The sequence below is a fragment of the Urtica dioica genome, chromosome 11 (genome assembly GCF_054948205.1).
Source record: "Urtica dioica subsp. dioica isolate 48M chromosome 11, U.dioica_male_clone48M_v1_H2, whole genome shotgun sequence".
Taxonomy (NCBI): domain Eukaryota; kingdom Viridiplantae; phylum Streptophyta; class Magnoliopsida; order Rosales; family Urticaceae; genus Urtica; species Urtica dioica.
In genome coordinates this window covers 1,573,531-1,681,517 of record NC_142766.1, presented here as the reverse complement: position 1 = coordinate 1,681,517, position 107,987 = coordinate 1,573,531, and the positions used below count along the sequence as shown (strand labels likewise).

The 107,987-nt window shown below is 41.5% G+C and overlaps 5 protein-coding genes and 1 pseudogene across 7 annotated transcripts; 1 reads left to right on the top strand and 5 right to left on the bottom strand.

The window, feature by feature from the left end:
- Nucleotides 1–39,224: 39,224 nt before the first annotated feature.
- LOC149380630 (uncharacterized) lies at nucleotides 39,225–42,191 on the bottom strand. The gene is made up of 4 exons (XM_089630421.1): nucleotides 41,978–42,191; nucleotides 40,349–40,974; nucleotides 39,989–40,253; nucleotides 39,225–39,945 (listed from the first exon to the last, which is right to left on the bottom strand). Exons 2-4 carry the CDS (start codon nucleotides 40,956–40,958, stop codon nucleotides 39,225–39,227), a joined length of 1,596 nt encoding a protein of 531 aa, XP_089486547.1. The 5' UTR covers nucleotides 40,959–40,974; nucleotides 41,978–42,191.
- An 11,498-nt stretch (nucleotides 42,192–53,689) lies between these two features.
- Nucleotides 53,690–55,251, bottom strand: LOC149380629 (3-ketoacyl-CoA synthase 7 pseudogene; annotated as a pseudogene).
- Nucleotides 55,252–55,592: 341 nt separating this feature from the next.
- Nucleotides 55,593–56,804, bottom strand: LOC149380628 (large ribosomal subunit protein eL22z). Its single transcript, XM_089601616.1, has 3 exons — nucleotides 56,695–56,804; nucleotides 56,362–56,600; nucleotides 55,593–55,949 (listed from the first exon to the last, which is right to left on the bottom strand). Exons 2-3 carry the CDS (start codon nucleotides 56,589–56,591, stop codon nucleotides 55,805–55,807), a joined length of 375 nt encoding a protein of 124 aa, XP_089457742.1. The 5' UTR covers nucleotides 56,592–56,600; nucleotides 56,695–56,804; the 3' UTR covers nucleotides 55,593–55,804.
- Nucleotides 56,805–73,121: 16,317 nt separating this feature from the next.
- On the bottom strand, nucleotides 73,122–75,189 carry LOC149380627 (uncharacterized). The gene is made up of 3 exons (XM_089602183.1): nucleotides 74,917–75,189; nucleotides 74,655–74,745; nucleotides 73,122–73,515 (listed from the first exon to the last, which is right to left on the bottom strand). The coding sequence occupies exons 1-3, from the start codon at nucleotides 74,990–74,992 to the stop codon at nucleotides 73,374–73,376; spliced, it is 309 nt and encodes a 102-aa protein (XP_089458309.1). The 5' UTR covers nucleotides 74,993–75,189; the 3' UTR covers nucleotides 73,122–73,373.
- Nucleotides 75,190–82,251: 7,062 nt separating this feature from the next.
- On the bottom strand, nucleotides 82,252–83,238 carry LOC149380626 (cinnamoyl-CoA reductase 2-like). The gene is made up of 3 exons (XM_089630414.1): nucleotides 83,222–83,238; nucleotides 82,436–82,799; nucleotides 82,252–82,278 (listed from the first exon to the last, which is right to left on the bottom strand). The coding sequence occupies exons 1-3, from the start codon at nucleotides 83,236–83,238 to the stop codon at nucleotides 82,252–82,254; spliced, it is 408 nt and encodes a 135-aa protein (XP_089486540.1).
- On the top strand, nucleotides 83,046–86,861 carry LOC149380625 (serine/arginine-rich splicing factor SR30-like). Of its 3 annotated transcripts, none has more exons than XM_089600996.1 (14): nucleotides 83,047–83,212; nucleotides 83,302–83,411; nucleotides 83,936–84,001; nucleotides 84,104–84,178; nucleotides 84,282–84,384; nucleotides 84,481–84,527; nucleotides 84,607–84,664; nucleotides 84,762–84,811; nucleotides 84,893–84,949; nucleotides 85,011–85,111; nucleotides 85,185–85,265; nucleotides 86,144–86,219; nucleotides 86,354–86,392; nucleotides 86,672–86,861. In XM_089600996.1, the coding sequence occupies exons 2-14, from the start codon at nucleotides 83,325–83,327 to the stop codon at nucleotides 86,675–86,677; spliced, it is 846 nt and encodes a 281-aa protein (XP_089457122.1). In that variant the 5' UTR covers nucleotides 83,047–83,212; nucleotides 83,302–83,324; the 3' UTR covers nucleotides 86,678–86,861. The 3 variants fall into 3 exon arrangements, with proteins under 3 accessions (XP_089457121.1, XP_089457122.1, XP_089457123.1); XM_089600997.1 differs by lacking the exon at nucleotides 86,354–86,392 and adding an exon at nucleotides 86,276–86,317 and having other exon boundaries at nucleotides 83,051–83,212; nucleotides 86,144–86,177; nucleotides 86,393–86,861; XM_089600995.1 differs by having other exon boundaries at nucleotides 83,046–83,212; nucleotides 86,354–86,861.
- Nucleotides 86,862–107,987: the final 21,126 nt, after the last annotated feature.

The window sequence follows — 107,987 nt, the reverse complement described above, 5'->3', positions numbered from 1 at the left end:
CTGATATGGTTTGTTTTTGGATGGTTTGAAAGACAGCTCTATCGTACTTTTTCTGCTGAATGATATGCTGTTTTCATAGTTCTCATTCCCTTTTCAGGCTGTTTGTTCCTCCCTCTGTGTTGGTCGATCCTTGCCTTTGGTATCTTTTTGAGGCAATCAGGGGAAGAGGCGTCATGAGGTCATTTATTTTGACTCTCTTTCTGGTTTTGACGCTTGTATGAGAACTGGTCCTGGAAGTGCTTGCCTAAAAAATAGCCAAAGGGGGAGATTGTTGTTACGTTGTTTTGTTGGCTTTATTTTTTAGTGCAAGTGGTATGGAAAGATGTCGGGTGTTATGTTTCATCTTCTGGATTGACATCTTTCCTCATGTGTGCAGACAGTATTTCAGGCAAGTTTCCAGTTTCGTCAGTTTGCTTCGCTGGCGACTTATTGCAGAGTTATTGCCTCGCTGCTGTCTTCATTACAAGATATCTGCCTCGCTGGAGCCTTCATTGCAAGATATCCTCCGCTGCTATCTTCATTGCACGAATATTCACTTTGATGGAGTCTTTACTTTGTGATATTCGCATGAGGCCGGGTAAGGAAACCCGAGATATCTTCCAGGATTGTCCAGCTGCTATAAAAGCCGTGTGCTCTCCCTTAGCAGCCTCGACACTTTTGATCAAACACTCAGAGCTCTTAGACGTGCAAGACCGGCGGACTGGGAGGCTGTGTGTTTTGGTTTTAAGTGGTGTATTCTCTCAAACACTATTCTACAGATTGAGTGTATGTGAGAGTTGGGTTCTTGTGCTTTTCGTGATTGAAGGTTCACGTACAACTGAAGACTGAAGGTCATCCGAGCCAGGAGGTTGCTCGAAGGGTGGAATTGAGACGGAGCTCAAATTCAGGGGGAGTCCCTGTCTAGGTGATCACTGGTAGTAATAGTCTCTAGGTTTTATTGATTTGTTGATTGTAATCAGATATAACCTTGTGTGTACTATTGTCTACAAGATAGTGAAAATCCTTTCCACTGGCAGCGTGCCCCCAGATGTAGGTGTGTTTCACCGAACTGGGTAACCATATCCTGTGTACTTTGTTTACTGCACTTTTTGTTGTTTATCCATATCTGTGTTCAAGCAAGTTGTCGGACACATTGTCAACACATTGTGTGCGACATCTTGCCATTGCAACTAATCAGAATTTCAGTCATGTTCGAGGACGTTACAGGTTTACCTCCGGGGCCGTTACCAACTAGACGAGTTGGTTCACGCCGTCGACATCGATCGCGTAGTCCTCCTCCTCCTGGTCCTCCTCATCCTCATCTTCTTCCTCCTCATTCACAGTCGTCCTCTTCAATGAAGCCGCCCTCTTCGATGCCATCTTCGATGAAGTTGCCCTCCCCAAGTAGGAAACATTCAGGGCGCGCGATGTATCGGAAATGACGCTCCTACTGTCAACCCTAGTGCAGAAGAGACTGAGGCCGGAAAGAGACTCGGTACGAACGCCATCTCAAAAGCGTCATCGACAAAACACTTTTTCCTCCGATTTCACGGACCCGACGCAGCCGAAATACTCTTCAGTGGTGCGGGTAACGTCGTTCAGACCTTTGAAGGATCCAAAAACTTCTGATTTCAATGACTGCGTGAAGTGGACTCACACTTCTAAGATGGAGGGGAAGTTCTTGGGCCGAGTTTATGTGAAGGTCGTCGATGTGGAGACCGAGTTCTTCAAGATCCTATTGGAGAACAGAAAATGGCTAACAGATACGGTAAGTTGAATTACATTTCTTTGAATATGTTTTTAAATAAAAATTTAATTAATATGTTTGTTAATTCATACACGATCACAACATATTGATGTTATTCTGGATATGCTTCGGAGTCGCAATATGCTATTCTGGATATGCTTCGGAGTCGCCAACGACAATATGCGGAGTATCGTCAAGACGTCTTTATCATGGATACCCGGTGGGTCCAAAACGTATACGGTTGTTATACGAAGCAAGATGGGAACAAGAAGATAGCCGCTGAACAAGGCACAGAGGTGGAGCTCGTAGAATGGGATGACAGAGTCGTGTTGGACCCGATGACTGGCTACAGAGATTCCCAAGTCATTCTGTGGACTGGTGCGCGAGAGATTTTGTATGTCGTCAACTTCAAGAACATGCATTATTTCACGTTCAGGGTCGATTTCCAAGAGTGGACCATAACCGCTTTGGATTGCCAGAAAGATATTGTGCAAATGCAACACAATTCAAACGATTTCAACACGATGATGAAGGTTAGTAAAATTTAAAATACTATACTGAACTTAGTGTTTATTATCTTACATTATTATGTTAACGTAGAATTGGAGTCGAGCGTTACTAGCGGTTATGGAAGAGTCGGGGTTTTCAGCGAGCATCCGAGGGCGGAGCGAGAGCTAGATGGCGGCCAAATTCGACTTCCAACGTCCCTATGGCTAGTCGACCAAAACGTGCCACAATGTGTGACAAGGTATGCAATTTGAATAACAACAAGATTAAGAGTTTTTTGTGTATAAATTTTGCGGTTTTGTCTTTCAGTGGTGATTGCAGGATGTTCGCAATCAAGTATGTGGAGCACATCCTTGTCAACACGAGGTTTGATACACTTCTAAGCGAGAATATGAGGACGTTCAGGAAGAAATGGTCGATCGACTTATTTTTTCAATTAGAAGCGCGATGATATGTATTGATGTGTACTGATCTGTATTGATGTGTACTGATATAAAAGTTTTTTATATGTATTGACATTAAATATATGGATATTTTATGTCATTAAATATTTTGAAAGGTTATGTTAATGTTCGGTATGAAATTAAATAATAAATATAAATATAAACATAAACATGAACTTCAACTTAAACTTCAAATCTTCAACAAAACACGTTCAAAAGTTGTCAACATAAAAATACAAACTCGTCTCGCCGTGACCTTCTCTTGAATTCTCAAAACTAACGTCATAAATTCAAAACAAAATAAAAGATAAATGTTTTCACTTTCTCCAACTGCATATCTTCCTGTTATGGCCCATACCATCACATTTGCTGCAAATAACAACTTTTTCGCCGTGCGAGGGGTATCGATTGACTCTTCGCCTTCCTTGTTTACTTTTGTTTGGTCTACCGGCTTGTTTCTTTTCAACTGGTTCCGACACCTTCATGTTTTTTATGTCATCTGGAACGTTCCACTGATCTTCATTCCCAACAGGATATATGGATTCCTTGTACATCTCAATCCATGTCTCCTTCGAATAGAAAAGACTGCACAACGAATAAATGTCGACACTCATGTGTTGTGTCCGCAAGTAGTTGTGGTAGTCCGCAAGTGCATGTCTTTTTCAACAAATCCACATTAAAGTCACATCTCTCGTCTTTGATATGATATTCATACATACCGAGTCCATAGGTATTGATTAATTGTGCCTTGCCGTTTAGATGAGCAAGATTATCTTGAAACTTCGGGGATAATCTTGTATCACATTTTCTAGCCATTTTTTTCTCAATAAAAAACTACGTTTGAAGTGTTAATCTAATGAACTTGTTGTCGGCCCGTCTAGGGCCGACGAGGACAAAGGCATTTCTTCGACCCTCGTGGCCGGTGCGAGGTCTTGAATAGCGAAGCCCTGGCCCAACCAGGGGCCGGCCCAAACCAAGGGCCAAGTCAAAAGCCCATGCAGTCGGCCCAAGGTTGTTGGAATTGATCTAGGGTTTAAGAAAAAGATTAAACGCTTCGGGAAGCGGCGGAATTTGAAAAAATTTCTTTTCAAGTAAAAACAGTTTTTACTAACCTAGACAAAGAAGCAAGTACATGTAATTAAAAACCAATATGAGCTAAGAGTTTACTAACCTTTCTTGAAGCTTGAACTTTGAAGAAGCTTTTGGAAAGTTTGCAACGCTCGTCTCCCCTCGCAGCACGTCTCTCTTCCTTTCCTCGGCACCTCGAGCAACCACGAAAGTTTCTATCACTAAATCACTCGAAAAGAAGGAATCAGTGAGTGGGCACTTTTAAACACTACGACTTAAGAACGAGTCTTGAAGTCGCAGAGCTAAACACTAGGTCGAGTGAGGACCTAGGTGCCAAGACAAGAAAAAATCGAAAATAAACTAGAGAGAGAGAGAGAGGATTTTCGGCCAAAGTTCTAGAGAGAGAGTCTCTCAAATCTCTTAAACTTGGATGAATGAAATGTGAGGAAATGAGGCTCCTATTTACAGGAGAGGTCTCACCTTCTATAAGGTAGTTTCCTCTTCTATAGAATATCACATATTCATGAGCCAATTACCTCTTTTCCCACTTGAGATGCTCGGCCAATATAGGCTTCAATAAGCCTTGGATTTGTTTCCTATTTTGTTCCAAGCCTTGCTTTGTCTCTCTCTTGGCCGATTCCCACTTTCCTCTTGGAGGAAATTTGTTTCCTCTTTTTCTTTTGGCAAGTATCTAAATACATTTATGCACAAAATAAACTCTCTTTCTCTTAGGTATTTGGGCGCCCATTATGTCTAGAAAAAGGCTTCTAGAATTTTCTTCACTTGTTCAAGACAACATAAGAAAAGGCCCATTTAGAATTTTCAATAAAATTCTTATGAAATGAAATTAATTCACGAGGCCCAATGATCAAGTCATGGCCGAGTGAAACATGTCATAAAATGACCTTGTCAAAAAAAAATTATTGACATTCATTTCATCCTTTGTCTCAAAAGACAAAAATACCCTTTTAACTATTCTCGTTCTTGTTTTGACTTAGCTTCCAGTTTAACTATTCCTATCGATGTGATTCGTGACAGTGAACAAAGCTTGAGCTAAACACTTGGACTCAAAAGTTCACAAACCTTTTCCAAGTTTAGCTTAATGCCAACTGACTCCACTAAAGAGCTGACACTAAAAATCTCTCGGTTCAAATGAATTTATTTTCTACTCAAGAATTCGACCTAATTATGATGAGCGGATCCACTGAATATTATCTATGTTTACCCTTCACGAATGTCATCAGCTAGTCGGGATTTACTAAATTACCATTTTACCCTTCTAGCTGTTATTTCCTCAACTCCTTTGTCGCTTGTGAATAAGTTAGAAACAATGTATTGACGAGGAGCTAACAAGTCACATTGTTTCATCCAAAAGAGTCAGGACTCAATTTGGACACTGGCCAGTTCATTTATTCACACTCCAAGGAACAAAGCATGAGGTGACATACATTGCATTTCAGCAATCTTGTACATGAATTCCATATCTATGAGAACTTCACAAAGTTACTCATGACAGACTCACAACTTAGTACTTCACCAATAGGCCTTGTTCGGAATCACATAGTGAGTCCGAACTTTGACTTTCTCAAATGAGAATACTAAGGTGTGAAATGGCATGTCTCATTTCAGGATTAAGGTAAGCATGATGCAATTCATACATAGTGACTTCGAGACATAAGAGGTTAAATGGTTTGTTCTTATATTGTCTCTAGAAGTGCACTGGTCAATTCAGTAGCTTCGGAAGATACCTAGAAGAACTATAGAGTCCCCAACTCTCAATGCCTCATAACCAGACATCATAGATTCTTCTAACAATCATACTGAGGTCAATAGTCCTTTGACCCTAAGATTGCGAATATATCGTTTTAAGCAAACTATGAAGAGTTTGTTCATGCAAATCTACATTTGTCTCTTCGTAAGTTGTTAAGTTTGTTTATGGACTAAAAGACTAAGGTTTTATCATAAAGCTTCAAACAAAGAAAGAATGAATGAACGTTTCAACTTTATTAATGAATAGATAGGCGATTACAAGCAAGAGTCTTCATGAGACTTTATTACATCAAATGTACAAAATAAAGACTACAACTCTTCTTGTGGGCACCATTGACAACAAACTCCCACTTGACTCAAAGAAGGTGTGTGTAGTCCTTTATGCCTAATCCCTCACGATGTTGGTCGAAGACCTTGTTCGCTAGGGCCTTGGTGAATGGATCTGCGAGGTTGTCCACCGTTGAGATCTTCTTCACTTCCACGTCTCCGCGCTGCACGATCTCTCGAATCAAATGGTATTTCCTCTCAATATGCTTAGAGCGCTTATGGCTTCTAGGTTCCTTTGAGTTAGCGACAGCCCCACTATTATCACAATAAAGGGTCATGGGCTCGTCGACGTTTGGAACAACTTCCAAATACTTAAGGAACTTTCTAAGCCATACAGCCTCTTTGGATGCTTCACAAGCAGCCACATATTCTGCTTCCATTGTGGAGTCAGCAATGCAAGATTGCTTAATACTTCTCCACACAACAGCTCCACCATTAAGGATGAACACAGATCCCGAAGTGGATTTCCTAGAATCCTTATCCGCTTGAAAATCGGAGTCGGTATATCCCGTCATAGTCAAGGTCAGTACCTGAGTATGTAAGCATCAAGTTCGTAGTTCTTCGAAGATACTTAAGAACATGCTTAACAGCAATCCAGTGCTCGGGTCCAGGGTTGGATTGGAAACGACTAACTACGCCAACGGCGAAACAGATGTCAGGTCTAGTGCAAAGCATAGCATACATGAGGCTTCCTACGGCAGAGGCGTAAGGAATCTTCCTCATGTCTTCAATCTCTTGTGCAGTCTTGGGAGACTGGTCCTTAGAGAGTGAAACTCCATGCCTAAAGGGTGTTTGACCCCTCTTGCAGTCTTGCATCGAGAAGCGATCCATCACCTTATCAATATAAGATGCTTGAGAGAGCGACAGGGTCCGGTTTTTCCTATCTCGAAAGATTTGGATACCCAGAATGTATGCGGCTTCTCCTAGATCCTTCATATCGAATTGCTTTGCCAGCCAGACCTTAACCTCAGATAACTTACCCACGTCATTACCAATGAGTAGTATATCATCGACATATAGTACCAGAAACACAACCTTGCCTTCGTGTATTAACTTGTAAACACAAGGCTCATCTATTGACTGTTCAAAGCCAAAGCTCTTTACAGTTTCATCGAATCTAATATTCCATGACCTAGATGCTTGCTTTAGTCCATAAATGGATTTAAGCAACTCACAAACCTTGGTCTCTTGACCTTTATCCACGAAACCGTCTGGTTGAGCCATGTAAATGCGCTCGTCAAGATTGCCATTCAGAAAGGCTGTCTTGACATCCATTTGCCAGATCTCATAGTCGAGAGCTGCAGCTATGGATAGGAGTATGCGGATGGATTTAAGCATCGCGACTGGCGAGAAGGTTTCTTCATAGTCAATCCCTTCTTGTTGGGTATAACCCTTCGCCACAAGTCTTGCTTTGAACGTCTCGACGTTCCCATCAGGACCTCTTTTCTTCTTGTATATCTACTTACACCCTACGGGTTTAATCCCTTCAGGAAGGTCTACAAGTTTCCAGACTTTGTTGACATACATCGAGTGCATTTCAACTTTCACGGCGTCAAGCCAAAGGTTTGATTCAGAACAAGCCATCGCTTGGCTATAGGAAACAGGGTCATCCATGTCGGAGACGGCTACAAGAGAGTCTCCATAAGACATGTACCTGTCAGGCTGTTGAACAGCCCTCCCACTACGTCGAAGTACTACTTGACGAGATTCTGATGAGTTAGGTTGTGTTTCAGTTGGGGTAAGAACAGTTCTTACAGATGAGGTAGAAGCTTCCTCACCCAACTTTTCTTCAAGCACAATTTTGCTTCTAGGTTTCGCATCCTTCATGAAGTCCTCCTCAAGGAAACGAGCATTCGTGCTAACAAAAGTCTTATCGTCCTCGGGACTATAGAAAAGGAAACCTTTGGTTTCCTTTGGATATCCCACAAACAGGCACAATTCTGACCTACTAGCCAACTTGCTAGTCTTTTGCCTTAGCACATGTGCAGGGCAACCCCAAATTCGGATGTGGCCCAAACTTACTTTACGGCCAGTCCATCTTTCATAAGGAGTACCAGGAACCGTTTTAGACGGAACTTGGTTCAGAATGTAAGCGGCTGTTTCGAGGGCATATCCCCAAAAGGAAAGCGGGAGTGATGAGTAACTCATCATCGATCTAACCATCTCCATAAGAGTTCGGTTTCTTCTCTCTGACACTCCGTTTTGTTGAGGTGTGCCAGGTGCGGTAAGCTGAGAAGCGATACCTTCTTCTTTAAGAAAGTCATCGAACTCTCCAGACATATACTCACCACCTCGATTAGAACGAAGGGTTTTGATCACTTTGCCAGTTTGCTTTTCCAATAAAGCCCTAAAGACCTTAAATACGTTAAAGGTCTCGGATTTGTGTTTGAGCAAATAGACAAACCCATATCGTGAGTAATCATCAGTGAAGGTAACGAAGTATTCGTATCCTCCACGTGCCTGTTGGCTGAGCGGACCACATACATCATAATGTATTAGTTCCAGCAACTCAGTGGCTCTTCGACCTTTATCAGAGAAAGGTCGCTTAGTCATTTTTCCTTCTATGTAGGATTCACAAGTAGGTAGTGAACCTATTGCAGAGGCTTAGAGTGGACCATCCCTCACAAGTCTCTTAATCCTTTCTAGACTGATATGACCAAGTCTTAAGTGCCATAGGTGTGTTGATTTTGTTAGATCGGAGGATTCAGAAAGTTTGATCCTCTTTGGCTCCCTAATTAGATCATTATCTATTTCGGTGTCTAAAAGAGAAGGTTGAGTGGGATAGATGTAGAAAAGAGCATTCTTCATACATGCATCAGTGACAAAAGAATTATCAGGAAACGAAATACGAATTCCATTCTTAATGAACTTTAAACAATAATCTTGCTCACGAAGACGAGCAACGGATATTAAGTTCTTCCCAAAGGTAGGAACAAAATAAACATCATTCAAGTTTAAAGTGCGGTCTTCAAAAGACAGCGTCACGGATCCCACAGCCTTTGTAGACACCAGGCTCCCATCACCCCATTTGAAACAGAACTCGCCTTCCTCTAAGCTTTTGGTCTTCTTGAAACCATTCAAGGAACAACAAATATGGTTAGTAGCAGCGGAGTCAAGAATCCACGTTGATACATTATCAGCTACTAAGCATGCTTCGGTAACTAGTACAATATGTTCCTTTGCTTTGAGATTGGCAGGACAGTTCTTTTTATCGGCCTTGTGAGGTCTCTTCTTAGTTCCAGAGGCGGAGGCTTTTTGCTCAGTAGCATGTGCCTCTCCTTGATTCCTCTTTCTCTTAGTGAGACCTACAGCAGTGTGAAGTTCCTCCATAAGCTTGGTAACAGTGTACACTAGCTTGTTAATGGAGTAGTTCATATTGGAGGTATCAAGAGATGCGGGGAGAGTTTCTAAGATCGTATCTATGACATTCTTCCCATCAATCTCAGATCCTAGGATTTCCATTTTACTCAGATGACTAATGATCAATATCATAAAGTCTCCAACAGGAGTCCTAGCCTTCATGCGACAGTTCATAAACTGTCGGACTACTTGTTGCCTTGTTTGACGCCTTTGCCCTCCAAACATCTCAAGGAGATTGTAGAGCATGTCGGCGGCAGTCTCGATGTCACGATGTTGCATTTTCAGCATATTGTTCATAGATGCTAAGATATAGCACCTCACAATCTCATCGGATCGAAGCCAGGCCGCTAAGGCGTCATTGTCCTCTTGAGTTGAATCAGCATTCGTCAGAGGAGGACACGGGATGGTGAGTACCCATTTGTGCTTGTTAATGGTAGGTATTATGTCGAGGTTACGTTTCGAATCTACGTAGTTTTCGTTTTCGAGTTTGATCGAGGAAAGAATGATAGAGAGATGGTTGAGAGACATATTGCCTATATAAGTTGAAACAAGTTTATGATTAGTCTTTGGTTTAGGATTTAAGTTTTATTAAGACTTTTGTAAAATCCAAAGGTGTTATAAACCAAACGATAATTTACTCCCTCAAGAGAAGGCCGCAAAAAATCTCCATTTATAAGTAAATGACACATCATTAATGCTAAGCCAAGATGTCAATACATCTATTTTGACTAGCCACCTTTTAAATTGGTTTGATCACTCACATCCTTTCGCAGAGCCTCAAGGGAGGATACTAGGGATTGAGCCTAAGTGTGCAACCAACCACTTAGTCCAAAAGATCAGCTTTGAAAAACAATCCCCCAAGGGGAGGCCTTGTCATCATTGCATCACTCTCGGACGTAGCTCATTGAGCAATGATCGAAGCAATAACGCCTTGGAGTACTCACATTTAAGTGAGGGTCGCAAGAGCGGCTCTTAGTCCCACGTTATTGCATCTTTCATTAGTGTTGGGGATCGTGGGTTACAAACAACGAATATAACCCTCCCACTTAGTTTTTGGAGTTGGTTCATCGACTCTTATAAGTTCGGAAACAAATTTCCTAGTTAGAGAGCGACAGAGCGGACAACTAGAAGAGAATCCTAGATCGACATGTTCAGAGCAGTATTAGTGCATAAAGGCACAAGGTACATACTCGATCTTTTCCTATTTTCTATTTCGGGAAAGTGCGTGAGGGAAGTGTGAACTTCAACTCACTCGAACACTTGAAAGTTTGAGATTACACATCTTTTTATTTTTCGGCTTGTCTACAAGGAGACCTCCCACTCAAAATTTCAAGAGCATATAGATTTTGAATATATGTGATATAGATATAGTTTTGAAAACATTTTGAAAACTTATTTGATTTGGATGACAAAATATTTTCAAGTTTGAAAGTGAAAACGGTTTTTCAAAATTCAAACTAGTTTTGTAAAAATTCAATTTCAATTAAACTTTCAAAAATCAAAACATTTTAATCTTACACATCATGTTTATAATCATATGAAAAACATTTTTGCTCAGGAAAATTTTCTCATTAGAGTTCTATAACTCATGGTAGTGGGGCTGAAAATTCGGAATTCTAAAAAACTGGAGTTTCGGAACAGCCGCGCACCTTGGAGTAAAATCGCCATATCTGGCGGCTCCGATGTCCTTTTGAGCCGAAACCGGTGGCATTAGACAGAGGACAGACAGAGCTTTAATTTGATTTAAGAATCATTGAATTTCGATTTCTGAGCAGAGAGTTATTCCACTTTTAATGCGGGTTTACTCCAGCTCGAAGAAAAAGAAATAAATTAAAGCTTGGTCCTACTTAGGTGCGAAAAAGAATCAAGTGTAACGGAACGTTTTAAGATGTTGTTTAAAGCTTTTATTTGTGTTTTATTAGCAGGGTAATAACATAGAATAAAAGAAATAACAACATGCATAAAACGATTCAAGTAAAAATAAGAAACTAGCAAGATATCAAAACTAGTCACAAAATTTTACTCGAAATTTCTCAAACCTTTAAAACACGTTTTTCAATATAAAAAATTAAAAACTTTTAGAACTGATTCTAATGTGTTTTAAAAACATCCCAAAATCATAGAAAATCAACATGGTTTTTAATTTAAAGGCAAGAGCAATAAATTAAAAAAAATCTAAGATTACAATTCTAACTTGTCACAAAATTAGTAAACTTTCGAAAACGATTTTCAAGCTCATAATTTTAAAAACATGTACATGCATCTCTTTGACCATAGCTCTGATACCATTTGTTAGAATTGATCTAGGGTTTAAGAAAAAGATTAAACGCTTCGGGAAGCGGCGGAATTTGAAAAAATTTCTTTTCAAGTAAAAACAGTTTTTACTAACCTAGACAAAGAAGCAAGTACATGTAATTAAAAACCAATATGAGCTAAGAGTTTACTAACCTTTCTTGAAGCTTGAAATTTGAAGAAGCTTTTGGAAAGTTTGCAACGCTCGTCTCCCCTCGCAGCACGTCTCTCTTCCTTTCCTCGGCACCTCGAGCAACCACGAAAGTTTCTATCACTAAATCACTCGAAAAGAAGGAATCAGTGAGTGGGCACTTTTAAACACTACGACTTAAGAACGAGTCTCGAAGTCGCAGAGCTAAACACTAGGTCGAGTGAGGACCTAGGTGCCAAGACAAGAAAAAATCGAAAATAAACTAGAGAGAGAGAGAGGATTTTCGGCCAAAGTTCTAGAGAGAGAGTCTCTCAAATCTCTTAAACTTGGATGAATGAAATGTGAGGAAATGAGGCTCCTATTTACAGGAGAGGTCTCACCTTCTATAAGGTAGTTTCCTCTTCTATAGAATATCACATATTCATGAGCCAATTACCTCTTTTCCCACTTGAGATGCTCGGCCAATATAGGCTTCAATAAGCCTTGGATTTGTTTCCTATTTTATTCCAAGCCTTGCTTTGTCTCTCTCTTGGCCGATTCCCACTTTCCTCTTGGAGGAAATTTGTTTCCTCTTTTTCTTTTGGCAAGTATCTAAATACATTTATGCACAAAATAAACTCTCTTTCTCTTAGGTATTTGGGCGCCCATTATGTCTAGAAAAAGGCTTCTAGAATTTTCTTCACTTGTTCAAGACAACATAAGAAAAGGCCCATTTAGAATTTTCAATAAAATTCTTATGAAATGAAATTAATTCACAAGGCCCAATGATCAAGTCATGGCCGAGTGAAACATGTCATAAAATGACCTTGTCAAAAAAAAATTATTGACATTCATTTCATCCTTTGTCTCAAAAGACAAAAATACCCTTTTAACTATTCTCGTTCTTGTTTTGACTTAGCTTCCAGTTTAACTATTCCTATCGATGTGATTCGTGACAGTGACCTCATGGACCCAAATGAACAAAGCTTGAGCTAAACACTTGGACTCAAAAGTTCACAAACCTTTTCCAAGTTTAGCTTAATGCCAACTGACTCCACTAAAGAGCTGACACTAAAAATCTCTCGGTTCAAATGAATTTATTTTCTACTCAAGAATTCGACCTAATTATGATGAGCGGATCCACTGAATATTATCTATGTTTACCCTTCACGAATGTCATCAGCTAGTCGGGATTTACTAAATTACCATTTTACCCTTCTAGCTGTTATTTCCTCAACTCCTTTGTCGCTTGTGAATAAGTTAGAAACAATGTATTGACGAGGAGCTAACAAGTCACATTGTTTCATCCAAAAGAGTCAGGACTCAATTTGGACACTGGCCAATTCATTTATTCACACTCCAAGGAACAAAGCATGAGGTGACATACATTGCATTTCAGCAATCTTGTACATGAATTCCATATCTATGAGAACTTCACAAAGTTACTCATGACAGACTCACAACTTAGTACTTCACCAATAGGCCTTGTTCGGAATCACATAGTGAGTCCGAACTTTGACTTTCTCAAATGAGAATACTAAGGTGTGAAATGGCATGTCTCATTTCAGGATTAAGGTAAGCATGATGCAATTCATACATAGTGACTTCGAGACATAAGAGGTTAAATGGTTTGTTCTTATATTGTCTCTAGAAGTGCACTGGTCAATTCAGTAGCTTCGGAAGATACCTAGAAGAACAATAGAGTCCCCAACTCTCAATGCCTCATAACCAGACATCATAGATTCTTCTAACAATCATACTGAGGTCAATAGTCCTTTGACCCTATGATTGCGAATATATCGTTTTAAGCAAACTATGAAGAGTTTGTTCATGCAAATCTACATTTGTCTCTGCGTAAGTTGTTAAGTTTGTTTATGGACTAAAAGACTAAGGTTTTATCATAAAGCTTCAAACAAAGAAAGAATGAATGAACGTTTCAACTTTATTAATGAATAGATAGGCAATTACAAGCAAGAGTCTTTATGAGACTTTATTACATCAAATGTACAAAATAAAGACTACAACTCTTCTTGTGGGCACCATTGACAACAAAGGTTTGCCTCGGCCATTGGCCGGCCCAAGGCTTGCCTCGGCCAATGGCCGGCCCAAGGCTTGCCTCGGCCATTGGCCGGCCCAAGGCTTGCCTCGGCCATTGGCCGGCCCTAAGGCTTGCCTCGGCCAATGGCCGGCTCAAGGCTTGCCTCGGCCATTGGCCGGCCCTAAGGCTTGCCTCGGCCAATGGCCGGCCCAAGGCTTGCCTCGGCCATTGGCCGGCCCTAAGGCTTGCCTCGACCATTGGCCGGCTCAAAGCTTGTCTCGGCCATTGGCCGGCCCAAGGCTTGCCTAGGCCATTGGCCGGCCCAAGGCTTGCCTCGGCCATTGGCCGGCCCAAGGCTTGCCTCGGCCAGTGGCCGGCTCAAGGCTTGCCTCGGCCATTGGCCGGCCCAAGGCTTGCCTCAGCCATTGGCCGGCCCAAGTCTTGCCTCGGCCATTGGCCGGCCCTAAGGCTTGCCTCGACCATTGGCCGGCTCAAAGCTTGTCTCGGCCATTGGCCGGCCCAAGGCTTGCCTCGGCCATTGGCCGGCCCAAGGCTTGCCTCGGCCATTGGCCGGCCCAAGGCTTGCCTCGGCCATTGGCCGGCTCAAGGCTTGCCTCGGCCATTGGTCGGCCCAAGGCTTGCCTCGGCCATTGGCCGGCCCTAAGGCTTGCCTCGGCCAATGGCCGGCCCAAGGCTTGCCTCGGCCATTGGCCGGCCCAAGGCTTGCCTCGGCCAATGGCCGGCTCTAGAGCCTCCCCTCGGCCATTGGCCGGCTCTAGAGCCTTCCCTCGACCAATGGCCGGCTCTAGAGCCTTCCCTCGGCCATTGGCCGACCCAAAGGTGCTCACTCGGCCAAGGGGCCCCCCAAACACCCCTTGGCCGCCTATAAATAGAGAGGTCTGCCCTCTCCCAAATGGTAATCCGAAATTTGAGTACTGAAACGCTGTCGAACTCGTACCTCGCTCGTTTCTCTCAAGTCTCGACCCCTAAACACTAAACCCTCTACAAACCACCTCGATCCTACTAATGTTGAGCGTCGGAGAGGTAAACAGAGGCAGCCCCTTTGTTTCCCCTTTGTAGTTCACACCTTTTCTGCTTGCTTTTCAGGTGCCTGGACGAGACAGATACCACAGACAGCTAAGGGACGACTTGGGATACCAAGTCCGACACGCTTGAGTCGAGACGAGACCACTTGGTCCGACCTTGGGTCTGACCGTCTGCGACTCCTAAATCGTTGTCCGAAAAACTGCGACAACAGAACTCAAGCAACGTGGTAATGGGAAACGTTCTAGCATTCCTCGTCTTATTGTTGAAGCTTTCTGCATTATTGCTTGTCATTATAACGTACCTATGCAAACAGTTACATATTAGCGACGTTATAAAACTAGTTAAAACACTTGTAACGACAAAAGGAAGAGTTTGTGTTTTACCATTTCCCCGGGAAAAATGCTCTTGCCCACGATCAAAACCGAATTCCTCGAGATACTTAGCCATCTCGACATCTTTCCTTCTCAATTGCCGAAAATGAGCTTCGAAAGCGGTCTTATTGAAAGCATAAGCGGCGGCATTCAGTTCAATGCCACAATGATCAGTCTTGAATTTATGTTGGACATTTAGTTTTAGATTATGGTAGCATGCTCCGTGAGGGATACCGGGGAACACCACTTCGAGACCATGTATGATGCTAACATGTCGATCCCCGAATGCAAGTGGATATAATTGTGAATTAGCATCCATCGCAATTGCGCATAGCATCTGTCCACCATATTTTGTCTTAAAAAATGAACCGTCTAATGATATCACTGGTCGACAAGACTTGAATCCTCTACAACACGCCCAACTAGAAAAGAACGCGTACTTGAATCTATCACCATCTTTCTCAAACGCAATCAAAGTCCCAGGATTCTTCTGCTCCAACATGTATAGCCAAGATGGTAACTTCTGATAAGATTCTTCTAGCGTACCCCATACGTATGAAATTTCTTTCTCCCTGGTTCTCCAAGTTTTCAAGTACGAGATGTCAACACCCCATCTTGTCTTGACTTCCTCTCTTACGTTATGTGCCGAATACTCAGCCATAGAGCTAATATTGTACTTATCTTTAAAGACGTGCCAAATAACCCAAGGTGCAGCTCCTCTATGCCCTTCTGTTCGAACCACACGCTCGCAAGAATGTCTACTCTCGTACGACGTAATCTACCACATATCTAACCACTGCACAACACCCCTCAGCTTCTAAGTGCACATCTCATTTTTTCATATGACATACCATCTCCTTTACAAAGACGATTTCACTCTAAACTCGAAATTATTTTTTAGAGCAAAAACATGAATCTCTTGCTTCATCTGTTTTTTGGACTCAAACTCATTCCCAACGTATATATCTTTTGTGCTACCTATTGCATTCAATGGTTATAATACATATAACATCACATTTTTCATTTAAGAATATATGTACATCTTATTCTTATTACATGTGAAAGAATTTGGCAACAGACTTGGACCTTCATTACGTTCTTCCTTGAAAAAATCATCGGCTATGAAATCAGGGGCTTTCCATGAGTAAGGCACGCAATCCGTTGGTGATACAACTTTACGAGGGTCATGTAACGGTACATTGTATCTCGATGGTTCACCGTGTCCTAATGGTAGTGTAAAATGTTTTACAAAATCTTCATATTCTTCAGTGTTCGCGAACTCTTCAAATTATGTTCCTTTGTCATTGTTGTGTCCATGATCTCCGTCAAATTTCTCTTCATCACCCCCGTCATTTTTGTGTTCATCATCTCGATTGTTGTGGTGGTAGTCATCTCTGTCACGCTTGTATACTTCATCATCTCGGTCATCTGTTCGACTGTTGAACACAGGAACTGTTGTCAATGGTGCCCACAAGAAGTGTAGTAGTCTTTACTTATGTACATTTGATGTTATAAAGTCTCATGAAGACTCTTGCTTGTACCTGCTGAATCATTAATAAAAGTTGAAACGTTCATTCATTCTTCCTTGTCTGTTTGAAGATTTAAGATAAACTATAGTCATTAGTCTTTAAACAAAACTAAGAACATATGAGAAGACAAATGTAGATTTGCATGAACAAACTTTTCATGGTTTGCTTAAAAAAAATATATTCGCAATCTAAGGATCAAAGGACTATTGATCTCAGTACGATTGTTAGGAGGAACTATGATGTCTGGATATGAGACATTGAGAGTTGGAGACTATATAGTTCTTCTAGGTATCTTCTGAAGGTACTGAATTGACCAGTGCACTTCTAGAGACAGAATAAGAACAAACCATTTAACCTCTTATGTCTCGAAGTCACTACGTATCAATTGCATCATGCTTACCTCAATCCTGAAATGAGACATGTCATTTCATAGCTTACGTATTCTCATTTGAGAAAGCCAGAGTTCGGATTCACTATGTGATTTTGAACATGACCAATTGGTGAAGTACTAAGTTATGAAGATGTCATGAGTAACTTTGTGAAGATCTCATTGATATGGAATTCATGTACAAGATTTCTGAAATGCAATGTATATCACTTCATGCTTTGTTCCTTGGAATGTGGACAAATGAACTGGCCAGTGTCCAAATTGAGTTATGACTCTTTTGGATGAATCAATGTGACTTGTTAGCTCCTCGTCAATACATTGTTTCTAACTTATTCACAAGCGACAAAGGAGTTGAGGAAATAACAGCTAGAAGGGTAAAATGGTAATTTTGTAAATCCCGACTAGCTGATGATATTCATGAAGAGTAAACATAGATAATATTCAGTGGATCCACTCATCACAATTAAGTTGAACTCTTGAGTAGAAAATAAATTCATTTGAACCGAGAGATTCTCATTGTCAACTCTTTAGTGGAATCAGTTGACATTAAGCTAAACCTGGAAAAGGTTTGTGAACTTTTGAGTCCAAGTATGTTAGCTCAAGCTTTGTTCATTTGGATCCGTTAGGTCACTGTCACAACTCATATCGAGTAGGAATAGTTAAACTAGAAGCTAAGTCAAAACAAGAACAAGACAAGTTTTACGAAAATTGTCTAAAGGGTAATTTTGTCTTTTTGAACATAGGATGAAATGAATGTCAATAAATAAGTTTTTTGACATTGTCATATGATGACGATGAATTGATCCACATGGCTAAGTTAAAGAATTTAGGCCTTGAGGATTAATTTCATTTCATAGAATTTTACTTGAAAATTCTAAATGGGCCTTTCTTATGTTGTCATGAACAAATGAAGAAAAATTTAGAAGCACCTTCTAGAAGACCCTTGCACGTCCAAACCCAAGGAAGAGAGACCAAATTTTGTGCATTGATGTATGAAGATACTTGCCAAAAGAAAAAGAGGAAACAAATTTCCTCTATGAGGAAACTAAGGTGGGAGGCCAACAATAGGCAAGGGAGAAGCAAAACAAAAGAGGAAACAAATCCAAGAGTTCTAGAAGGAAGCTTGGCCGTGTGACTTAAAGGGAAGAAGGGCAATATTTGCTCATGAATATGTGATATTCTATTGAAGAGGAAACTACCTTGTTGAAGGTAATTCCTCTCCTATAAATAGGGCCCTCATTCTCATTGTTTCTCATCCCACACAATTTAGAGATTAAGAGTTTCTCTCTCTAGACATTGTGCCGCCCATCTCCATCTCTCTCTCTCTAACTCTTTTCGTTTTTGTTTTGGCACCAAGGTCCACACTTGACCAAGCGTTTATTTTAGCTCTTCGACTCTAAGACTTGTTCTAGAGTCGTCATGTTTAAAAGTGCCCACACAATAATTCTTTCTTTTCTCGAGTGATTCATGTGATAGAAACTTTCGTGGTTACTCGAGTTCCCGAAAAACGAAGAAAGACGAGTTGCGTGGGGAGACGAACGTTTCTACCTTCCTAAGGCTTCTCAACGTTCAAGCTTCACAAAGGTTAGTAAACGTGTAATTGCTTTTAGATAGTTTTAATAATAAACATGTTCCTGCTCTTTGTCTAGGTTAATAAACTTTAATTATTTCCAGTTATCTTCGAGCTCGAGAAAAACCCGCAGTAAAAGTGGCATGACTCTCAGCTCAGAATTCGAAATTGAATGATTCTTGAATCAAATTAATCGTATGTTTGTCCTATTTCCAACGCCGTTAGTTTTAGGTAAAAAGGATGTCGAAGCCGCCAGTTATGGTGATTTTACTCCGAGGTGCGCGGCTGTTCCAAAAGTCCAGTTTTTTAGAATTTCGGATTTCAGACCCCACTCCATGAGTTATAGAACTCTAATAAGAAAATTTCCTTGAGCAAAATTGTTTTTCTTAAGATAATAAACATAACTTGAATCGGTTTTTTACAAAACTAGTTTGAATTTTGAAAAACCGTTTTCACTTTCAAACTTGGAAATATTTTGTCATCCAAATCAAATAAGTTTTCAAAATGTTTTCAAAACTATATCTATATCACATATGTTCAAAATCTATATGCTCTTGAAAATTTGAGTGGGAAGTCTCCTCGTAGACAAGCCGAAAAATAAAGATGTGTAATCTCAAATTTTCAACTGTTCGAGTGAGTTGAAGTTCACACTTTTCTCATGCACTTTCCCAAATAAAAAATAGGAAAATGTCCGAGTATGTACTTTGTGCCATTATGCACTAACACTGCTCTTCTTTGAACATGAAGATCTAGGATTCCTTTCTAGAAGTCCACTCTATCTCTCTAAGCACTAGGAAAGCATGTTTCCGAAATGTAGTAGAGACGATGTGCCTTTTCTAAAAACTAAGTGGGAGGGTTATACTTGTTGTTTAACACCCACGATCCCCAACACTAATGAAAAGTGTAATTGTCACCAAACTAAGAGTCACCCTCGTGGCCCTCTCTTAAATGAGAGTACTCAACGGTGCTTTGCTCTGATCAGTGCTCAATGAGCTACGTCCGAGAGTGAGACAATGAGACAAGGCCTCCCCTCGGTGGATTGTTTTTCAAAGTCGATCTTTTGGACTAAGTGGTTGGTTACACACTTAGACTCCATCCCTAGTAATCCTCCCTCGAGGCCCGGCGAAAGGATGTGAGTGATCAAACTTTTTTATAAGGTGGCTAGTCAAATATGATGTATTGACATCTTGGCTATGCATTAATGATGAGTCATTTACTTATGAAAGGAGACTCGTTGCGGCCTTCCCTCGAAGGAGTAAAGTGTCATTTCGTTCATAACACCTTTGGATTTTTTCTGTCTTGTTCATCCTAAAAACTTATACAAACTTAAATCCTAAACCAAAAGACTAATCATAAACTTGTTTCAACTTTTCAGCATAATGGCTCTCAACCATCCTTTCTCCGAACAAACTCGAAGGGGAAAATTACGTCGACTGGAAACGTAACCTCGACATAGTCCTTACCGTGGCCAAGCACAAATAGGTACTCATCACCCCCTGTCCTCAAACGAATGATGATTCGACACAAGAGTAAAAAGACGCTCTGGCAGCCAGGCTCCGATCCGATGAGATTGCGAGGTGCTATATCTTAGCATCAATGAAAAATGTGCTGCAACAACAACATCATGACATCGAGATTGCCGCCGACATGCTCTACAATCTCCATGAGATGTTTGGAGGGCAAGGACGTCAAGAGAGGCAACAAGCGGTCCGATAGTTTATGAACTGTCGCATGAAGGCTGGAACTCCCTTTAGAGATCATATGATTCAGATCATTAGTTATCTAAACGAAATGGAGAACCTTGGATCTGAGATTGATGGGGAGACCAAAATAGATATGATCTTGGAAACTCTCCAGAGTCTTTTGATACATTCAAGCTAAACTACTCCATGAACAAGCCAGAGTACACTGTTACCGACCTTATGAAGGAGCTTCACACCGCCGAGGGTCTCACTAAGAAAAAGAGGACTCAAGGAGAGGTACATGCTATTGCCTCCACCTCTGGATCTAAGAAGAGACCTTGCAAGGCCAAAAAGAAGAACCAATCTAAGGTTCAAAAGAAGAAGAAGACACCAAAGGTTCCTAAGGTGGACAAGTCTAACGACAAGTGCCACCAGTGCAACGAACCTGGTCACTAGCGTAGGAACTGTCCTGCCTACCTCAAGACTAAGGGAAAAAGGTATTATACTTATTACCGAAGCTTGCTTAGTAGCTGATAATGTATCAACGTGGATTATTGACTCCGCTGCTACTAACCATATTTGTTGCTCCTTGACTGGTTTTAGGAAAAGCAAAAGCTTAGAGGAAGGCGACTTCTGCTTCAAGTGGGGTGATGGGAGCTTAGTGTCTGCGAAGGCTGTGGGATCCTCGACGCTGTCTTTTGAAGACTGCACTTTAAATTTGAATAATGTTTATTATGTTCCTTCCTTTGGGAAAAACCTAATATCTTTTCCTCGACTTTTTGAGCAAAATTATTGTTTAAAGTTTATTAAGAATGGAATTCGTATTTCGTTTCCTGATAATTCTTTTGTCACTGATGCATGTATGAAGAATGTTCTTTTCTACATAAATCCCACTCAACCTTCTCTATTAGACACTGAAATAAATAACGATCTAGTTAGGGAGCCAAAGAGGATCAAACTTTCTGAATCCTCCGATCTAATAAAATCGACATATCTCTGGCACTTAAGACTTTGTCATATCAGTCTAGACATGATTAAGAGATTTGTGAGGGACGGTCCACTCCAAGCCTCTGCAATAGGTTCACTACCTACTTGTGAATTTCGTATAGAAGGAAAAATGACTAAGCGACCTTTCTCTGCTAAGGGTCGAAGAACCACTAAGTTGCTGGAACTTGTACATTCTGATGTATGTGGTCCGCTCAGTACACAGGCACGGGGAGGATACGAATACTTCGTTACCTTCACCGATGATTACTCAAGATATGGTTTTGTTTATTTGCTCAAACACCGAGACCTTTAACTTATTTAAGGTCGTTAGGGCTTTAATGGAAAAGCAAACTGGCAAATAGATCAAAATCCTTCGATCCGATCAAAGGTGCTGAGCATATATCTGGAGAGTTCGATGACTTTCTTAAAGAAGAAGGTATCGTTTTTTAGCTTACAGCACCTGGCACATATCAACAAAACGGAGTGTCAGATAGAAGGAATCGAACTCTAATGGAGATGGTTAGATCAATTATGAGTTACTCATCACTCCCTCTTTCCTTTTGGGGATATGCCCTCGAAACAGTAGCCTACATTCTGAACCAAGTTTCGTCTAAAATGGTTCTTGGTACTCCTTATAAACGATGGACTGGCCGTAAAGTAAATCTAGTCCACATCCCAATTCGGGATTGCCCTGCACATGTGCTAAGGCAAAAGACTAGCAAGTTGGCTAGTACGTCAGAATTGTGTATGTTCGTCGGATATCGAAAGGAAACCAATGGTTTCACATTCTATAGTATCAAGGACGATAAGACTTTAATTAGCACGAACGCTCATTTCCTTGAGGAGGACTTTATGAAAGATGTAAAACCTAGAAGCAAAATAGTGCTTGCAGAAAAGTTGGGTGAGGATGCTTCTACCTCATCTGTTAGAACTGCTCTTACCCCAACTGAAACACAACCTAACTCATTAGAACCTCGTCAAATAGTATTTCGACGTAGTGGGTGTTGTCAATGGTGCCCACAAGAAGAATAGTAGTGTCTATTTATGTACATTTGATGTAATATAGTCTCAGAAAGACTCTTTCTTGTAAATGCCAAATTATTAATAAAAGTTGAAACGTTCATTCACTCTTCCCTGTCTGTTTGAAGCTTTATGATAATCTATAGTCTTTAGTCCTTAAACAAATCTAACAACATATGATAAGACAAATGTTGATTTGCATGAACAAACTCTTCATGGTTTGCTTAAAACTGCATGTTTACAATCCAAGGATCAAAGGACTATTGATCTAAGTAAGATTGTTAGGAGAATCTATGATGTCTGATTATAGGACATTGAGAGTTGGAGACTCTATAGTTCTTCTACGTATCTTCTGAAGGTACTGAATTAACCAGTACACTTCTAGAGACAGAATCAGAACAAACCATTTAACCTCTTATGTCTCGAAGTCACTACGTATCAATTGCATCATGCTTACCTCAATCCTGAAATGAGACATGTCATTTCATAGCTTACGTAATCTCATTTGAGAAAGTCAGAGTTCGGATTCACTATGTGATTCTGAACAGGACCTATTGGTGAAGTACTGAGTTATGAAGATGTCATGAGTAACTTTGTGAAGATCTCATAGATATGGAATTCATGTATAAGATTGCTGAAATGCAATATATATCACCTCATGCTTTGTTCTTTGGAATGTGAATAAATAAACTGACCAGTGTTCAAATTGAGGCATGACTCTTTTGGATGAATCAATGTGACTTGTTAGCTCCTCGTCAATACATTGTTTCTAACTTATTCACAAGCGACAAAGGAGTTGAGGAAATAACAGTTAGAAGGGTAAAATGGTAATTTTGTAAATCCCGACTAGCTGATGACATTCATGAAGGGTAAACATAGATAATATTCAGTGGATCCACTCATTACAATTAAGTTGAATTCTTGAGTAGAAAATAAATTAATTTGAACCGAGTGATTCTCAGTGTCAACTCTTTAGTGGAGTCAGTTGACATTAAGCTAAACTTGGAAAAAGTTTGTGAACTTTTGAGTCCAAGTATGTTAGCTCAAAGTTTGTTCATTTGGATCCATGATGTCATTGTCACAAGTCATATCGAGTAAGATTAGTTAAACTAGAAGCTAAGTCAAAACAAGAACGAGACAAGTTTTACGAAAATTGCTTAAAGGGTAATTTTGTCTTTTTGGATGTAGGACGAAATAAATGTCAATAAATAACTTTTTTGACATTGTCATATGATGAAAATGAATTGATCCACACGGCCAAGTTAAAGAATTTGAGCCTTGAGGATTAATTTCATTTCATGGAATTATACTTGAAAATTCTAAATGAACAAATGAAAAAAAATCTAGAAGCACCTTCTAGAAGACCGTTGCACGTCCAAACCCAAGGAAGAGAGACCAAATTTTGTGCATTGATGTATGAAGATACTTGCCAAAAGAAAAAGAGGAAACAAATTTCCTCTATGAGGAAACTAAGGTGGGCGGCCAACAAAAGGCAAGGGAGAAACAAAACAAAAGAGGAAACAAATCCAAGGCTTCTAGAAGGATGCTTGGCCGTGTGACTTAAAGGGAAGAAGGGCAATATTTGTTCATGAATATGTGATATTCTATAGAAGATTAAATTACCTTGTTGAAGGTAATTCCTCTCCTATAAATAGGGTCATCATTCTCATTGTTTCTCATCCCACACAATTTAGAGATTGAGAGCTTCTCTCTCTCTAGACCTTGTAGCCGCCCATCTCTCTCTCTCTCTCTCTCTCTCTCTCTCTCTCTCTCTCTCTCTCTCTCTCTCTCTCTCTCTCTCTCTCTCTCTAACTCTTTTCATTTTTATTTTGGCACCTAGGTCCACATTTGACCTAGCGTTTATTTTAGCTCTTCGACTCTAAAACTTGTTCTTGAGTCGTTGTGCTTAAAAGTTTCCACACACTTATTCCTTCTTACCTCGAGTGATTTATGTGATAGAAACTTTCATGGTTACTCGAGTTCCCGAAGAACGAATAAAGACGAGCTGCGTGGGGAAATGAGCGATTCAACCTCCACAAGCTTCTCAATGATCAAGCTTCATAAAAGTTAGTAAACGTGTAATCGCTTTTAGATAATTTTAATAATAACATGTACTTGCGCTTTGTCAGGGTTAGTAAAATCATTTTACTTGTTTAAAAGAAATTTTTTATTTTCTGCCGCTTGCTCGAAGCGTTAAATCTTTTCTTAACCCTAGATCAATTCCAATAGGAACATCATCTCGGTCATTGATAATCAGATTTTGTCATCTCTTGTTGAGTTCAACGCGAGGCAATTCTTCATTCATCACATTTTTCCTTTTATCTACTCTGTTTGGAGTTAACGCTATGATTTATTTCGATACCAAAGTTACACAAAGTGCATAACTTCTACGACTTCTATACTTCGTATAATACTTAACATCATTATCATCCTTCAACAAAGCAGGCTCAATCGGCATATTACCCGCCTCATATGGAACTTCAAACTTTAAGTTAGACTTTGATCTGTCTATATTGACTCTCTTGTACACCTTGTCGACTAACTCCATGTACGTCGTCTCTTTCGAAACTTCAAGCGAAAATGTTCTCGCGTTTTTTAACACTCATAAGTGTCCATTTCTCTCCCACGTGCCGTTAACCATCAATAAAACTGCGAGAAATATCACAAAAATACATTAAATTACATTAAACTTAAAATCAATCCGAGACCATCGGATTTTTATAAAACTCATCGGATTTTTTCGGAGTGGTTGATTTGGTCGGAAAGGGTCGGAACCGGTCAGAGATGTCGAAGTGGTCGGATTTAATCGGAACAGGTCGGATTTTCTGCTTGAATTTCATCGGAAATTTTACATGAATTTCTTCCGAAAGGGTCGGATCTCGTCGGAAATAACGTCAAATTCCGGAAAGTTTAACATACATCTACCAACTTTTTAATTCTACACAAACTATATCACTAAAGCTATATAAGATTAATGAAGAAGGCATACTTACCTATTTTGACGGAATTCAACCAATTGGATACTCGAAATGATGAGAAAATGAGAGAGAATGAGAGAGTTTCAATATGTAATGAATGAACTTTTTGTCAAAATGGGTTATATGGTCTTGCAAGGGTATTTTCGTCCGAAATTGTTACAAAAGTCCAATTTTGGATATTCTAATTGAGATATTTCCATTACTTTCTGTTGACCTGTAAAATTAGTACAACAATATCTCACGAAAATACACAGACTCCGAGTACAAGGGCTCCGAGTACAGAGGTGATTTAGGCAAGACTTTCTCTTTATACAGACGAATCTAATACAAGAGAGCAGTGTTTTAAAAAAAAGTTCGTGCTTAGTTCTGTGCTGCAGCTTCTATTTATACTTATCTGGTGTGGCCTCGCGGTCGTGTCTTTGACGGTTATTTAGGGGAACGTGGGGTGATCAGTCCCACGTTCTGGGCGGTTTTGGGTAACTGCTCCTTACCTCTCGCTGAGGTGGACAGTTAATACTCTTCGTATGGTTCCTGAACCGTCAAGGTGTGCGTTTTAGAGTTTGAAACATGTTTTCTATTGATTTTGACTAGTCTTTGACCCACGTTCTTCTCTTCTCTCTGAAGTTCTGATCGGTGGGTTTCGTTCTTAACTTATGAACGGTTCGTTCCTTTTCAATGGATGGCCCTTGGGTTTACTTAACCTGAGCTCGGTGCTGGATTCTTCTCGCTGCTCGGGAGTCCGACTATCTTGATCCGAGTCTGACTAATTTATCTCGTAACAGCTGCCCTCCAGTTTCTTAGTATTATTAGCAAAAATGGTAAGGAACTATTTCGGTTTAATTCATGACCGTGTTCATCTTTGCTTATTTGTCTCGGGTTGTTCCGAGTAGAATTCTACATTCTTCTCCCCTTTTTTTTCCTGGACATCGTACGACGTCGTTTGTCTTCTGGTATTGCTGAACCGTGGCATCCTTTGCTTCGACGGTCAGATGTGTTTGGGTTCTTGGACAAGCTTAATCCTCGCCGTTCATGTGGTCTTTATATAAGGCCTCTTCTCAACTCTCGGTTTCATTTTGCTTTTTTCTTCTAAATTTTTGCTTCGGAGCGTTCTCGGCTTGATCTGCTTATTCAGACTGTGCTCTTAGCTTTCTTGCTTTTTGCTCGGATCTTCCGACCTTCAATTTTGCGGGTAAGGCTTTTTTATCATTGATCAGATACATTTTTGAGATCATTATCCGGTGATCTGTATTTTCCTTTATTTATCGTATTCGGACCCTTCGGACTTTAGGGATCTTAGTCTCTCACCTTCCTTAGGGCTATGGGAGGACTTGCGCGTCCTGATCTGAGTTTTGACTCCCGCGTCGTTCAACGGTCGGAGCCTGATCCTGATAGTGTTATCTTGTCGGATGGATCCTCATTTCCTTTCCTCAGGAGTCGCGTTTGGTACCATGTCCCAGAGATAGGATGGGACCGCCCTGTAATGGCTTTCGATGAATCATGCGTGTATCCCAGTCCTGAGTCCGAGGGGGTTGATAACGAGAAAAAGGTTTTTGACTCGTCTTCTCTATCGTGTAGGGATACCATGGTTGTGGAGATATCGTCTTCGTCCGCTTCTTCGAGGGAGAGCGGGTCGGAGTCTCGTGATTCAACGAGCCTATCTCTTTCGCAAGACCGAGGAGAGGGCTCTTCTCAAGGCATTCCGGGTCCAAGTGGGAGGACATTTGGGGTCGATCTCCCAGAGGAAGAGGACGAGGCCTTGGTCTTTGAACGGAAAGAGGGCCAATTTTCGGCTAAGGTTTGGACTTCTCGGGTGACCGAGAAATATATACAAGAGCTGAGGGAGGAGTTTGAGATAGCTGAGGGCATTATTATCTCGGCACCATTAGAACATGAGAGGGCCGACCAGCCTCCTGTCAGGAAGACAGCGTTCAATAAGGCTATTTTGAACGTAATCGGAGGGTTGCCAATGCATCCTCTAATTTCCCTATTCGTTTCTGACTTGGGTTGTTCCCCTACTCAGCTCGTCCCCAACGTGTATAAGATTTTTGTTGGGATGGCCGTGTTATGGGGGAAAGTCTATGATCGCCCTGTCACTTTGCAAGATTTTTCGCAGTATTACTCGCTTAAGTCGGCTCCAGGGCAGCATGGTTACTATTATGCTAGGGCCAATGATGACCAGTCTAAGGTGGTTACCCGCCTTCCGACCAGCCAGAAGAATTGGAAAGACTATTTCTTTTGGATTGAAGGGAACGCTTCTTATGAGAGGTGCCCCAAAAGGGCTTCGTTTTCGGAACTGGGTGTGACTCTAGTTCAGAATTCTTATTTGATGAACTGGGGCCAGGTCTTCATTCTGGTTTCCTCACATGTTTTCTGTTTGGTTCCAGGTCCCCTTCCACAATATCCTGAGGACGAGCGACCACTCCATTCAGAGATCTTCGATATTTCGAAGGCTGATCGGTCGACATTTGTGTTGTCGGACCCAAACCTGCTCGACCAATATTATTATTACCCCTATTCGAGTGAGTGTTCTATTTGTCCCTTATCAACTTGCATATGTTTTAGTCTTTTCTCATTTTCATTTTTGTTTCTTAACAGAGATTGCCCAGATGGCGAAAAAGAAATCCGCTCCCGAGCTGATCCCTCCCAATCCGAAACGTGTCAAAACTTCCAAGGCTTCGGCTGCCAGCAAGCGGACGGCCTTGTCAACTTCGAAGGTTTCGGAGCCTCCGAGCTCTTCTCCGGTGAAAAGCCTGGCCGAACCTTCTTCTGCCTCTGACCCTCTGGCTCCGGTTGTTACCTTCCTTCACGAGCGTTTTCCCGCCGAGAAGGTTCAGGAGGTTCTCAAGTTCGAGCCTTTAGAGCGGCTTAGCCAGGCCACCGACTTGGAGGTTTGGGTATGTTTTTACTCATCTAATTGGCATCTTTCCCTATCTTGACACCTTGTTGTGGCTGACCTGTTGATCATCACAAAGCTTTGTCAGCATGACCGGTCTTGTCGGACTGCTAGGCTCCGAGCTCACCTCCTTGAGACAACGGAATGATCGATTCCTCAAGGAGAGAGATGCTGCCAGGGACGAGACAGCCAAGGTTCGGTCAGAGCTAAACCGGAAGTTCCGAGCAGATCTTGAGGCTGCTCGCTTAGCGGCGGTGGAAGAGTACAAAGCTTCCGAGGACTATCGCGACATGCGCGATGATCTCTACACCGCTGGAATGACCGAGGCTGTTCGGTTCCATGGTCCGAAGAATCCTACTCTGGATGCGACGGACCTCGATCTCGACTCGGAGTCAAGGGCTAGCGATGATTTGGGCGGAGGGGGCGACCAGGATTAGGATTTTTATTTTATTTTTTCTTTTCACTTTCTGTTTTCAGCTAACCCGCTTGGGTTTTGAACAATTGATCCGTGGTCGGATCTTTATTATGTAATTTTTGTTAACCCGCTCGGGTTTTGAACAATCGGTCCTTGGTTAGATCTTTATTTATCTGTGTTTCTGACTTCGGCAAGAAAGTAAAAAGTATTTCTGAATTTTGGCAAAGTGAAGTATAACTAAGTATATTTTAAATTTTAAGTTTTCTAAACAACTGTTTGCTAGTTAACCAGCCGCCCAGTTTACTTTGTTAAAATTATAAAAACAATGTGACTAAACTCCGAGTAGAGAAACGAAAGATAGATAATTTCTAGAAATCATAAGTACGTGCAACCAAGCCGCTTTTTTTAAATTGTAAACACAACACATGCGACCAAGCCGCTTTTTTAAATTGTAAACACAATACATGCGACCAAGCCGCTTTTTGAAAGTTTAACAGATAACAAAAAGAAAAACTTAAACGTAAAATCGGCGAAGGTGCTCAGCATTCCAGGGGTTTTTCTCCATATCGCCGCTCAACTGTTGTAGTCGGTAGGCCCCATTTCCGAAGTCTTCTCGGATGATGTAGGGTCCTTCCCAGTTTGCGTTGAAGGCCCCTTCTTGGTGGATTTTTGTGTCGAGAAAAACTCTTCTGAGGACTTTGTCGCCAACTTTGAATGATCTTGGTCGGACCTTCCTGTTGAAATACCGAGAAACCTTTTGCTGGTTAGCTAGATTTCTTAATCTGGCTTTTTCTCTTTTTTCTTCTAACAGGTCTAGGCTAATTTTTAGAATGTCGTTGTTTACCTTTGTTGAGTAATTTTCTCTCCTCACTGTTGGTATCAAGACGTCGGTCGGTATGGCCGCGTCGGAACCGTATGCGAGGGAGAAAGGCGTTTCGCCAGTTGCGGAGTGCTCGGTGGTTCTGTATGACCAGAGGACTTCTTGGAGCATATCCACCCATTCTGACTTCTGTTCGTCTAACTTCGTTTTTAGGCCGTGTTTTATTGTTTTGTTGACGGCCTCCACCAATCCGTTGGACTGTGGTCTGACTGGAGTAGAAAAAACTTTGTTAATGCCATATTTCTCACAAAAACTTTTGAAAGAATCACAGTCGAACTGAGTTCCGTGGTCGGACACAATTTTGACTGGTATTCCAAACCGAGTAATGATATTTTTCCATACGAATTTCTCAATCGCATGGGCCGTTATTTTATTTAAGGGCTCGGCTTCAACCCATTTTGAAAATAGTCGATGGCTACAATCGCGTACCTGCATCCGCCTCGGCCTGTTGGCAAAGCTCCGATTAGGTCTATTCCCCATTCTGCGAATGGGATCGGGCATGAGAGGGAGATGAGTGGACTAGGTGGAAGCCTCGGGATGTTTGAAAACTTTTGACACTTGACGCATCTTTGTGTCATGCGCCGAGCATCGGCCTTTAATGTTGGCCAGTAGAGTCCCTGTCAGATGATCTTTTGTGCCAATGTTTCGCACCCGATGTGACTTCCGCATATCCCTTCATGGATTTCTTTGAGAGTGTACTCGGCTTCGTCTTCATCTAGACATTTGAGTAGAGCTCGAGAAAATCCCATTTTGTAGAGATTCTGACCTTCGAGGAAATATCGAGCAGCTCTGAACTTCAAGCTTCTAGCCTCATTTTTCTCTTTGGGCAGAGCTCCGTGCTGCAAGTATTCCCTGATCGGAGCTTGCCAAGACTTTCGTTGCTCGACCTGAAGCACATGGGGGGCTTGCTCAATGCTAGGCTGCCCAATTTTGATCACTGGGATTGATTCCGAGTCTGATCCTTGAGTGGCGTGCTTTGCTAATGCGTCGGCCTCTTCGTTCATGGCTCTGGGGACTTGGGTGATTTCGCAAAGTTCGAATTTGCTTGCTAGGTTTCTAGCTTTCTCGGCATATAGCGACATCTTTTCGCCTTTTGCATGAAATTCACATTTCATTTGATTAACAATTAACTGAGAATCCGAATATACTTTGAGCTTTTTGATTTCTAAATCTTTTGCTATTTGTAGCCCATGTATCATAGCTTCGTACTCAGCTTCATTGTTTGAAGTATTAAAATCGAATTTTAAAGCGAATTTTACCTTATCTCCTTCTGGACTGGATAGCGCAATTCCGACCCTGGACCCCTTTTCCTTGACCGCTCCGTCTACATACATGTCCCAAATTGGGAATTCAACTGGCCTGTATGTGAACTCTGCAATGAAGTCAGCAACTGCTTGCCCTTTGATTGCTGGTCGGGGGCTGAAGCGTACATCATATTGTGTCAACTCAATTGACCATTTCATTAGCCTTCCGGACACGTCAGGTTTTTGCAGCACCTGGCGCAGTGGGAAATTGGTGAGGACTGTAATCGGATGTGCGAGGAAGTAGTGCTTTAGCTTCCGAGAAGCAGTGATGAGGGCGAAAGCCAGCTTTTCGAGTTCCGGGTATCTTCATTCCGCCTCGTTAAGGCGCCGTGAAGTATAATAAACCGGGACCTGGTGTTTTCCCTCATTCTTGATCAGCGCTGAACTTACTGCATGCTCCGATACGGCTAGATAAATCTCCAGGGGCTCTCCTTCCTGCACTTTTCTTAAAGTTGGAGGCCATGCCAAGTGCTCTTTCAGAGATTCGAAACTCTCATCGCATTGCTTGGTCCATTCAAATTCCTTGGAGCCTCTGAGTACATTGAAGAAATGAATGCTTCGATCGGTAGACCGTGAGATAAAACGACTCAATGCAGCTATGCATCCTGTCAGTTTTTGTACTTCTTTGATGTTTCGTGGTGGTCTCATGTTCCATAGGGCTGTGATCTTCTCTGGATTTACTTCGATGCCTCGTTCATGAACGATGAAACCTAAAAATTTTCCTGCAGAGACACCAAACGTACATTTTAGAGGGTTTAGTTTCATGCGATATTGCCTTAGAAGTTCGAATGATCTTCTAAGATCATTCGTATGTTCATTTATTTTTCGACTTTTTACCAACAAGTCATCGATGTATGCTTCCATCGTAATCCCGAGTAATTCAGCGAACATTCGATTTACCAATCTTTGATATGTTGCTCCAGCATTTTTTAACCCGAAGGGCATTACCGTGTAACAGTATAGCCCCCGATCAGTTATGAATGTCGTGTGATCCTGGTCGGGACCATACATAGGGATTTGATTGTAGCCCGAGTAGGCATCCATAAAACTTAGGATTTCATGGCCTGCTGTGGCGTCTACTAACTGATCTATTCTCGGCATAGGGAAACTATCTTTAGGGCAAGCCTTGTTCAGATCTGTAAAATCCACACAAGTTCTCCATTTCCCGTTAGGTTTCTTGACCAGGACGGGGTTGGCTACCCATTTAGGATATTTAGTTTCTTTTATTGATCCGTTAGAAATCAGTTTGTCTACTTCTTCTTTTAGGGATGTATATCTTTCGGAGTTTAAAGCCCTTCTCTTTTGTCTGATAGGTTTTTCTTTAGGATCTATATTTAACCTATGACATGCTATTTGAGGATCTATCCCCGTCATGTCGGACTGTGACCAGGCAAATATATCTAAGCTATTAGATAGGAGAGTAATTAAGTTACTTTTGGTACCTGATTCAAGATATTTTCCAATCTTGAGCTTCTTCTCAGGTTGTTTTGGATCTGGAGTGACTTCCTCGACTTCGTCTCCTGGGCCAATTTCATCTCGGCTCAGAAGGCGTGGGTCGAAGTCCGAGTCGATCATCATAACTTTGTGGACATCTTTGTCCTGACTCTCTTTGAGATAATTCGCGTAGCAGCTCCTTGCGATAGCCTGAGTTCCGACTACTTCACCTACCCCGTGCTCGGTAGGGAACTTCATCTTCAAATATTCTACCGACGCGATGGCTCCGAGGGACTGCAAGGTCGGCCTGCCAATGATCGCATTGAACGAAGATTTTCCGGGGACCACTATCCACGTTGTGTTGGTGGTTTTACTCCTCGGGTTCTCTCCCACAGTTATTGGGAGTGAGACTAATCCCTTAGGCTGGATTGAGTCTCCTGTGAAGCCATAGAGATTTTCAAGGGAGGGAGCCAACGCATCTTGCTTGAGACCCATCTTATTGAACGTGTCTTCATAGAGCACGTCGACAGCACTCCCAGTGTCCACCAATATTCGGTGTACATTCCTGTTGCCGATAAGAGCTGATATGACCAATGGATCGTTGTGAGGAAACATCACCCATCGAGCATCTTCTGCCGTAAAGGTGATAGGCTCCGAGCTAGGTTTGGCTATCTTGTTAGGCCTCTGCTCGGCTGTAAACAAGATCTGTCGGGGTCCTGCGTAGGCTTCCCTTACATAGCTCTTTTGAGCGCTCCTTGAAGTTCCTCCCACATGTGGTCCTCCGACTATGAGTGAGATTTCGGCATACGCCTCACCTTTCTGTTCCTCTTGTTCCCCATGCTCGGCCTTGAATTTCTTCAACGCTCCTCTTCGGATTAGAGCTTCTATGGCTTCTTTGAGGTTGAAACAGTCGGCAGTGCGGTGACCGATGTCCGCGTGGAAAGCACAATATTTTGTTTTATCTCTCCTTGAGATATCTTTCTTGATCGGCCTTGGCTTAGGGAAATCATCCTTGTCCTGTGTAAGACTAAATATCTCCTCTATCGGGGCATTGAGCTTATGATATTTATCGAACTTACTGGAGAAAGGTTTCAGAGGTCCTGCTCCCGACCGGCTCTTCTTTGGTGGGCGGTTGTCCTCAGAATGTCGTTCCCTGTGCTCTTCTCGGTAGCTTTTTGGCGGCTTTGCTTTTCTTGCCGCCAGCCTTGCTTCCTCCGCGTTGATATACTTCTGAGCTCTCTTCAGAAAATCGTTGTAATCCCTTGGACTAGTCTTCTGAAGTGACCACCAGAATTCTGATTCTGTTCGGACGCCGGAGGAGATCCCGAAGAGCTTAAAGTCTTCGTTCAGATCGTCAACTTGAAGAGCTTGCTCCGAATAGCAATTAATAAAATCTTTTAGAGATTCGTCATGGGCTTGTCTCACCGCCAGCAACCTTTCTTTGGGAGTTTTCCCTGAGCTGGAGCCGACAAACTGTTCCATGAATTTTCCAGATAGCTGTTTCCAGGATCCTATGGAGTTTGGCTTTAATTTTCTGTACCACCTTTTGGCTGAGCCAGTCAGGGTGATAGAGAAAGCTCTGCACATAACTTCTGGTCCGGCTCCTTGCAGCAGCATCCAAGAAGAAAAGGTGTCTATATGGTCTCCCGGGTCGGTCTTTCCATCGTATACTGGGATGCTTGGCATCCTGAAACGATCAGGCAACGGGTGTTCTAACACGTGCTGTGAAAGGGGAGACAGCTTCTCCAACTTTTGGACTAGACTCCTTCTGACCTAGGGCTACCTCTTCGATTCGACGTTCCAATCTTCTAAGATTTGTTTTGTTGGTGCTTGCACTATCTTCGGTCTCCGAGCTTTCTAAGCTGTGCCTGAAAGTGCTTGAATGACCTTTGTCCATGGTAGGCTGGTACCGATCAGGAATCTTTTCCTGACTGTACTGCTCCTTCTCGGACTCAGAATCATCTTCCACCCTCTCATACCGATCTCTAGCATGTTTTCGAGGTTTCTTAACCTGCGGATCCTGCCCAATGGGTTCTTTCCCTGACCGGTGTGAGGGCTCTTCATCTGGGATCACTATCGCGCTTCGCAGTGTGACCTTTTTCGCCTGCAGTCTTCTCTTCAATTCCCTGTTATTTGCCTCTAAGACCGAGAGACGCTCTTGCATCTGTCTGAATTGTTCTTCGAGGCTGGGTTCCGGAAGAAGTTCAGCTATTTCTTCCGAGGTGAGAGGCAGGGTGCGATTATGGTGTTCTATCTCCGTTTCCTGGTTAGAGACAGCGTTCATGGGTGTGGACGAACTAGCCATATTCTTCAGTTGGTTCCCCTCCTTCTAGCGCCAACTATTGACCTGTAAAATTAGTACAACAATCGTGGGACTGATCACCCCACGTTCCCCAGAATAACCGTCAAAGACACGACTGCGAGGCCACACCAGACAAGTATAAATAGAAGCTGCAGCACAGAACTAAGCACGAACTTTTTTTTACACACTTTCTTTCACTTGAAACCTCTAGAAAACACTGCTCTCTTGTATTAGATTTGTCTGTATAAAGAGAAAGTCTTGCCTAAATCACCTCTGTACTCGGAGCCCTTGTACTCGGAGTCTGTGTATTTTCGTGAGATATTGTTGTACTAATTTTACAGGTCAACACTTTCGGGTCTAGAAAATGAAATTTCTCTATATTAAACTCATTTGCACTAGCGTTGTTACGCTGTCAAACAGAAATGCTCAAATAAGTAGAAATTGAATGTGGATGTGGTAATATTTTTTATAAAATTAATCGCAGAAATAGTGTCAGTTTTTTGTGAAAATAGTACTTTTTTCTATTAATTTAAACAATCATTGTTTGAGTCATGTATGGGGCAATAAAGTAATCACGTCAGACTTGAGGTTGTGTATATGAATGAGAATCGATAGATATTGTGAAATACCGGTTGATCGCGTGACCACGATTCTCTCTCATTGATACTCCCGAGGGTTCAAGGTATATGACTTAAAGCTTGTTTTCGGTGATTGGGATGTGGAGTTGATTGATTTGATGTTTGCGAAAGAGGAAGCCGAGACGATTTTTCGAATTCCTTTTTCTATTAGGGATGTCTCAAATTCCCTCATGTGGCATTTATCAACCGGCAATGAGTACTCGGTGCATAGTGCATACCTATTGTGTTATATTATGAAAATCGGGTCTCATCGTCAATGGGATTGAGAACCCACCATGGTGGTCTCGACCAAGGATCGAAATACCGTTACCGTTACCGTTCCGAGCCTTCGAATTTACTGGTAACCGCCCGTACCGTAAAGGAATACCGGGGGAAGCGAGAAAAAAAAAAGGAAACCGGTACCGTTGAACTTACCGTTACCGTAGAGGAATACCGTCAAATACCGGTGTTTACCGAGGGGAATTCAGAAAAGAAATATACAAAAAAACATACAAAGTACGTAGGATAAAATTCATAAAATTAAAAATAGTGTAGAATGTTTTCAACACAATACGAAATTACAAACACAACAAAAAGTAAGTTTAATAACCAAAATGATAAAGTTCAACACAATCCACCAAATACTATTGTTCAACAAATTCAACATAGGAGGGATACAAATGACTACTCAAAGCGACCGTATGCAGCGGTCATACAGTAATCATACCAAGTCATGTAATGAGCATATGCACTAAAGTACTTGTTCAAGTGATAGTCGTACTCATACTGAGATGAACCAACAGTCATGGAGTGGAGGGGATAACCTGGAACTGGTTGCACCGTTTCGGGAGCGTAACTTGATGCATAGGAGTCCTGGTAGTTGTAACTGGAAGATCCGTCATCATAAGATGACTCTGTGCCTTGAGGACCAATTGATACCGATCCGAAGTTGTAGGACAAGTCATCAACGTCATTGCTAGACGTAAATGACATGGCATCATTCATACCTCCGCCCTGACCTCCGCGCCCGTATCCTGAATCAAAAAAGGCAGGGTGATGAAGACGATCAAAATCTTCTTGCGATGGTGCGTATCCAAGTTGAGAACCGCCGACATCACCAAATGAGGTGCCTCCAGCAGTAAAGGAACCCCCAGACCGATAGGATCCTCCAGCACCTCCCCCTGATCCACCGTCACCTGCACCTCCACCTGCTCCGCTTGATCTACGGCTTGAACCTCCGCCATCTGAATCCGAACTGTCTCCGGATCCGCGTTGAGGTTGGACATCCTCGTTCACCACTCGATCCGGATCAACTCCATGCTCTCGAACCGCTTCAGCTACTGCCGGATCCGGGTTCTGGTTGACGTCGTCCATGTGAACTTCATCAATCCAGCGGAGCATTTCGTCGTCTCCCTCATTGTCGTTCCCCGAGCGTTCGAAAGCTCGTTCGATGATATCCAAAGGATCCAGGGGGTTGAGGTTGTTGTCGTGAATCCGAGTTGCTTCTCGGAGCTGCAACTTCATGTTGTATGAGCTTAAAACAAGCTTCTCGAGTCTGCCGTACGCTAGACGGTTCCTTTGTTTTGTGTGGACGAGGGCAAATGTACTCCAATTCCTCTCACAAGCGGAGGCGGATGCAGTTTGTGACAAAATTCGAATAGCCAACGTTTGTAAAGTCGGGGTCCAATTTCCGTAAAGCTCCCACCACTCACCTGCAATCATGTGACATAAATCATATCATTGTCGGAATCGATCTAGGGTTTGAGAAAATAATTAACGCTTCGGTAAGCGGCGGAATTTTAAAAATTTTCTTTTACAAGTAAAACAGTTTTTACTAACCTAGACAAGTGCAAGTACATGTAATTAAAAACCAATATGAGCTAAGAGTTTACTAACCTTTCTTGAAGCTTGAACTTTGAAGAAGCTTTTGGAAAGTTCGCAACGCTCGTCTCCCCTCGCAGCACGTCTCTCTTTCTTTCCTCGGCACCTCGAGCAACCACGAAAGTTTCTATCACTAAATCACTCGAAAAGAAGGAATCAGTGAGTGGGCACTTTTAAACACTACGACTTAAGAACGAGTCTTGAAGTCGCAGAGCTAAACACTAGGTCGAGTGAGGACCTAGGTGCCAAAACAAGAAAAATCGAAAATAAACTAGAAAGAGAGAGAGAGAGAGAGAGGAGTTCGGCCACCACAAGGTCTAGAGAGAGAAGCTCTCAATCTCTAACTTATGTGGAATGAATAGAATGAGAGGAATGAGGGTCCTATTTATAGGAGAAGGGTTGGCCTTGGAAAGAAGTAGTTTCCTCTTATTTTCCAAGCCTTTATGAGCAATCTTTATTGCCCATTCCCATCCAAGTCACACGGCCAACATGTGCCTTAATGACACCTTGGATTTGTTTCCTCTTTTATTCCTTGCTCTCTCTAAGCTTGTTTGGCCGAAATCCCTTATGCCTCTTAGAGGAAATTTGTTTCCTCTTTTTCTTTTGGCAAGTATCTTCATACATTAATGCACAAAAGGAACTCTCTTTCTCTTGGGTATTTGGGCGCCTATGACCTTCTAGAAAGGCTTCTAGAATTTTCTTCACTTGTTCATGACAACATAAGAAAAGCCCATTAAGAATTTTCAATAAAACTCTTATGAAATGAAATTAATTCACGAGGCCCAATGATCAAGTCATGGCCGAGTGACATTAAGTCATCAAATGAACTTGTCAAAAAATTTATTGACATTCATTTCATCCTTTGTCTCAAAAGACAAAAATACCCTTTTAACTATTTTCGTTCTTGTTTTGACTTAGCTTCCAGTTTAACTATTCCTATCGATGTGATTCGTGACAGTGACCTCATGGACCCAAATGAACAAAGCTTGAGCTAAACACTTGGACTCAAAAGTTCACAAACCTTTTCCAAGTTTAGCTTAATGCCAACTGACTCCACTAAAGAGCTGACACTGAAAATCTCTCGGTTCAAATGAATTTGTTTTCTACTCAAGAATTCGACCTAATTATAATGAGCGGATCCACTGAATATTATCTATGTTTACCCTTCATGAATGTCATCACCTAGTCGGGATTTACTAAATTACCATTTTACCCTTCTAGCTGTTATTTCCTCAACTCCTTTGTCGCTTGTGAATAAGTTAGAAACAATGTATTGACGAGGAGCTAACAAGTCACATTGTTTCATCCAAAAGAGTCAGGACTCAATTTGGACACTGGCCAGTTCATTTATTCACACTCCAAGGAACAAAGCATGAGGTGACATACATTGCATTTCAGCAATCTTGTACATGAATTCCATATCTATGAGAACTTCACAAAGTTACTCATGACAGACTCACAACTTAGTACTTCACCAATAGGCCTTGTTTGGAATCACATAGTGAGTCCGAACTTTGACTTTCTCAAATGAGAATACTAAGGTGTGAAATGCCATGTCTCATTTCAGGATTAAGGTAAGCATGACGCAATTCATACATAGTGACTTCGAGACATAAGAGGTTAAATGGTTTGTTCTTATATTGTCTCTAGAAGTGCACTGGTCAATTCAGTACCTTCGGAAGATACCTAGAAGAACTATAGAGTCCCCAACTCTCAATGCCTCATAACCAGACATCATAGATTCTTCTAACAATCATACTGAGGTCAATAGTCCTTTGACCCTAAGATTGCGAATATATCGTTTTAAGCAAACTACGAAGAGTTTGTTCATGCAAATCTACATTTGTCTCTTCGTAAGTTGTTAAGTTTGTTTATGGACTAAAAGACTAAGGTTTTATCATAAAGCTTCAAACAAAGAAAGAATGAATGAACGTTTCAACTTTATTATTAAAGAATAAGCAATTACAAGCAAGAGTCTTCGTAAGACTATATGACATCAAATGTACATAAATAGACACTACTACTCTTCTTGTGGGCACCATTGACAACAATCATGTCATTTATTACCATTCCATGACATAGTTAATGGCTTAATGGATACAATTCATCTCACAAGCTTACTTGCACAAAGGGTGCCTCGTGCCGAAACAGCACTTCTTTGTGAGAAGTCCCCTCGAGCGTCTCGAAATGCGATTAACTGTAATTAGAAAATCAAATAAGACTCATATATTCATAATGTGATATAGCTTGTAACAATTTATAGTTTTATACCTCTCTCCTAAGAGTTGACCCATCAAGATCCGAATGCAAGAAGTCGAACACCCTTGTCACAGCGGCCATGTGGGTATTTTCCATGTGGATATCCGGGTTAAACAGCAACTTTGGATTTAGGAAGAAAGCTGCAATGTGTAGTGGATGTTCCATTTGAGTACTCCATCTGTGGTTCACGATGTCGACAACCCATTTCTTCCCACTCATCGCTTCCAACTTCTTTTTCATCTCGTGGAAGACGTAGTATAGTAATCCCATCGTGGGATGCACCTCAGTGTCCACTAATCGAAGAGTGGTGTACATCGGCTCGAATATGGCACACACTTCGTCCACCGAATGCCAGAATCTGGGATTTAAACAAGTCTCGGCTATGGATGTACCTGTAGGAGTTGCACTCAATTTGGAATCATCCCACCATTGACTACTGAACATCGTCCTCAACGCAGCTCTCTTCTCTCGGAGACTTCTGAGAGCTAGGTAGTTTGTGGCAAATCTTGTTGCGCCGGGACGGATGATTTCACCTGGGGATGTCTCCCGTAACTTGGACAACACAGTGCCGTGGTTGTAGATGAACTTAGTCGCATCCCTCGCAGATTTGATAGTTTGCTTAACACTATCTCTCTTCCCAATATCTTCAAACATCAGATCTAGACAATGTGCAGCGCAAGGTGTCCAGTACACATGGTACTTGCATTGTAATTTCAACCCGGCACTCCTGTAGTTCGAACCGTTGTCGGTCACAACTTGGACGCGCTGACCTCAGTATTCCGTAGATGTACTCCCCTGTTTTCGTATGCTTTGATGCATCAACGGACTTTAAAAACACCGTTGCACCAGCACAATAAACCATAATGTTTATGATGCTCAGTCTGGTCGGCCCCGTCCAACCATCAGTGAGTATGGTGCAGCCGTATTTTACCCACCGCTTCTTTTGTTCGTCAAGGTAGTTCTCCGCATCTGCAACCTCCATATCGAGGTATTTGTTATGAATTTCATACGGAATTGGTATAGGAACGCCTGGACCTGCAATATGCCAATATACATCATGTTAACGTTTCAAGAACACATGCGATTCGACAATATGAAAATAAAATTACTTATCACAAATTGAGGATTACCCAAGTCTTGAGCGGACGCTATCATGTTTTTGAACTCATGCGAGGCGGCCTTACTCGCCGGCACATGTTGGTGAACAAAGAATTTTGTTATGTGTCTTCCAAGCCACGTTCTCTTCTTCGGATCCACGATCTCATCGATTTTTGTTTGCTTCGCACTCGCTGACTTATATAATGACGGAGCAGATGGTGGAGATTTTGCCGTAGAACCACTGCCGGGCCCCGACATCATCCGAGCCTCCCATTCCGTCTGCGCCGCCTCTTGTCTTGACCTCTTCATAACTGCTCGTAATTGCGCTTCGTATGCTTCTTCGCTTGATTCTTCCCCGCCAACATTTTTAGTCAATGTCTTTTGAAGCGTAGCGTCCAACGACTTTTTGTTCTTCTTTTTTACGACATTGCCTTGAAGTAAAGCTTGCATCTCTTCTCTCACTTCAGGAGGGACTTTCTCACAGAATTTGACACTCCTCGTTGGGTCTACATGGGCTAGGTGGTTTTTCACTCTCGTGATGCCGCCACCTCCCATATTGTGCTCGCAAAATATGCACTTGTGGCCGCTACTTTTCCCGGGAATAGGTGTGCAATACTTCCTAGCTGGGTCGGGGGCCGACATTCTTGCAACTTGTAATCTACAAATGAACAAATAACATTTACACAATATCACTAACTAATTATCAACTTGTAATATACACAAACTCTAAAATTAAAATTATCAAATATTCGGATTAAATCCAAAAACATTACAAACATCAACACAAAATTTCTAAAATTAAAAACAAGTCACAAAATTTCTTCATAAATCAATAAACAAGTTCATCATAATCCATAACCTTAATCATCACTAACTAATCACATAATTATCAAATAATTCGGATTAAATCCAAAAAAATTACAAACATCAACACAAAAACTCTAAAATTAAAAACAAGTCACAAAATTTCTTCATAAATCAATAAACAAGTTCATCATAATCCATAACCTTAATCATCACTAACTAATCACATAATTATCAAATAATTCGGATTAAATCCAAAAAAATTACAAACATCAACACAAAAACTCTAAAATTAAAAACAAGTCACAAAATTTCTTCATAAATCAATAAACAAGTTCATCATAATCCATAACCTTAATCATCACTAACTAATCACATAATTATCAAATAATTCGGATTAAATCCAAAAAAATTACAAACATCAACACAAAAACTCTAAAATTAAAAACAAGTCACAAAATTTCTTCATAAATCAATAAACAAGTTTACATAACCTTAATCATCACTAACTAATCACAAAATTACTAAATAATTCGGATTAATTACCAAAAAAATTATAAATATCACCACAAACTCTAAAATTAAAAACAATTCATAACAATTTCTTCATAAATCAATAAACAAGTTTACATAAGCTTAATCATCACTAACTAATCACAAAATTAATAAATAATTCGGATTAAATCATTAAATACAAAAAAATTACAAACATCAACACAAACTCTAAATAAAAACTACATTCATGCTCACTAAGTAGTCATAACTATCAAATTATAGTTAATCTTCAAGAATCATCAACAAATTTCAAGATTTAAACTCAAAATCATAAAAAAACTCAAAAATGACGGGATCCTCACCGGGAAGGGCGGGAACCGGCGGGAAATAGTGAGAAGTGGCCGTGTTCGCGTCGGGAAGAGGACGGTTTGGAGGGATCCGACCGGGATCTGGGAAAATTTGGGCTGAGCGGCGTCGGGAAGTTGTTGACCTAAAACCGAACCAAATGAAGATTTCCAAACGGGATCCGGCCTTTTATAGCCGGTTTTTTCTGTTTTTTTAACTGAACCGGACCGGGAAATGGGAACCGGGTTCCCACCCGGATCCCGGTCCGGTTCCCCCGGAACCACCGGAAAACTCCGGTTTTGGTGGTTCCGGTGCCGGTTAGCTTCAAAAAGGGGGAACCGGACCGGTTCCCGTCCGGTTCCCCCGGTTTTTCAATCCTTGGTCTAGACGTTGGAGCTTAAAGGTGAAGTATAAGGTTAATCTTTACCTAAAGAGCTTACAATGGATTCTGGTCCGCACAATCTTGAAGAGGCGAGGAATGGACGTAAATTATGTTAGATAGTTAACTATATTTATTAATATTCATGAGAATTCAAAATAGTGTTTTTACGTGTTTAAGTTCCTAAAAAAAGTGAATCCAATCAGAAAACAAGTTTATTGGTCCCAATTATTAAATCTTCTATTTTACAATGAATGTGGTGCAACTAATCAAAACAACCATAAAAAAAATATTCGAGAGTTAGAATGACTTACATTAAATCCCGTTATTTGAATTTTCACGTTGGCTAGTAGTTCTTCGTGTTGTTCGCGTTCTTCCAAATGGATCAAACCAAGTCTTTTGCTCACAATTATTCCAACGTGGTGCCGAAATAATTCTTTCTTTGTTTAGAAAGTGGGTTGGACGAATTTTCTCTAACTGTGATAGAGGAAAAACTCCCAATCACAATATAGGAAAAACAGTTTGATTTTCATAACCCTAGCTTCTTATTTATAGATTTCCAAGCTTTCGAGAATAAAGTTAAATTAAACATGCACTTGCCATAATTTGGTCCTATTTGAGATATCATTTTAAAAATAGAATATGCAAAATATTTGAAAAAAAAATATCTAAATTCATAATAAAATATATTATTCTATTATCTTTAAGATATTTTAATAAAATAAATAATCAGATATCTTCTTATATATTATTTATCTCTCACAATAAAATATATTATTCTAAGAAATATAATTATATATAATATTTCACTCATATTCTAATAAATAATATTATATTATTTTTTACTATATTTAAGAGAGAGTTCACTTCCACTTTAGTTACGATACTAAAAAGGGGCTTACTAAATTTTTGTTATTGACTGATTTCTAGCACGGACTCACTCAATTTTACTTCTCGCTCACTATTTTGTATTTATTTGATACATTCTCTTACTTTTATTTAAAACAATAATTTTCTACCTAGGATAGTCTAGTGGTAATTCCACACCACCTTCTGTGTGGAGGTCGTGGGTTCAATCCCCACCAAAAAAAATGCAAATAGACCACACGAAACTTTATGTTTTTATTGTAGCCAACATTTTGAAAATGTGAAGCAAATAACCAAATCATTGAGTTGACAGTTGAATCGGCTATTTAGAATGACTAATTTGTCATTCACGTTGCAAACATTTTTTTTTCTTTTCTTTTAAAATGAATTACGCTTAAATGGATTTTAATTAATGACACGTTAGCTTTCCTTTCCTTTTGTGTAGCAGTTAGTTATTTTTTCAAATGAAATACGATTTAATTACCTTAATGAGACTTTTTATTTCCTTTTATTTGAATTTGAATTATGCAAACTCATTTAAGCGCTTATTATTCCACAATTAGCTATATTCATTTCAATATAATTTGGAAGCAAATCATGTAGGTCTATGACAAATTAGATCTACTGTCTTCTATCTGGATAATAATAATGTGAGTACATCTCTTACCTGTACAAATTTTAAAACGTCAATGTGAGTGCATATAAATATAATTATTATTGTGAGAAAGATTCCTATCATAATAATTTTTAGCTTGTTTGGCACAACATTAATGGGTCATTATCATTTAAAGTAATAGATTAAATGATTTTACATAATTTTTTTAGTAAAAAAGAATCAACTCATTTAATAGGATATTTAAATGACAATTTGACCATTTTTTTTTAATTGTACTAGAAAGGTGAATTAAATTCATTCTTTATGTACATCACATAGAATATATTAATTATTGTATATTAAATTTTCTCAAATATAATACTTTATTATGCATTTAATAATATGAATTAAAAAATAAATGAACTAAAATTAAATGAGCTTCAAATTAAGTTATATTATTATAATTATAGTTTATAATTTATTTATTTATTCTATTGAACAAAATACTATAAATTTTTATAGTAAATTAAAAATATATTACCGATAATATAAAATAATAATGATTTGTTTTATTTGATATTTGTTCATTTAACAATTAAAAAATGGATAAAAAATTATAAATGTTTATCTATAAATAATAAGTTAAATCAAATTGTTATCGGTCGTTCTCAGAAAATTCGAAGCATTAAATTCTACGTGACTTGCGTCTAAGGCTCAACGGGCCGGGCCACGAAAATACCCTCAAGGCCCACAAAGGCAAAGGCCCACGCCAAACGACCCAAAAGTCCGAGCTCAAGCTCATACACAAAGCAGAGCTTACCCACTCATTATGATGTAATCTAATGTTTTCTTAAAAAAAATATCTAGTTTTTTTTTCCATAAAAATAATTAACGGGCGGGTTAGCGGGTTAACGGGGCGGGTTTAACATTTTCGCTACCCGACCCGTACCCGCTAAAATACTAACGGGTAATACCCGTTAGCCCATTAACTCATTTTGAACGGGTATTACCCGACCCGTTAAGACCGGGTAACGGCCGGGCTAACGGGTTTCGGGTAAAAATGTCATCCCTAGTGTGCACTACGCACATGAGACAGGGCGCGCCGCGCCATATATTATGCGCCGCGCGCCCGTACGCTTCGTGAGCGCTCCAGGATTTCCGCGCGCCCCAAATTTGCAGTGCGCTCCACGATGTGAATCCATAAGCCCTCTTAGGCCTTCACATCCACTATAAATACCCCTCTCAGAGACGGTCAGAGACACATTCATTTCTCCTCAAGATTACTCGTTCTCAGAGTTTTGAAACGTTGTCGGAGACTTTCTGCGCACGATTTCCTTTGATCGAGTGCATAATTTCCCACGCTCGGCCGCATTCGGGATTCTCTACTGAGAACGTCCCTCATCTCCAAGAGAAAACACACATTCTCTCTCAAATCACTTGATTCTAGAGTCTTGAGACGTCGTTGAGGACTCCTCCGCGCTCCGTCTCCTCTGTCGAGCACACCCTTCAGACTCTGTGCCTCAAATAGCGTATATACACGCATTGAACTATGTTATGATTTGATCCTGCTGTGCTCAGGTACGTAGGCAGCTCATAAGAAGTGTAGTCACTCCTCTCATTCACCCCTTCTCTCCTCAGAGGATGTCTCCGACTAGAGGAACCACAACTTGAGACTTTTGAGTTTCCACACTTGGCTTGAGTACGGCCACTTGGTGCGGCCTTGGGTCGAACCGTCTGAAGCTTTAAATCGTTGTTCATTTTCATGAAACAACATTTTGGCGCTAGAAGGAGGGGTTAACGTGGTAATGGTGAAAAACTCTAATGGGAAATGGCGCATTTGCATAGATTACAAAGATCTTAACAAAGCCAGCCCTAAGGACTGCTTCCCACTCCCGCGCATCGAACAACTAGTCGACGCCACGGCTAGCCATGAACTACTTAGTTTCATGGACGCCTATTCAGGCTACAACCAGATTTGCATGCATGAGCCCGATCAAATTAAGATGACCTTCGTCACTAATCGAGGTCTTTACTGTGAGCAAGCCTTCCAAGAGATAAAGGCCTACTTCGGGTCTCCACTTTTCCTCTCCAAACAAAAAGAGGGCGAAATGCTCTGCATTTACCTCGTCGTCTCGAAAAGAGGAGTAAGCGTCGTTCTGATCCACGAATAAGATAAGGTCCAATTGCCAATCTACTACGTGAGCAAGGCCTTACTTGAAGCTGAAACGCGCTACACCGAGATCGAGAAATTTTCTCTAGCTCTCGTAATGGCAGCCAAAAAGCTACGCCCATATTTCCAAGCTCACCCTATCATGGTCTGAACTGAGCACCCGAACTAGTCTCAAGAATAGAGTGAGTACGGGATTGAGGTCCACCCGAGGACGGCTATAAAGGGCTAGGCCTTAGCCGACTTTAGGGTAGAATGGTCCTACACTCCCGACATGGGAAGAGCGGAAGATTACTCGACCAACGTCTTGTTGATACGAAAGAAAAAGGTCGACCCAACGGGTCCCATATGAGAATTACACGTAGACGGAGCATCTAATACCCGGGGGGTTGGCGTCGGCATCATATTAACTAATCTCGACGGGGTGAAGTTATAGTACGCCCTCCATTATGGATTCCAAGCCTCTAACAACAAGGCCGAATATGAAGCCCTCATCACAGGGGTAGAGCTAGCACAAAAGCTCAGCACCAAAAACTTGTGAATACATTGCGACTCGCAGTTGAACGTAAACCTGGTTAAAGGCAATAATACCGCCAAGGAGCCAAACATGGTCGCCTACCTGGCGAAGACTCGATGCCTTCTCTTGGTTCGAGATCCTCTAGATCCCAAGAGAACAAGACTCTGAGGCTGACGCTCTTGCTCGCCTCGGATCTGGCATCAACGAAGATGGATTAGGGACAATAGAGGATACGCCTCAGCCAACATGGATGAGCCCGATTACCAAATTTATGCGAAGAGGGGAACTCTCCGAAGACCGCAAGAAAGCCGATAAATTGAGAGCTTTATCATCCAAGTATACACTTTGAGATGGCGTACTCTACAAGCACTGTTACTTAACGCCACTGCTTTGATGCCTCGATAGCCTCTTCCCGCTGAGCTTCAGGCGTCACCACCATTGGAGCGGAAGGAAGAGGAACACCGACAGCTGCATCGGGATTAGCCTGCTCAACAGCAACCGCGAGTTCCCGTTTTCAGATTTCACAAAAATTCATATCCGGAATCGGTCCTCCTCGTTCAGATGAAGAAAAATTTGGAACGAACCTTTGTTTCATTTATGCAACATAATAAAAGAAAAGGGAGAAACATAAATCTCATCAAAATTATCCTAAAACAGTTTTAGACGTTACCTTCTTCCCTTAGAATGCGATTTTCGTCCCACGCATCGGAACAACGGAAACACTCTTATGTAAAAATGGACCACGATCTATCCCGAGAATGAAATAGCTTAACTCACTTCAAGAAGGAACCAATAATGTCATGTATTTTAACAAAGGCTGCATAAAAAATAAAAATAAAAATGATTACAGAACAACCAATACAAAAACGCACATTGGATAACTCAGTGAACAAGAGAAAAGCTATTCTACCAATGTCATTAGACCACACAAACAAAATTCTCCACTAAGAGAGCCCAGAGTGAGTTCGTTAACAGGAAAATGAAAAGAAATTAGTTCCCCACTTGTTATCATGACCAGGAAGATGAGAGATTATACTGTGATCAGTACGACCCACGGCATAATAGGTCCCCCCATTCTTCGAATTATTTCTAAGAACAAAAAACCTGACCACGTCCGCAACTTTGAGCATGTAACATTGCCCGCACCCTAGAGCAATCAAACCCATCATTACCCTAACAAAATTCGGACACAACTGTTGAAGAGAAAGGCTCAAAATGCGCAAATATGTGATGACGATAGCATGAATCAGAAATCGGAGACCGCAATGTGTATAAAAAAATCATATAACGCACAATAACTAAGTTTGTGGGTTCGAATGGTATTCCCTAGCCCCCTAAGCATGATTCTAATCAAACTAGAAATCTCACAAACCGTTTGCAAACACTCTAGTTCTCTTGCATTCATGGGATCCCAAGGCTACTAGATTTCTTAATTTATTTCTTTTTCTTTGTCTGTGGCGTCGTCTCCGAATCTAGTAGCCTTGGGATCCCATGAATTCCAGAGAACTAGAGTGTTTGCAAACGGTTTGTGAGATTTCTAGTTTGGCCCCCTAAGCATGATTCTAATCAAACTAGAAATCTCACAAACCGTTTGCAAACACTCTAGTTCTCTGGCATTCATGGGATCCCAAGGCTACTAGATTCGGAGACGACGCCATGGACAAAGAAAAAGAAATAAATTAAGAAATTCGACTCAAACGAAAGGCACTAAGTTTTGACAATGGTGAGAAAATAAAATAAAAAACCTCAGCGAAGAGGAAAGAAAATCTAGTTAGAGAATGAAAAAGTGAAATTTGTACCTTATTAATGGATCTAAGCGATAAAATTTCTTTCATAATCTTTTGCCTTTTATAAGAGTCAAATCATAACCACAAAAATCAATTTCTCAAGTTATATGGAAGAAGAAGAAGGAATGCAATATGATTTGCTGAAAGTAATCATGGTCCTTCAAAATTAAATGGGACGCGTGACGACACGCATGCCCAGGGACGTGATACACGTCACCCCTATGCCCCCTAATCTTGAAATGACTTCCTAAGGTGATGTAACAACATGATAATTATTGAAATGACCCGCAAGAATTATGTTGAGATCAAAAAAATTTAGTTAACCTTTAGTTCGCCCAAGAACCCAATACTTAGCGAACTTGGGAGCTGACTATAGTATTGGGATTAAATCCCTAACTAAATGGGATTTGTTGGGCCCATGGAAGAATCACCGGCCTTCCTCGAAAGGAAGCACGTGCGCTACTTTGGACCAAGAATAAAGGCCCACTTGGGCAAAAGACATGACGACTGAAAAAGGAGAACGAGAAGTCAAGGGCAGCCCGAAAACTCAGTCTAGTCCATGAGTATAACCGAGAAGAAAGGATGATATGGAGCAAGCGGAAAACTGGAACTAAACGGCTACAACTACATCGTCTTCCCTTCGTTTAGAATCTAGAAATTTAAATATTTTTTTGTTGTCTATAAATAAGCATGTTATGGGGGAAGAGTTCAGCCCCATAAAATAATTTGACATTGGGCCGCCAAATTCCAATAATCACCAAAGCCCATGTCTACGAAATGACTTAAATAAAACGGCATTTGTAAATTGATTCTTGTATATTATTGTCGTACAAATCTAAGAGGTCGATCAGGACCAGTCCAAGTACAATTACGAGCTCAGAACGTGACCTCAAAGATTGTGACGAAGTCGAAGTCAACGCAGGAGATGCAATCTCACCTTGAAACCGAGAGAGTTGATGATTTTTACCGAGCCCATTCAAATGTAAGAGCGACATGGCAGAAGAAGAAGCAATGAAGGACGAAGTCGCCGGCACGTGCTCCAAGGATATCGCATCTTGTAGTAGCATAAATTCTCTTTTTCAGAGAGAATTTGCACGTTACTGATTATTATCATTATCTCTCTCTCTCTCTCTCTCTCTCTCTCTCTCTCTCTCTCTCTCTCTCTCTCTCTCTCTCTCTCTCTCTCTCTCTCTGTATTCTTGAGCTCATTGATTGTGTTCATGACCAATCGAGCTCGACCAGTGTACTCAAAATCGGATTTTCAATAAAGTTAACTACTTTTTTATTTCATTTTTACATTTATTATTACGTATTTAATATTCATTTCTTATACAAAGCCTTTCTGAGATCCACAAATAAATTAAATCGAATCAAACCCCAAAACTACCTATATCGTTTTCTTCGTGACTATTGAGGCTTGAAAACGACATCAACACATGTCAATCAGGAAATGTACGTTACTTATTACTCATATACAATACATATTACAATCTTCATATTCATCATTCTATTCACAAATTATTTTTTCTCAATTTATTATTTTCATGCTTTATCTTATTTCTTGTCTTCAGTTCTTGAAGCCCAGTATTATCGACGTGAATTCGAGGCCCATCAATCATAATAAATCAATTCTTAACTCGTAAGTTTTATGACTATTTTTTATTTCAATTTTCTGAATTCGACAATATTATTAAGATTTATTTAGTGATTTTATAAATAATATAATAAAATAAGATCAATCAATTAAATGATTTTTTATATTTTTAATCAAAATAATTTTAATTTATTTCAATTAATAATAAGGTAGTGTAGCTAAATAACCAAAATAATTTGTACTCGACTTTTTTGAAAAATTTGGTCAAATATCCATTAATCAAAATTAACTACATAAAATGTATGAATATACGCTTTCATACATTGTCTTATGTATAAAGAAAAAAACAATTATAATAAATATCATGAGTACAAATTTTCCTTTTTTTATTTGGTGTTGAACCTAATTTATTTTATCTGTCACCCTATAAATTTGTGATACGAAGCAATACCCCACATCAATATGGAAGATTCATCTAACCTAGCAGGTGAGCAGGCCTAACCTGAACCACTCATTGGCCATGGTCATTGAGTGAAAAAGAAGCCCACTTGGATGAAGGGGTTCACGAGCTAGAGGGAGAGAAGAGGTTTTAGAAGAACTTGTATTGGCCAGATTTCTTTTTCTTATTTGCTGATAGGATAATTCATGTCAATACTTTTGTCATTTTTTAATGGTATTTGTAAGCGCATCCAACCTAAAATTATGAAATGCATTTGGTTCTCCAAAATACAATTTCTAAATCAAAAGTGTTTCATCTCTAATTCAATATTCCATTTTTAACATCAAAAAAGCATATTCTTCATTTTATCTATTTTTGTAATGAATTTAACATCTTTCTAGTTATTACACTACGATTCATATTTATTTTATTTGTATACTCTATATCCAATAATGTTATATTTAACAAAATAAAAAAAAATCAATAAATACACATTACATATGAAATTATGTTTAATCAGAGACGAGATTTCGCACACAATATAGAGACAATATGTGCGACAATCTATTCCGATGCATACGATTGATTAGAAAAAGAAAAATGCATAAATGACACAAAGAATGATAACTCAGTTCGGTGAAACATCACCTACATTGGAGGGCAGTGTACCCAGCGAAAAAAAAATTCACTATAAATAAGTAGTCAATAGTACAACAATGGACTTAAATAAACAATCATTGTCTCAATGTCATTTTCCTATTACTATTTGTGAATTCCAAATTAGGCTCCCCTGAATCTGAAGTCCCCTCAATTTCACTCTCACACACTCTCCCAGTGTTTGGTATTATTCGATGTCAACGCTCGTGAAACTTTCAATCACGAAATCACAAAATCCAACAACTCTCTAACACTCAGATGTCTGGAAAAGTGTTTGGAGAATTACATCACACACATCACAGTGTTAGTTTATCAATCCATCGATCGTGAACGTCTAAGATGTCTCAACATATCCTAGAGCATGTCGCCAGAAATATAAGAAACTTGCCAAAAATACAATTCTGCACACGGAGACAAAGATGTCTCAACATATCCTAAAGCATGTCGCCAGACATCTTTCCAAACAGACTTGTAGTAAAAAAAAATAAGCCAACAACATAACATTGTGCTTCAAAATTTATAAAGTAATATCATACAAAAATACTAATAACTTTTTTATTTATATGTGTATGTCATGTTATTTATTTTCTAGTTTATTTGCAATGAATATTAATATTTTAATGTTCTTTTTAGTGTATTTTTTTTATCACATATCAAGTTAATTTTATATATATATATATATATATATATATATATATATATATATATATATATATATCGAATTAGAATAAACTAAAATAGTTTCATATGTAATTTTGTGATGAATGAACACAATTAAACACAATATATAAGTATATAATTATATAATGGACAATCTGTAATTAGATAAACTAATTTTATATTATTAAAATACCACGCCTAAATAGAGTGGAATGAATAGTAAAACTTCAATTTGAGCAAATTCAACTTCATTTTGTCACATCTCACTTTATTATGCAGTGGGTTGAATATGCTCTAATGAAGAGAATCCTGAGAAAAGGCATGACGTTTTATGAAATAAAAATTCTCTATTGCACTTTGATTGGTTGCTCAGAAATTTGAAGTTTTACCTGACTCAAAGAGGAATATGTGATACACCTTGAATTTGAGTATGATCCCCGCTTGTCAAAATGGATGTCAATTTTTGCCAAAAACTTATAAGCTTTTGACATGAAACCTAAAAAAAAACAAAAAAACAAAAAAACAAAAAAAAATGACACCATTGTATAAAGAGGCACCCAAGAAAATTTCACCTGAAAAAGGCGATGAATCAAATTTTAAACGTCTTTTTTCTTCAACAATCAAAAATACCATTTTTTTCACCGATAAACTGCGGCATTTCCCAAGAATTAAAATCGTGTTAATAAACATCCCTAATTTATGTATAGTGTAGTAGTAGCACGTTCTGAAATAAAGTGTTATAGGTGTAATTGGGCGGCCGGTATATCCGTAAATAGCTTTATTTTTTTACCGTTGTATGACATTTACACATTCTAAAGAAAGACAGCAAGGAATATCAATTGTTTAGTGTGGTAAAAAAAAAACTCTCTGAACCACTAGCTTCTCTCTCTCTCTAAAAAAAACACTTTTGGTTTTCTTTCTTCAGATCTAGATCTAGATCTACTTTTTTCTCCCCTGAGGCCGATTCAGGCGAGGATTCCGGCCGCGGCTGGACGTCTCTCGGTCCCGGGGGAGGAGGTGCGAATCGTTACATGAGGTAGAAAGACGACAACAGAGCTTGGCGGTGTTGCTGCAGATTTGTCGACGGTGGTTTCGTGTCGTGGCTCGTCAGCTATGGCAATTGGGCGGTGTGGGTCTTCGGTGACAGCGCCAACGATGCCGCTTTGTGACTCCTTGATGACGGCGTCGGTGCAGCGACAATCCTCGGCGGCGGAGCTGAAGCGTAGCTTTCCGGAGCCGGCGACGGGGACTCTGCGGTGTGTTTCGATGATGCAGTGGCGAGGCTTCTCGGCAACGGAGACGATGTTGCTAAGCTTTCAAGGTTGTCTATCAAACTTTGGTGACATATTTATTTTTTATTTCGAGTTTTTTTGTTTTAAAAGGATTTGTGACTCTTTTATTTTATTGTTGCGTTTTGTTTGGCTTGGTTTAATTTGGAGACGGATTAGCCGTCGTCTACTATCCTGTTGTGGATTTCTTGTTAGGTTATATACGGGTTGAAGAGGCATCTTTTTCGTGGTCATCGGACCGAGGTTGAGTGGATCTTTCCATCAACCAATTTTGGTTTTGTTGAAAGAGCCCTATGTGTGCTCGATTATTGTGCTCGCCGTTCTTCCTCTTGTCGGAAGCATGCACAAAACGTGCGATTACCGGAACTTAGTGTTAGTTTCACTTCGACTTAGGTTTGAGGTGTTCCATGTATTAAGGTGTTTTTCTCATGTATTGATGGGTTTTTACCCAATTTTAATGGAAAATCCGTGACATTCAAAAAAAAAAAAGGACAGCAAGGAAAATTAATCTGTCATTTATCGATGACAAAGATTGGGTGAAAATATTCATTGAAGTCAGGTAAAATTAGAAAAAAGAACCATACACTCAGATGGCATTCTTTATTTGGGTATTTCATTTGCTTTTTTGATGTGTCTGTACTATTCTTAATGGAGAGCCTTCTAACAGGTCTGCTTCCAAAACCATTTCAATAGTTTTTAATTACGCACACATATTAATATGTATCCCAAAGCAATACAGCCCGGCCTTTTTTTGCAATTGTTCAGAGACGTATTTAATGAAAAATATAAACTTAAAAAATAAAATTAAAAACAGGGATGAGAGGTATCTAGTATATGTTACATTTTCAAGAACATTACTCCACGACTGGTCCTAAAGAATTTCATGACAAACTATATTTCCTTGTATTCATCACATCATTCTCTCATCCGTCACGACCAACCTTCGCATTAAAATGGCCTATTTGTCAAATTGCCATATAGTTCAATGGTCCATCAATGGTCCATCAATTCTGGCACATGAACAGGGTAATTGTGGATCAGATCGGACCAAACATTGTACTTCCCTGAGTCTATTTTCCTGAGGCACTTCCAAACCGCACTGTTGCATTTGAGGCCACTCCCGAAACCCAGCTGCCAAATCCTATCCCCTTTCTTCACCCTCCCTTTGGCCTCGAGATAGCTCAGCGCGTACCAAGTCGAGGCCGAAGAAGTGTTCCCGAATTTTTGAAGAGTCATCCTCGAGGCCTCGACAGAGCACTCACTGAGGCCCAGCCTGTCCTTCACCGTCTCAATCACCGCCTTCCCACCCGAGTGGATGCAGAAGTGCTCGAACGCCGTCCTAAAATTAGGGACATAAGACCTCTTTTTCCTCCACATTACTTCTAGGGCATACTTAACTTGTTCCGAGTAGGGAAGGACTAACACCGCTAGTGAAGCCACGTTCACTTTCAAGGCCTCGCCTGCAAGTTGCCTGAGCGATTTCGATAGCCTGACGCCGGTGATTCCCTCCTCGTCCGGCTCTTGAATCACGCATCTGTAGTACCGGTCTTCGGCCCCGACGTGGGTCCTGACCAGGTGTCTGAGCTCGTATTTCGCCACTTCCGCATCAGCCTTCTTATTGGAAAGCAAGACCGCAGCGCCGCCCATTCGGAACAGGCAATTAGCGAGCAACATGGACTTTACCTTTCCGTGGTAGATGTTCGAACACACTGATTCCGTGCTGAGGATCAAGGCGAGCGAGTCACCGTGGATGCTTAGGAGGTCCTTTGCCAAGGAGACCGAGATCAACCCCGCGCTACATCCCATGCCGGAGAGGTTAAAGCTCCGCACGTCGCTCCTGAGGCCGAACTTGTGGATGACCATCGAGGCCAAAGACGGTATTGGACACACAACACTGCAGTTGGTGATAACAATGTCGATGGTATTGGGGTCGATCGCGTGTTTCTCAAACAGCTTCCCAGCCACGGAATAGAGCACCATTTCGACTTCTTCTAACGTGGCATCGAATGTCTGATCGTTTGGAAGGTGTTGGATACCAGGAGGGAAGTAGCTTTCACTTCCAATACCAGATCTCTCCAAGACTTTTGTGAGGAATTCGATGTTTTCGGCATCATATTTGTCCCATCTTTCTATGTGCTCTAAGAAGGTTGCTGTGGGGACTCTATACATTTCCGGTGGACGATAACATACAGAGTCAATGAGATAAACATGTTTCGACCTGAAAAACCGGTAAGTGATTGCTGCAGCAATTACGAGAGTGGAAGCTAGAAGCTTGAAACAAAAGACAGAAATAAAGACGTTCGGAGCGTTGACGACTAACGCTTGAAGGGAGAAATCCATGAAAAAAGATTGACATGCGAGTGTTTTATTGTTTTAGTTTTTCGTGCTTATATGCATGCTTGTGTCATTCACTGTTTTAGGCAGGAATAGCGGGTAGAAGGTTCACGCCAAGATAGTGCACATCAAGACCAGCTCTAAATTTCGTGTCCTTTGTAAAGAGTAAAAATGGCATGACTAATTGCGTATAAAACTCCTCTCGCCTAGAACTTGGTGATTGATATAAAATATCACCAACACTCTACATAACATCATATTAAACACACGAATTTACTAGCAGCACCACTATAAGATGAGAAAACTGATTTGGGAAATGTCAAAGAAGAGTACAACAGACCAACGCGTTATCAAACATTAAGATATATTCTCATCAAAACAACAGGAATACTTTAAAAATCTCTAATTTAATAAACAAAATTGTGAACAGAAACTAGTAGTATCAATAAGAACACCATCACATTGGCAAATCTAAAAGAAACAAAAAAAAAAGGTAACAGGAAATTCAGCAACAAGAAAACTGAAGTTCTTCAATTTCAAAATATGATATTGCGGATATCTAATCTTCCTCCTCACCCTCGTTCTCGGCGATGTTGAAGTACCTGAGCTCATAGACATTCCTATCCTTGTTGGAGGCAATCACGCGAAGCCAATCACGGACATTGTGTTTCTTCAAGTACTTCTTTGTCAAGTACTTCAAGTACCTGAACCCGAAATGAAACAGATAAGAAACCACATACTAACACACTAAACAAAAATTTATCACAGCAGACTAAGCAGAAAGTTTAAGCATATTTTCAATATAATTGCAAGTCCTCAATATTAATGGCCCAAGCAATGGGGATTTCGCAACCCTTAATTGACAAAACTAGTTATTCCTAACATAATAGCACACAGGACGCGTAAATCAATTTTCGATGTCTCCTAGATCAGGATCAAGGACTACTAAAATAATAGCGCACGGGACCCGCATATCATTTTTCAGTATCTCCTAGATCAGCACATAGAGATCTTCCACAAAGAAAACATATTTCGAATTGCAAAATTAAAGAAACCTAACATAAGATTCTCGGTGGATTGGGAGGAATAAACACAAGAAAATCGAACCATAAATACCTCTTGGAGAAATTGCTGTCAGAGGTGACAGAGATCTTGTTCTTCTCGCGGGTGACAGTAACGGAGTCGCCAAGAGCACCGGCCTTGCCTCCGACCTTAATCCTCTCCTGGAGAAACTTCTCGAGAGAAGCAATGTCCATGATTTTGTCCTCCACCGGCTTCGCACAGTCGATGGTGAACGTCGCTCCTTTCTTCTTCCCTTTCGGGACCGCGGCGCTTCCTCGACTCATCTTTCTTCGCTGCTCACAATCCACAAATACAAAACTCAAAACAATGAAATCAAACCCAACCCATATATCGGAACAAACACTATATCGTGAGGTAGGATCAAACCTAGCAGAGAGAGAGAGAGTGTCGATTCGTTTCAGAGCGGCGAGTGCGAGAAGAGGAAGTTAGGGCTCTACATTAGGGTTTTCGCTTTATAATGATGACTTATCTATCCTTTCTTTTCTATATTTGCGTTTATGAGGCTCTAATATTTTCTTGCTATCACTTGTTTTTCCAAATTTCTGTTTTTCTTTTCAATTTTATCCTTTTCATTTTAGCTATCACAAAATATCAATTAATCAGTGACTCTCCATTTTTTATGTTTAGCAACAATTCTAGAAAGAATTTTATTTTAAAGTTTCCTTATAAAAGAAACATAGTGGCGTCATATACATCATATATAAAAAATTAATAAATATATTCATAAGCTAAGGTAAAATATATACTAGGATTTTTTTTACATTTACACTTGTAAAATATCAATGTTTAATATGCGTGTTTAGACAAAACTTATTTGTTTGATTTACACACGAAAATTCAATTGTGTATGAATTTTTTTTGTAAAAAATATAAAAATTTTGAAATGTTGATATTTGTTGGACAAATATTAATAATTTTTTTATGGAAATGTTGATCTACAACCAAAAAAAAAATTGAAAATGTGAACAATTACGGACGAGTGCTAGATAGTATAACTTATTGTATCACTTTATGACACTTCGATTTCAACTTGTACTTTTCATAAGATATCTCTAGGGAATGGTCTTGTGCATTATAATTTCTCGCTTAGGTTGTGTGTTCGACTTGCATGCCTTCCGCCCCCTTTTAACTCATCCTCGTCGATCTTTACGGCATTGCCGCTATTTGATTAAATTGTCTCTTATTTCTTTAAAATACAAAAAAAAAATGAAAATAGGATGACGAACATTGATTTCATAATTTAACACTCATCATCAATTTGTTAATTCAAGCAAAAACTAATTCCATAATTTAACATACATATTTATAATCACATAAGGAATAAAATATAAATTAAAAAAAATAATCTATTAAGTAAATATGAATAAATTGGTGAAATAGTCAAATGAATACTTTCAATTAAAACGATAGCTAAACTATTAAAAACAAAAAGAATTTGGAGAAGAATATTAGTAGTTTGGAAAAAAAAAAATTACCAAAAGCGAAAGTAAGACAAAATTATTAATAAAATTTGGAGGGAGAAATTTGTGTGTACATTTATACCCTCTTCTTTAATTTTCTTTTTTTTCTGCTCTCTTTTCTCTCTCTTTTTCTTCTGCTCGATGTTAAAGCGTCATTTACCAGCACCAGAAAATGACCCCTCCAAAAGCAAAATGGCCATACCACGCTCCGGCTATTATTGCTATCTCCATGCCTTGACGCCCCTTGACGCGCTTCGTCGGAAGCTTGACACGCATCGCCAAAGACTCAACAAACCTCGCCAAAGACTTGAAAACTTGACAAACCTCACCAAATACTTGCCACGGCTTGATTCACATCGCGCCCGCCACGCAATGCTCTCACTCACCTAACCAAAAATTTGTGGCGCCTTGCCGAAAACTCGATGCACCTCGCCAAACACGCCTCGCAAATGACTCTCCACGGCCTGACACGCATGCCAATGAGTGACCCTGGCCGTGCAGCCACCGAGACACGCTACATGGTCAAAAAAAGGCACATGCCATGGTCGTGGTCATACGGACATCTGGCCCGCCGTACGATTGGCCATTTCTCGCCTCAAGCCATGTTGTACGGCACTTCCCCGGCTCCAGCCTTGCCGTGTCGTACGGAAGCCTCCCGACTCAATTCATATCGTACGGCCACCCAAAAATGCCTCGAGACACGCCTTAAGGCAACCAAAGGTGTCATACGAAACTCGACCACTTCCAACCTTTCTGTACAGCACAAAAATGGGTCGTACGGCACCCTTTGCCTCAAAGACTCACCGTACGGCAACCCAAATGGTTGTACAGCATCTACACACCTCCAACATGGCCTTACAACCTATCCTAGCCTACCCCACATTTTCCTTGCCCTTCTTTCACACTTTTAACAATTCTCACCTCACCAATTCAATCCAAAACTTATATTAATCCTTCAAGGCTCCTTCTAAGCAATTTACATACTCCTACACATTGAAACTCCTATAAATACACTCCACCCTACCACATGAAAAGAATCGACTACGCCCTTTGCCTCAAAGACTCACCGTACGGCAACCCAAATGGTTGTACAGCATCTACACACCTCCAACATGGCCTTACAACCTATCCTAGCCTACCCCACATTTTCCTTGCCCTTTTTTCACACTTTTAACAATTCTCACCTCACCAATTCAATCCAAAACTTATATTATTCCTTCAAGGCTCCTTCTAAGCAATTTCCATACTCCTACACATTGAAACTCCTATAAATACACTCCACCCTACCACATGAAAAGAATCGACTACGCCCCTCATAGATAACAGTTCCGGAGAAATCTTAGGAGTCTTCGCCATAATCGGGACTAGGTACTTTAAGCGACATCTTCTTCGAGACCAAAGGAAAGCCATACTCCGACCTCTCCACAATGCGTGTGTCGCAAATGTGATGCAAAAAATCGTATCAACACTCGCTAGTGCTCTTTCTCTTTTGCCCTAATTTAAAATCTTTCTCTTTTTCTCCTCTCTTCTATCCTAATTCGCATCAAAACACCACAATTTAGAAATCCTCATGGTTGAGTCCTCGCGTGTCTCATAAGCAACCCTTACCAGACTTCTTCACCAACAACAACAAAACTTGCAAACATTGTCAACTGAACAGAAAAGCAAGGATATTGAGGTGAAAGGGGATGATGAGGATTTCAAAGTGGATTTTGAGATTTAATGTGTTATGGGGACTATGCGACAGTGAGAGTAGGTGACCAAGAAAGTTCATAGGTTCATCGCCAAACAACTTCATGGACCTATTTGCAGTCAAAGAACGAGGAAATGGACCTTGACTTTGTATTATTGATAATCAAAACGATATTAGGAAATTAAAATTCCATTTGTATTTGAAATTCAAATCGAAGAAACATCTACGTGTTAGTTCTGTTTCCATATGAGACTCCCCGTGTGACCAAAGGAGGATAAAATGGAGTAAAGCCCAATCCAACAAGGGAATAGGCAGCGAGGAAGTTTGAGTCTTGGGAGTTTGTGCGTTTTTAACCTTGAAAAGATTTGGTTGCAGACGAGACTTTTACCATTGGGCAAGAGGTCTTCGATGAAATACCCATGAGTTTCTAGAGGCGATCAAGATGTGTTTTGTAAAGATTTTAATTTGTATTTATGTTTATCTCTTTTATAAGATGCATTTGTGGCACATCAGTCACAAACCATGGTATTTCGTGACACATCTGCCACGAAAACTTGTACATTCGTGACTATTCTAACTTTGTTTTTGTAATTATGGACACTCTAGTTGAAGGCTGTGGAAAAAGCAATGGGAAAGATGCAGTCTCAGTTCACATCTATAATGGAGAGCTTCCAATTCTTTAAAAAAGAGTTGTTGATCACAATTAAGCACTTCCGAGATGAACTTGACAACAAGGTTGAATACGTAAGTTAGAAGAGGAAACTTGAGGGAAAAAAAGAAAAAAAGCCAAGAAAATGAAGAAAGTAGAAGCATTTGTGAGGAAGAGACTCGAAAATAAAATGAAGCAAAAGAGAGGAAAAAGAAAAACGACGATGAAGACATGAAGAAAGAAGACGATGAAGAAAAGAAAAAGAAAGACAACAAAGAAAAGAAGGAAAAATTAAGATGATGGAGAAAAAGAAGAAGAAGAACGACGACGAAGAATAGACAAAAAAAAAATAGAAGACAAAGAAAAGAGGAAGAAAATTGACAAAGACAAGAAGATGAAAGTGTTGGGAATATTGCCCACTTGAAGATAATGATTACTAAATTCGATAATAAGATTACTTTATTAGCATTATATGATTAGTGGGTTGAGTTCTAAACAATTAGAATCAATAACAACTATCTTCCATAGCCTCTGTATCTAACTGAGTCACGTGTTGGGCACCTGAGTTCGGGCAGTGTGCTAAAACATGGTCGATGACTGATATACGCTTGGAAAGCTATATCTAAAGTCATATATGTGGAACACATAGGTGAAGGCTGATCACTATGTGGGAGCATTCTACACTTGTGGTAAGTGTATGACTTGGACAGGTCTTGGTTGTAGATGTGTCGTTTAAGGACAATAACGACACACTAACCGAGGTCACTATGATGGTCACAGTGAGACTTGATCTAAATCCTGAAGTGATCATGGACACTGGGTTATGTTACTGAGCTCTTCGACTCATTCGCTAAAAGGCTATTCATGCTAATCACAGCTTATGTCTTGGGAGTTTTCTCAGAGCATGATTCGAGTGGGAAGTGATTTACAGATACGGAATCCAGCCTTCCTGAAAGAAGGTTAATGTTCACTCACCTAAGGGTTGATTCCAGAACCGATAGATTGCTAGCACTTTCGAAGTAAGTAACGTTCGAAAGAATCTTTCGCTGGGGAAGCAACAATGCTTAGGGCTGATATGTATCAAGTAAAGTATAACGGAAAAATTGACTTCTCTTGACACGGGTTGAACCTGGAGGATCTTGATCACGAACTGACTATATCAGTGGACACTCGTCACGATGAGTAAATATAATTCTAGTATAAAGGAGAGTTCAGTCTTGGCTTACAAGGTGGAGTATTTGACCAAGATTAGACGAATCGATGGCCAAAAGAGAAAGGACTATTTCGTGTTTTTCATCGGATTTGTTAAGCTTCTATTACTAGGTCCATAGTCTCCGATTCGGCTCTGATAAAGGCGGATAAGAACTTTCGTATAATAATGTTTATCATTATTAATCTCACTTGCTGTAATTGTGATTGACAGCATTAATTCTGGAAAACGGGTATTCGCAGAATTAAATAAATATTTATGGTAGAATTGTTTATTTATTGTTTGATCAAGTAAATAAACAATTATTAATCATTTGTTTATTGTTGGACCAAGTAAATAAATGATTAATTGGGTTTTAAGCAATTGGGCCCTGCACACATGAAAAATTCGAATTTGGCTATTTGGCACTAGGGTTTGCGCAAATCTCCTTGGCCGTGTGCCATCAAATTCGAAAATACATAATTGGTATTTACCAATTTTTTCTCTTTAGTTGTTTATATAAAGGAGAGAGAAAAATATAAGATATTGTCCTATATTTTCTCCTTATTTAAAGGAAAGTATTTAGGAGAATGTTGTCGCTGTTTTTCGGACAACTATTTAGGAGCCAAAGACGGTTAGACCCAAGGCCGGACCAAGTGGTCTCGTCTTGACTCGAGCGTGTCGGACTTGGTATCCCAAGTCGTCCCTTAGCTGTGGGTGTAGCTCACCTCGTCTCGATACCTGAAAAGCAAACAAGAGCTTGTGAACTACAAAGGGGAAACAGGGGGGGTGCCCCTGTTTACCTCTCCGACGCTCAACATTAGTGTGATTGAGGTGGAGTATAGAGGTTTTAGGGGTGTTTAGAGGCCAAAGCTTGAGAGAAACGAGCGAGGTACGAGTTCGGCAGCGTTTCAGTACTCAAGAATGGATTACCTGGGTCAAGGGAAGGACCCTTGTATTTATAGGCAGCCAAGGGGTGGTTTGAAGACCCCTTGGCCGAGTGAGCAAGGTTGGGCCGGCCTCGGAGGAGGGCCGGCCTTGGAGTGCCGGCCGTGGAGGGCCGGCCATGGAGGGAGGCCGGCCTTGGAGTGCCGGCCGGCCATGGAGGAGGGCCGGCCTTGGAGCGCCGGCCATGGAGGGAGGCCGGCCTTGGAGTGCCGGCCGTCCATGGAGGAAGGCCGGCCTTGGAGCGCCGGCCTTGGCCAGCGCCGGCCGTGGAGGGCCGGTCTTGGAGCGCCGGCCGAGGAGGGCCGGTCTTGGAGCGCCGGCCGAGGAGGGCCGGCCTTGGAGGGCCGGCCATGGAGGAAGGCCGGCCTTGGAGCGCCGGCCGGCCATGGAGGAGGGCCGGCCTTGGAGCGCCGGCCGTGGAGGGCCGGCCTTGGAGCGCCGGCCTTGGCCAGCGCCGGCCGTGGAGGGCCGGCCTTGGAGCGCCGGCCGTGGAGGGCCGGCCTTGGAGCGCCGGCCGTGGAGGGCCGGCCTTGGAGCGCCGGCCGTGGAGGGCCGGCCTTGGAGCGCCGGCCGTGGAGGGCCGGACTTGGAGCGCCGGTCGTGGAGGGCCGGCCTTGGAGCGCCGGCCTTGGCCGGCGCCGGCCTTGGAGAGCCGGCCTTGGCCAGCGCCGGCCCTGGGCCGGTCACACGCCGGGCGGCCGCCGGCCGGGAGCTGGCTGGATGGCACTTGGCCGGCCGGGAGCCGCTGTGCGGGCCTTGCACCGGTCGCGTGGATCTAAGCGATGCCTTAGTTCTCGTCGGTCCGAGACGGACCGACAACATTAGCCCCCCGAGTTTCCGGTCGAGCGTAGATCGAGTGGAAACTCAAAATCTACGCCTTTATACGGATGCGGGATGAACGCTCTCGGGTTCGTGTCATGAGGAATGGCCCTCGCGCGTTGCGAGGGACGGCCTTTGTGCGTCGCGAGGGACGGCCTTTTGTTTCGGGTTGATCGTGCGTGGCTTATTTTCTCGGTCTGCCAATGAGGGCGTGATCGATTAGCACGACTTTATTGTGTCGTGCGCGTCTTATTTTCTCGACTTGCCAACGAAGGCATAACCGATTTGCACGTCTTCTGTTGTCTTGTGCGCGTCTTGTTTTTTCGATTCGCCCACGAAGGCATAATCGATTTGTACGTCTTTGCTGTTTTGTGCGCGTCTTACTTTTCTCGATTTGCCAACGAAGGCACAATCGATTAGCACGTCTTTTTTGTTTAGTGCGCGTCTTACTTTTCTCGATTTGCCAACGAAGGCATAATCGATTTGCGTGTCTTTTTTGTGTTGTGCGCGTCTTACTTTTCTCGATTTGCCAACGAAGGCATAATCGATTAGCACATCTTTTTTGTTTAGTGCGCGTCTTACTTTTCTCGATTTGCCAACGAAGGCATAATCGATTTGCGTGTCTTTTTTGTGTTGTGCGCGTCTTACTTTTCTCGATTTGCCAACGAAGGCATAATCGATTAGCACGTCTTTTTTGTTTAGTGCGCGTCTTACTTTTCTCGATTTGCCAACGAAGGCATAATCGATTAGCACGTCTTTGTTGTATTGTGCGCGTCTTACTTTTCTCGATTTGCCAACGAAGGCATAATCGATTTGCGCGTCTTTGTCGTTTTGTGCGCGTCTTACTTTTCTCGATTTGCCACCGAAGGCATAATCGATTTGCACGTCTTTGTCGTTTTGTGCGCGTCTTACTTTTCTCGATTTGCCACCGAAGGCATAATCGATTTGCGCGTCTTTGTCGTTTTGTGCGCGTCTTACTTTTCTCGATTTGCCACCGAAGGCATAATCGATTTGCACGTCTTTGTCGTTTTGTGCGCGTCTTACTTTTCTCGATTTGCCACCGAAGGCATAATCGATTTGCGCGTCTTTGTCGTTTTGTGCGCGTCTTACTTTTCTCGATTTGCCAACGAAGGCATAATCGATTTGCACGTCTTTGTCGTATTGTGCGCGTCTTATGTTCTCGATTTGCCAACGAAGGCATAATCGATTAGCACGTCTTTTTCGTTTAGTGCGCGTCTTACTTTTCTCGATTTGCCAACGAAGGCATAATCGATTTGCACGTCTTTTTTGTTTCTTTCTTTTTTTTTCAGCATTGTTTCCCATTAGCCCCCCGAGTTTCTCGTGTACTCGTAGAGAAGACTAGAAATTTTAATGCAGCAAGATAAAGACTTCGAGGTGAAATGTGATGCAATTATCATGCCCAAATAGTAAAAAATTACATCCCTGGGCCATTGGCCTTATTGAAATTCGAGATTGTCTTAAAACTGGAAATAAAATGACATAATGAGAAAAGGGGGACGGGCTTAGCCCACGACATGCAGCTGTGAGCTCTCCGGTTCTTCGATCGCTGCCTGGTCCATGACAGTCACCGTCGCCGGACCCTTCCTTCCCTGCCATGGATGGCCTTCGTGCACCGTGGCTGCCCCGACCGTTCTCAGGACATACTCTTTTAATTTCCCGTCTTGAATCAGGGCCTCGATCTGACGCCTAAGATGGTAGCACTCGGACGTCAGATGCCCGTGATCCTGGTGGTACTCACAGAACTTATTTCGATCCCTCTTCGCGGGGTCCTTCGCAAGGGGAGCCGGACTTCCCAGCTTGTCGCGGTGTAGAGCTAGGATCCGCTCTTGCGGAGTGTTCAGCGGGGTGTACGTTGATAACGCTCGGAAGTTATCAACGTGCGACGGTCTTGGACCGGAGAGGGGGCGACCGTTAGGGGCCCGGCCTCCCTTGCTCCTCTTGCCTTGAGGGTCGGGGCGATCTTCGTCCCGTTCTTCGCGGTGGCGACTACCTTGTCCTCCTGACTTCCAGTCATCGCGGCCATCGAGATAGTCCTCGATTCCTATATGTGTGCGGGCTCTCGTCATCAGCTCCGCCATGTCTCGCGGGACTTGCCCGACAATGGACTTGAGGAAGTCGCTCGTGCGAACTCCCTCGGTAATCGCCGTGATGGCGTCCCTGTCGTCGAAGCCCTCGACTTTGTGAGACTCCTCGGTGAAGCGGGCGAGGTATTGTCTCAACGTCTCATCTCTCCCCTGTCGAATGGAGAGGAGGTGGGTCTTCGATTTCTTGTGTGCCACAAGCGTGGCAAAGCGAGCAAGGAAAGCCTCTCGCAAGGCCCGGAAGGACGGGATGCTTCCAGGCCTCAAACTTTGGAACCACTCAAAGCCCGACCCTGTGAGAGTCAGGCTGAAGGCTTGGCAGAGGGTGGCGTCCGTCTGCCCTTGCATCGTCATCCACGTCTCATAGTGTTGGACGTGGAAGTGGGGGTCCGTACATCCATCATAGGGGGGAATGGACGGTAACTTAAAGTTTCCCACGCATGGCTGCGCGAGGACTTGTGCGGCGAAGGGAGAGTATGACTCCTCGATCCCTCCGTACGGCCTTTGCCTCCCTGACTCCCTCATCTCGTTGATTTGATTCTGGAGGCTCTGAATCATCGTGACCACGTCAAGCCCGTTAGCAGGGCCGACCGTCGGGGCCACGGGAGTCACCGGTTGGCGTTCGTTGGACGCTTGGTCCATGACATTGGCCTGAGGTCGGCCAGGAGTTGCGGCGGGGAGCGCGTCCCTTCGAGAATTTAGCCTTTGGCGGAGATCCTCCCCTCGGGAGTTTCTCTGCGCCGTCAAGCGCTCTCTAAGGTCCACGCTTGGTGCGCGCCGAGGCGAGGTCGCCCTTGGTCGGGTCGTCCGGCGAGCGCTTCGGCTATCTGCTCCATCGTCGACCAGAGTCGCTCTCTCCTCGGCGAGGGGCCGTGTCCGGCCACCTCTTGAAACCGAAAGGGCGAGTCCCCGGGACTGTGACCGTGCCTGTTGTCGCGCCGGGTACAAAGGATCGGCCAACGCACCGTTGGCCCTCTCGGGTCGCGCTTGAGCGAGGCTAGGGGTGGCCTCGTTGGTCCTCGACTCCTCCACGTATTCGGGGTCGGAGTAATCTTGAGCAGATCGATCCTCGACGTCGTAGCCAAGGAGACCGGCGATGAGGGAGCTTTCAACGCCGGGACGGTCAAGAAGCTCCGCGAGCCGCCGGGCCGTGTCCTCTCGGAGCTCGGCCTCGGGGTCGTTTACCGGGTCTTGGGGCTGGCTCTCGCTATCGCGAGGTTGCCCCTCAAGACGGTGTGCGAGGAGTCGGAGACCGTACCTCGAGCTAGTCGCTCGGGTACCCGCGGAGGTAGTGGGAATGTGACTCATCTCTCGAGAGTCGTGAGAATAAAGGAAAAACTGGTAGAGGGAATGCGTCGTCAAGGTCGAGAGGCCCCCTCCTTCTAGCGCCAAAATGTTGTCGCTGTTTTTCGGACAACTATTTAGGAGCCAAAGACGGTTAGACCCAAGGCCGGACCAAGTGGTCTCGTCTTGACTCGAGCGTGTCGGACTTGGTATCCCAAGTCGTCCCTTAGCTGTGGGTGTAGCTCACCTCGTCTCGATACCTGAAAAGCAAACAAGAGCTTGTGAACTACAAAGGGGAAACAGGGGGGGTGCCCCTGTTTACCTCTCCGACGCTCAACATTAGTGTGATTGAGGTGGAGTATAGAGGTTTTAAGGGTGTTTAGAGGCCAAAGCTTGAGAGAAACGAGCGAGGTACGAGTTCGGCAGCGTTTCAGTACTCAAGAATGGATTACCTGGGTCAAGGGAAGGACCCTTGTATTTATAGGTAGCCAAGGGGTGGTTTGAAGACCCCTTGGCCGAGTGAGCAAGGTTGGGCCGGCCTCGGAGGAGGGCCGGCCTTGGAGTGCCGGCCGTGGAGGGCCGGCCATGGAGGGAGGCCGGCCTTGGAGTGCCGGCCTTGGAGTGCCGGCCGGCCATGGAGGAGGGCCGGCCTTGGAGCGCCGGCCATGGAGGGAGGCCGGCCTTGGAGTGCCGGCCGGCCATGGAGGAGGGCCGGCCTTGGAGCGCCGGCCTTGGCCAGCGCCGGCCGTGGAGGGCCGGTCTTGGAGCGCCGGCCGAGGAGGGCCGGTCTTGGAACGCCGGCCGAGGAGGGCCGGTCTTGGAGCGCCGGCCGAGGAGGGCCGGCCTTGGAGCGCCGGCCGGCCATGGAGGAGGGCCGGCCTTGGAGCGCCGGCCTTGGCCAGCGCCGGCCGTGGAGGGCCGGTCTTGGAGCGCCGGCCGAGGAGGGCCGGTCTTGGAGCGCCGGCCGAGGAGGGCCGGCCTTGGAGCGCCGACCGGCCATGGAGGAGGGCCGGCCTTGGAGGGCCGGCCATGGAGGAAGGCCGGCCTTGGAGCGCCGGCCGGCCATGGAGGAGGGCCGGCCTTGGAGCGCCGGCCGTGGAGGGCCGGCCTTGGAGCGCCGGCCTTGGCCAGCGCCGGCCGTGGAGGGCCGGCCTTGGAGCGCCGGCCGTGGAGGGCCGGCCTTGGAGCGCCGGCCTTGGCCAGCGCCGGCCATGGAGGGCCGGCCTTGGAGCGCCGGCCGTGGAGGGCCGGCCTTGGAGCGCCGGCCGTGGAGGGCCGGCCTTGGAGCGCCGGCCTTGGCCGGCGCCGGCCTTGGAGAGCCGGCCTTGGCCAGCGCCGGCCCTGGGCCGGTCACACGCCGGGCGGCCGCCGGCCGGGAGCTGGCTGGATGGCACTTGGCCGGCCGGGAGCCGCTGTGCGGGCCTTGCACCGGTCGCGTGGATCTAAGCGATGCCTTAGTTCTCGTCGGTCCGAGACGGACCGACAAAAGAGAATATTTAGGAGAATAATATATTCTCCTTTATTATCTCACTAAATAAATTATTCTCTATTTAAATAAAAGAATAATATCTCATAGATATTGATCTGATGGATGAGAGAAAAAGTAGGATTCACTTGTTGAGATCCAATGGCCTAGATTAAATCCTCTAGTGTGAACACAATAAAAAGAAATAAAATATTCTGGAAGATTCCATGAATATCTCCTTTTACTACTATAAATAGGGGTTCATGAGAAGGCAAAAATAAGCAATTATTTTAAGGAATTTTGAGTGAAAATTTCGTGCATCTTAGCCCCTCCTTGGCCGTGCATCTGCCTCTCCCTCCCCTCGGAAATTCGTTTCCATTCTTAGTAAAATAAGAGAGAGATCTCGAAACACCTAGTTTCGTGATCTAGTGAGATAAAGACTGTGCCCACTAATCTTTCTTATTCGTCTCGGAGATTACGTTTCGGAAGACTAAGGTGTCATCCTCGAGTCCTTCATCAAGACGACGCAAGGAGTACGCGATTGGATTGGAGCGTTCTGTAGCTGAACCGAAAATCAATGTAAGTACTCGATTACTCTTATATCGGTTGTTTGACTTATATGCTCTCGTGAATTAAATTAATTAAACATAACTAGATCTTGTTAATTATAACCATAATTTAATTAGCTTATGATCAGCGTAATTAATTATTTTTCCGCATTAATATGGATATATGGGGGAATAATCTCAAACGAGTCGCATCGGAGCGATTGTTCGTGTCTGATGCGAGCTCGATCCACCAACAGAAAGACGACGAAGACGAGAAGAAAATATATGATGAAGAAAATAAGGCGGAAGAAGATGAAGAAAAGAAGAAACAAAAGGTAGTGCTTTTCTCTCTCTTTTTAAAGCGTTTATTTTTCGACACATCATTCAAGAAACATGTGATTTCGTGACTGGTGTGTTGCGAAATAGTGCAATTCATTACACATATGTTACTTATTGGCTGGTTTCTGTGTTGGGCAGGAGGGGGAAGAAATGAAAAAGAAAGACGATGAAGAAAAATAGGTGGAAGTAGATGACGAAAAGAATTAAAAAAAAAATTTATTTGTCAACATACCATTTTTTATAAATTATTATAAGGATATATTTGGCTTGTTTTTATTTAGTCAAATCTTATACAATATCATGGATTTACTTAACATATTAAATTTTACAACCAAACAATGTGAATTTTACATTCCTGAAAATGTGATTACTTTAATGAAAGTCTCATAAATGTAATTACATTTCATTACCTCAACCAAACACACCCTTAACCTTAGGTACGTATGATTATGAAAGTAATGAGAATGGAAAGAGAATGTGACGAGAATGAGAATGTTTATAGGAAAGGAATAAAATATGAAGGTCATTCCATCATATTAACAAAAAAATACCCTTAATTATTTCTCAACCAAGCAGAAAAAATAAAATAGAAATGAGGCGTTAAAACTTGAAATACATAGCGTCAAGAAGTTTGATCTTCGGCGTCACCCTGAGATCCGATATCTCGGTGGGTCTCGCCTGGAATAACGTTGTGGTAACTAGCTTGGTCTAGCGGTAATCCCGCACACACCTTGACAGACAGGTCATGAGTTCAAACCCTCATGGGATGCAGAAATGCATGCCCCCTAGGATTTATTCTAATAAGTATGTAATCTTGGCCAATAGTGTCACCTACTATGTAATCTTGGCCGATAGTGCCACATGCGCTTTGCACTGCTAATATATCATGTAATCATTGCCGATAGTGCCCCTACTAAAAAAAAGACGAAGGTCGGAGTTTAGAAATGGTGTTGCCATCATCTTCATCATCCTCTCTGGTGAGAGAATGATGATGGAGACGGCTCAAAGCTCATCATCCTCTTCGGAGACCTGGATTAGATCACTGTTGTCGTGGCATGAGTTCCGCCGCCGATGGTTGTATGATTTTGAAGTTCAAGTTTTGTTGGGTTATGGTGGTTGTATTGTGAGACGTGCATTTCAAAATTTCGATTGTGAAGTTTCAAACAAAAAAAATATCTCATATATTCAAGAAATTAGGAATAAATCTGGAAAATTAAAAATTACACCATAGAATGGTTATTCATTGCATTATGTGATCGAATGAAATTAAAGTAATTAGCATTCTATAGAATGATAATTTAAGGCTAGAAAAATGAACCAAACATAATGAATTTTTTTATAATTCATTCCATTCCATTACGAGCTTATTCCATTAAACCAAACACGCCCTTATAGTGGTAGGATTGGAATTTCTCATGTATGTACAAGTGTGTGATTTTTTAAGTTGTTTGAATTTCATAATTCCATTTTGATGGAGATGAGATAACCAAGTTCTTGTTAGAATGAGTGTCAGTGTAGTATAGATTGATTATAAGAATATCAACTTGTATCACATAGTTGCTTCTTGTGCAAGGACTCGGTAATGTGATGAAGCATAATAGCTTATGACGTTAGTTGCAATGGATTTTTTTTTTTAATATCGCAATAGCTGACCTTCAAAGAAATTCCTAAAGAACTTGTACACTATTTTGCTATGTTTATTTGTTTTTCCTCTCTAGAGGTTGTAACTCAATATTTTCATGTAATATTTCTAATATATTTTATGTAACTTTTGATATCATACGAAATAGTACTTTGTGTTCAAATGAAGTTATAATATTTGAAAATTAATTTAAATTTAAATTGTTTTGTTATGTTTTTCTGTTTTTTTTTAGTGAATTGTTATATGATTTTAGTATGTAAAATGTATGGTTTGATATATAAAATAGTAATAAATGTGAACACTCTTGCAAACTAGCCAATTTAAAACGTAGTATTTTCAATTTAGCCAACATTTCAAACATTTTTTATAAATAGTCATTGCCTTTTATTAACTTACTCAAATACCCTTTGCTACCGTTTTATTTTTCTCAGAAAATTAGGAAAATAGTCAACTTAAACATTTGTCATTGCTATATAGTCAACGCTTGGTAAATTTTAGGTAAATAGCCGTAAATAATAACGTGGCCTAATATATGGAGGTGATTATTTATCTTAGATTTACGTCTGTAAATACATAAAAATGGCTATTTACCTAAGATTTACAAAACGTTGGCTATTTAGCAATATCAAACGTTTAAGTTGGCTATTTTCCTTATGAATCATTTTTTGTAAAAAAAAATATAATTAAAATCTCAACTGCTCCCTTTGAAAACGCAAATCATTAAAAATAAACACAATTATTAACAATAATTTACGAAAAGTAACACTGATGAACTACAGAAAAATTCTGAAACTATAGACACTCATAGCCTGGTAACGTTAATTAACGTTAATATGCGAATCCGAATACACAAATATGAAGAAAAAAAACTTAAATATCATAGAAACTAGCACACCTCCACATTAATTAATAAAAAATTACAGTAATTTACTATATAAACTTCCAAAGTAAAATATGGGAAAATATATTTAAACAACGTTAACGAATTTGAAAAAAAAAATCCGGAACAACAATTAAAAAAAATTCAAAATAGAGAGAGAGAGAGAGAGAGAGAGAGAGAGAGAGAGATAGAGAGAGAGAGAGAGAGAGAAATGGTTCAATACAACAAATTGATAAATTGATGATAACAAGAACATTTGATGTATAAAGATTACAATATATCGGCAATTAAGCAAAGCAATTTTTAACCAATATAATTCTAAATTGTGTGGATATATATCAAGAAGAAAATTCACCTACTTCATCAATCCTGGAGGCATTGATACATATTATTATAATGGACACAATATTGAACACAAAAGGAGAGAGAGAGAGAGAGAGAGAGAGAGAGAGAGAGAGAGAGAGAGAGAGAGAGAGAGAGAGAGAGAGAGAATACACGTTAAAAATATTTTTCCAGTAACCAAAATAATTAATATCTATTAACAATAAAAAAAAATTGAATTAAAAAAACGCTTTTTATTTCAGGAAATGGCATATTCGAGAATGTTACACACTTAAAAATTGTCACATCAACGAAAATGACTATTTGGCTTAACGTTTTGAAACGTTGGCTAAAACTAAATTCCCACGTTTAACGTGCCTTAGTGGGTTATAAAACATTGAATCATCATATCAAAGACCCAATTTCCCAATTACGAGCTTTTAAACTAGGTTTCTGTTTTCAATTTAATTATTTATCCTATTAAGGTGTGTATGATTATTTGGTGAATTAATATAATGTCATCAATACATGAATTTGAAGAAAAATATTGTAATAAAATGTATAAATTCATTATCTGATTACATGTATGTCAACAAAAATCGGATCATTTAACTTATATGTGGCAACATATTGTGATATTTGTTTACATACAAGTTACAACTCCAGTATTTGTTGACATACAAATCAACTAATCTTTGATTGATTGACATACAAGTCAACCAATATAGATAAGTCAACAAATCCTTATATTTGTTGACTTGTATGTCCAAAAATTCTAAATGTAAATTAAAATAGTAAAGTGATGGAGCTCAAAACAAGGAGTTCATGACAAAGATTGCGATGGAGTTGGCCGTGAGAGTCCAAACTAGCAATCATAATCTTGAGAGAGAGACGTAGAAAATAGAGAGAGAAGATTAGATAAATGAGAAAAAAAGATAAACTCAAGGGTAATATGGACATTTCACATTGGGGTCCACTAATAAATTTGTTATGATTATGGTTATGGTGATTTTGGTAAAAAAAAAATTCCAACTACTAATTTTATTGTTCAAATCCCAATATTAAACATATGACTCAACTCATGTCTATGTATCTCATAGTATGGCGCAGCATTGTATTGCAATAATTTGACTATTTTGTGAATTATTAGATGATGAAGATATTGTGCGAAATAGTCGAACAACTACCCTCAATTAAAATCATAGCCCAACTATCCATATATTAAAGAAATAGTCCGGCTCATGGCTGCATCTCCATAATTTGGCACGTGCTTCTTGCTTTAGTTTTAGGTACTTTCTTAATATGTAAATAGTTTGGCTAGAAGTTTGACAAGGAGTTTAAGTAGGCTATATGTCTAACTCCTCTTGTATAATCAAGCTAAGCCTTTAACATGGAGAGTTTAAATTGACTATATGTCTAACGATGCAAATATAAGGACAACATGCAAAATTGGGTCCGGCAGAGCAGTAGTCTTGATGATGAAGTTCATTACTTTTCAACTTGGGAGACAAATAATATACTGTAATAGTTGCTCCAAAGTAAAATAAAAAAAAATAAAACTCATTTATTTGAACGAGAAATAATTTCGAAAGTGAAATAAACTTCGCTTGCCACGGAAAAGAAAGCCTAGCTCGACCGTTTTCAAGTTATCATTTCAACACAGCCAAAGATTACATATTTGTAAAAAATATGTTTTTTTTTCTCCTTTAGTCTTTGTGGGTGGGAGAGTAGGCACTATTTTGGAGGAACTTGGCATATTGATCGGCTTTCTTTCCAGATCTGTGGTCGTAGTACTCCACCACTGCCGCACCGGCCAATGCAGCGAGCGTTAGAGCCTGAGCGTGCAACCTGATTCCACCAAAGTTATTAAAATATTCACGCCAAAAAAAAAAAAAAAAAACAAAACAAAACAAACTTATCAAGTGGGCTTTATAAACCTTTGATAAGAACCATAGTAATTCATCACTAACAAAAACAGAAAAATACAAAGATAGTTACAAGCTTTCAAGAGGCTTGTTCTCTCCTAAATGAATTATCCCTGTTTTCACTTAAAACTTGCCCATCTTTTTCCTTCTCTCTTCTCCTGTTTATACTAGGCGGTTGGGGTTAACAAACTACTAATTTCTAGTTACACTGTTACCCTTAGATTCCTATCAGCTTTATAATAATCTAGGCTAAGCCCATTGGGCCTGGCAGATCGACCATGACCCTTTAAGTGACATGAGTATTTGGTTCCAGGAATCGAACTTGTCGCTAGACCACCAGAATCGTATTAACATACATACTTTACCCTCACTCAGATGCGGTGAATTATCGGATATTCTTTAGATAAAATCATTCACCTACGGGCCAAATTATTTTTTTCTTTTCAACATAGAGCTTAAAGAATATTGTTAGCCTCGGATTTTCAAAATCAAAGTTGCCCCAATGTCACAAGCCTAGCCTTCACATTTGTAAGTCCAGTTTTACATTCGTGATTATATGCTGAGGGGGGTTCACAGTCCATCTCAGCTATAATTATCACGAACATGAAACCAGCTTACAAGACTAGAAAGAAAATCAGTTTTGAGATCACATTATAGAAAAATTGCTCTATGATGACATGGAAGAACAAAGAGTTATTGTTATATGTCATAAACTAGTTGGATAGTAAATCAAACACCAAGACCGAGAAATTTCGTTGAGCAAAAGTGTATATATATATATATATATATATATATATATATATATATATATATATATATATATATATAGCAAATTGCTTTCGCGGTGACTCGAACCATTCTCCTCATTTGGGGGCGGGGGTGCTTACCTACTGACCGAGTCCAAAAACATATATTAACAGCAGATTATTCTTCGAACTAACCCCAAAAAATAAGTTTACCCTTTTTCATATCCAAAGTTTCAAACCCAAAATCCTCAAATGGGTATTTGTTTTCGTGAGCATATGAAAAGAAAAAGAGCCTCAATCCAGGAAACAGACTCACCTAGCATGAATAATCTTCACGCTGGTCTTCATGTTTGGCTGAGACCAATTGTACGCGATTGAACCCGCAATTCCACTAAGCCAGAGAGAACCTTTTTAATGGCAAAACCAAGCATAAACAAATTAAAATTAAAAAACGCAAGCTCAACTCATTATCTGAAAAAATAAATAAATAAAAACACGCAGAAACCTAACAAAAAAATTAAAGTGATCCATGACAACCTTCTTTTCGGATGACGAAAGAAAAGAAAAGTGATTATTACCAACAGCTCGAAGCTTGTGATCCACCACCCACTCCCTCATGGATGCGATTTTTTTGCTTGTAGATTCACCGCCCATTGTTTCGTGAGATTTTATTGGAGATACAGATAATTTATGTTGGCTAAGCCTGACCCGAAAACCGATTTTTGTCAAGAAATTTTAAAAAACGAAGCTAGTATGTTTTTGAGATTTTTATACGAGAGAGAGAGAGAGAGAGAGAGAGAGGAGAGCAATATAGAGAGAGGGGAAAGCGAACTTGTCAACCAGCAAAACGAATCGGTGGGCGATTACGTGTCATGTAAAAATAATAGATTAATCTAATTTATTAGGACGAGTATTTTGACCTAATTTTTTAGTATTTACTTTATTGCACCTCTAATTATATTTTATCCAATGGTTAAAATTTGAAAAGTATCCATATTCTGACCACAATCCTATTTAAGGTTAGAAAATAGAAAAATTATGCCTTTAAGACGTTTGGAATTGGATTGTAATTTAGGTGACTATTTTAGATTTTCTTTTTGCCAAAAAAAATATATATATTTTTTTGATAAATATTCAATAAAGAAATTTGTTGCAACTAGTCAGTCCAATGATTTTTTTTTTAAGATTCTAACAAAAATTTTATTTTATTAAAAAAAAATAGTCCACCATACCCGCTGTAAATTAAAAGAATAAATTTATTTACTCTTTATTTAATTTAATTTATTATTTAATTAACTTATTTATTGTGTGTCTGGTGAACTGTTTTTTTTTTATAAATAAAATGATACTTTGACTATTTTTTTTAAGTGGACTATTGAGTTATTTGCCTTCATCTAATAATACAAGAGTAGCATTTAATCGAAATATAACAATTATTTCTATAAGTTTAAAAAATAACCGATGTATCATAGGTAGTATCTCTAAGAACAACGATCCTGACTTCGGAGCACCTTACTTTTTACAATATACATGCGGTAACACTTAGTTGTCATGTATTATTCTATAAAGACTTGTATTATTCATGTCTGAATAATGAAAAAGAGTATTAGTTTATAGGACTTGACAGAAACCAACTATTAATATAGCTTCAGGTCTGTTCAATGATATGACAGACCAACACGAAGAGTAGGGCATGGCATGTAGGTAAGGTATATTCAGGCTAATATGCAAATTGCACGTATCAAATTGGCTAAAAGAATTATTTAAATGAATTTATAGGGAATAAAAAGCAAAGTTTGTAAGAGAAGCACCAATCTAAGATAGAGGATACGACAAGTATCGAAGCGTAGATACCGAAATCAAGTAATGACTTCTGGTCTTTTCTCTGATTTCATGATATCTGTTGATACAATCATCTCTTGGTATGAACGAATACTCTTTGTTGTTTGAATTCGAGTGTATGGCATGCCTCCTTAAACATTATCAACATCATAGAATAAAATCTTTTATAAAACAAAAACCACTTGTTTAAAAAAAATATTGATGATTTTTTAAAGAAAATAAATCTTACAAAGACAAAAATATTCACATTGGGATCCTCATTTATTTTTCACTTAAAAAATTTATTTTAATTCATCGTCCTCGTCCCACTAACTCAACACACACAAGCAAAGAAAGTTACTCTCTATATGCTAGACTCAAGTACCGAAGGACCAAAAAATAAAATGAAAAAACTTACTCGAAACGAAACTAAGGTTGAACTCTAACTTGTTTTTTTAATCTTCTCTTTTATCTTTTCGGTAAAAATGAAAAAAAAAAAATTTAAATCACACATCATTCTTTTTAAAAAAAGTTATATATATTCAAAACGTCATGCATGTGAAATATCAGGTATTAGTGGTATGGAAATGGTATACACCCTGATAAAAGAAAGTCATAATTATCATATGAGTTGTTAATTGTCTTTTTCCAACAACAAAAATTCTCAATAACAAATAATAATATACCCAATGATAAAAGATCGTGTCCAAGATGCAATGAACAATATCAAGAGATATATAATTCTAGGATGCCCATCTCTCCGTAAAAATGTGATTTATCGGCCATATGTCACATAAGTAAAACAACAAGTGTGTGTGTGTGTGTGTGTGTGTGTGTGTGTGTGTGTGTGTGTGTGTGTGTGTGTGTGTTTAGTTCAAATTGACTTTTAGCTTGTCTTAAGTTTGCTTTATTTAGACACAATGTGTGTGTGTTTACTTCAAAACGAGTTAATTTACCCGCGCGTTGCCGCGGGTTAGTTGTGAGTTTGAACTGTTTTTTTTTTTTGTAAAAATATGACTGGTTTTACGGCAACCGTTTAGCAAAATTTCATGTAAACAAAAGATAACATATATTTTTATGTACAATTAATATTTACATATATTTATACATGTATATGTACATATATGCATTACAATATATTCAAAAACATGTTAGTGACATGTTTGCAAAGTTGCTACTTAATTTAGTACTTCATATTACTCTCATGAGTCTTTGTAGTCCTGCAAATAAATAACATGAGATAAATAGAGAATCATATTTACGAAGCAACATATTTGAAAAGAAATTAATAACAAAGTAGTGATGACATATGTATAATTTGGGCAAAAAAAGTGGGTTTCAAGCAGTGTTTAAAAAGGCGGTTTGGAGGCGCGCCTTTCGCCTTTTAGTGATCATACCGCTCTAAGGTTTACGCCTGGGAGTCTTTATGGCGTTATGCGCCTCAGTCGAATAAGGCGAGCGCCTTAGGCGGTAGAATCGTCTTATAATCGCCCTTTACCGCCTTTGAAATGGGAGGTTTTTTAAAAAAAAATCTGGGCCAAAATAATCAACCGAGCTTGTAATTCGGGCCTTTTTAGGGTTTTTTAATGACAATTAACTATAAGTAATTAAACCACACCACTCGGTATGTGAACCGTCTCTCACGCAACCTTCTCTGTCCCTCACGTTGATATCATCCTCTCGTCCCTCCCTCACTGACTCGGTTTAATTTATATTTGAGTCTAAAACTCCTTTTTTTAGTTTTTGTTTTAAAACTTATGAAAACTTGAAAATTACTATGAATTTTATATATATTATATATTTTCTATATTATTTTTGAGGCTTACGCCTCGTACCGCCTAAAGGCTTACCACATCCGCCTAGAAATGGATTTCGCCTCAATTCCCGCCTCCGCCTATTTAAACCTTGGTTTCAAGATTTCACATTACTTATATACTGACTTTGTTAAATCAGCAAAAGAATAATGGGAAAGACGTACTCGGTTTGCCGAAGGAATCGGCACTGCAGGACCAACTAAGACCGACGACAAACTAAAAGTCACTATCTGAGAAGAAAAAAGTACTGATGATATATATACATGTCATGTTGAGAACTAATTATATGATCAACAAATATTGCTGAATACAGTTACATTATTAAATCAAGAAAAAAAATGAATGAAGAACCAATTTTCACTAATTATACTGAAGATTTTTTGTTGTTAAGAATGTAGTCTTGGATATGTGTGTGATACTAATTAGAATGATTACTAATGATGATCATTATTTACTTTCCTACTATCAACAATATGACTTAGTTAGACTACTAATGACCATTATTATTCTTTACTTTCCTGCTAGCAATCTGCATATTTTTCAATTTGATTACTAAGATTTTTTTTATTGCATAATAGCTAATATTTTTCTCGATGAAAAATATCATTTTAATGACACCTGACATACATCAGTTATGTTTTTCATTATTTCATTAATGGTCGCATGTTTGATACCGTCAAGTCATTGTGTTTGTTTCTTATTTTCTTAGTCTCAATACTACAAACTTTGGACTTTACCACGGATAAAAAACCATTGTAGAAACTTGGAATGCTACCAAATATCAAGAGTTGTGAGCAGTTCATATATATATATATATATATATATATATATATATATATATATATATATATATTATATATAATGCTCATAACATTCAATAAAGCCGTTTCTAGCAACGGGGAGAAAGTTTTTTTGTTTTTTCTTGGTGCGTGTGTAATCAAATATTTTTTAATTGTTATGAATATATATTGTATTTTGAAAAGAGTGATGATACTCATCATCTGGATGATGGCATCTGCGGATAATAATCGCTGATAAAAATAAGTGTAAACTATGCTTTAAAATTCTTTGTGGTGGGACCCACAGATTTTCTTTAATTTTTCTCTCTGTGCATTAGCCGGATGATGAAAATCATCTCATTTCGAAAAATGTTATTTTTAATTACAATTTAGAACATAAAAGTGAACTCCAACGACGGATCAACGCTCTCCGAGTACTCGTTATCTTCCACGTTCTACCCAAAACAAAACAACACAACCACTCACACTGAGCTCCCTGATGTTCATGAAATTTTCAGTTTAACATTCCTAAAGTGCTGCTAAAAAAGAAACGACGGGCAAGAAAAGTAAGTCGAAACGATCATAAACAAATACGTGAAACCACCAAAGCTTATAAAAAAAAGTGATTCAACTCTTTTTTAGAGTATCATCAGATTAAAGCTCAGCACTGAACAGCCAAATATCAATACAGATACATAAGATTAAGCAACAAACGAAGAGAAAAACAACAGCAAAGGCTCGATTTTTGTGTGTGTGTGTGTGTGTGTGCGCGCGCGCGCAAAGGTTTAGTTTTCATGTCTCTGAAACGTCACCTGAATTAGCTCCATCAAGAAATGGACGTCTTTCGCCTTACATTGTTCAAATATAATTAAAAAAAACTAAAATATATTACAATTTTCACATAAAAGAACAACTTTGTTCTAAACTGAATCATAAGTCTTTGTTGATATCACAAAACCTGTGACGACCCTAATTCGTTTCCAATTTTCGGTCAAATCAAGAAATTCCAAACAAAACAAAACAATTCAGAATTTCGAGTGCTAAACAACACCGATCTAGCTGAATCAATTTCACTAAAATTATCAAGGAAATAAAAAACTCCCAATTTTACAATCTGAAACCCTAATTCCTCAATTCCAATCCGGGTAAGAGATTATCACCTTGTTTTTTGTGGAATTGAACTCTCCGACGCTCTCTCTCTCGTTCACCGGCGGTCGTTCTCGATCGGTGGCTGGCGGCGGCCGTTCTTCTCAGCCAGAGCGCGGGCGATGAGTCGGTGGTTTCGTGGTAGCACGAGGAAGAAGAAGAAGTTAGGAGATGAAAGAGATGATTGATGATGGTGGTCGAGTTGTTTTTGTGGATTGTTGTTGTTTTTCGCCGACTATTGTTGTTGTTCGCTTATTTTTCACTGTTCTTTCTTTGCAGGTAATCGCGCACAGTGGAGAAGACGCGAAGAAGGAAGAAGAAGTCGAACAATAAAGAAGAAGGAAGGAGGAAGAAGTCGACTATTGTTTCTGTTCTTTCTTTGTTTGTTTGTTTTTTTTGTTTTTTTTTTTTTTTGGCTTGTGGTTGTAGAATTAGCAGCACAATAAAGAGATAAGGATGACCAAAAAGGGTGGGACTGGAGATAAACATATACGACAAGTAAAACTTTATTCACTGATTGATCATTACAGTTTCTACAGTGATATTGTACCAAGCTTTAGTATATATAGAATGTGACTTAGGGGGAGGATTTTGTATCTATAGTGGTGTTTTTGAAAAATTGGGCTAAGAAAATCAAGGTGGTGTGGGCTAAGCGTCAAAGAGGAGTCAGCAGATGACGTGTCGTTTGTGTTAAAGTTAGATGTGTTGGGAATGCAATTTGTTGCATGTGAGAGACGTGTGATGTAAGTTGTTAAGTCAAACAGATATGCGTGCGAGTTGCCTAGCGAAGGTGACATGAAACGTGGGCCAGTCGCCACCTGGTGTGACCTTGTTGCGTAAAAGGAGTATGTCGAGCGGGAAGTTCGTCGCTTTGTGTGACATTGGTGCACGGAGGGATTTTTTTCATGTAGGCAAAATTTTCACCAGAAATAATCCACACATGGGTGACCTCGTCGAGTAGGTAGGACGTGCCGCATGGGGGTTCTTTAAATTACATGGACGGAACATGCGACATGAGTGAGCAAGATATGTTGCACGGAAATTTTTCGTGGACAGACCTTAGCAGGCGACCATTACCATTGGGATAGGACTCCGTGTGCGCGAGCAGTTTTTTTGGGCTTGAGATATTGTTTGGTGTCCGTCTCTCGTTGCCTCTATGTATTTATCAAGGGTGTTATTTTTAACCAAGATGTTGTTTTCGCATTAAGAAAAACAAGTTATGGTTCTAAATTTAGAATAACTAATACATTAGATTTATGAAATTAAATAACTAAATATTTGGTTAACCAACTTTCGATTTTTAAAACTAGAATTAGATTTAAACAAATACATTTTTAATTAAAATTTGTTGCAATTAGCTAATTCTTTAGGGTTTTTTTTTTTTTTTTTTTTTTTTTTTTTAAATTTTAGTCTAAGTTTCATTTTATTAAGAAAACAACCCATCAGTTCGAATTAAATTAAATTAAATAAATAAATTAATTAAATTTATTGCGATATATAGCTTACCAGACTGAAGTAAATTAAATTAACTATACCAATTAGTTTAATTTACTTCGGGTTGATGAGCTTTTTTTTAATAAAATAAAATTTTGGTTTTTTTAAACTTGAACTATTGAGCTAATTTTTTTTAACACGTATTGCGTAATTTCCATTTATTTGTTGGTTTGAGCGGATTTGGCTGGCGTTGGTTAAGAGAAATTTCATCAATTACCACAATTTGATGAGTTTTTCTAATTTCCCATCAAAAGTTTAATTTGATAAAAAATAGTAGTAAATCACTTGTAGAAATATAATTTTACCCTCAATATGATGTCAACAATTGACATCTATGAGTTTTGAGTTATCTGTTTGTTGACATAGATGTCAACAATCGACGTCTATTGTTGACATAAATGTCAACAATTGATATAAATTATTGATATTAAATATTAAAGGTAAAATTGTCGATTGTTGACATCTATGTCAACAATTGATATAAATTATTGATATCAAATATTAAAGGTAAAATTGTATTCGCACAAATGATTTAATAGTATTTTTAATCAAATTAAACTTTTGGTGATAAATTGGAACGTATCAAATTGTGGTAAATGAATAGAATTCCACGGAAAAACACTTATTAAGAGGCTGTTTGGTAACATTTTTGTTTTTTATTTTTCAAAATACAAATTCTGTTTTGTTTTGTTTTCTAATTTTTAAAAAATAAAAACATGTTTGGTAATTGCGTTTTTGTTTTTTGTTTTTAAAACGAAAAAACATTTAAAACGAAAAAACAAAAACATGTTTGGTAATCACATTTTTATTTTTCTGGGAATGGGTTATAAACATATACAGTAATTTAGAAATAAGATTACTAAATAAGGCTAAATAATTCATTTATCTGTTAAACAACAAATTAATGTGAAATTATTTAATAACAAATTTTCTCGTAAAATAATGATAATTGTTTTTTTTTTTTTTTTTTTTTTTTTTTTTTGCGGATAAGATTTCTAAACATAAAGAAAAAGAAAAGAAAAGAAAAGAAAAAGACTATAGACCTGACGAGATTTGCAGTAGTCAAGGTCAGTCCATGAATCCTCGTCAAAGACCTTCCCTTGAGGCCACGAAGGATTCGGAACCATAGCCGAGATCGACGACGTGATCACCACGCGCTTCACGCCTGCGTCTCTGGCGGCGCGCAGGACGTTGACGGTGCCATCGACCGCCGGCGAGAGCAGCTCGGCCTGCGGGTCCCGCGGGGCTTCGAGCGTGCAGAGGGACGCCACGTGGAAGACGCCTCGGCAGCCTCGGACGGCGGCGGAGACGGCGTCGGCGTCGGCGTCGAGGAGATCGGCGGAGAAGATGCGGCGTCGGCGTCGAGGAGATCGGCGGAGGAGATCGGCGTTCGAAGAGAAGAAGAATCTCGAGAGTTTTTGTTTTTAAAAATTTTGAAAAACAAGTTTTTTTTATTCTCCAGTTTTTGTTTTATTCTCTCCCTTATTTTTAAAAACAAAAAACATAAATGACTTTATCGAACACGTTTTTTTTTTCTTAATGCCACTTTTTTATTTTTAAAAACAAAAAACAAAAAATAAAAACGTTACCAAACAGCCCCTAAATAAAAAAAAAACACTAGAGGGTGTAAACAAAACGCCACGTAGGTGTTTCCAGAAGGTCCGAGATCTTTCTCGTTCGGGCTCCTCTCTCTCTTGCATGCTCTGTTACTGTTACCTTAAAATTATGGTTCTAGATATCCTCTGAAGAAAACTCGTAAACAGTCTTCTTCTCGAAACATCAGAGTTTTAACGCCATCGAGAAACGAAAAAAGAAAACTGGTATGTTACACGATCGGTTTTAACATGAAATCTTGACTCAATATGTGTGTTTTCGTACCTGAGTTTTTTAATTGGTTTATTATCATCAGTGCTATTTCTGGGGTCTTGAAAAATGAGCAGCCGAGCGAGCCGAACACTCTACGTGGGCAATCTTCCCGGCGATATTCGTCTCCGAGAAGTTGAAGATTTGTTCCTCAAGGTCTGTTATAATTCCGTGTTTTTTTGTTTGTTTTCTATAACCGCCTATAAGATGATATTTCCGTACACACTGGCCTCTTGGAAATAATTACAACTATTCCTCAGAGAATCATCTGTGGCTTGTGAACTATTTTTTTTTAATGTCGGATTGAGCTAGAAAGAAAAATGAGAGTGTATTTCCGTTGTTATTAACATGCGTACTGTTTCGGTACGCCTCGTTTCTTGATTTTTTTGTTGAGAATAAAACCCACATAGAGAGTACGATAAAGTTGATAATTCCTAGTAAATGAAGATTTATTGTCACTTTTTTCTTTAATTCTCTATTTAAGCTCATATCAAGATCAATAGTAACGTGGAAGTCAGTTCATTAATTTTTGGGAAGTTGATTTTGATACGGGTATGTAATATTGACATCACAAGCATTTCTAATTTTTGGAACCTGGTTTACAGCGGTGATCGGTTTCGATTGCGATGAATTTGTTAGTATTTCTGGATGACGCTAACAGTGATTGCTCTCTATTGCAGTATGGTCCCATAGTCGATATTGATCTGAAAGTACCGCCGAGGCCACCGGGTTATGCTTTTGTCGAGGTGGCTTCTAAACTAAACTTTTTCATCGTTTTATATTTTCTGTTTTTGTTTTATGTTCCTGGTCTGGCTCTAATTCTAGTTCTTTGGTATCGGAAACCGCAGTTTGAAGACCCACGCGATGCTGAAGATGCAATAGACGGTCGTGATGGATATGACTTTGATGGCCATCGCTTGCGGGTTAGTTTAGTTGTTTTCCTTTTTTGCATAGCTTCTTCGACTTCATGTATGTATCGATATTTCTTGACCATATTATATATATATATATATATTTATTTATTAGGTTGAGCTCGCTCATCGAGGAAGCGGATATTCAGCCTCAGCCGATCGTTACAGCAGTCGGAGTAGCAGTGTTCGTGGAGCCGCTAGGCGCTCCGACTATCGCGGTATGTGAGCAATTCCATGGTTTGGAATCTTTTGTGGCTTTTTAAATTTGGAAATGGGACTAGAAATCAATTGTTTTACTACACATGACTTTGCAGTGATGGTGACTGGATTGCCTCCTTCAGCTTCATGGCAAGACCTGAAAGTAAGCGGTGTTTGATTCATCAGACCTTGGTGAACTATATTGTGAAATAGTTGGGAAATTGATTGTGATGAATTTTCAGGATCACATGCGACGCGCCGGTGATGTCTGTTTTTCTCAAGTCTACCGAGATCGAGGTGGTGAGTAGAGCTTCTGGTAGCACCTACCTTATAATTTCTTAGCGCTCTCATTCGGTCATTTAGTTTGGATGTTCTCTTGTGATAATTCTCTTCGCAGGCATGATGGGAATCGTCGACTACACAAACTATGATGACATGAGATACGCTGTAAGCTTCTTTGAGCAAGAATTTGATTTTGGGAAATTTCAGAAATCTAATAGCTTGGTTTTGATGGTGTACTGTACGCAGATAAGGAAATTGGATGACTCGCAGTTCCGAAATGCCTTTTCTCGATCTTATATTAGGGTATGTGAGTGATTTTGTCAACTTGCGCTGCTTGGTATTTTAATTGAGACATGTTTGGTAGGTGAGAGAGTATGATTCCAGGAGCCCCAGTTATGAGTCAAGGAGGAGTTATTCTAGAAGCCCTAGTCACAGTCCGTATAGGTCGAGAAGTCGGAGCAAAAGGTCCACCTTTTTTTTTTTTTGAAATTGAACATTATAATGCTCAAACCAACTGTTTTTACTTCGCATTTTGCAGCATATCACCAAGGAGAAAATACTCACGCGGTTCTCGATCGTTATCTCGTTCAAGGTCTGTATCTTCCAGATCCCGCTCAAGGTGTGTCCATCTGCTTTTTTTTTTATCATTTATTTATCGTAATTATTGTCTTTTTGATTTATGATATTGTTTCTGTGGTGTTGACATAATGAGGGGAATAATACACACCAAATCTGGTCGATGGTGAGGGCATTCCAAATTAATCTTGATAACTTGCATTGTATATGCTAAAAAGTGTGTGTGAAGACTTTCTGTGTTTCCTCGTAAATCTCTTGCTAGCTGCTACTCTTTATGGCCACATTATCTTTTCTTCCGTAGCTCATACTTGTATCTTCCTGTAAAGAAGTGATTTTTGTAACAGATTTTCACGGTCTCCACGTCTTGCGTTAAAATAGCTGACTACTGTCATTCCCTGGATTGTTGCATGTCTCTTCCCCTCTTATATTCCTTCGACAAAATCTTCTACTAGTTACATTTTTTCCCAATTTTCCGAATCTCACACTCAAAAAAGGGTGTTGTTTAGAGGGAAAAAAAAGCAGGACATATGTTTGTTTTGAAGGTCCCATTCTTTGGTTTCTAGATGAGGGTCTTGTTGAGAAGTGGGGACATGATGTTAGAAACATGAATTGAATACCTGCTCGCTCTCTTTATGCTGCTTATCAATGGCGCCACCTCAACACCAACCTCAGTGGTATACAAATGTTGAGATAACCACATTAATAATATGAAACCGACACAACTGAGCATAATTTGATTTCCACTCTAATAGCAGCTTAGATTAATTGGATTCTGACATCTCCCTACTTCTTACATGCAAACTAGGATTCTCTCTCTTTTCTTTCTTCCTTCCTTGTAGTGAATGCTGTTTAAAATGCATCGCCAGATTCCCGTTTAGTTCAGATAACAGTGGTGGTTGATATATTTGGTCATATTTTCAGGTCATTCTCAAGATCTAGGTCTCAATGTTCACCGGTAAGTTCCTATGACGATAAAGTCGGAGGGCGTGTAGAAAAAGTGAGTTGTATCGTTATTGTTTTGCGTACGTGTTTGAAATCAATTCACTTGTGCAGCCGAGATCGAGAAGCACGTCTGTTCGCAATTCACCTGTTTGAGTAAGTGTATTTACTCCTTTGTCCTTTTGATTGCAGTTTTGTATGTCTGAAGTGCTAATGGTTCGCGATCGACAGGTGAGATCTGGGTCGGTTGATTTCAAAGATGGTGTTGAAGCCAAGTAACATGATAGCCAGACGACTTGACATGGTTGAAGTTTTTTAGTAATTAAACAATGCTTTGTTCTCTACATCTTCTTTTGATGTACGACCCGACCTGATTTTTGCATGGCACTGCCATTTCCTTGTGATTTGGATTCAAATCTAGACTTTCTTAATTTCTCATGCGAAGATTAAACCATTCCGTCAAATTTATAATTCTCTTTTGCTAAATGTTATATTATTCGATTTGCGTAGGCTTGAATATCCCTTAAAGAGTCCCAGGATAAGACATTCCATCCAAAAAAGGTGAGGGATCAGACATAACGTGATTTTAAAGGTGTCGTTGCGCTTTGGTCAACCAACTAGCTTATAATTTAGTACTCAGATTTTTAGTTTTTGAATTTTAGCTATTTTCATTATATTATAATTTATGTAATTTCTTCTCTAGACTTCTAGCTTATTTTTCCTATCCAATTTCATCAACACGTGTAATAATATTATAATCTCATTATTAGAAAAATTAGAAAAATATGTGTATTTTTTTACTTGGACAAAATTTCTCCTAAAGGTGAAAACTAAAACGGCAGCAACTCATTCTCAGACCGCATAATAGTTGCAAAAAACGTCATGAGGGGAAAACAACATAGGAACATAATAAATAAGAATTAAAATTAAATAATATATACAGTATTATTTTTCGTGATTCCAAGATGGTAAAAAACACTGCTAGTGATTTTTTTTTAATTTTTTTTTTCAGGGAATGAAAAGTCTGCCTATCAATTTATAAACTTATAAAAGTTGCGTATCAATTCAGAAAAGCATCTAATTTTTTTTAGTATCAACTCAGAAATATCTAAGAGAGAGTGAAAGAGACCGAGTTTTTTTTATTTTTTTTTATTTTTTTTAAATCGAGGACTATTATTTTTAAAAAAGTATAATAATTCAACTCTGCTAGTGGTTTAAATAACAAATTTTTTTTTTTTGGGGTCAAAGCTAGCGGATCATTGAAAAAATTATACTTAGATAATCGTTCAAATTTACACTCATAAAAAATTCATAATATGCTAATGACACCATCCCCTATGTTCTAAACTAAATCATAAAAAAATATAATCTTTTTGTAATTTTAAGTACCATTCCCTCAAACGAAAAATATTGACATATTTTGACTCTAGAAGAAGTGGATCCGAGATAACTACGAGTTCTCCATCGGAAACTCTTTGTCCGCGGACAAAGGGAATTCTCATTGTTATGCCGTCATTTTCACACACTCCGAGAGCAAAAACGGCACATCAAGTCCATGTACAAGGTCCAAGCCCACAAACGAAACGCTCGAGTCAAACCTCGAGTAAAACTTTCAAAAGAAGATCTGTGAAGCGATTCAAGACAATGTCCGAAGAATCGTCTAGAAAGTACATAAAGCGACTCGAGACAAAGGTGTAAAACGACCTCTTGAGTCCACAAGTCTTATCTCAAGTCCATGATACGATTCTCGAATCCGCACAACGACTCGAGATCACGTCTAAAAATGATATCTTTCACGACTTAAAACCGAGTTCACAAACTCCCGCGTCAAGCTCCGAAATCAAGGCTACCACTTGGCCATCTTCACCACTCGGCCAAGGCTACCACTTGGCCATCTTCACTTGTTCATGACAACATAAGAAAAGCCCATTAAAAATTTTCAAGTAAAATTTTATGAAATGAAATTAATCCACAAGGCCCAATGAACACATCATGGCCGAGTGATTTAATTCATCATATGACCATGTCAAAAAATTTATTGACATTAATTTCATCCTATGTCCAAAAAGACAAAAATACCCTTTTGACAATTTTTGTAAAACTTGTCTCGTTCTTGTTTTGACTTAGCTTCTAGTTTAACTATTCCTACTCGATATGATTTGTGACAGTGACCTCATGGATCCAAATGAACAAAGCTTGAGCTAAAATACTTGGACTCAAAAGTTCACAAACCTTATCCAAGTTTAGCTTAATGTGAACTGACACCACTGAAGAGTTGAAACTGAGAATCTCTCGGTTCAAATGAATTTATTTTCTACTCAAGAATTCAACTAATTGTGATGAGAGGATCCACTGAATATTATCTATGTTTACCCTTCATGAATATCATCAGCTAGTCGGGATTTACAAAGTTACCATTTTACCCTTCTAGCTGTTATTTTCTCAACTCCTTTGTCGCTTGTGAATAAGTTAGAAACAATGTATTGACGAGGAGCTAACAAGTCACATTGTTTCATCCAAAAGAGTCAAGACTCAATTTGGACACTGGCCAGTTCATTTATTCACATTCCAAGGAACAAATCATGAGGTGATATACATTGCATTTCAGCAATCTTGTACATGAATTCCAATCTATGAGAACTTCACAAAGTTACTCATGACATCTTCACAACTTAGTACTTCACCAATAGGACCTATTCAGAATCACATAGTGAGTCCGAACTCTGACTTTCTCAAATGAGAATACGTAAGCTGTGAAATGACATGTCTCATTTCAGGATTAAGGTAAGCATGATGCAATTCATACGTAGTGACTTCGAGACATAAAAGAATCATAGATTCTCCTAACATGACATGTTCTTATTTTGTCTCTAGAAGTGCACTGGTCAATTCAGTACCTTCAGAAGATACCTAGAAGAACTATAGAGTCTCCAACTAGAAGAATCATAGATTCTCCTAACAATCGTACTGAGGTCAATAGTCATTTGACCTTTAGATTGCGAATATATCGTTTTAAGCAAACCATGAAGAGTTTGTTCATGCAAATCTACATTTGTCTCTTCTTGTTTATGGACTAAAGACTAAGGTTTTATCATAAAGCGTCACACAAGGAATAATGAATGAACGTTTCAACTTTTTATTAATGAATAAGCAATTACAAGCAAGAGTCTTCGGGAGACTTTATTGCATCAAGTGTACAAAATTAAAGACTATAACTCTTCTTGTGGGCACCATTGACAACACATGGAAGATCCGAAGACCCAAAGATTCGAAGATCCAAAGAGGACGACGAGAACAGCGAGCATGACAAACCCGAAAAGAGATTCATTGATGAGGCAGAGACGATGAGAAGAGAAAAACTTGACCACATCTAACCCAGGTGCGGTCATAGGGTCAAGCCCTAGATCAAACTACAAACGGTTCTAAGTGTCAACCCTAAAACGTGGTTAACATTCACTATCATAGGAAACTACTACGAGATGTTGAATCGCGTGATTGTTTTCGAAAATGCCGCCCCTCGACGGGCGGAGAGCGTAGCACTCGATACGCGGGCTTAATTCCAAGCTAGAAATGGCCAAACCTAAGGGGCCCCATCGGCGAGCACGGCCCATTGATGAATGCCACTCAAGTCACACGAGCGCAACCACACCGGCCAATTAAAATGCCATTTGAGTGGCAAATACCACCACCTCGTGTTCATCGAGCAAGACGACCGGATGGAGCGTCTTGAAAAAAAACTCTTCTTATTGTTGAGTGAGTCCGCCATTGATAGGGAAGAACGGGCCATGAAATGCCACGCTCTGGCGAGAGATGAGCACACACAAGATGCTCACCCGGGAGGCCAAAGTTGTGAACAAGGACAAACACCCAATGAAGAACCCAACGACGGAGGTGGTCAAGATGATGTGATCGACCCAAGTATCCGAGATGTTGGCCACAACCACTAGGCAGAATGGAGGGCCGCCCAAGAGCAAGGTCAACACATGGAAGTACAAACATCGCAGCGCACAAGAGCCAACTGGATCGAGGGGCAAAGAGACCCGCGCCTACAACGTTGCATCAATCTTCCTCAAGTCGCACCCTCCAATGCGAGAGTAAAGACCAAGTCACAGTGGTCCGCCTTCAAACGATTGGGATAAGGAGATGAAGTAGCAGACAACAGAGACGTAATGAGGTTCTCACCACACCTAACGTGCGAGGTCGCTAGGACGCCAAGCCGCCCCGAGGCACATGTACCACAAGTGGTCTCCCCCTAGATAGCTATATCTAAAATCATATATGTGGAACGCAAGTGAAGGTTGATCACCTGATGGGAGCATTCTACACTTTTGGTAAGTGTATAATCTGGACAAGCTTTGGTTATTGATGTGTCGTTTAAGTACCGTTACGACACACTAACCAGGGTCGCTATGATGATCATAGTGAGACTTAGTCTAAATCCTGAAGTGGTCATGGACTTCTGGGTTGTATTACCGTGTTCTTTGACTTATTCGTTAATGGCTACTTGAAGATGCCAGAACACTTATGTCTTGGAAATATGATCTGAGCGGAAAGTGATTCAAAAATACGGAATCCAGCCTTCCTGAAAGAAGGTCAATGTTCACTCACCTAAGGGTTGATTCCAAAATCGATCTTTTGTGCACACTTTCGTAGTAAGTATGTACAAAAGAATCTTTTGCTGGGGAAGCAACGATGCTTAGGACTCATATGTATCAAGAAAGGTATAACAGAATAAATGACCTTTCTCGGTACGAGTTGAACCTATAGGATTAAGCTCATGAACTGACTATATCAATGGACATCTTACGATGAGTAAAATATAATTCTAGTAATAAAAAGACTACAATCTTGGCTCATTTTGTAGAGTGTCACCAAGATTGACGAATTGATTAAATAAGAGAAATGACTTTTTCGTCTATTTTAATCAGATTTGTAGGAGCTTTTGTTACTAGGTCAATAGTCCCCAAGTCGGCTATGATAAAAATGAATAAGAACTCTCAAGTAATAATAAGATTATTGTTTACAATCTCACATTTGTAAATTGTCTTAGCAGCATTCATTCAGAAATTTGCATATTTTCCGAATCAAATATTTATTGTGGGATTAATTATTTATTGTTGGAACAAGTATTGAATTAATTGAATGTTAAGTTGGACCTCATGGACAGTGTAAAATTCAAAAATTCCTAGGCCCAATACACCTCTGTTGGCAGCCTACTATAGGGTTTAAATACCCAACATTCTCTCTTGGATTAGAGTTGCTAGACTTTCGGAAAAGAAATCAGGTAACTAAATAAATAAGAGAGAATAATAATAGTTGAGATATTATCTCTCCATTAAATAAGGAAATAATATATTGTCCTTTATTCTCTCTCATAATTAATTTCCTAATATCTAGGAGAGAATAATAGTTTATATATTCTCTCTCAATTAAATAAGGAAATAAGATATTGTCATTTATTCTCTCTCATGGATAATTTCATAATATTTAGGAGAATAATAATAGTTGAGATATTCTCTCAATTAAATCAGGAAATAAGGTATTGTCCTTATTATTCTCAAATATCTAGATTTCTTAAATATAGGAGAAAAATAAAGAAATATAATATCCTAGATTTTGATATGATGGATGAGGAAAAAAGTAGGATTTGTAGTCAAGATCCAATGGTTCATGTTTAACTACAATATATGAAAGAATATATAGGAGAATAAAGAAACCCTAATGGCTTCCTAAAATATCTCCATCCTACCACTATAAATATAAGTCATGGAGAACACAAAAAAGACACACGTGTGATACACGAAAAACAAGAGGAAAAATTCGACCACTCTCTCTTTATGGTGGCCGATTTTTCTTTCTTTCCCTCTCCCTTGGAGTTCGTGATTCCAATCCCAAAAATTCGACACGACCCGAACTCCTACATCGATAGTCGTTGTGAGCTAACGAGAGAGTCCACACTTTATTCTTGTTCATTTGAAGATTACGGTGTCATTCACTGGAGATCCATACAACGAGAGTCCAGTCGCCGTTCCCAAAGATTCAAGACCGGAGACCAAAGCTTGAAGATCGAGTAACTGGAGCTCAGAATTGGATCTTGAAGGACTCGATTGGAAGTATCTGTAACTGAACCCAAACCCGTAAGTGTTATGATATTGCCTTCATCTCTTATAAATTATTTTCTTGAATTGCTCTCTAGTGTTTACTACTAATTTAAACAAATCTATATCATATAATCGTATAATTAATTAGCTGGATGGCATAATTTTTTATATTCCGCACGGTTATATGGATATGTATTCCCAATAAGGGTATTTCACTAACAATTTGGTGTCGGAACGATTGTTCGTGACCAATACTAACATGTTTAATCCCCAACATATTCCGCCCACACCACATGCCACTCTAATCGACCAAGCATCGAGCGAGAGGGGATACACTACCTGGTTCGCACATGCCGCCACCCAGGCCGGAAACGAAGAACTGACCAACGTGGTCAGAATGCTAAGGGAGAAAATGTGAGAGCTACGAGCTGCGCATACGAGGATTAGCTCGTGAGAAGTATGATTGAAGGCATTACCACACCGTTTGCTGTGAACGTGCTCGTTGACAACACAATAGGAAACGTTCATCTACCCATCATGTCACTCTACGACGGGGCACCAACCCTTTCTACCATATCCACCAATACCAGACTAATATGAAGATGGCATGACAATTGTTGTCGGCCCGTCCCCTCGGCCTCCACTCGGCCTGCTCCCTTCGGCCGGCGCCCGGGAGGTCGAGGTGTGCTCCTCTCGGCCTCCACTCGGCCTACTCCCCTCGGCCAGCGCCCGGGAGGTCGAGGCGTGCTCCCCTGCTCCCCTCGGCTGGCGCCCGGGAGGTCGAGGCGTGCTCCCCTGCTCCCCTCGGCCAGCGCCCGGGAGGTCGAGGCGTGCTCCCCTGCTCCCCTCGGCCGGCGCCCGGGAGGTTGAGGCGTGCTCCTCTCGGCCTGCTCCCCTCGGCCGGCGCCCGGGAGGTCGAGGCGTGCTCCTCTCGGCCTCCACTCGGCCTGCTCCCCTCGGCCGGCGCCCGGGAGGTCGAGGCTTGCTCCTCTCGGCCTCCACTCGGCCTGCTCCCCTCGGCCGGCGCCCGGGAGGTCGAGGCTTACTCCTCTCGGCCTCCACTCGGCCTTCTGTCCCTCGGCCGGTGCCCGGGAGGTCGAGGCGTGCTCCTCTCGGCCTCTACTCGGCCTGCTCCCCTCGGCCGGTGCCCGGGAGGTCGAGGCGTGCTCCTCTCGGCCTCCACTCGGCCTGCTCCCCTCGGCCGGCGCCTGGGAGGTCGAGGCGTGCTCCTCTCGGCCAGCTCCCATCGGCCGGCGCCCGGGAGGTCGAGGCGTGCTCCTCTCGGCCTCCACTTGGCCTGCTCCCCTCGGCCGGCTCCCGAGAGGTCGAGGCTTGCTCCTCTCGGCCTCCACTCGGCCTACTTCCCTCGGCCGGCGCCCAAGAGGTCGAGGCGTGCTCCTATCGGCCTCCACTCGGCCTGCTTCCCTCGGCCGGCGCCCGGGAGGTCGAGGCGTGCTCCTCTCGAAGCAAAAACGCCTTGGAGTACTCCCATTTAAGAGAGGGTCGCAAGAGCGGCTCTTAGTCCCACGTTAATTGCTTCTTTCATTAGTGTTGGGGATCGTGGGTTACAAACAACAAATATAACCCTCCCACTTAGTTTTTGGAGTTGGTTCATCGACTCTTATAAGTTCGGAAACAGATTTCCTAGTTAGAGAGCGACAGAGCGGACAACTAGAAGAGAATCCTAGATCTTCATGTTCAGAGCAATGTTAGTGCATAAAGGCACAAGGGACATACTCAGATCTTTTCCTATTTTCTATTTTGGGAAAGTGCATGAGGGAAGTGTGAACTTCAACTCACTCGAACACTTGAAAGTTTGAGATTACACATCTTTTTATTTTTCGGCTTGTCTACAAGGAGACCTCCCACTCAAATTTTCAAGAGCATATAGATTTTGAACATATGTGATATAGATATAGGTTTGAAAACATTTTGAAAACTTATTTGATTTGGATGACAAAATATTTTCAAGTTTGAAGATGAAACGGTTTTTCAAAATTCAAACTAGTTTTGTAAAAATCCAATTTCAATTAAACTTTCAAAAATCAAAATATTTTAATCTTACACATCATGTTTATAATCATATGAAAAAAAAATTTGCTCAAGAAATTTTTCTCATTAGAGGTCTATAACTCATGGTAGTGGGGCTGAAAATCCGGAATTCTAAAAAACTGGACTTTCGGAACAGCCGTGCACCTCGGAATAAAATCGTCATAACTTGCGGCTTCGATGTCCTTTTGACCTGAAACTGGTGGCATTTGACAGAGGACAGATAGATCTTTAATTTGAGTCAAGAATCATTAAATTTCGATTTTTGAGCAGAGAGTTATGCCACTTTTACTGCGGGTTTTACTCCAGCTCGAAGAAAAAGAAATAATTAAAGCTTGGTCCTTTTTAGGTGCGAAAAAGAATCGAGTGTAACAGAATGTTTTAGTATGTTGTTAAAGCTTTTATTTGTGTTTTATTAGCAAGGTAATAACATGGTATAAAAGAAATAACAACATGCATAAAACGATTCAAGTAAATAAAAGAAACTAGTAAGACAAGAAAACTAGTCACAAAATTTACTCGAAAAATCTCAAACCTTTAAAACACGTTTTTCAATATAAAAAATTAAAAACTTTTAGAAATGATTCTAATGTGTTTTAATAACATCCCAAACTCATAGAAAATCAACATGATTTTTAATTTAAAGGCAATAGCAATAAATTAAAAAAAATCTAAGATAATAATTCTAACTTGTCACAAAATTAGTAAACTTTCGAAAACGATTTTCAAGCTCATATTTTTAAATACATGTACATGCATATCTTTGACCACAGCTCTGATACCATTTGTTGGAATTGATCTAGGGTTTAAGAAAAAGTTTAACGCTTCGTTAAGCGGCGAAATTTTAAAATTTTTCTTTTTCAAGTAAAACAGTTTTTACTAACCTAGACAAAGTGCAAGCACATGTAAATAAAACTAATATGAGCATAATAAATTTACTAACCTCTTTAGAAGCTTGAACGTTGATGAGCCTTCGGAAGGTTGAAAACGTTCGTCTCCCTCGCAGCACGTCTCTCTTTCTTTCCTCGGCAACTCGAGCAACCACGAAAGTTTCTATCACTAAATCACTCGAGAAAAAAGGAATTAGTGTGTGGGCACTTTTAAACACTACGACTTAAGAACGAGTCTTGAAGTCGCAGAGCTAAATTCTAGGTCAAATGAGGACCTAGGTGCCAAAACAATAAAATGAAATTGACTAGAGAGAGAGAGGAGAGGGGCGGCCAAGTCTAGAGAGAGAAGCTATCAATCTCTAAAACTTTGGATGAATGAAATGTGAAGAATGAGGCTCCTATTTATAGGAGGTGTCTCACCTTCAATAAGGTAGTTTCCTCTTCTATAGAATATCACATATTCATGAGCCAATTACCTCTTTTCCCACTTGAGATGCTCATGCCTTCTAGAAGGCTTGGATTTGTTTCCTTTTTTGTTCCTTGCCTTGCCTTTTTCTCACTTGGCCGAATTTTCTTATGCTTGCATGGGAAATTTGTTTCCTCTTTTTCTTTTGGCAAGTATCTTGATACATTTATGCACAAAATATTCTCTCTTTCTCTTAGGTATTTGGGCGCCCAACATCATTCTAGAAGGAGCTTCTAGAAGCTTCTTCATTTGTTCATGACAACATGAGAAAGACCCATTAAGAGTTTTCAATAAAATTCTTATGAAATGAAATTAATCCACAAGGCCCAATTGAACTAACTTGGCCGAGTGATATCAAGTCATCAAATGACCTTGTCAAAAAATTTATTGACATTCATTTCATCCTATGTCTCAAAAGACAAAAATACCATTTTGACAATTTTCGTTCTTGTTTTGACTTAGCTTCCAGTTTAACTATTCCTAATCGATGTGATTCGTGACAGTGACCTCATGGATCCAAATGAACAAAGCTTGAGCTAAAATACTTGGACTCAAAAGTTCACAAACCTTTTCCAAGTTTAGCTTAAGGTCAATTGACTCCACTAAAGAGTTGACACTGAAAATCTCTCGGTTCAAATGAATTTATTTTCTACTCAAGAATTCAACCTAATTGTAATGAGCGGATCCACAGAATATTATCAGTGTTTACCCTTCATGAATATCATCAGCTAGTCGGGATTTACAAAATTACAATTTTACCCTTCTAGCTGTTATTTCCTCAACTCATTTGTCGCTTGTGAATAAGTTAGAAACAATGTATTGACGATTAGCTTACAAGTCACATTGTTTCATCCAAAAGAGTCAAGACTCAATTTGGACACTGGCCAGTTCATTTATTCATACTCCAAGGAACAAAGCATGAGGTGATATACATTGCATTTTAGCAATCTTGTACATGAATTCCATATCTATGAGAACTTCACAAAGTTACTCATGACATTCTCACAACTTAGTACTTCACCAATAGGCCTTGTTCGGAATCACATAGTGAGTCCGAACTCTGACTTTCTCAAATGAGTATACTAAGGTGTGAAATGACATGTCTCATTTCAGGATTAAGGTAAGCATGATGCAATTCATACATAGTGACTTCGAGACATAAGAGGTTAAATTGTTTGTTCTTATCTTGTCTCTAGAAGTGCACTGGTCAATTCAGTACCTTCGGAAGATACCTAGAAGAACTATAGAGTCTCCAACTCTCAATGCCCCATAACCAGACATCATAGATTCTATTAACAATCATACTGAGGTCAATAGTCCTTTGACCCTTAGATTGCGAATATATCGTTTTAAGCAAACTAAGAAGAGTTTGTTCATGCAAATCTACATTTGTCTCTTCGTAAGTTGTTTAGTTTGTTTATGGACTAAAGACTAATGTTTTATCATAAAGCTTCAAACAGACACGGAAGAATGAATGAACGTTTCAACTTTTTATTAATGAATAAGCAATTACAAGCAAGAGTCTTCATGAGACTTTATTACATCAAATGTACAATATAAAGATTACAACTCTTCTTGTGGGCACCATTGACAACAGCCGACGCTTGGGAGGTCGAGACTCAACATCCACTCCTCCTCTACTCATCCTCCACTCGGCCAAGGGGTTGCCCAAAACGCCCCTTTTTCGCCTATAAATAGAGAGGTCCGCCCTCTCCAAAAGGTAATCCATTTTTGAGTCCCGAAACGCTGTCGAACTCGTACTTCACTCGTTTCGCTCATCTTTGGCCTCTCACCCTCTAAAACCTCTATACTCCACCTCAATCCCACTAATGTTGAGCGTCGGAGAGGTAAACAGAGGCACCCCCTCTGTTTCCCCTTTGTAGTTCATGCGTTCTTTCTTCCTTTTCAGGTGCTTGGACGAACTCAAGGGACGTTTACAGCTAAGGGAAGACTCGGGATACCGAGTCCGACACGCTAGAGCCCGAACGCGACCACTTGGTCCGGCCTTGGGTCGAACCGTTTGAGACTCCTAAATCGTTGTCCGAAAACGAGCGACAACATTTTGGCGCTAGAAGGAGGGGATCTCCCGACCTTGGCGACGCATTCCCTCTACTACTCTTCTTCTACCTTTGACGACAAAACTCTCGATGGATGAGTCAATTCTCCGTCACCTCTGCGGCCGACCGAGCGACTAGCTCGAGATCCACGTTGGGAAGTTTGGCACGCCGGATTGGGGATCAAGGGCCTCGTGATAACGAGAGCCTACCCCTCGAACCAGCCATCCACGAACCGGCCGGCGACGCCAACAGTGCTCTCCGTGAAGACACTGCCCGGAGACTCTCTGAGCTGCTCGAGCGGCTTGGGGTGAATGACGCACTCATCGCCGACCTTCTCAGCTACAACATCATCGACGACGTCGACCACGACGAGAAAGACCCCAACCATGTGGCGAAACCAAAAACCAACGAGACCAGCCTTGACCGCGCAATTCACGAAAGTGAGCGCGCACGCACGCCTTCAAGGGGATATCCTCGGGCGACCGCGTCAAGACTTCAAGCGTCGGGGGAACACGCTCGTGCGCCCTCGAGGGGACACCCTCGAGAAACCACATCAAGGCGTCAAATATCACGCAATACCCGAGGACGCTCAACCTCAAGGTCCCAAAAGGGACGCTCCAAGCTCACCATTTGCGTCCAAAACCCTTGTAGAGACGGCAACGTCGATGATCGCGGCCTCCGTCAAGGACGTCGCCCGAATGACATACCCTCGCCAAGAGTGATAGGAACGGCCAGCGGAGACTTGAGAAACCGTCTCAATTCTCGAAGGGAATCTCATGGGAGTGACTTGAGGGATAAACTCAACGCCCAGCGCGAGGTCGCGAGAGAGGTCATCTTGGGACACCAACCGCCCAACGTTGCTAACCGCGCATCCAACAAGAAGCGCGACGCCACACTTGTGGCACCGGCCGTCGGTCCTGACTCGCGAAGGAAAAGGCGTAGAAATGGTCAGGCCCCTAATGACCATCCTTATCCGACCCCGATGCAGTCCTTCGTCCCTCTCAACACAACACCCGACCGGATCCTTAGCTTACACAAAGAGAAGCTAGGATCTCCGCCTCCGATGAAGAGGGACCCCACAACGCGGGATAGGAGCAAGCGGTGCGAATATCACCAAGACCACGGACACGTGACAACTGAATGCTACCAACTTAGGAAGCAAATTGATTCCCTGATTCGAGACGGGCATCTCAAAGAGTTCATCCCATTCGCTAGCGAGGTGACAACCCTGACCGAGCGCCCGACTTGTCAAAGGGGAGAATCCCCGAACACAAAGACAATGAAACGATGAGCATTGCCTAACATGCGCCTAGCATTTGCGGCCACGACCAACACAGCTTTCGCCGTTGGATTCAAGCTTGAATTTACTCGACTCCATGATCGTTTTGTTTCAAACATGTAATTTTCTTTTTCCTAAAAAGGCCGAGTACCAAGGCAAGCTGTAAAAACCTCATCATTGCAATAAAAGTTGTTCTACCCATTGTAACGTACTATTGTATACCTCCAACACGAGATTTTCTTGGTCTTTGCCTCACAAACACAAGAAACTCGTGGGGCTAATGGGGAACAATACTCAATGACACCCTTAAAAGTAAAAAACGAAAACATAACAAAATCTCAAGGGGCCGATGGTTAGGCCAGAGGTCCCAAAGGGAAACAATCATGACTCCTCGAGTTGAGTCCACTCCTCGAGTTGAGTTCTGAGTCCACGAGTCGACTGATAAGTCCTCGTGCCGACTCTACACATAACTCCTCGAGTTGAGGTCACTCCTCGAGTTGAGTTCCGAGTCCACGAGTCGACTGATAAGTCTTCGTGCCGACTCTACACATAACTCCTCGAGTTGAGGTAACTCCTCGAGTTGAGGTCACTCCTCGAGTTGAGTTCACTCCTCAAGTTGAGGTCACTCCTCGAGTTGAGTTCACCCCTCGAGTTGAGGTCACTCCTCGAATTGAGTTCCGAGTCCACGAGTCGACTGATAAGTCCTCGTGCCGACTCTACGCATGACTCCTCGAGTTGAGTTCCGAGTCCACGAGTCGACTGATAAGTCCTCGTGCCGAATCTACACATAACTCCTCAAGATGAGTCCACTCCTCGAGTTGAGTTCCTAGTCCACGAGTCGACTGATAAGTCCTCGTGCTGACTCTACACATAACTCCTCGAGTTGAGGTCACTCATCGAGTTGAGGTCACTCCTCGAGTTGAGTTCACTCCTCGAGTTGAGTTCACTCCTCGAGTTGAGTTCCGAGTCCACGAGTCGACTGATAAGTCCTCGTGCCGACTCTATGCATGACTCCTCGAGTTGAGTTCACTCCTCGAGTTGAGTTCCGAGTCCACGAGTCGACTGATAAGTCCTCATGCCGACTCTACACATAACTCCTCGAGTTGAGTCCACTCATCGAGTTGAGTTCCGAGTCCACGAGTCGACTGATAAGTCTGTTGTCGCACGAAAATGAACAACGATTAGATACCTCGGGCGGTTCGATCCAAGGCCGGACCAAGTGATCGCGCCCGGGCCAAAAACGGGAGCTCGTAGACCGAGCTGCACCCTCAAAACCCTGAGGTGTGTTTTGGGGGGTGTGACCGTGCCAAAGGTTGGCTGCCTACGTACCCTTTGGTAGGGATCAGGTCAGAACGTAGTTCAATTTGCGTGGGGAGGCTATCTTGGGCTCGGAGGCTTTGTGAATCCAAGGCTTTAGGGCAGGACCCGGCTCGTAGCTTCTAGCGAAGGCTTTAGAGGGGTCGCGTGCTCGTAGCTCGGAGTTCTAGCTCAAGGGCCAAGAAGCAGGAGAGCAGTATGTACTGCAGAGGCTCGGGTCGCAGAAAAGGAGCGCGCTCCCTCTCGTGGAGGGGGGTCCTTGACTTTCTGAGCCGAGGGAGGAGGAGGAGTGCGCGCTCTTGGAAATGTCACAAGAGGGCAAGAGAGAATTCTCGAGAGAAGAGAAGTGTTCTTGGCATCAACCAGGATGTCAGTTGTGTCAAAAACGGGGTCATTTTTCCTTCCCCAAGGGGGGGGGGGTATATATAGTGTTTGAGGGGAGGCCTTGGGCCGGCCCCTTGAGGCCCACCGGGTGGCCAGGAGCGAGGCGCGCGAGGCCTCACGCCTAAGAGGGCGCGGGGCGCGTGGGACATGTCGCCTGGATGGGCGCGGGGCGTACCAGGCGCGAGACTTGGCCGGGCGCGGCGTGCCCGGCAGCGGGTGTGCCCGGCCGAGGTGGCAAGAATGCTCGGCCGAGGTAGCGAAGGCGCTCGACCGCGGTGGCCGAGCTGACGAAGGCGCTTGGCCCAGGTGGCCCAGCTGGCGAAGGCGTTCGACCGAGGTGGCCGAGCTGGCGAAGGCGCTCGACCGAGGTGGCCGAGCTGGCTAAGGTGCTCGACCGAGGTGGCCGAGCTGGCGAAGGCGCTCGACCGAGGTGGCCGAGCTGGCGAAGGTGTTCGCTCGAGGTGGCCGAGCTGGCGAAGGTGTTCGCTCGAGGTGGCGGGAACACCCGTCTGAGGCAGCAGGGGCGCTCGGCCGTGGTGCCAAAGCGCGCGCAGGCTGGGAGGCCGGGGGGCGCGGGAGCGCGCGCGCGGGCCGGGAGGCCGGGGCGCAGAGTGCGCGCGAGCCAGGCGCGATAGGGCGCGCTGAGGCCCATTGGGCCGGGGCCTCAGGGCCGGGGGCGCAGGTGCGCGCGCACCGGCCGTGTAGGGCCGTGGGCGCATCGGGGCGTTCGGGCCTGGTGGGCCGGGGCCTGTTGGGCTTCCGGCCGGCAAAGCACGGCCGGCATCAAATTGTTTTTGAATTTCCGGTGTTCCGAAAACGACCGGTAACAAAGTCCTCGTGCCGACTCTACACATAACTCCTGGAGTTGAGTCCACTCCTCGAGTTGAGTTTCAAGTCCACGAGTCGACTGATAAGTCCTCGTGTCGATTCTACACATGACTCCTCGAGTTGAGTCCCGAGTCCACGTGTCAACTGATAAGTTATCGTGCCGACTCTACACGTGACTCCTCGAGTTGAGGTCACTTCTCGAGTTGAGTTCACTCCTCGAGTTGAGTTCCGAGTCCACGAGTCGACTGATAAGTCCTCATGCCGACTCTACACATAACTCCTTGAGTTGAGTCCACTCATCGAGTTGAGTTCCGAGTCCACGAGTCGACTGATAAGTCCTCGTGCCGACTCTACACATAACTCCTCGAGTTGAGTCCACTCCTCGAGTTGAGTTCCAAGTCCACGAGTCGACAAATAAGTCCTCGTGCCGACTCTACACATGACTCCTCGAGTTGAGTCCCTAGTCCACGAGTCAACTGATAAGTTCTCGTGCCGACTCTACACGTGACTCCTCGAGTTGAGCCCCGAGTCCATGAGTCGACTGATAAGTCCGCGCACCGACTCTACACATGACTTCTCGAGTTGAGTCCACTCCTCGAGTTGGGTCCCGAGTCCGTGAGTCGGCTGATAAGTCCCCGTGCCGGCTCCGCGAGTCGGGTTCACTCCTCGAGTCACATCACAAACCCACAAGTCGACTTACGAATCGTCGTGTCAAACATGCATGACTTCTTGACTCGTCGATCGACGATATACTCACGAGTCTCGATGACAAATCTACATGCTCTCTTACAAGCAACAGGAAAAATCGCCCCTAACGACGTGCTTAAGTCGCCCCTAACGGCGCACCAAAATTCGCTCTACGACGCTCTCGTGAGAGGAAGAATGGGCCAATTGAGTCCCCAAACGTGACACGCGCGCCATGGCGTCAAGTTCACAACGGCACAAGACTCGACCCATGAGACTCAATCTGAAAACGCGACCAATCCTCTAAGGCGCCACACTCGGCGGGGGATCAAGTCTACACCTAACCCCGCCTATCACATGACACGCGCACCCAAGGGTGCTACGCTCATAACGTGGTATGGTCACGCTCGCCGCCCAGCTCGTGCACCGATAGGCAGCGAGCCACATATGGGTTTCAAAGGCCTGCGCCCGCCGGACGAAACTAGTCTAGCCAGCGTCCACGGAAAACTTGGTCACACAAATGTGGCGCCAAGGCCCTCCGAGGCCGAAGCCGTGCAAATCGATCACACCTTCATTACTAGGTCGAGAAAATAAGCCGCGCACAACAAAGCCATGCAAATCGATCACGCCTTCATTGGTAGGTCGAGAAAATAAGCCGCGCACAACAAGCCGTGCAAATCGATTACACCTTCATTGGTAATTCGAGAAAATAAGCCACGCACCGCTAAGACATGCGAATCGATTACGCCTTCATTGGTAAGTCGAGAAAATAAGCCACGCACCGCTAAGACGTGTGAATCGACTACACCTTCATTGGTAAATCGAGAAAATAAGACGCGCATCGACCAAATCGTGCGAATCGATTACGATAGTATATCGAGAACATAAGACACGTAACACAAAAGCCGTCCAAAGCCGTTCCTTGCGACGCACCAAAGCCGTCCCTCGCGACGCACCAAAACCGTCCCTCACGACACACAAAAGTCGTCCCTCGCGACGCACCATCGCCATCCCTCGCGATGCACTAAAAGCCCTTCTACGGTGTGACCACAAACTCGAGAGCGTTTGTCCCGGGTCCGCACGTCAGCTCAAGTATTGAGTTTCCACTCGACCCACGCTCGACCGGAAACTCGGGGGGCTAATGTTGTCGGCCCGTCCCGGGTCGACAGCGCCCGTAGAGGCCCGAGGGAACCCCACTAGGCCAATAGCCGGGCTATGGCCGAGAGGCCCAAGGCCGGTCTACCCGGCCGGGGCTCGGCCGGCACCCGGGAAGCCAGGGGCTCCATGCTCGGCCAACACTCGGCTGGCGCTCTAGAGGGTGAGCGTTCCTCGCCCGGCCGGCGTCGGAGAGGTCGAGACCTGCTCCTATCGGCCTCCACTCGGCCTGCTCCTCTCGGCCTCCACTCGGCCAGCGCTCCGCCGGCGCCCGAGAGGTCGAGGCTTGCTCCTCTCGGCCTCCACTCGGCCTGCTCCCCTCGGCCGGTGCCCGGGAGGTCGAGGCGTGCTCCTCTCGGCCTCCACTCAGCTTGCTCCCCTCGGCCGGCGCCTGGGAGGTTGAGGCGTGCTCCTCTCGGCCTCCACTCGGCCTGCTCCCATCGGCCGGCGCCCGGGAGGTCGAGGCTTGCTCCTCTCGGCCTCCACTCGGCCTACTCCCCTCGGCCGGCGCCCGGGAGGTCGAGGCGTGCTCTTCTCGACCTCCACTCGGCCTGCTCATCTCGGCCTCCACTCGGCCGGCGCCCGGGAGGTCGAGGCGTGCTCCTCTCGGCCTTCACTCGGCCGTTGCTCGGCCAGCGCCCGGGTGGTTGAGGTTGTCCTGCCCGGCCGACGCTTGGGAGGTCGAGACTCAACATCCACTCCTCCTCTACTCATCCTCCACTCGGCCAAGGGGTTGCCCAAAACGCTCCTTGGTCGCCTATAAATAGAGAGGTCCGCCCTCTCCAAAAGGTAATCCATTTTTTAGTCCCGAAACGTTGTCGAACTCGTACTTCACTCGTTTCGCTCCTCTTTGGCCTCTCACCCTCTAAAACCTCTATACTCCACCTCAATCCCATTAATGTTGAGCGTCGGAGAGGTAAACAGAGGCACCCCCTCTGTTTCCCCTTTGTAGTTCACGCGTTCTTTCTTCCTTTTCAGGTGCTTGGACGAACTCAAGGGACGTTTACAGCTAAGGGAAGACTCGGGATACCGAGTCCGACACGCTAGAGCCCGAACGCGACCACTTGGTTCGGCCTTGGATCGAACCGTTTGGGACTCCTAAATCGTTGTCCGAAAACGAGCGACAACTACAATCACTCTCGACAATGTGCTAAGCTTTTTGGCTTACGCTACCCCCAACGGGCCGATCTGGAGCCTCTATGTGGACAAAGCATCTAACGTTTGCGGATCTGGAGCTGAGATTTCCTTTGTCAACTCGGACGGGGAAAAAATCAAGTACGCCATCCACTTTAAGTTCAAAGCCTTGACCAATGAATCCGAATACGAAGCCCTCCTAACCGGACTCAACATAGCTATGAAGCTTGGTGCGAAGAATCTCAAGATCCAATGCGACTCTCTCCTTATCGTAAACCAAGTCAAGGAATAATATGAGACAAATAAGGAGAACATGGCCGTATACCAGGAAGAGACCAAGCTCCGACTCGAGACGATCTCCTAGTATGAGATCGTTCAAGTCCCTCAAGGCTCGAACACCGAGGCTGATGCTCTAGCCCGAATAGCCTCTAGCGCCGATAATGAAGACTTGGGAAAACTGGTGCCCGTCGAAACCTTGAAGCTCCCGTCCATAAAAAAAGATGAGGTGAACGCGATAGAAGAAGAGCTCCCGTGATTTGAATGACACTGATTGCTGAATATCTATGAGATAACATGCTCCCCACCGACCAAGCAGAGGATAAGAGTGTGAAGTATCACGCACATAAATACGTTCTGCTAGGATCCATGTTCTATAATAGACGATACTCACAACCGGTTGGATATCATCGGCAAGCTTCCGATGGCCTTGGGACAACAAGTCTGGGCGATAGTGGCGATGGACTATTTCACTAAGTTGGTAGAAGAGGAACCTCTCACCAAGATCACCAAAGCCAACACGACAAATTTTATGTGGCGGTCGATAAAATGTCGCCACAGAATATCAGCCTTCATCATAACCGACAACGACAATCAGTTCGATAATGCAAAGGTCCGAGAGATATGCAAAAATTTGAAGATTAGCAAGACTTTCTCCTCACTGCGCCATCTGCAAGTGAACAACCAAGTCGAAGAAGTGAACAAGACGATCAAGGAGACATTGAAGAAGAAGTTCAACGAGAAAAAAGTCATGTTGGCCGACAAACTTCCCCATTCTCCTTTGGCATATCGGACAACAGATCAAACCATCACAGGAAAAAGTCGTTCCTACTACATCAATGGAGTATAAGCTGTAATCTCCGTCAAAATTGGGGCTCCGTCATTCCAAATGGAAGCCTTCGACGAGGAGACAACAATGAAGCCCTCCGAATGGAGGTAGACGTGATCAAAGAAAGGAAAGACGAAACGTTCACTCGCATGGCTGCCCATAAGAGGATCGCTGAGAAGCACTACAATTCGATGGTCAAAGTTTGCCGTTTTACTGAATGGAGCCTTGTTCTGAGGAAGGTGTTCTAGATAAGTACGCAGAGCGGGAGAACTTAGACCGAACTAAGAAGGGCCATACCGAGATGAAGGGACTCATGTCGTCGAGACCTTGACCCACCTTAAAGCCTACGCAAGGCACTGGAAAAATTCCAAGTCATCAAAACCTCACACAAGACGCCAAATCATTCATATATAAACAAGCAAACAAGAAAGGATAGACAAAAGGAAATCAGCCAAATATCTCATGCAATGTCACATCCATAAAGGTCAAGACCCACAATAATACTACGGGTTGAACAACGAAATAAGATTCGTATTCCTCTTCATCCACCTAAAAATTGAGACCCACAAAATAAGTATATCGGGTCTAACCACAAAAATAAAACATCATTAACTACCTATCCATCCAATATCACAAAATACGCAAAAAGACAAAATAAAAGAAAAAGAATTACCCTAAACTCCTAATCAGACAAAGAGTCATCAGGGTCATCATCGCCAAGGTCCACGCGCTCCGTGCCCTCGGGGAACTTCATCCTCTGAATCGGTTACCTCCGGCGGCAAGTCGTCAGAGACATGGGAGAATGAGATCACAAGATCGGGATTCTTTGCAATTGTCTTCAACTTGCCAAGGTAATCTCTCGCCAATAGGAAAACGAATCACGCTCCGGCCGCTCGAATACGAGGCGATCTCAGTTGGCGCGGATATGCTCGTAATCCATTTGAGACTTCTCCAGCGCTTGGCCCAGCTTGAGGCTCTTCTTCGTAGCAAGCTCGGCATCTTTCTTCGCCGCTTCGATCTCGAGTTTAGCCTACTGGACGCATGCTATGACGTGAGCATTGCCCTCTTCCCGGGCCGCCTTCTCCCAAGCCTTTCCATCTTCCGCGACCTTCTTTACATGATCTTCGGCCTTCTTCGCTCGGTATTCGGCCCTTTTGACTCGATCCTCATCCGCCTACCGGGCAGCCTTCGTGTCCTCCTCCTGCACAATCCAAATGGCCTCGTCTGAGGCGACCGGTATCTTCACCATGTCATTTTAGTTGCGTTTCATGGTGAGGATATAGTAATATACCTGCAAAAGAAGATGTACAAATTATTAAAGGCTCTGGAAACCCGCAAACCACACGAAAGCAAGGAAACAAGTGTACTCGATAAGCGTCAACAAAAACCGAGTCGAGGAGATCAAGCCCCGAGCTCTTGATCTATCTGGGTCGCGGTAATACCGTCAGTCACCTAGTCATAGAGCAGACGTGAACCAGAGAGAATGATGGTCGCCGATGCCGAGCATGGGACCCTCTTCTGCTTTTTCAAAGAAGCATCGTGGGAGGGAATGAGCAACGAAACACCCTCTCTAGGACACTTCAAGATAGCAGAAGATGTCTCGGCAACACCTTTGCCCTTTTTCGAGTTGTCTCCCAAGCCATCCCCGAGCGGTATCGGAGGCAACGCCCAGGCCTTCTTTGGCTGAGTCGGAGCTTGAGTGATGCGAGAGGCAAGGCCCAACCCAAGTGGTGGAAGGAGCTTCACCATGCTTGACAACCCCTTAGCCCTCGAGCCCAGGTTAGGAGGTGGAAGACCCCATTTCGCCGACGTCATCCCCCCTTGAAAAACGGAATTTTTTTTATTTTTTTATTTTTTGTAGTTGACCTTTATTATCCTCTCTCCAAATCATAATAAAGCGTATACTGGAAAGACTAAAACAAGGGATCAATCAACTAGTATTTTAGGCGAGATAAGAACTTAATTGCAATGATAAGGATAATAACAAAACTATGATCATTTCAATAGCTTTGTACCAAATCCATTAATTGAATTTAAATCCAAAACTATGACATACTCATAGGAGAGAGAAATGTTTTGGTACCAAAATACCCTTAATGACTAATCATTTTATTTTCATTGATCTTCATGTTAGATTTTGCTCTAATCTTCAAAGAATCTTTGAACTCTTTGAAGATTTATTGACATCCAGAAATTTATTGACAAACATATCAATAAATATTCAACGGATCTAGGAATTTCTTTGAACAATTATTGATATATTGGTCAATAAATTGATGAATGTCAATAAATCTTTTAAGAATCTGAGAATTATTTTGAATTTTTATTGACATGTTTGTTGTCAATAAGTTTTTAGATGTCAATAAATCTTCAAAGA

What these genes read in the sequence shown, in the direction of transcription:
- LOC149380628 (XM_089601616.1), bottom strand. Translation starts at nt 56,591, where the DNA reads ATGAGTCGAGGAAGCGCCGCGGTCCCGAAAGGGAAGAAGAAAGGAGCG. An exon ending in GACAGCAATTTCTCCAAGAG is followed by an intron (nt 55,950 to 56,361) that starts GTATTTATGGTT and finishes TTTCGGGTTCAG; the next exon opens with GTACTTGAAGTACTTGACAA.
- LOC149380630 (XM_089630421.1), bottom strand. Translation starts at nt 40,958, where the DNA reads ATGTCGGCCCCCGACCCAGCTAGGAAGTATTGCACACCTATTCCCGGG. An exon ending in AGCGTCCGCTCAAGACTTGG is followed by an intron (nt 40,254 to 40,348) that starts GTAATCCTCAAT and finishes GGCATATTGCAG; the next exon opens with GTCCAGGCGTTCCTATACCA. An exon ending in TACATCTACGGAATACTGAG is followed by an intron (nt 39,946 to 39,988) that starts GTCAGCGCGTCC and finishes TTCGAACTACAG; the next exon opens with GAGTGCCGGGTTGAAATTAC.
- LOC149380625 (XM_089600995.1), top strand. Translation starts at nt 83,325, where the DNA reads ATGAGCAGCCGAGCGAGCCGAACACTCTACGTGGGCAATCTTCCCGGC. An exon ending in TTGAAGATTTGTTCCTCAAG is followed by an intron (nt 83,412 to 83,935) that starts GTCTGTTATAAT and finishes TCTCTATTGCAG; the next exon opens with TATGGTCCCATAGTCGATAT. An exon ending in TCGGAGGGCGTGTAGAAAAA is followed by an intron (nt 86,220 to 86,353) that starts GTGAGTTGTATC and finishes TTTTGATTGCAG; the next exon opens with TTTTGTATGTCTGAAGTGCT.
- LOC149380627 (XM_089602183.1), bottom strand. Translation starts at nt 74,992, where the DNA reads ATGGGCGGTGAATCTACAAGCAAAAAAATCGCATCCATGAGGGAGTGG. An exon ending in TCACAAGCTTCGAGCTGTTG is followed by an intron (nt 74,746 to 74,916) that starts GTAATAATCACT and finishes GCCATTAAAAAG; the next exon opens with GTTCTCTCTGGCTTAGTGGA. An exon ending in GTGAAGATTATTCATGCTAG is followed by an intron (nt 73,516 to 74,654) that starts GTGAGTCTGTTT and finishes TGGTGGAATCAG; the next exon opens with GTTGCACGCTCAGGCTCTAA.
- LOC149380626 (XM_089630414.1), bottom strand. An exon ending in ACTACTGCAAATCTCGTCAG is followed by an intron (nt 82,279 to 82,435) that starts GTCTATAGTCTT and finishes GTTGTTTAACAG; the next exon opens with ATAAATGAATTATTTAGCCT.